Genomic DNA, 144,179 nt, shown 5'->3' on the forward strand with positions numbered 1-144,179 from the left:
TAATAAAAAATATACATTAAGACAAAACAAGCAAATTTACTAAACTGCCATTTTACCATTAAAATATTAAAAAACATAATAAGACAAAAAGAATTTAATATTATTTTTATAACTTTTAATCTCATTCATCTATCTCCAAAGATTAATTTAATTGAAAAGTGATTCTTGTGATTCTCTTAACTGGGGTGGTTTTCATTTTATATGCTATAACCTTATAATAGAACTCTTTAGGGAAAACAAACAAACATTTCACTTAATTTTAAGACTAAGGGCATTTTTGGTATTTAATAATATAGGTATTTATGACAGAATTTTTTTATTTAATGCTATTTTGATATTTGACATAATTTTGTTATTTAATAAATACAGTAGAACTAACAAAAGCCCTAAACAATTGATAAAGAATCGAAAAACAAGTACAACGTTGTAAATTCTCGACTCCGCTTTCACGTACAGGTTTTTTCACTACGTATTATAATAATATAGATTTTTACACACATGTTGAATATTTTGACATAGATAATTAATAAAACATTTTAAATTGATTTTGATCATGTAGTAAATAAAAAAACCCTTAGTCAAATCGTTGTTTGTCTATTTTTTGAACGACAAATTAATGTACTCTTATTAACCATCAATATATGCAACTTAGAGAATTTTAACTCTTCACTTTTAGGCCAAAGGTGTCTCCCCTACCATCACACGATATCGCTTAATCACCTATATTCATGATTCATGCATTATACAATACATTATAGTTGTCAAATCCTTGTTTGTGTATCTTTGGAATGTTCTATGCAGGATTCATGTACCTACATGGCAAGATTCAATACATTGTCGACATACACATGTGTATACACATATATAAATGATGGCATAACAAGAAATTTATTACATTTAAACACATTGCTTATGTGAATACTAAATATCTTGCTTGTTATATGAGCATTATTATGAAAGAGATATAATAAATACCATAAATTAAATTAAATATATGTTAATAAATAAAAATCAAGCATTTATTATTTATTAACCACTTTTCTAAAATTAATGATAAAATCTTTTGTTTCATACTATACATTGATTGGTAAAATATAAATGGGTTTTGACACTTGTTAAAATGTGATTGGTAAGTTTACCTATAAATAGAAGCAAACATGCCTCACATTTTCACATCATCTATTCCAATCTCAGACAGAAATCATGAATACTAGGAACATGTTTCTTTTGCTGGTTGTAATGGTGGTTCTCACAACACAATGTAGTGCAAGGTCATTGGTTGATACAAATGATGATATAGCTGTTCGAGAGGAAGATCTTCTCAGTTTTTATGAAAACCTGATGAAATACTTGAAGCCAACCGCCATAAGTGGCGAAGAGGTGCCAGTGTTCGACAGTTCAATTTCACCAGCGAATGCACCAGAACCCACTCCTGTTCCAGAACCCTCACATAAGCACAAACACCACCATCACAAGCATGAGCATGAAGAGCATCATCACAAGCATGACCATGAAGAGAATGAACATCACCATCACAAGCATGAGCATAAAGATCATCATCACAAGCATGAACCAAAAGCGTTGCCACCAACCACTCCTACATCAGCACCAGCACAATCTCCTGAATCTTTCAGTTTCATGACATGGATGTGGTGATTGTGAGCCTAATTAAGAGAGACGTGTTATTGATCAAGTTGTATTAGAAAGTTTTCATTATGAAATATAATTGATCGACTTTATGCTTTTTTAGTTAACAAATATGGTTTATCGTCTATGTTTGATGTTGTTCTTTCTTGTGTTTTTACTTTTATAATTAACTAGGTTAAAACCCTGTGTATTACACGTGTTGCATAAATATAATTTCATATAATAAATAATAAAAAGATATATTAAAAAAAACTCGCATATTAATAAAATATAATATTATATGTTAACACATATAATAAATAATAAAAAGATATACTAAAAAAAACTCGTATATTAATAAAATATAATATTATATGTTAATACATACAGTCGTCAAGATTTATATTTTAAAAATGAACTTTAATATATACTATTTACTTATTATAACATTTTACTTTGTTAAATATGTATTCTTAACAATTTTTTTTGTTAAAAATTAATATTATTATTATTTAATATGATCTTAATAAAAAAAATTATATTCTTATCTATTTTTTTGTTTAAATTATTATTATTATTATTATTTAATATGATCATAATAAAACAAATGTTTATTTTTATCTAAATATTTATTTTTATCTAAATATTTATTTTTATCTAATACTTGTGTTTAAATTATTATTATTATTTAATATGAGAGATAAATAGAAAAAATAAGGTAAGAAAGCACCAGAAAATAACACATGTCCAAAAAAGATTTTCATTTATTAGTCTTGGAAGATACACACCTACAAGTTTAATACATAATTTTTTTTGAACGGTTAATTTCCTTAATCCCTGTCGTCTATGGGACTTGAACCCAAGACTTTCCCCTTTCCAATCTAGGTGTTTTAAAAGCTTTGCCTTTGCCAATGGACCACCACCCCATTGGTGTTTAATACATAATTAATTAAATAAAGAATCACTAAACATGAGTGTGTCTTAATGCTGCCCAACTATTTCTCGTCCATAGATGATAAACTATATGTCTATATCTTAAAGGAGTAAATTACAAGTTTTGTCCTTTATGTTTACATCAAATTTCAGGCGCTGTCCTTTTGGCCAAAAGTTTGCAGGCGGTGTCCTTTGCCTTTCAAAATCTTGCACGTTTTGTCCTTTAGACCAAACCCAGTTAGATTTTTTGGTTAAATCTAGTCATATACCTTGCACATGAGGGTATTCTTGTCATTTTATATTCTCAGAGACTATTGAGTAAATAAATTATAGCAAGGAACTATTTCTGTAAAATATAAAAAAATAAAAACCTTTAACATCTACCTATCTTATCTCTCTCAAACATTTCAACAAACTCAACACTTCTCGATTATAATCAGCTCAACTGAAACATATTGAACAAGTTATCAATCAAGTGATATGAACAACTTACGATGCAAATCCTACGGTTCACACTTATTCAGATCAAGTGAATAGATCTGATATTGAAATCTGTACATACAGATCTCGCCGAAGAAGATGACGGATGGTTTCTGTTAGTTCGTTGAGAAACAACTTACAGCAGTTCAGAAAGAGAAAAAAAGATGGCTGGTGAATGGAGTTCGATCCCAGATGGTATTCACCACCCATCACCACCATTCCCGTCAACCACAACCACCACCGTACCACTCCCACACATCAAAACCTAAAAACCCTAACACCCAGATGGTATTCACTTATTTCAGAATCAAATACCTAATTACGATCAATTGCATAAAATTGAGCCTTTCTCCACAACAAATAGTCGTACAACCGTTAGAGTGCTTAGTGATGTCAATTGTGCATATATAATACACAAAATCGGAAATTACAGTTTAGGGCACCATTGCTCATAGATGGATTAAAACAATCCAGCAAACTAATCGGATTAAACTGTTGAACTCATGTTTTTTTTCAACTATATTTGTTGTGTGGTGCTTCAATACACCTTGCGGGTGATGGATGCTAGGGGTTGTTAATATTGATAATCTGGGCATCATCTAAATTCATACCAGCGGCGGCGGCGTTGATTACCAAACAGTGGTGAGAGCGGCGTTCCGACGATTGCCAAACAATGGTGGTGGGCGGTGGAGAACAATGGTTGTGGGAGGTGGAGAAGAGTGGTGGTGTTGGTGAACATATTGAGATGAGATTCAATGGATTAGCTTCTTGAGAGAGAAAGAGAGAAGACTTAGAGAGAGGGTGCAAGGTTTCTATAATTAAATATTATTTTATTTTTACAAAAGAGTCCTTATATATAATTTATTTATACAATAACCCTTGAAAAGATGAAAAGACAAGTATACCCTCATGTGCAAGGCACATATGACTAGATTTAACCAAAAAATCTAATTGGGTTTGGTCTAAAGGACAAAACGTGTAAGATTTTGAAAGGTAAAGGACACCGCCTGCAAACTTTTGGCCAAAAGGACAGCGCCTGAAATTTGATGTAAACATAAAGGACAAAACTTGTAATTTACTCTATCTTAAAGTTAGTTTTGTTAACAGATTACTAGTATTATTTATTCCGAGGTAGTTAAAGACTAACGGATTATATATATACACTAAAATTAGACCCATGTATTACACCCATGTATTACATGGGTTTATTACATGAGTTTAAAAATATAAATTATGAAATTTTATAATGTCTTCGTAAATTTAAATTTCCAGAAGTGAATTTTAAACCCTACACAACGCGACATATTGTTAGTCATGTATAAAAACCAATTCTTTTAGAAACAATCCAACTTTACATAGCAATTGTCTTTGACTTTATTTATCGTCATGGAATGAACATACGGCGAGAGAAAACAGTTTTCTTTTCAATTTACACGGGATCCTTTTATCTGGCGGTAGTAATCGAAATTTAGGAATAAACGTTCGAATGCCAATACTACTACCAGATAATATAATATGAGTGTCTCAATAACCTGATCACCTAGTGATAGGACCTATAACCGAGTTCCATTGCATAAACCACTCTTTTGATCAATATTTCTTGATTACGTTACAGAAACACTAACCTTTGGTAATAATCTATAGTTTGGCAAGCCTGAAAATTTAAGTCCATTCAAGACATCCAGTAAGTATAGACTTGTATCAAAATTATTATAAAGATATTCTGACTCCGATAAACTATCATAATTTAGATATTAACATATTAAAAATATAAAGACCGTTTGCTTAAATAATAATTAAAAAAAAATTGAATCGAAGGACGGTTAAAATATAAATTAAGTTGGTTGCAAAAAGGTGTGTTTATATTGTTAAGAGTTAATTACTGTTTTCGTCCATGTGGTTTGTCAAAAATCACTGTTTCAGTCTATTAGTTTAAAAATTACGATTTCAGTCCCTGTGGTTTCACTTCCGTAACCATTTGAGTCCACCTCGTAACCATTTCAGTCCCTGTACTTACTGAATAAATGGATTGAAATGGTTACGAAAGTGAAACCACAGGGACTGAAATGGTTACGAAAGTGAAACCACAGGGACTGAAATAACAATTTTTATACTAATGGACTGAAATAGTGATTTTAGACAAACCACAGGGACGAAAACAGTAATTAACTCTATTGTTAAGGACACTGATTAATTATTAATAAATAATATTTTTGTAAAAATGTGTGTTTATATTGTTAAGGATATTAATTAATAATAATAATAATCATAATAATAATAATAATAATAATAATAATAATAATATTACTATTAATGAATTGAAGGAAAGAATGTCATGTGACATTAGTTTTTTTTTTTTTTTTTGAAAATTGACTTTCATTAACAAACAACCGAACCCGAAGACCGGGCCGGAGCACACAACAAACAACAAACCAAGATTACATAATAACAAATTTACACCAATCACTCCACGCGATAGACTGAAAAGACGACCTATGCTTAAGCCAAAAGAAACCCATAGATCTTAACTCGCTGAAAACATCTTCCACACTAACCTGAGAGCTTGAAAAAAACACTTTATTTCTTGCCAACCATATGCACCAACACGCAATGATAATAATGCCTTGAAGGATCTTCTTTTCCGGTAGCCCCAACCTACTAAACTTATGAATTTCCAAAAGGTCATTTATCGAAAACGCGAAAATTGTCGGAATACGACACCATCTACTAACCTTTTGCCAAATCAAATCTGCAAATCGGCATGAGATAAAAAGATGGACCACAGACATGTGGCATTAGTTAGACTCTTTTATTAATATTAGATATTAGATATTTCATAACATGAAATAACAATAATAAGTTTTTGTTTTTACTACATAAAAGTTTTTGTTTCTAATAAAACATATCAATTTTTTTTATTGACAGCAAGTTTTTGAGCAATTCTTTTCTTTAATATATATTTGACTAAAATGTTGTTTTCATCCCTAATGTTTCATTATTTTTGTGATTTTCTTCTTTGAGGTGTCATTTTCATACAAAAAGTTTGAAATTTTGCTATTTTTATCTCTAATGACCAAATTTTGAGGGACGAAAATCACAATAAAAAAAGTCCTTTTAAATAGAACAAAAAATGACTAAACCTAATGGACGATTTTAACATTTTACTCTATATATATTTCTAAACATATTTGATATATTAACATTTAACAATGCATGTTATAAAGTCATGCATTTAATATTAAATAAATTAATATATAATACATTCAATTTGATATAATAAACGCATCTATGATACATTTAAAGATAACCATTTCATTTGTACTTAATGCTATATTACTAACTACATTAAGTACTATGTAAAAATAATAAATATTTTTTTAGAATGGCAGCAAGTAATCCCTAATTCTACTGAGACTCAAACTCTAAGGTAGTGTTTGGTATGCAGGAATGAGAGGTGGAATGGAATGGATGATTACGGGGGAATGAAGAAAACGGTGTTTGGTTGGTCAATGGAATGGAATCACTCATTCCAAAAGGCATTCCATTCCCTCAAAATCATTCCTTCCACACCCCATGTTTTTTTTCCATTCCATCTCCTTTTGCACCATTCATCAACAACATCACAACCCACCACCTTCGCCACAACCCACCACCACCACCCACCACCGACACCATTGCCGCCACCCGCCACCACCTCACCCCGACAGCCACAGCCACCGCCGCCACCCGCCACGACCTTACCCCGACAGCCACCGCCTCCACCCACTCGTCACCGTTATCACCCACAGCTGCGACCAACCGCCAACGCCACTCGCCGCTGCCGCCCACTACCATCGTCGACACCACCACCACCACCACCAACCTCCACCTCTGCTGCTACCCACCACCAACGACCACCTTGCCACCACCACCACTCGTCGTCACCGCCGCATCGCCACTCGCCGCCACCACCCCCACCACCCATCGCTGCCGACAGCCACCACCGACACCTATAACCAACCACCCACAATCACTACCACCGACCACCACCACCACTCACCGTTGATTTTATTACTCCGTTTTTCTTGCCTACCGAACAATACACAATAATAATTTATTCCATTCACACATGGTAACCAAACAAGACATGGAATGGTAATGATCCATTCCATTCCCTCGTCCATTCCATTACCTCGTTCATTCCATTCCTTCGTCCATTCCATTACCCTATACCAAACAGACCCTAAATCACTTGGTTAACAAGAATTCACCAATATCATTGATCTAAAGGCCTATTGGCAAAAAAAAGTATAATTGAATGTTATGAATTTATAATTTTTTAATCTATATTATATAATAAAGTAAATCAATGTATGATACGTGTTATTTATTAGAGGGATCTATTTTTTTATTTACTGGTCTTTATTTCCTAAGTATCTAATATTAATTAAATAAATAATAAATTATTATTGAATCTGATCCTACTTTGAATTTCGAATAGAATTCTTTTATTTTTCTAATAAAATATTATCCTAAAATTTAAATTGTTAATTTATGATATTTTTAAATAAAGCACATTATGTATCACGAAAACCAAACTTTGTATTAATATATTATTCATTGTAAAAAAAGTTTATCACATCAATTTTATTACTTAATTTATAAATCAGATTGTCGGAAATTACAATACAAAATTATATTTATTCATGTGACAACCCGAACTTTCAAGGTCAGTAATGTTCTATCCTACCATATTTATTTCTCGTTATCTCTCTTTAATGTTCTGTGATAACTCCGTTAATTTTGGGCCGCACATGTAGTGGGTTATTTATTCACGTTCTAAGCAATCCAAACTTCGGATCAATCTACCTGAGCCCAACTTGCCTTTGTGTTTTGATTCTATTCGGCCCAAATGAAAGTGTGACCTTAATTCGGCCCAACTGATTATAAGCCCATTTGTGTTAATAGTTAACATCTGTACGTAACTTCTTGAAAATCACTAATCGCAAACAACAAACCCTACCCTCTCTCTCTCAATTCTTGCGAACGGCAGGCAGGCCCCTTCACACTCAAGCCTTTCAATCGTGTGTTCTGGACTTCGGTTAGTATATGGAATCTTTATTATTAATCTGCTTATTGTTCTTGATAATGACATGAATTATGCCCATATGTTATATTATATGTGTTAGTATGTTGCATGAATTCTGGTTGAATGTGTTGGGTGTGAGCCGATTAGATAATAAATTCTAGTAATAACCTGTTGATATTGGTGTGATACGGCATACATGGGCTATGTTATGTGATGGTAGAATAAGTGGTTTACCATAATGATAGGGATGAATTGTTCCTGTGCGATTAAATTACTCAAGTGGGTGACTATGATTGTATTAAAATTTATGTTGTTATTAGGTGGTAAATCGATGAACTGATTTATGTTTGTAATTGTCGATTATGTTGTTTTATATGATTAAGTGTGTTATTTGTTTGCTTAATATTAGATGATCATGCCATAATAAGGAACTTTTGATGAATACGGAACTTATCTAGTCTTAATCAAATTGCTTAGGGTGTTTAGTGGTTCATAGGGTCACCAATAAATGTTAAGATTTATTATGAAAGTGAACTGTTGCATACATAAGGCTGGATCGTGGAACTGTTAACGATAGTTAACATGAAGTGTGGTAATAATATTCACATCATAAGAGATTGTTTGAGGTTATGAATGATTACGGAAGTGGAGAGATTATTGATGTTACTGATGAATATGCTTAACAAATCCATAAAGTATATGTTATTGGGCCACCCGAATGTAATAAATTGTGCTTGAATCTGGATTGGGCCGCTTCACATAAACAACAAATCAATTAGTTTCTTTGGGCTGTATCATGACACCGGGCCACAATCACATTCACACGCGTATTAAATTTGAGTCTGCTGGGCCGGTCTGTATGGACCCGGAGCTGAACTAGTAATCGCATGTGGGTTGCGGTCCGGAATGGGTTGGGCCTGGGTTTCACACGACGGGTCTGTGGGCCGCGAGGGGCACATGAACTCGTACATTGTTTTATGTTTGGAATGAGATGTTACTTGAAACGTGGTATGCAAAGTTTAACTCTTTATGTGTAGCACCTAGTATGCAAACATATTTTATATGGTGGAATTCGTGCACGACTAAGTGATATAGCCTGTCTGTTGATGAATGCATGTTACGTGTGTATATGTGAATTACGTGTAAGTAAGCTTAAAACTGATTGATACTAGTACTCCTGCTAGGACGTGTTTGATCCACTGATAAACGGGTAGTTAATCTTACCGAGCAAACCAAAGGTGAGTTCACTGCACTTTTCTAAGCATGCGTCCCGGTGGTTTGGGACATCTGGTAAACGTTTCTGAAGGGAATACTGGGTAAACTGTTTATTTGAGATGTTGGTTATTGAACACAGTATAAATCATGTAAGACCCCATACATCTACCGTGTTGCTGAAGAAGCAACGAGGTATTTAGTTGATAGCGCTACTTAGGTTTGGCAACCTCACCCCGTACCTGGGAGGACGGGTGTTGAACTAATGACCTAGTCATGACCAATGCTTTGATAGGAGCATTGGAGAAAGGGCAAAACAATCATAAGCCGTCTTGTATTGGGGTATTATCAACATTCTTTTCAACATTACTTTCGGAATTAAATTCAATGGATTAACTAAACACTTGGTAACCAACGTTTTCGTAAAACTATGAACTCACCAGCGTTGTCTGATACACTTGTTGCATGCTCGCAGGTCGTTAGATGTTTTGGACTTGGAACTTGCTGTCTGGAGTAGCTGGAGTGGTCATGGGTCAACTGGGGAATTTATGTGATTGAAATCTTGATACGATATATTGGTTTTTAAACAGTTTAACTTTGGTTTACTATTTGCTTCCGCTAAACATGTTGGTTTTCATTTAAACTTGATGTTGGTATTTTTATTAATAATTGAGGATTTTTTATTAGAACTTGTATGGGTTCAATGTAATTAGTGGCTCATTGTTGGTACGTCACACGCCTAACAGGGACATTCCCTAGGTGGTATTTTGGGGGTGTGACAGTTTGGTATCAGAGCCACTGGTTATAGTGAACTTGGTTTTAAAAACATTTTTATAAAACCAGACTATAACTGAACAACTTCGAAAATCGACCATGACACTCAGCTCCAGATTGCAAGGTTCGTTTCTCATTTACTATTGCATAGTATAGCTAGCGTACACTTATGTATAACATTACATGTGAATGCACACTTGGCACAATAGTATGTGACAACCCGAACTTTCAAGGTTAGCTACGTTTTGATCTTGCGAATTTAACTCCGTTAAACGTAGACGCTTGTTAATTGAGTTATATAATCTAGTGGGGTTTTATAATTTAGTGGGCCGCATATATGTGGGTTTTATAATTGTACATTCTAGTAGCAAGGCATGCTCTTTTAGACTTGGGTAAGTCGGCTCAGCATAGACAACCACATTAACTAGACTAACCGGCCCACATATATGGCAGGTATCATGAAGCCCACCGGTCAGTTTGGTAACAACCCTTATAGTCGGCCCACTGGTAGCTATTAGTATTGTATAGGAATAATGCATACTCAATATTAATATACATCATTATAACAAACCCTACATTCCCCTATCAGTCACGTCGGCAGGAGAAACCCCCCCCCCCTTCGTATTAACATCTGATCATTTGAGATTCCGGTTAGTGAATTCTTGTACATGTTATGTGTGAATTGTTAATTGAAACAGGCTACATAGATTTTTATGTGAATTATGTGAGTATGGATGCATGTGATTTATGTGAATTATGTGAGTAACGATGCATGCGATTATGGCTTAGGATTGGACCGAATTCTTTGTAACTACATGTGAATCTCTTTGTAACTGCATGTGTGTACACACTATTTGATGCCCTTTTCATATGATACATCAACTTAATAAAAAGGCTGACCTTAAATTAATAGATGCAAGCCATTATGGGACCACACAATAGTAGGTTGCAATATGTAATTGGACCTTTCAAAACCACACTCATAGGCCACATGACTAACACTTATTCCCTTAATGTATTGGGATGCACATGACGGTTGTAGGGCCGCACACAGGTATCGCAATTATTAGTTTTGAAGGTGTATTCCTCAGTTGGTTCACTGCCCCATGATCACATGTGTGGGTCATGCTTACTTTATTCTTGCACTTTATTTAAATAGAGCTTTAAACAATTGAAAGATAAATATGGTTTTGGTGAATCAAGGAGGTATAACTATGGGATCTATTGTGAATATTGTAGGTTGCGTAGTTATTAGATGTCAGGTGGTTCGGGATTTTAGTAATAAGTTGAGGGCATTTAATGAGGGTCACATGGGCTGGGGTTTATGGTAATAGCCGATGAGCATATAAGGGTCCGATGGTAAATGGGCTTCGTACTTAGCCCAAAATGCATAGTTGGATTAGCAATCTTGAATTAACATCAGGAGTCCTTTTGGTCATTATTTGATATGTGTTCTATACGTGGATATAATTTGCATTGGTAATTGATCTAATTAAAAGGTATATAATTTGCATTGGTCAATTGAGGCAGTGATGTCATGGGTTGTGTTTGTGTCATATCTTAAGGATGGGTTGTAAACAAAATAGGAATTTTACATTACCTTAAGCCCTGAAGATCTCACTTTAGTATGGATTATGATTGTTCGTTATGGTTGTGCAAATAATTTGTTGTTTGAGGATTCAAACATTTACTATGTGATACTAGGATGTGTGTTACAGATTGATGCGCATGATCAACTGTTACGATTTGTGTGATAATATGTGCATGTTACTTGCATAATATATGGTACCACTTGCGTTATGTGATTGAGAAACTGACTGTCTTCGTAACCACGATAGGGTTTGATTAATCAACTGTTAAACAAGCACTTAATCTTACCGAGCAACCCTAAGGTGAGTTCACTGCACTTTTCTCAAGCATGCGTCCCGGTGGTTTGGGACAACTGGTAAACATTTGGAAGGGAAACATTGGGTAAATAACTTAATCGGTTTTGGTTATTGCCTGGAGGGCAATGGGGGTGATTAGTTGATAGCGCTATTAGGTGGGAAACCTCACACCGGGCCGTAAGGACGGGCGTGAACTAGTTATCTGGATAGAGCTATGGTTGTTAGAGGCACACTCCTCGGATACATATGGGCACACTCCCTAGGGTATCTAACGATGGCAACATAGCGAACAAGGGGTAACCACTCCCCGGATACACATGGGCACATTCCCTAGGGTATCTAACATGAGCAACATTGTAACGCAACATTGAATCGCATTAACATACATCTGGTAACTCAACCCGTTAACAAAACCTTGAACTCACCAGCGTAGTCTGACACACTTGTTTACATGCTTGTAGGTGATTATTGAAGGAACTTGGGAGCTTGCTGTCTGATGCTGCTGGAGTGGTTATGGTCATAATAAACAGTTATTTTGATTTGGTTTCGATACATTTACACATTTATACTTTTATGCTTCCGCTCAGTACTTTGGTTTTGGTTTAACTTTCAAACGATACATTTCTTTCAATTTGGTATTTTATTATAACTTGTGTTTGATATGATTGGTGGCTATTTGTTGGATCGTTGCACCTCCAATAGGGACATACCCTAGGTGGTAATTTGGGGGTGTGACAGTTTGGTATCAGAGCCACTGGTTATAGAGAACTCGGTTTTAAAAATGTTTTCATAAAACCAGACTATAACCGAATTGATCCAAACGTTGACCATGACACTCAGCTTCAGACTGCAAGGTTCGTTCCTCCTTAGCTTATGCGCATATGTCTAGTAAACGTAACTATATATATAGCATGCACGATACGACATGGTAGACATCATGACACATTGATAGTGTAACATAACACTTGCATCTAGCAAATTCTAATCTTGTTGGTAGTGCTTATTTTGTGTTGATTGGGGTGGGAGAAACTTCGAAGCATAAGTTAAGAAGCATTGAGAGGAGCATGCAAACCGCCTTATTATCATGGGTGCACACATAATAATAACGCGTGGTGCATGCAAATCCCAATGAGGCTTAACGAGTGTAAGAGGGGTTCTTCCCTGTTTGTGTATGAACATGGTAGTTAATCGTTCTTAACGTGATAAACCTGAACACTTTCCTCGTTTTCGACTCCTAAATTAGTTCATTTCCATATATAGAAACATGTAGTGGAAATAGCAAATGGTAAAACTATTGAAGCGTCTCATGTCCTCATGGGGTGCAAATTAGATCTCTTGGGTCAAGTATTCGACATTGACCTACTCCCTGTCACTCTCGGAAGCTTCGACGTAGTTGTAGGAATGGATTGGTTATCCAAACATCAGGCAGAAATTCTCTGCAAGGAGAAAGTCGTCCGTATTCCCCTTGCTAGTGGTGAATCTTTATCTGTTCAGGGTCATCGTAGCGGTGCTACAGTTGGTATTATCTCAGCCATGAAGGCTCTAAGTTGTCTACGTAAGGGCTATCCTTCCCTCTTGGCCCTTATTACTGACTCTCAGACTGACGAAAGGAAACTCGAAGACCTTCCGGTTGTTCGAGAGTTTCCTGATGTCTTTCCTGAAAGAGCTCCCTGGTTTACCTCCACATCGTCAGGTAGAATTTCAGATTGAACTTCAGCCAGGAGCAGCACCGATTGCTCGTGCTCCATACCGTCTTGCACCAGGAGAGTTGCAAGAATTATCGAATCAACTTCAAGAGTTACTAGACAGGGGTTTCATTCGTCCTAGCTCTTCTCCTTGGGGAGCCCCTGTATTATTTGTGAAGAAGAAGGATGGGTCTTTTCGTATGTGCATCGACTATCGCGAGCTCAACAAGGTGACAATCAAAAACCGCTATCCTTTACCACGCATTGACGACCTGTTTGACCAGCTGCAAGGGTCAAGTTTCTATTCCAAGATTGACTTGAGGTCAGGATATCATCAGGTACGGGTTAGAGAGGAGGATGTGCCTCGAACAGCTTTTCGAACGCGGTATGGCCACTATGAATTTCTGGTTATGCCATTTGGGATGACCAACGCACCAGCGGTCTTCATGGATCTCATGAACCGCGTGTGCAAACCTTACCTTGATGACTTCGTTATCGTTTTCATTGACGACATATTGATCTACTCCAAGAACAAGGAAGACCACGAGCGCCATCTTCGCCTTATTTTGGAGCTCCTGAGGAAGGAGCAGTCGTACGCAAAGTTTTCTAAGTGTGACTTCTGGATTCGGGAGGTACACTTTCTCGGGCACATCGTTAACGAAATGGGTATTCATGTGGATCCTGCCAAGATCGATGCCATACGAAATTGGGCGGCACCAAAGAATCCTTCAGAGGTGCGTCAATTTCTTGGTCTTGCGGGATATTATCGTCGGTTTATCCGGGATTTTTCTAAGATTGCTCAACCCCTCACCGCCCTGACTCAAAAGAAAGTTGTTCGAAACAAGAAGAAGCATTCCAGCTCTTAAAGCAGAAGTTGTGCAGCGCGCCGATCTTATCGCTACCAGAGGGTACTGAAGATTTTGTGGTTTATTGTGATGCGTCTATTCAGGGTCTCGGCTGCGTGTTGACGCAGCGAGACAAGGTGATAGCTTATGCTTCCCGACAGTTGAAGGTGCACGAGAAGAACTATACGACACACGACCTGGAGTAGGGGCCGTAGTCTTTGCGTTGAAGATTTGGAGGCATTACCTGTACGGTACCAAGTGTACCATCTATACCGATCACAGGAGTCTTCAACATATCTTCGACCAGAAGGAATTGAATATGCGGCAACGTCGTTGGGTCGAGCTTTTCAATGATTATGAGTGTGCTATCAAGTATCATCCGGGTAAAGCTAATGTTGTAGCTGATGCCCTTAGTCGCAAGGAACCGAAACCGAAGCGTGTTCGTGCCCTACAGCTTACTATTCACTCTGATTTACCTGCTCGGATTCGTTCAGCTCAGACTGAAGCGTTGAAGGAAGAAAATATCGAAGCCGAAGGATTACGAGGGCTACACAAGAAGAAGTTCGAGCAACGGTCTGACAATATCTACTACTTCATGGAACGGATATGGGTTCCTTTGTTTGGCGATCTTCGAGAACTTGTGATGGACGAAGCACACAAGTCACGATATTCTATTCATCCAGGGTCTGATAAGATGTACCAGGACCTCAAGGTTTTGTATTGGTGGCCGAACATGAAAGCTATTATTGCCACCTACGTGAGTAAGTGTTTGACCTGTGCTAGGGTCAAGGCAGAGTACCAGAAGCCTTCGGGTCCACTTCAGCAGCCGGAGATACCTATGTGGAAATGGGAACAGATCGCTATGGATTTCGTTACGGGGTTACCTAGAACACAGGCAGGGAACGATACTATATGGGTGATTGTCGACCGTCTCACAAAGTCAGCGCATTTCCTAGCAATCAAGGAGACAGATAAGTATTCGCAGCTCGCAGCAGTGTACCTTAAAGAGGTGGTTACTAGGCACGGGGTGCCGACTTCTATTATTTCTGATCGAGATCCTCGTTTTACTTCAGAGTTATGGCAGGCCATGCATAAGTCATTCGGCTCACGTCTCGATATGAGCACGGCTTATCATCCACAGACAGATGGTCAGAGTGAGCGCACGATTCAGACACTAGAAGACATGTTGCGAGCATGCGTTATTGATTTCGGGAAAGGATGGGAAAAGCACTTGCCATTGGTAGAGTTTTCCTACAACAACAGCTACCACACCAGTATCAAAGCGGCACCATTTGAGGCACTGTATGGGAGGAAGTGTCGTTCACCTCTCTGTTGGGCTGAGGTGGGTGATAGTCAGATCACAGGTCCTGAGATGGTACTCGAAACTTCAGATATGATCGTAAAAATTAGAGAACGTATGGCAGCTGCTCGTGACCGCCAGAAGGCCTATGCGGACAAGCGTGCCAAAGAGGTAGTGTTTGAAGTAAATGATCGAGTCATGCTGAAAGTCTCACCGTGGAAAGGAGTTGTACGCTTTGGGAAGCGTGGCAAGCTGAACCCACGTTATGTTGGGCCGTTTAAAGTTCTTGAGCGTATCGGTAAGGTGGCTTATAGGCTGGAATTACCTACTGAGTTGGGTAATGTTCACGACGTATTTCATGTATCACAGTTAAAGAAGTGTTATGCTGATGATCCACTAGCGGTACCTCTTCAAGAGTTAAAAGTCGACGACAAGTTACAATTTGTTGAAGAACCCATCGAGATCATGGACCGTGAGGTCAAAGTGCGTAAACACAGCCGTATTCCCATCATTAGAGTTCGTTGGAACTCAAGACGTGGACCGGAGTTCACGTGGGAGCGCGAGGATCAGATGAAACTAAAGTACCCTCATCTCTTTCCCAAAGACAAAGCAGAGTCAAGCAAAACTGGTGAATCTCGGGGCGAGATTCCCCTTCAAGTTGGGGATGATGTCACACTTGAGCAAAATCCGCAACAATCTTGAATCCTCACTTCATCCTTTCGTGTTTACATGTCAAATTTCGGGACGAAATTTCTTTCAAGTTGGGGATGATGTGACAACCCGAACTTTCAAGGTTAGCTACGTTTTGATCTTGCGAATTTAACTCCGTTAAACGTAGACGCTTGTTAATTGAGTTATATAATCTAGTGGGGTTTTATAATTTAGTGGGCCGCATATATGTGGGTTTTATAATTGTACATTCTAGTAGCAAGGCATGCTCTTTTAGACTTGGGTAAGTCGGCTCAGCATAGACAACCACATTAACTAGACTAACCGGCCCACATATATGGCAGGTATCATGAAGCCCACCGGTCAGTTTGGTAACAACCCTTATAGTCGGCCCACTGGTAGCTATTAGTATTGTATAGGAATAATGCATACTCAATATTAATATACATCATTATAACAAACCCTACATTCCCCTATCAGTCACGTCGGCAGGAGAAACCCCCCCCTTCGTATTAACATCTGATCATTTGAGATTCCGGTTAGTGAATTCTTGTACATGTTATGTGTGAATTGTTAATTGAAACAGGCTACATAGATTTTTATGTGAATTATGTGAGTATGGATGCATGTGAGTTATGTGAATTATGTGAGTAACGATGCATGCGATTATGGCTTAGGATTGGACCGAATTCTTTGTAACTACATGTGAATCTCTTTTGTAACTGCATGTGTGTACACACTATTTGATGCCCTTTTCATATGATACATCAACTTAATAAAAAGGCTGACCTTAAATTAATAGATGCAAGCCATTATGGGACCACACAATAGTAGGTTGCAATATGTAATTGGACCTTTCAAAACCACACTCATAGGCCACATGACTAACACTTATTCCCTTAATGTATTGGGATGCACATGACGGTTGTAGGGCCGCACACAGGTATCGCAATTATTAGTTTTGAAGGTGTATTCCTCAGTTAGTTCACTGCCCCATGATCACATGTGTGGGTCATGCTTACTTTATTCTTGCACTTTATTTAAATAGAGCTTTAAACAATTGAAAGATAAATATGGTTTTGGTGAATCAAGGAGGTATAACTATGGGATCTATTGTGAATATTGTAGGTTGCGTAGTTATTAGATGTCAGGTGGTTCGGGATTTTAGTAATAAGTTGAGGGCATTTAATGAGGGTCACATGGGCTGGGGTTTATGGTAATAGCCGATGAGCATATAAGGGTCCGATGGTAAATGGGCTTCGTACTTAGCCCAAAATGCATAGTTGGATTAGCAATCTTGAATTAACATCAGGAGTCCTTTTGGTCATTATTTGATATGTGTTCTATACGTGGATATAATTTGCATTGGTAATTGATCTAATTAAAAGGTATATAATTTGCATTGGTCAATTGAGGCAGTGATGTCATGGGTTGTGTTTGTGTCATATCTTAAGGATGGGTTGTAAACAAAATAGGAATTTTACATTACCTTAAGCCCTGAAGATCTCACTTTAGTATGGATTATGATTGTTCGTTATGGTTGTGCAAATAATTTGTTGTTTGAGGATTCAAACATTTACTATGTGATACTAGGATGTGTGTTACAGATTGATGCGCATGATCAACTGTTACGATTTGTGTGATAATATGTGCATGTTACTTGCATAATATATGGTACCACTTGCGTTATGTGATTGAGAAACTGACTGTCTTCGTAACCACGATAGGGTTTGATTAATCAACTGTTAAACAAGCACTTAATCTTACCGAGCAACCCTAAGGTGAGTTCACTGCACTTTTCTCAAGCATGCGTCCCGGTGGTTTGGGACAACTGGTAAACATTTGGAAGGGAAACATTGGGTAAATAACTTAATCGGTTTTGGTTATTGCCTGGAGGGCAATGGGGGTGATTAGTTGATAGCGCTATTAGGTGGGAAACCTCACACCGGGCCGTAAGGACGGGCGTGAACTAGTTATCTGGATAGAGCTATGGTTGTTAGAGGCACACTCCTCGGATACATATGGGCACACTCCCTAGGGTATCTAACGATGGCAACATAGCGAACAAGGGGTAACCACTCCCCGGATACACATGGGCACATTCCCTAGGGTATCTAACATGAGCAACATTGTAACGCAACATTGAATCGCATTAACATACATCTGGTAACTCAACCCGTTAACAAAACCTTGAACTCACCAGCGTAGTCTGACACACTTGTTTACATGCTTGTAGGTGATTATTGAAGGAACTTGGGAGCTTGCTGTCTGATGCTGCTGGAGTGGTTATGGTCATAATAAACAGTTATTTTGATTTGGTTTCGATACATTTACACATTTATACTTTTATGCTTCCGCTCAGTACTTTGGTTTTGGTTTAACTTTCAAACGATACATTTCTTTCAATTTGGTATTTTATTATAACTTGTGTTTGATATGATTGGTGGCTCTTTGTTGGATCGTTGCACCTCCAATAGGGACATACCCTAGGTGGTAATTTGGGGGTGTGACAATAGTATGAGCCCTTATGTTAGCAACCCCTGTTATGTGAACTGTTAGTGTGACACTACCCATCGACTGTTGTGATTCTTGATCCTGCAAAACCTTTCGGTTGCTATTTGGATGTGGGGAACCTTTTAGCGCAAGTTTAGAGGCACTGAGATAAGCATGCAAATCGCCTTATTATTATGGGTGCACACATAATAATAACGTGAGGTGCAAGTGAGTCCCAGTGAGGCTTAACAAGTGTGAAATGGGTTCCGCTCGGCTAATTGGTGTTATGTTAGAACTCAGTAGTCTATAGAGGTCATAGTAATACTTGACTCCTGCTCGAACTTGCATATTAAATCCTTCCTCTTCTTGTATAGAAACATGAGCGGACGAGGCCATGGACGTGGCCACATTGCTATGACGCAGGCCGAATTAACCAACTTGATCAACACTCGTGTAGCTGAAGCCCTAGCGGCTTACCAGGCTGGTACGATATGTGCCAATTACTTTCTATCCTTATGTCGTATACTCGAATCTTACTTGTGTGTTGTACGTTCTTTCGTCTTAGGTCAACCTGCAAATCAAAACAATCCGCCCGCCTGCACGTTTAAGATCTTCATGGATTGTAAGCCACAGACCTTCAGTGGGACTGAGGGAGCGGTGGGACTCTTGCGTTGGTTTGAGAAAGCCGATTCTGTTTTTGCTATGTGTAATTGTCCCGCGGGGGACCGGGTGAAGTATGCCTCAGGCACTCTCGAGGATGGTACCTTGACTTGATGGAATGCCCAGGTGCAGATGTTGGGTATTGAGATGGTGAATGCCACTACATGGGATGACTTCAAGGAATTAATGCGTGAGGAATATTGTCCTCGTGATGAGATACAGAAGCTTGAAAATGAGTACTATGATTTGCAAATGGAAGGATCTGAGATCGAGGCGTACACGAGACGATCTCACGAACTGGCAATTCTGTGCCCTAACCTGTCCCGACCTCCACCTCGGCGAATTGAGTTGTATCTCAAGGGCTTAGCACCGGCTGTAAAGGGGTATGTCACTGCAGCAAACCTTAACAATCTGCCCCAGATCATCCGTTTGGCACACAAGATCACTGACCAAGAGGTCGAACGTCGCAATTTGCCGCCTCGTAAATCTGCTACTACCTCGACTGCTACAGCTACCACACCTGCTGGTGATAACAAGCGAAAATGGAACGATGCTGACAAAGCAACCAGTGCGAGTCAACCTCAGAAAAGGGCAGACAATAGTACCAACCGCAGTTTTAGCCAGTCGCCTTCTGTGAACCAGAATCAGAGCAACAATTCAAATCAGGGTTCTTATGCAGGAAAGCTTCCAAAGTGTGATAAGTGTATGTTTCATCATCGCGGGACATGCACCCGGGTATGTCATAGGTGCAACAAGGTGGGTCATATGGCTAAAGATTGTAGGGTCTGGCTCCCAAAGCAGCCGCAGCAGCAGCAGCAGCCACAACAACAGGAGAGGCAACAGCCTCAACAGAATCGGGGAAATCAAAAGGGGTGCTTTCAGTGTGGTGAAGAGGGTCATTTTAAGCGGGATTGCCCTCAGCTTAACCAAAATGCTGGCAACAACAACAACGCAGGGAATAACAACAACGGGAACAACGGTGGGAACGGGGCACGTGGAAGAGTATTTACTATTGGCGCTGGGAAAGCTCGCAATGAAGGGCAATGTTGAGACTGGTACGTCTTCTTTGAATGATATTTTTGTTTCTGTTTTATTCGACTTTGGTGCCGGTTGGAGTTATGTGTCTTTGGGGTTCAGTCATCAGTTAGGATTGACTCCCACACCTTTTGTAAATAAGCATGTAGTAGAATTAGCTGGTAGTAATCGATAGAAGCTTCTCATGTTCTGTTTGGTTGCAAACTTGATCTCATGGGTCAAGTGTTCGACATTGACCTACTTCCCGATACTCTTGTAAGTTTTGACGTGGTTGTTGACATGGATTTGGTTATCTATGCGTCAAGCGGAAATTCTCTCTGAAGAGAAAATCGTGCGTATCCCTCTCCCTAGTGGGGAATCCTTATCAGTTCAAAATCATCGTAGCGGTGCCATAGTTGGCATCATCTCAGCCATGAAAGCCCAGAAGTGTCTACGGAAGGGCTACTCTGCTATTCTAGCTCTCGTCATCGATTCGCAACCTGAAGCAAGGAAGATCGAGTATCTCCCAGTTGTTCATGAATTTTCTGACGTGTTTACTGAAGGGTTACCTGATTTACCCCCACACCGTCAGGTGGAATTTCAGATTGACCTTATGCAATTTCAGATTCCTTCTGGGATACAGCAATCCATTGGGTTCGCTGGATACTATCGCAGATTCATCATGGGATGTTCGAAGATTGCGCAACTTCAACCTCCTTAGCACAGCGGGGAGCTGTGAATTCATGGGAAATAAAACAGGGGAGCGTCTTTTCAGCTTTTGAAACCCAACCCTGCAACGCACCGAGCATCACTTCTATCCAAGGGTACCGATGATCTGGCGGTATACCATGATGGTTCGAATAAGAGTCCCGGTTACACATCGATGCAACATGAGAAGGAGATGGCCAACGTGGTTGACTGACAAGAAGAACTGCACGAGTCATGACCTGCGGTGGGAGCCGTAGTCTTTGGATTTAAATTGGAGGCATTACTTGGACGGTACCAAATGCACTACCTAGACCGATCACAAGGGCCTCCCGTATGCCCTCGTTTTGAAGGAGCTAAGCATGTAACGACATCGCTGGATGGAGCTATTGGATGAATACGACCGTGAAACCTGGACGTACACTAGCTTGACCGCCTGCCATCGACTATAACATACCTGGTCAGATCCGCCTTGTTCAACCTGAAGAACTGAAGGAAGAGAGTTTTTAAGATTGACCCATGCGGGGCATGGGGATGTAACCTTTGGCAGGTCGGACGATATTTGCTACTTCGTGGAACGAAATTTGGACTTCACTATACAGCAACCTTAGAGAACTGGTGCAGGCGAAGCACATGGGCCTCGATATCCTATTCATATGAGTTTTGATAGGATGTGTTAAAACTTAAAGACCCTGTACGGATGACCGGGCCTGAAGGCCCACATAGAAACACATGTGAACGATGTTTGACTTGCGGAAAGTCAAGGTGGGATTTTAGCAACCAGAAACACACATATGGAGATGAAAACAGACTGCCATGGAATTTGTCACTAGTCTACTTACAACTCGAAACGGAAACATTATCACCCGGGTGATCATTGATGGACTCACATTACTAGCACACTTTCTTGCAGTCGATGAACTGACGAGTCTTCACAGCTTGTGAATATCCCTCTAAGAGAGGCGGCTGTAGGGCACGAGGTGCCAACCCCTGTCATCTCTGATTTTGATCTATCCTTGATTTATGTCAGGCAATACACAACATCCTTGGCTCACATCTAGACATGAGCATTGTTTATCACCGTAGGATAAATGGTCAGAATAAACGAACCCCCCTGACACTCGAAGACATGCTGAGAGCATGTGTGTGACTGGCTTTGGTACAAATTTGAAGGACTCTTACCTATGGTTGAGTACTACGGTGGCAGTTATCATCTTGGTAACCAGACAGCTCTGTTGAGGCATTACATAGACAATAATGCCAACCTTCTTGTTAGACTAGGATGGTTGACAACTTAATTACTGGTCCAGAACTGGTACTCGAAACTATTGGGAAGGTTGTTTGGATTGGGAGTTGATTGGCGGCAACGCGTGACCGTCAGGAAGGCTCATAAACTTGGGAAACGCTGGAGGCGATCGTATTGTGTTGAAAGTCTCACCCTGGGAGGGTGTGGTACGCTTGGGAAGCGTGACAAGCTTAAATTACATTACGTCGGGTTATTCGGAATTCTGGGAAGAATCGGTCACATAGCTTAAAACTCGAGTTACCCGACGAATTTAGTAACGTTCATGATGTCATTTATGTCGCGAGTCTAAAGCAGTGTTTGTCCGACGAAACGCTTGTGATACCTTCTTAGAGTCTGAGTCTAACGTCAAGTTGATGTTGTCAAGGTGCCTATTGAAATCATGCCCCAGGAGGTTAAGGCTTGCGAGCACTGTCAAATTCCAATTATGAGAGTTCGTTGGAACTCGGGACTAAGTATCCGCAATCGTACGAATCTGCTGAATCAATTTCGATGCAACTGGTGAATTTCGAGGACGAAATTCCCATTCAAGTTGGGGATGATGTGGCACCTGAGAATAATCCGCAACAATCTTGATTTCTCACTTCACTTCTTGGTGCTTACTTGTCAAATTTCGGGACGAAATTTCTTTCAAGTTGGGGATGATGTGACAACCTGAACTTTCAAGGTCAGTAATGTTCTATCCTACCATATTTATTTCTCGTTATCTCTCTTTAATGTTCTGTGATAACTCCGTTAATTTTGGGCCGCACATGTAGTGGGTTATTTATTCACGTTCTAAGCAATCCAAACTTCGGATCAATCTACCTGAGCCCAACTTGCCTTTGTGTTTTGATTCTATTCGGCCCAAATGAAAGTGTGACCTTAATTCGGCCCAACTGATTATAAGCCCATTTGTGTTAATAGTTAACATCTGTACGTAACTTCTTGAAAATCACTAATCGCAAACAACAAACCCTACCCTCTCTCTCTCAATTCTTGCGAACGGCAGGCAGGCCCCTTCACACTCGAGCCTTTCAATCGTGTGTTCTGGACTTCGGTTAGTATATGGAATCTTTATTATTAATCTGCTTATTGTTCTTGATAATGACATGAATTATGCCCATATGTTATATTATATGTGTTAGTATGTTGCATGAATTCTGGTTGAATGTGTTGGGTGTGAGCCGATTAGATAATAAATTCTAGTAATAACCTGTTGATATTGGTGTGATACGGCATACATGGGCTATGTTATGTGATGGTAGAATAAGTGGTTTACCATAATGATAGGGATGAATTGTTCCTGTGCGATTAAATTACTCAAGTGGGTGACTATGATTGTATTAAAATTTATGTTGTTATTAGGTGGTAAATCGATGAACTGATTTATGTTTGTAATTGTCGATTATGTTGTTTTATATGATTAAGTGTGTTATTTGTTTGCTTAATATTAGATGATCATGCCATAATAAGGAACTTTTGATGAATACGGAACTTATCTAGTCTTAATCAAATTGCTTAGGGTGTTTAGTGGTTCATAGGGTCACCAATAAATGTTAAGATTTATTATGAAAGTGAACTGTTGCATACATAAGGCTGGATCGTGGAACTGTTAACGATAGTTAACATGAAGTGTGGTAATAATATTCACATCATAAGAGATTGTTTGAGGTTATGAATGATTACGGAAGTGGAGAGATTATTGATGTTACTGATGAATATGCTTAACAAATCCATAAAGTATATGTTATTGGGCCACCCGAATGTAATAAATTGTGCTTGAATCTGGATTGGGCCGCTTCACATAAACAACAAATCAATTAGTTTCTTTGGGCTGTATCATGACACCGGGCCACAATCACATTCACACGCGTATTAAATTTGAGTCTGCTGGGCCGGTCTGTATGGACCCGGAGCTGAACTAGTAATCGCATGTGGGTTGCGGTCCGGAATGGGTTGGGCCTGGGTTTCACACGACGGGTCTGTGGGCCGCGAGGGGCACATGAACTCGTACATTGTTTTATGTTTGGAATGAGATGTTACTTGAAACGTGGTATGCAAAGTTTAACTCTTTATGTGTAGCACCTAGTATGCAAACATATTTTATATGGTGGAATTCGTGCACGACTAAGTGATATAGCCTGTCTGTTGATGAATGCATGTTACGTGTGTATATGTGAATTACGTGTAAGTAAGCTTAAAACTGATTGATACTAGTACTCCTGCTAGGACGTGTTTGATCCACTGATAAACGGGTAGTTAATCTTACCGAGCAAACCAAAGGTGAGTTCACTGCACTTTTCTAAGCATGCGTCCCGGTGGTTTGGGACATCTGGTAAACGTTTCTGAAGGGAATGCTGGGTAAACTGTTTATTTGGGATGTTGGTTATTGAACACAGTATAAATCATGTAAGACCCCATACATCTACCGTGTTGCTGAAGAAGCAACGAGGTATTTAGTTGATAGCGCTACTTAGGTTTGGCAACCTCACCCCGTACCTGGGAGGACGGGTGTTGAACTAATGACCTAGTCATGACCAATGCTTTGATAGGAGCATTGGAGAAAGGGCAAAACAATCATAAGCCGTCTTGTATTGGGGTATTATCAACATTCTTTTCAACATTACTTTCGGAATTAAATTCAATGGATTAACAAAACACTTGGTAACCAACGTTTTCGTAAAACTATGAACTCACCAGCGTTGTCTGATACACTTGTTGCATGCTCGCAGGTCGTTAGATGTTTTGGACTTGGAACTTGTTGTCTGGAGTAGCTGGAGTGGTCATGGGTCAACTGGGGAATTTATGTGATTGAAATCTTGATACGATATATTGGTTTTTAAACAGTTTAACTTTGGTTTACTATTTGCTTCCGCTAAACATGTTGGTTTTCATTTAAACTTGATGTTGGTATTTTTATTAATAATTGAGGATTTTTTATTAGAACTTGTATGGGTTCAATGTAATTAGTGGCTCATTGTTGGTACGTCACACGCCTAACAGGGACATTCCCTAGGTGGTATTTTGGGGGTGTGACAATTCAACTCATGTAACACACAGGGTTTTTAAAGATATTTTTTTTATCATTTGGTACATAAGAATAGATTTATTCAACATGTACAATACACAGGGTTTTTTAAAGATATAACATTTTTTATTATTTAGTATACAAAATTACATTTATTCAACTCGTGTAATATACAAGGTTTTACAAAGTTACATTTATTCAACTCGTGTAATATACAAGGTTATTAAAATATAACCTTTTTTAATTATTTGGTATATAAAATTACAGTTATTCAACCCATACAATACATGAAGTTCTTAACGATATAACTTTTTATTTTTTAATATATAAAATTGCATTTATTCAACATGTATAATAAACGAGAGTTTTAAAGATATATTATTTTATTATTTAGTATAATAAAAATACATTTATTTAACCAGTGTAATACACAAGGTTCTAACTTAGTAATAAAATAAAATAATATGATGGTAAATAATATTGCATTTAAGGAAAAACAATGAACAACACATCTAATTAGAAAAACCTTTAAAGTTATAATCATGAAGATACAAACATATTTAAAGCTAATATTGCAATCTCAGAGAAATAGGGATATAATAAAACATAGAATTCATAAATGGTATAAATAAAAAATAATATTGATGACTATTACTTTTTTTTTTTATAACAACAATCTAATCTATTTTTAATTCTATACTATTGTCTTTGTAATTATGTACTATTTTCTGTCGTTGGACTTAAAGCTTCGATCTCTTAAGATGATCACGAAACCATTTACACAGAATACTATGAGAATAAAGACCCATATTCATAAAGTACTTCACAAAACTTATAAAGTGATTATGTTTCACTTACATTTATATTAACCGCATGTCACGAAAACCGACTTGTGTTAATATTTTTTTTTGAAAGGCTAATTTCATTAAAACAACACCCCAAGCCCGAAAGCCGAGCAGGGACCCAAAACAAAACTACAACAAAGAAAAATTACACCAATCCAACCATGAGGTATGATTGTTTCTCGATCTATGTCTATACCATAAAAAACCCAACGATTTAACTTCGCTAAACACCTTCTCCACTTTAGCTTCGAAATCCGAAAAGACGACTTGTGTTAATATGAGAATATATCATATACAAGCAAAATAGCTGTGACACTTGTATTTATTAAAACCCTTTTTATATTAATATTTAATACAATTTCACTATTTTAAATATACAAGGTTTAAAAAGCTCTTCAAATATTGTAGCGCAAAGGATAAAACGAGGACAACTAAATTAGCAATTTTATAATATGTTTTGTCACCCAAAGATGTATTTACTACCTAATAAATGAATACAAAATTAGTTGCATTTCACCATCATATTTCATGTCACTCATTTTTTCCTGTCTGAATATCTCCATGAACATAAATTAAGAAATGTTTTATAAAGTAGGAAGTAGTAACTTATTCACATTTGATATTATTAATTTCTTTTTTTTACCCATTTATGACTTAATAAATTAACCATTAATTATGGAAATATTTAATTTATTATATATAACTCTTAACTTTTTTTAAACGACTTAAATTACACGTAATCTGTCTTTGGGGAAGTTACCAGAACTCAGCTCCACAAATTCAAAAAAATAATCTAGCTTAAACAATTTTTTTACATTTAATGATGCTTGATGAGACTCTACTCTCATGTATATGGTTCATCTTGCATTATATTTCAAAGTGATATATGTGGGACAATATTTTCTTATCATGATGTGTCATGTGATGGGGATAATTTTCAATTTAGACAGATAAAAAATAAAATAAGTGAGTGAATCAGGATAAATTACACATTTTATCCTTTATCTTGATACATTTTTCAGACGCTGTACTTTTCAACGAATTTTGACAAGTTTTGCACTTTATAGGAAATATTCTTGCACGTTACGTCCTTTACCCCCAACCCTGTTAATTTTTTTAGTTAAATATAGTCATGTGCCTTGCATATGAGGATATTCTTGTAATTTCACCATTCGAAGGACTGTTGCGTAAATAATTTATATTGAGGGACTATTTTGCAAAAAAAAATATATAAATATCAGTTGGGTGTTTAGTTAGGGTTGGGGTAGGGTGGGGCGGCGATGGTTGTTGTGGTGGTGGGAGGGTGGGGGGATGATGGCAGATGGTTAGGGTTGGGGCATGGTGGGGCGGCGACGGCTGTTGTGATGGTAGGAGGGTGGGGGACGGTGGCAGATGGTGTGGGTTAGGGCATGGTGGGGTGGCGATGGCTGTTGTGGTGGTGTGGGGGTGGGGGGACGGTGGCGGATGGTGTGGGTGGGGGACGGTGGGTGTTGTGTTGGTGGTGGTAGATGAAGGTTGAGAAGGGTAACATATGGTTGTGGTCGGAGGGTGGGGGCGGCAAATGGTATGATTGGGGGACGGTGGGTGTTGATGGTGGTAGATGAAGGCTGAGCAGGGTGGTGAGAGATGGGAGATGGTGGTGATGTTGAATGTGTTGATTATTGTTTTGTTTTATTTATTAAAATATATCAAATAAATAGGTGAAATGACTAAACTGCCATGTGTGACTTGATTTAACCAAACAAAATAACTGGGTTAGGGCTAAAGGACGTAAAATGCAATGATATTTTCTATAAATTGCAAAACTTATCAAAATTCGTTGAAAAAAACAACATCTGAAAAAGGGTATCAAGATAAACGACAAAACATAATTTTTCCGTGAGATTATTACTTGATCGTTGAATTATGTGATAGTGGTATGACAGGGAGCGCAAGCATAAAAAACGATACACTTCATCAAGCTCGTTTTATAGAAAAATTCCAAATTTATCATGTCTTGCGAAATCCCAACAAACCGAAATTGAGAGTCTAGAGCAAAAATTACTTGACTAAATAAATGAGTGATTTATTGTAATTCACAATTCATATCTTTTTACTTTTTAAACTCAAAATAAAATTAATGAAAATCATGAAACTTGAGAATAGATTATTTCGAGGTAACTTTTACATCAATCGACTCGTATCCTCGTTCTGATCAAAAACCCTTAGACATTAGTTTGAAATTCGGAAAAAAAAAAAACTTAACTTAAGTTTTTTTAACGAATGTCCAATGAGATTTTTTTTAAAGGTGGGTCTGCCAGTTGCAATATTTGAATGTGAGATTATTATTGGCCAACTACGTAAAGGTAAGATTATTAAAATTTAATTTGGTAAGATTATTAAAATTCAATTTGTCAAAAATCTAAATAGATAGAAGTTTCTAAAAACTTCTAACATACTATTTAATATACATTAAAAAATCGTATAATATATTCAGCTTTGATGTTGATAAACATGTTCAAGTAATCAGGCAGATATTACTTAATACCATACTTACCCAAATGTTTTGGGTTTTACCATCGTGTTTGGGTTATTTCCCATCCCTATTTTTTAAATAATGGATATGACTCTCTAAAACATATTACAAATCCTAAGAAAAACCTTTGAAATATTAATAGATGGGTTCAATCACATGGAACCAAACCAATAAGACTAAATTTGTAGACTGTAAGAAAAATGGGAACTCAAACAAAGAAGTAAATCATACAAATCTTCTTGCTCAGCCATAACTCTCAACCATCCACCACGCACTTCACCTGCAATTTAACAAATCAGCGAAATAAGACTCATTTCATGATCATTTTCTGCTTAAGTGTCAAAAGTTTAATGTAAGAATAAATAAATAATATATTTATTTATATATGGCCATTATAATCATTTATATAATAATAGATCAAATATATAACAACCTATTAAATAATTAGTTGGTAATTGTTGATGGGCCTTATTACCATTATTAACTAATTAGGGTTTCCTCTTAAATGCATATATAAGGAGAAAATTAGAGGGTTAAAGAGTTAGACTCTATTCACAATAACATCATCATGAAATCGCCCCTCTCTCCTAGCCGATTCCCCTTTATCGGTTTTCATCATCACCATCATTAGATTGCACCCTAAGGAGGAACCCGACCAAACTGACAATCATGTCAAACACTATTGCTGTGTCTCTGCTGGCCTGTGCTGATGCAATCAGGTATGTTATTCATGTTTTCCATTATGCCTAAAACAGAACTGATCAACATGTGGTATCAGAGCATATGTTGATAAATCAATTCTGATTTTATCCATTATTCTGGGATTGAAATCTAGAAAACAAAAGTTTTGAAAATTTAATGAACATCAAGGCTGGTTTCGAGTCTGATGTGCCGAGATCAATTTTTTCGGAAAAATAATGTTATATAAATGACTCGAAATCATAATGGTTAAAATCAAGTCCGAAATCTGTTTATAAAAAGCCTTAAAATTCAGGTTTCGGGTTCCAGAATTATGTTTTATTTTTTTAGGTTTCATCATGTGTTCTTAGGAAAATTCGAAATTCCTTTATGTTTTGGAATGTAGTTAGGATTATTGAGTGTTTTTCCTATTTGATCCAATTTTATCTTTTATGTTTATTCGAAAATTGTTAATTGATAATCAGATAAAATTTTCGAAATATTTTGACAAAATTAGATCATCATTAAAACAGGAAACCATATCTCAAAATCCCTTAGAATTCGAATTTTCAGTTATTATCACAATAAACGGCTATTAACAGTGGGCTCTAGACCATCAGATTACGACTCGAGACCATCAGATTACGACTCGAGATCATCAGTCTCGACTCGAGACCACAAGGTCTCGACTCGAAATCATAAGGGCTCAAAAGTTTACAACTCGAGACAAAGGTCTCGACTCGAGACCATGAGGTCATAACTCGAGACCATAAGGTTGCAACTCGAGACCATAAGGCTGAAACTCGAGACCGTGGTTGCGACTCGAGATCTCATAAAATACATTAGTCGAGACCATGGTTCCGACTCGAGACAAAGGTTGCGACTCGAGACATCATAACTGACTCGAGATCTCAAAACTCAGTCGAGACCTAACTCGAGACCTCACTCGAGACCTCATTACCTTAGGCTGTTTGATGTGAACTAAAATTTAGCTATGTTAAGTGTGCATCATAAACATGAATGTCTTAATATCTGGCCAAAGCTGATTTAATTCCTTCATAGATGGCATACTTAACAAGTGCATAACTAAAGTGATTGTCTCAATTTCTGGCCAAAGCTGATTTGTTACAACCACTTTGCACACATGCTTAAATGATTACACTTCTGGCCAAAGCTGATGTGTCTTCGTTTAAGTAGAACTTTAAATAGTTTATTATTTTGATGTTAGTAATAGACATATCACAACCTCTTCACATAATGATCCTTATATTAATGATCCTTAATTAATTTTTATGATCATTTCGTCTGCCTTATTCTTAGTACCCATAATTTTACTCACTATAATTTTCTTCTATAAATCTATATCTCATCCACTCTAATTCCTAAATCTAATATGTTTTGCTTAAAGTTTCTATAAGAATTAGCTCTTAAATTAAATCCTTGATTATCTCTTAAGAAACGATAATCCTATTGCTCTCTTCTGATAAAGCACTACAGAAAAAAAGTAGAGCATGATGATTAGGATAAATCGAACATGATGACTCTTATGATAATCGAGAATAAGTGCTGTCACTAAAAGGTTATTCCAGATTAAGTCTTTCCTAAGACTAATCTATAGTTGTGGAATAATCACTAGAACTCCTAAGATGCATGCCTTCATTTAAAAACTATAAAGTTAAGTGGTGTATGTGAATATATTATAATGTACAATACCATGACCCATAAAGTTAAGGGCTTACGCATGGAAATAAGTACATTTTTCCAGTACATTACATACTAAGATTTTCACTTGTACAATTTGATGCCTTATAAATCAACTATAACACTCAAAAGTACCAAAGTATAATGAGTGTGTTGATAAGCAACATATGTACAAAGAAATAAATGTTTGAAGCTGGAAAATAAATTGTTACTCACCTTAGAATCACTTAAACTTTAGAAGAGGATTGTTCTAAGGTCCATAGACAAAATGCAAGTACAAAATCCCAACTCTAAGGTTCTTCAAGGGAAAATCTCATTGCATAATTATGCCATTAGACTAGGCATACGCAACGAGACTATCCATTACTCTAAAGAAAAGTTGGATAAGTTAATTAGGTAGTCATTTCCTAATGATATTTAAGTCTGATAATTTTAATATTCCAATTAGCACATGATTAGTTGACTCTAGTTCCATACGTTTCTTTACCAGAATTCGACAAATAACTAACATGAGAGTTAGTGACAAAATTAATTGTTAAAACTATAAGAACCATAATGAGAAGTCTTTTAACAATGTTTTCGATACCTTATATATTCTGAAGATTAATCAGAACATAGTATCATAATTAAGCAATGTTATGAAGGTTGTGAGGTTTGCATGGTCAACATATCACTTACCTTAAACTCTCATATTATTTGTTCTAAATATCTGAATAGAAACATAACTAAGATGAAACTAGATGATACCTTACATTTTCACAACTTTTGTCATCATGTAAATAAGATTTTGACAAAAGAAAAATGAGACTTATAAATTTCATCCATTATAACCGAAATTCATGAGAAATCATGACATGGTTAATGAGGATGATTCTCTTTCATCTAATCTCCTTCTAAGTGATTTTAAATCATGACTTTAAAGCCCTAATATATGACTTGGCTTAAGGAATGAGTATGGGTCCATCATAAGTCATTCATTGACATTCGTGGAACTTATTCCAAATGGAATATTCAGACATAATTCATTTATCATTTAAAGACTATCTACTTGTATCTAAATTTTGTCGTATATGGCCCACGGTCTTATAAGAAATCTATTCATATATATATATACTTAATAAAATTTCTATTAGGTATGTCCCTAAAGTTTCTTATGATATCTGGACATTAAAGAAATCAAATAAAGTCTAACATATATGTGATAGGTTCCCAGGTCACGTAGCTCATTGAAACTTCTCTTGTCGCATTCTAGAGATATTAAAGATCAGTGGGAGCATTAAGTGTCTTAATAATAACTTGCAATAGTTGCAAGAGGTGGGGGAGTGAAAATTTAACATTACCTAAATTTACACCTCTTATACAAGACACTGCTCTATCTTGACATTGTTCTATCATAACTTGTCTCCTTAAAATCTAATGCTACTCTTACAAAAGTTTCATTGTTGCTTAATTGTGGGCACACTTAGATTTCTTACCTAAACTAACATAATCCTCAACAAGAGAAATCACAACGACTAATGTCATTAACTTGTATCTCTATTAGAATTTGTTGGTCATTAAACATTGAACCTAAGCATGCTGAGTTCCTAAAAGTTTTCTAAGATCAGTGGGAGCAGTTAAAGTCCTTATCATGATTTGTAAGGAATACAAGAGGCGGGGGAAGAGTGTCATTAAATTTCACTCCGAATTTAACTCCGATTACACCTCTTGTACACCATACTGCACCAACTCTTACAAACTTAGAATCCTAAAAATGATAGCAACCTAACCAAGAGCTAATCCATAAAACTAAAACTTCTAATAAACCCAATAATCAACTCAGGAGGTCATCTAGGTTTAAAAGCCTACTAACTTTGATGATTACATAACCTCCCTAACTGAAGTTGAAATAGATTTTGGAAAAGTTTACTGATCCTATATCTTCAAATTAAGCCATTAGTGTCAATCAATCCTCTGAATGGAATAAAACTGTTTTCTAGTAAAACTGATTTTATGTGTTCGTATAACGTTTGGGATTTGATTGAATTACTTAAGAGTGTTCATAACTAAACCAAATCCTAATATATAAACGTTAAGACACTAAGAAGCATGATTGATTGTCAAAGGTTATACTTAGGAAGAGATAAATTATCAAAGATTTCTTTGAGGATCATCATTGTTCTAGTAGCTTATAATAGTTTAAAGCTACATTATATGAACATTAAAAACAATTTTCCCTAACAAATGGCTGGCATATTTACATGTTCATAAAACAACCTGAAAGTTCCAAACTGATGGTTAAAGAACACTTTATTTGTAAGCCAATAAAATCCATGTATGGGTTAATGCAAACATCATAATGTGATGAAATATTAACGTGATTATTTTCATCAACAACCAAGTGGATTAATGTACCTACCTCAAAATGAGTGGGAGCAACTAAGATAAACTTGTCTATATAGATGATATTCTTTTGACAAGTATATGTTACATAAGTCAAAGCATTGTTAACACAGACTTTGATATAATAGATCTCAGAGATATCTCTTAAGTGATAGATATCATAACATACCGAGGTAGACCCAATGGGACATTAGTTACGTTCCATAAGTTTAACTTTAAATGGGTCCTTACATATGTAACAAGCAATATTGTTCCCCTTTAGAGGATAATAGGATAAATGAGATTATTTCCTTACGCTTCATTAATTAGAAGCCTTATGTAAGTTCAAGTCTATACTCGTTTAGATATTAGTCACATTGCAACACACTAGATATGTCTAGATTAATGTGAAGCATCTAATGGAGTATTACAATATCTTTAAAAGAAACGAGAGGCTACAATTTAAAGAAGAAGTGAGAACTAAAAACCGGTTGATTACTCTAACTTTGTAATGTTCAAAGATGACAAAATGTAATTTCGGGTATATCCTTATGTCAGGAGACAAAACCTATCTTATGGAGGAGTCATAATAAACTGATAATAACAACCTAAGTTATAACGACATAATATAGTCACTAAATGTTGTTGGGAATTTATCAGTGGACTCATAAGTTCATTAACCCCATATATAATTAATGTTTTGAAGACTTAGTGTGATAAAGTCAGCTACCATGACTCCTTGAACAGTAACAGTTCAAGAGGTGCTGCATTAAATTTCGATACGCAATTAATTATTCGTTTGTGAACGAATTGAGGAAACTAAGTCTTTGTATCGAAAACATTCATGATATGCTTAAGGATCCTATAACTGAAGGGCTATTACCCATAAGTCTTATTAAGAGAGCTCATAGACGGGTATTAATTGATGGCCGTGCGCAACCGCATATCGTACTATGAATGACTAAGTATTAGTTAATTTTCCTCATCAGTTTGATTTTGTATGTCTCTAATAATATGTCAAGCCGACATAATGGCATATAAACAAATAAAGTTACAAATCAAACAAAGGGCTTATGCGTATTTTGATCATAACGATTAGGTTTTAAATTAAGGCTATAGTATGACTAATGGGGGTCCTGAGTCGCATAATGATTCAACGGCTGTATTTCTCTGCTATAGTTCTTGTTTAAGGCTAAAATGAGTGTTAACTCCTGATCAGGCTTATCTAATGCTCATAATAAATGATTACTCGGCCAAGTGGGAGAATGTAAGAATAAATAAATAATATATTTATTTATATATGGCCATTATAATCATTTATATAATAATAGATCAAAATATATAACAACCTATTAAATAATTAGTTGGTAATTGTTGATGGGCCTTATTACCATTATTAACTAATTAGGGTTTCCTCTTGGGTGCATATATAAGGAGATAATTAGAGGGTTAAAGAGTTAGACTCTATTCACAATAACATCATCATGAAATCGCCCCTCTCTCCTAGCCGATTCCCCTTTATCGGTTTTCATCATCACCGTCATTAGATTGCACCCTAAGGAGGAACCAGACCAAGCTGACAATCATGTCAAACACTATTGCTGTGTCTCCATCTGGATTCTCTGCTGGCCTGTGCTGATGCAATCAGGTATGTTATTCATGTTTTCCATTATGCCTAAAACAGAACTGATCAACATTTAATACATACAATGATGATCTCTTACAAGTCTTGATTTGAGCTCGTTCGCTACGGCGTCAATGAACTCTTCTGTGTTCAAATAGTGCTCCCTGCTGAGCCTGAAAATTTGAGACATTTTGTTAACAATCAAGGGTATTCTAGAAAATTTCGTTAATACTTAAAACATTTTTTTTAAATTTAATTTCACATACTTGGATCCATGAATAATGAGATCAAGATCCTTTGTCATCTTCAAAGATTCAACAGTTCCAATACATGTTGCTCCAATTTCTCAGTGAAATCCAGAAGCTTAGGGTTTTTATCCAGCTTTGCCCTGAATTACACTAATTATATTTTTAAATATTTCAAAATAATTAGTTTAAAACTTGAATATAATAAATTAACTTGTATAAACCTGTGGGCCAGCCCTCGGGTCCAAGCAAAGATCGACGCAACACTATTCGTGCTAGTTTCGCCACCTTTTTGATGCACCCTGTAATGTCGCGTTACAGTACCATGGGCTACTTCAGCTTCAATGGTCTTTCCATCAGGGCAGACCTAAAACCAAAACAGTTTATATATTACATATCAACAAATTATAAAAATTAAATAGCACAATTAATGTGTGGGCGTACCAAGACTGATGTCATCAATCCAAGTGATCCAAACCCTGTATATATGAAATTTAATTACAACTAGTTTTTTTATATCGCGTGTTGCGGCGAAACCGAGCAAATGATAATGTAAAACAAGCGTGATTTGAAAATAAAGCATGTTGTTTAGAAAGTCAAACCACTAGAACGATTTAGTTTATCATCGTACCGTTTTATGATACCAAATAAATACTTTATTTTGAGTATAACCTCGTTTTAACAAAACTTATAACGGAATGTCAGGGAAAGAAATCAAGCACAACTACGTACTTAAGTTTTTAGAAAAAAAGTTACAAACATAATTTATTAAAGAAGTATCAAATTAATCGATAAATTAATATATTTTAAAAAAAGAAAAAAACAATTATTAAAAAAAAGGTAAAGGAAATAGATGTTTAAAAAAAAAGAAAAATATGTTATTAAAAGTAAATATAATAATAAACTATTATAATATATTAAATAATAAAAAAATAAAAAACTATATATTAATATAATATAAAGTTACTATTCATCGTCCTTCGAAATCAATATATGTATAATTCTAAATAAATAAAAAATAAAGGGAAAATAATGGGTTATGAAGATCAACCTTGTGCTAAGAAATCACTTTGAACATCACCATCATAGTTTTTGCATGCCCATACATAACCACCATCGCTCTTTTAGAGCATAAGTAACCATATCATCAACGAGACGGTGTTCATACCTAGAAATTATTACAAAAAACGCAATGTTGAAAAATGAGAATTAGTAATTCTTGAGAGAAAAATAATAACTGAATAGTTTAGTGGTTTAGCTACTCACCATATTTCAGATGTTGGTTCAGGCCCCACTCCATACTCACAACACACACTCAATACACTCACGTATGTGCTGAACTTTCAAATATGAAAGGAAAAGGCACTGCACAAGAAGTGTATTTACAGAAGAAAAAATGATACTTAATTAATCAACTTTATGAAGCCTTAAATTGGCATACATACATGCAACGGACTCAAAGAAATATTCAACTAAAAACAAACAAACTATTAGAATATAAACTTAGCATATATTGTTTATTATTATTATTTAGTTAGGTTAATTAGATCATAGGTTAGTAATTAAATTAGATATGGCAGTTATGGCTGTTGGTAGTTATAACCATTAAAACGGTTATGTCTCTTCCTAACAGTCTTGACCGTTTCACCGTTTTGTATAAATATTTCCATATTGTGAACTTTGTAATTACCAAGATATTTCAATATAGTATCCATTTTACATGTACAATTCTCTCTCTGCATGAATACATTCATACGAATAAACACACACAGAAGCACACATGAATACGATGATGATGATGATGTTAACGATGATCGAAATCATACCGTTCCGCTGCCAACAAGTGGTATCAGAGCCACGATGGAAAATCGAAGAAAATCGATCGAGAATACACGATTCCGGGCACACCCGGATGAAGAAGGAAAATAGGGGATATGGAGACCGATAAGAATCCAATCCCGATCGCACGACTCCGCGATCACGCGAGTTTGCAGAATGGAAGCAAGAGATTCTAATGAAATTAGAACACGAAATCGAATTATTAGAACGAGAATCAGAAGGGAGACAAGGAGAAGCAGGGGAGTTCGAGAATCCGATGTCATCGGAATTGATTCTTCAAGAAACAGGGGAATCCAAGAAGAAAGATGAAGAAGATGAAAAAGATAATGCAAAGAAAACAGAGGACGATGATAAAGGAGAAGAAGATAAAGAGAACAGAGAGAAGGAACGTGAACGGGAATGGTTGAAAGAGAAAGAGAACCGAGAGAAGGAGAGAGGGACGGAAGAAGATTACAAGGAAGATCACGGAAAAGAAAAGGATGATGAAGATGCAAAGGAAACAGGGAATGATTATAAAGAAGAAGAGGAAGAGAACACAGGGGATAACCGGTCACCGACACCGGTTATGAAAAAAATAGACAAGAATCATAATGGATTGTTCTTCAAAGATGATACGAAAATTCATTATACAAAGAAAAGGAAAATTGAAAATGAATCTTTGATCAAAAGAAGGAAATCGGCAGCCTCTGTTTTTTATAGAAATGAAACAGTGAAACAAGAAAAAGGAATGAGAAGAATAGTGGCACATATTAGCGACAAGCAAAGAAAAGATATTGCGACAGAAACAGGACTTTTAGCAACGGATTTAAAGATACTAGCAACAACAGATTGGAAATTAAGCGATCCCGAAATCGAAAATTTCAGAATTACCTTACTCGGCATCACGAAACAAATTAAGGTGGATCTATGGACGCATCATGACAAGTTTAAAGAAAAAATGCGTTTATCATCAAAGCCGACGTGACGAGCCATTACCGATGCTAAGTTTAGGGGATGGCCTTTCTTGATTAGCGGAATGTTCCACAGCGGAAGGAAAATCACTTATGGGATTCATTGTCTGATCTTGATTGATCAATGTATGGTAATCGAAATATGGACAATTTGACAGTTAACGAAATTGTCTTGGTGCCGGTAACTAGTTTCCGGCAATGCATATTTATACATCGGATAAAAACGGTTATGTGAAGGTTTGGTTTTTTTTTGGCGGGAATAACCGTCAATTAAAACGCTTTCAACCAACCGACACAACCATTCATCCTTATCGTTTCATACATACATACATAAGTAATATTGTCATAATATATAAGTACAAATCATTATACGAATAATAATTATGTTTATATTGTCTAATACTCTCCCCTAAACATAATTATGTTTACGAGAGTTCTTGAGAACATTGTTGTTAGCATCGTCTACGGCAGCTTTTGCCCGGTTAAAATCGAATCTTCTCCTCATGTTTAGCTTCTTGATTCCATGCCAGTCATTGCCGACGAAGAAAGCATAATGATCTGCATCTTTACCTGCTGCATCCGCACTCCTTGAACGGCTTTCCATTTCTGTTTGATCTGCATCAGTCACCACTACCCTATCGCCTTCACTTTTGCTCTGTTTCGGATCGACTGCCATCTCCACTTCCTCCTTTTCGAGTGCCATTTCTTGAGTTGTCTTATACTTGTAATAGTATACAAGTACATCCAAATACATCGCGTATATCAGCCACATGTATTCTCCTTCATCATACTCAAATCCTATGTCCCTGGCAATCATTGCCCACATGCCGTTCTCGATGATTCTCCGATGACCACCTTCCCTTTTTACAGCCATATACAGATCTAGTAAACTTACTTTCCGGTTGTTTGATGCATATGCTGGTAGTGGCCTCGAATTAATTCCTAGTTTCTCCTTGAGAAACCAATCTATCATATTGTTGAACGTCATTTCGAGATGATATTTATACTTAATAACATAATCTTCATCATCAAGCATGTCCAGTAGTGCCTTACAATCTTAAAATTCTTTAAAGGACATCGCTTGTAATATTAAAACGTTCCAATCTGGTTCGTTCGTTGAGATATTCAGATTTTCAAAATACTCATTTAAGAATTCAGATTTATACTTCTCATGCTCTGAATCTTTACTCATCATAAATTGTTTTTCTAATTTACCGATTTCCTCCTCCCTTGTCATTCCCGTTTGATCATTTCTTTTGTTGATCAAGGGAACACTAAATGTTGGAAACAACTTGCACTTATCCCCCATAAATTTAACTGTAAAACCTTGAGTTATTAATTGATCAAGGCTTAAGACATTTCTGTCTATGTCCGGAGTATAAAACACACTCTGAACACGAACCTTTGCCGACCCAGTTATAACTTCAACAACACCAATACCCCTTATGAAGAAAAATTGATTTTCTCCGGTCATTGTTTCAACACTAGACATGTTTTTTATTCGCTTAAACATATCTAAGTTTCCAGAAAAATGGTGTTTAAGGGTTTTACTAACATACCACATCTCTGACCAATATCCTCCATCTGTCCCGATCACCGTGTATTCCATTCTTTGATCATTTTGTTGATTGGAATCTGCATTTAGTTGTTTCTGCGTTCCAGTATCAACCGCTAGACGGAGCAATTGAATTTCTTCATCCTTTTCTTTCTCTTGACATGTTGCAATTTGGTGACCAGATTTGTTGCAGTAGTAGCACCGTCTCTGTAGCCATCTACGTTCCTTTTTCTCATCCGCAGTGTTTACACGACATCATTGTTGAAGTTGGCCGGAGATCATCACTGTTAAAGAAACTGGCTCTGATACCACTTACTTGATCAGTGGAATGATTCACAGTGGAAGCAAAATCACTTATGGGATTCATTGTCTGATCTTGATTGATCAATGTATGGTAATCAAAATATGGACAATTTGACAGTTAACGAAATTGTCTTGGTGCCGGTAACTAGTTTCCGGCAATGCATATTTTTACATCGGATAAAAACGGTTATGTGGAGGTTTGGTTTTTTTTTTTTGGCGGGAATAACCGTCAATTAGAACGCTTTCAACCAACCGACACAGCCATTCATCCTTATCGTTTCATACATACATACATAAGTAATATTGTCATAATATATAAGTATAAATCATTATACGAATAATAATTATGTTTATGTTGTCTAATACAAACCAGACCCACATGCTCCTAAATTTAATCCACTATCCAACGTTCCCATCCCTCAAACTCGGTCAAACCTTAAACCCACTAGGCTAGTGACCCGTTACTCCATGGGTTGATCCATACCCATTTGACCCATCAAGATTACCCAACACCAGCAGCCTCGAACTTTGACTTCCAATTGGTTTCATAGACTTCTTGAAATATGTCCTTGAATCTTTAATAAGAGGAAATGAATATATCAATAAGGGTATATGACTATACGAGATAACATGAACCCACCGGCTAAGGCTACGTTACCTTCCATCATATCACTTAAGAATAGTGTTATTTGTTCTAAGATAAAGTGGCCATTTTTTTGTGATAAGCTGTGTTCATTGAGGCTTCAGCAAAAGCAGCAATTGACTGTTTAATAAAGTCAATAAAAATGGCATATAAATCAGATCAAATATACATATCAAGTTACCAGTTACCAACATGACAAATAACAGAAAGATCTCATGAATTGAAAGACATACCTCATCGGTGTTGTACATTGACAAAGCTACCCCTCCGGTACCAGTGAAGTTGTAAACTTCAAGGTCTATCTTTTCACCTTCTCCTTCAGGAACTGGAAAAAAACAGCGCCCTTGTAAAATTCATCATGAGACGAAAGTATATAAAAAGGGATAATTGTATGAACCAAAATTAAAATATAAAATTAAATATAGTCATTACCATAAACTAACTTCAACTTTCCAGCTCCTTTAATCGCAACATCAGTAGCTTTGTAGTGAAAATTAAAATAGAAACTGAATTATAAATTGGTAATTACCTGGAATTAGTCTGGGGATGTTTTTGCAAAGAATTGGTTCTCTAAAAACCATACCTGCAAAAGACGAAAAAATAGTAATTTTCTACAAATTGAAATCCACAGTTTTATGAACTTTTTCAGGAGAAATATCACAAACCATTCAATATATTCCTAATTTTCCCACTTGGACTCTTCCACATGCTTTTCAAGTTAAACTCCTTCAAACGAGCCCCATCTGTTCATAATCCGTTTTATTAAATTCTCTATAACTAGTGCAATGTTCTATAAAATAACATGATGAATAAATCTTGCATACCAGGAGTAATGGTGGCACACTTAATTGCAACATTGTACCTAAAGTTTAATTGGACATACAAGATCAAAGAAACAAAAGGGAAATATAAAACTTAAATACTGCTAGTAATAGTAGTAGACATACTTAAGAGTAGCTTCAGCACTTTCTATTGTAACCTTATCGTCAGTCGCATCACCAAGGTCATAATACCTTATGTCTAGATCTAAGAAGGGGAAGATGAGCTGCAATATACAAACATAATTCTTCAAAATTAGCAACACAATCTACAAGTTATTAATATTCAATCTTAACATTATAAGTATACAACCTTATCTTTAGTCGATTGCCAAAAGATACGAGTCATTTCATCCCCTGCACCAAAAAAGACAACTTGTTAGCACATAGTTTAACAGAACTTTGATTATTATCTAATAATCGAAACATTCCCCTGAATTATAACTATATAGATGGAACAATGCATGCCACAATCAACTTTGTCAACATTTTGTAACAAACACTAATGAGCAAGCAAATAAATGGTGATTATTTAGTGATAGAATAACGATTAACGAGTTAAACTACAAATATAACACTCCAAAACCATAATCTCAAACTTGAAACACAAGTTATGCTTTCCAGGGCCGTTTCCGAGAATTCAGGTGCCCTGTGCCATTAGATAAAAAGGAGCCCCTAGAACAGTAGAACTCGAATTGACCCTGATTGCAATTTGCAGTCCGCAAGTTTTTTCCCAGATATGTCACGCTAGTTAATTAGTTATTTTTAAACTAGGATTAAAATATTACGTTTAAATCAGGCCAAATTAGTTTAAATGGGTATATAACAATTGGGTTTAGATGGTCATGATCAAAACTAAAAAGGTTAACGTTATCGGGTTATAAACCTTTGTTTGATCTTTACTCTCTCTCTCTCTCTATATATATATATATATATATATATATATATAGGTACGGGATCAGGAGAAAACGCCCTAAAGTGTGAGAACAGTGAGAACGCATCCTAATGGAACACGTGGCACGGGATATAATTAGGGTGGAAGGGGCTTTTTTATCTTTTTAATCTTCCTTTTTCCCAATTTCGTATCCCAATGCTGCTTCATTTTTGGCGTCTAAGATTATTTTGGCGTTAATTAGATTCAACAACTACTTGGCGTTTTACTGTTTTTTGGGATCTGTCTCGTTGAATTAATTGTTTTTGTGTCACATAGATAATTTTGTTGGAGTTATGTCGTTCCCAATTGAATTAATCCCATATATGTTATAAAGGTATATTTTTTGGCGTTCGTGGCGTTATCCTTCATTACCTTTCATTAGTATTTCATAAGATTACAATAAGACGAAATCAAAACAAACTAATAGTCTTCTGTGTATGGGATTACATCAGAGATGTACCCATCACTTTGTTCCTCACTTTCTTCAGATTCATCATCATATTTTGCATTGGCGTATAACGCCATCATCTCGTCTCTTCTTTGCTGCAACCTATACTTAAATATCATTACAACCCTGGATCTTGCATTGTTCGAAGGTGCTAAATCACAGAGTTGTTCAAGGAGATGTAGCCTCTCTGTCTTCAACATTTCCTCCATTGCCAACGAATATTCCACCCCGTATCGATAAATCACTTCAACTGTTTCTACTTTTTCATGCACCACCCAACTGCTAACTGTTGGTAGAGGAGTATCGTCAATATCATCATCATCGTCTTCGGCTGGAAATTTTCTCTCCAATCTTCTTATTACCTTTCGAGTTCTTTCACAATCGTTGGCCATTGGAACCCCAAGGGCCAAAATATCCCTCTGAACCCCTTCATCCATACTAAGTATGGCCTTGATTGTCTTGACCTTCACCCTTCTTCTATCAGAGAACTTTAGGATGAAACGTCTCTCCGACCTCTTAAACCTCCATGCAATAACCTTAGCCATTTTTTAAGTTGTATGGTGTTTCGGACAACGTTTGGGGTTTTAGACAATGTGTGGCATGTTAAGTTGTGTTTACATGTTCTACTTTTATAATGATTTTGTTTTCCCGCCATGTAGGATGCAGTCCTATAAAGTGACATGTAATATGGCGTTTTGAAAAGATAAATAAATTCAATTTCCCATGTAGTGGCTTTTAATATAATAAATGTTAGTAATAATGTTTCCGTCGCTTCATTTTACTGTTTTTAGTTACTGTTTTTGTTTCAGCTTTATCTGTTTATGGCTGTAACACGTCCCATCCTTATGGCTGTAATTATGGCGTTTTGTATTTTCAATGGCGTTTAGATAAAGATGGCGCTTTGTTCTATTCTCTTGCACATTGTTTTATACTTTTTTTAGTTTTATTATAATAATACTTGTCCAAAGTAATTTTATTATAGTTTGGTAGTTTGGGCGTTTTATGGCATGATGGCGTTTCACAAGCATTTGCCCGTTTGGCGTTTTATTTTATTTTTTAGAGGATTAATGTATTTTGTTCTTAGCTGAAAATTACATAACAAACAACAGAAAAAGAAAATTAAAAAAATAGAAGCAATTTATCTTTCAAATCCTCACTGTCATCAGTCTCTTTCTTCTTTTGAAACTACAAGAACTGTCATAAATAAATGGCCTTTTGGTTTTGGTGTGGTTTTTTGTTGTTCGTGTGTTGAAGTGGGTTTGTGGATGTTGGAGCCATAGATCGACGCCGTGTGGGTGGATGCTATTTACCCGTCATCTTCATTATCATCATCGAGGCCAAAGTAGCATTTACACTGGGATCGGTCTCTTCTCCACATCCAAATCTTCTTCAAGAACAAAGAAGACAAAATGACATATCGGTGTCATCAGTCTCTTTTTCTTGAAATTTGTCCATCTCATGTAGCTAAATCTTACTCGCCTCACCTAACAAACCATTCAGCGAAACTTCATGCAGAACATTACTGAGTATCCAAAAAACGATGTTTGGCATCGTTGATTTTCTAACTTTTTGGCGTTTTACAGTGAGTGGTATTTAGGAACCAGTGTGTTTGTGTTTTTTTGGTGTGATCAACGGAAGGTGCCGAGACGTTTCTCTTTATAGGATGTTTTTGGTGCGTTGTTTAGGCGGGATATTATTATAACAATAAATGCAATTAACAAAGTATCTAGTTTTGCAAAGCTTTATCTGTTAAGTCTGTAACACGTCCCATCTTTCAGGCTTGGCATTTATATTTTATGGTGTTTTACGTTTTATGGTGTTTTTGTAGGCTAAGACCTTAACTAAAACACAGAAAAAACTACGCAGTAACAAAATTGGTGTTTTGTTTTTACTTGGCGTTTTATATTTCAATGGCGTTTTATGTATGAAAGGATGTTCACCCTTTTTACCCTTAATGAAGCACGTTCTAGTAATAAAACTGATATTTATTTATGATAATGCCACCGTGCCAATCTAGTCCATAGATTGTTTTGATCTGATGATCCATAACCGTTCTCACACTTTTCACCGTTTTCCCTAAATCCTGACCCTATACGTAAATATATATATACATATATATATATATATATATATATAGGATTAGGTTCAAGCATGAACAACTTTTTGAAAGTGAACTGCGTGAACTAATCTTGGCCCTTGATTTTGTTTAAGATGATAAGGGGTAGGATTGGAATTTTATAATAAATTGGATTTAAATCATTATTTAAATTCTTCAATTCAGTTACATTCTTTCCTATTTTTATTTGATTATAAAAATATCTTTTAGAAACCCAGAATTCAAATTCGATTCAAAAGATCAAAAACACGTATTCAGACTTCATAAACCCAGAAATCATCAAAGAAATCATCATCGTTCAGTGGAACCAAACTTTCAAATTTTATAAACCCAGAAATCAGAATCGATCAGTTCTTCTACAAATCTAGTTCAGAAATCAGATTTTATAAAGCCAGTTCATATCCTTTGCTACGAAAATCAGTTCTTCCATTATACCCGACCCAGAAAAAGATTAGTTATTCCATACAAAGATCAGTTCTTCAATTTTGATCTTCCAGTATTTCAACCACGGCTGACCCAGAAAATAATACCGATAATTCCGACGAAGATGTTCACGAAGACAACGTTCCGATTAACGATAAGGTTTTCGTTATAACAATGGATCGCCCAGGTGTGTTTTTTATGATCTTTAAGATGAATACACGTATACGAATGTTGTGTTTTTTTTTCTTATCCTATTCCTATCGTTTTTTGCTGCATGTTTTTTCATGTTATTGTTTATCCAAATGTTATTGTTATTGTTTTCGTTACAACAGTGGATCTTTGAACTTATTTGTATGGGAAAGCTGCCATGTTTGATCATGCATCCAAGGTGTTTGACAAAATGCCTGAGAGAAAATGTGGCCAGACTGTTAAGTCTTTTAATGCGCTTCTTGGTGCTTGTGTTAGTGCCAAGAAGTTTGATATGGTTGATGGGATTTTTAGAGAGTTGACTAGGAAGATGGGTGTGAATCCGGATATTTTTTCGTATAATATAATGATCAAGGCATTGTGTGAGATGGAACGATCAGAGAACACTATGTGAGAATTAACCGTTGGCCGCAATTGCACATATCTAGAAAAGAGGATATGGGGTGGGAAATATTGAACTGCCTCTATTGCTACTCGAGTGTTCTGATGCGGATATGAAAGGTGGAACCGGTCCCTGTCTTCCAATCCTTTGATTTTGGTTTCCGGTTTGTGTACTAGTAATGTTATCTTAGAATTTTATCTGTTTTTTAGTATGTTCTTTTGGTTTACGAAAGCATGATTTAATTGTTTGAAGGTGGGACTGACCTATTATCCGGTTCTAAAATTAATATTATGTACAGAAAGTTTAATTGTATCCATTTGGCTTATTATTAATGCTTCTGGGATGTTTTTGCATGAGGTTTTACTCTTTTAATTAGCATATATCATAATGTTTTTTAAGGAATTAATTTCTGTGATGGGTTCATGTGATTCGGATATTGTTTCGTATAATATAATGATCAAGGCGTTGTGTGAGATGGGTTCGTTTGATTCGGCAGGTTTTTTGTTTGATGAAATAGGAAGGAATGGGTGTGAGCCTGACTTGAAAACAGAAAAGTCTACCAGCTATTGTTACTGCATACATAATTAGTATGGTTATTTCTTCGATGTGTACACATGTGAACGATTATACAAATAAATGCACACATGTGTACTGTAGTGTATACACACCAGTGCACATGTGTACATAGTATACCCATAACCGTACACATGTGTACAAAAAATGCCAGCTCCTATTAATTTGTTCAATTGTAGTTAGCTTCCTTAAAAACTGTACACAGGTGTACTAATTCTGTTACATTATGCACTAAGTCTGCTAATATGTGAATCATTTATTGTACAGTTTTTCACATATGTGTATCAAAATTACGAACTGAATACATACATAGGGTAGGTACGAGTAAAATATATTATATTATCAACTAAAAGCCAGTTCCATAACGTTTATCAAACCTAGCAAACAAACATTCCATAACAAACCCAAAAAAAATACCAAAACAATCTACCATCAAACGTATATTATCGTCAATAACCATCAAACGTACTAATTAACCCAAATTGAACGCCTTCCCGTATTCTTATGCTTCGCCCAATATGCGGTCACGATGCTTGTTAGCGCTTGAAGTTACCAACTTCACCGTGTATTTCTCACTTAACCATGTCAAGGTTGCTTTCTTAGGGCTCGGCTCAAGTGGGAAGCCACTATCCCATTTATCAACTGTTACGCCAAACCAAGTTTTCATATGGCGCATAACAAAGACCCAACAATCGACCCTGTTGCCGACCGTCTTCCATTCAAAATCCAACCTTTGTGGCACTGCTTTTTCAATCTGCCGATACTTTGGATCATTAACCAGCTTCCTATACTTTGTGAAAACATCCTTCTGAAATCAAAGATCATGTCATAATCAGTTCTAGTATGTCCCCTTAGGAATAATACTATATGTGTTCAGATGTTGCTTACCACTTTATACGGCGTGGTCTTATTGAAAAAACCGTTATCATTGATTAGATGAATGGGGATTTCCTCTACAGCCATGTTGTCGATGACCGTTATCGCTGTGTTCTCAAGATCAAAGCAAACCAAGAAAAAATGACCATATTCGAGAATCAGGAAACATACTACACAATATTCCGACAAACTCATTAATGACGCTTTTTTCTCAACCACCAGCAATAGGCACTTTTTAATTTTTCAACACGTTGCGAATCACCATATTTTTTATTCAATAACATATCTTCAGCCTGAACCCACCAAAAATCAAACAACATTGTATAGATGTCAATCTATGAATGCGTACTTCATCATACGAATTTTCAAATTTAGAATAACATGGCTACACTTACAAAACAATCAGTATGGCAAAACAATCACGACTTTCTCCCCTTGATTTTATCAGCTTCCCTTGAAAATATTTGCTTCATTTGTTCCCTCATTTTCGTCATGGTTTAGCATTGATGCAAAGCAATTGACGACTCCAGGATTAATCCACTTACTTTCTTGAAAATCCTTCATCTAGAAATGATACAGCCCAACACCAGATACGGTTTCGAACACAAATTGCCTGCTCAATAAAGTATTAGCTATATAAACTACATTACCAAATGTGTACATTATGTATATACATATATGTACAACAGTATCATACACATGTGTATCACGGAAAATACACATGTGTACAAAGGACTATAATGAACCTTCCTAAAGCTACTACATTTAACATACACAAACTATGTGTACACTAATGAACTCGAAACTCTAATGAACGGCATACACATGTGTACTTCAAGGCAACATAAATCATCTCAAGCTACCTAAAAGCCTAACAACAACATGTCATAAATAATGCCTAAAAACAGAGTATAATCAACAATCCTCTTAAATTAGCCCATATTTTTCATGAAAATTACTGATATACTATAACAATGACTGATCAAAACACATAATCGGACCAAAACTTCATTATACAACAATGATTTGAGCAGATTAAACAAACCCTAACTTTCAATTTGAATTTATGAGAAGAAGTATAAAACAAACACAATGTGTACACCTGCCTCAAACAGAGCATAATACACATGTGTACACATTTATAACTTCTCATTCATAAGATTAACACCTAACAAATATACACTTCTAGCATAACAAAATACCTGCTACAATACATATGTGTACAGAGCACACTCTACTAATTTTGTTAAATGTATACTTATGGACGTTATACACATGTGTACATAACCAATTATACAACAAATCAACCAACCAAACAGCCTAAAATGGTATAAAAACAGAGCACAATCCACTTATATGTTAAATCAACATTATATTTCAAAAAAATTAAACATTTATACAAAAACTCAGCATATTTGTACAATCAATGATTTCTAACCTTATTAGGCACGCTATACACAGGTGTACATAAACAATTTTACAAAAACTCAACCCCACAAACACCCTAAAATCTCATAAAAACAGAGCACTAAGATTTGAGAATCAGATGTGCAACCACTTTCTGAAACATAAGAACATTAAGACTTTAGCATCGTGTACCTTTAGTGGTTGAAAATCAGATGTGTATTCCAGCGATTTGATAGTTCGACGATCGTCTTCTGGGTTTCTTTTGTTGTCGGCGATGAAGGTGAGAAAAAGAAGATTTGAGAGTTGAATAAAAGGTAAATTAAAAAGGGATTTGATAATCTTAAAATATAGAGATATTTATGGGATTACATAATAGTGTAGTTACAAATATACCCTTATGTATTTAATTAAATAGTACAAATTAACCAAATAATTACAATCATGCCACTCATTTAAAATCTCAAGATCATAAAAATCAAGGGTCAAGATCAGTTCACGTGGTTCACTCTTGAGAGGTTGTTCACTCTAGAACCCTACCCTATATATATATATATATATATATATAGGGCCCGGATTTAGAGAGAACGAGTGAAAGTGTGAGAACGATTATGAATCGTCAGATCAAAACAATCTATGGACTACATGACGCGGTCGCATTTTCGTAAATAACATCACTTTTATTAGTGTGGCGCGCTTCCATAAGGGCAAAAAGGTAAATGTTCATATACAAAACACATCAAAGCGTGACCGAAACATATATACTTCCCAGAGAAACCTCCCCAAAACCAACGTAAAACGCGAAAACCCTAGAAAACGCGAAACAACAAAAACTATGGCGTCGAAAGATCAAACCAGATCCAGAGGAAAAAAACATAGTGAGTTAACTTCGATTTACATTGTGCTAGTTTATGCTGCTTTTGGCGTTCTAATTTTAACAAAAAATTGCAGTTTCTACAAGTGTGGAAGGGGAAGGGTCATCTGCTCCAAAACGCTAAAAAACGAACGAGCAACGAAAGAAGACAACAAGAAGACATGGTACACAATGTTACTTTTCGTGATTTAAAAATACACTTTGATACTTTGTTGCTAAAACGCCAAAAATTGTATCGTTTGTTTAACAATGTATGAGAACAAAATTTTACAAATCACTCATGTGTTACTAAACGCCACAAACATGTATCCTGTCATAGCTTTGTTACTAAACGCCAAAGAATGTATGGCATCTGTTATAAATGTCATTTAACTGTTATTGTCTTATTCAACATCTATCATCTCTTACTGATTTATAAAACGCCATAAATGTATCATAGTTATGTTAAATTACACTATTAAAACGCCATGAAATCATTTTTATAGGCGAAGAGAGGTTAAGATTGAGAATAAATGTCCATACTGGAAAGGCCCAAAACGCCAATAAGAGGAAGGCATTAAGTCAGAATGTTGAGGTTGAGGAAGAACCATATCATGAGTTCAGTAGGGCTAGGATCTTATCAAGAGTAAAACCTACAAACTTGACTGCTTGGTTTATGAATCTAAACGAAAATCAAAGACAGACAGTACACCAAATGGGGTTTGGTGCTACACTAAGGTTGAAAATAGACACCGTACCGACAATGCTTGCGTATTGGTTGGTTGAAAATTACAATGAAAAGATGAACACCCTAAACGTTGGCAACCATACCATACATATGAATGAAGAATTGATAAACTCTTTAATGGGTATACCAAATGGAAGGGTGTCCGTGAACATGAAAAAAAGACCAACAACTAAAGACCAGGTGGTGGCTGAATGGAAAGCACAGTGCCAAGGGTTGGGCTGGGTTAACAGACCAAGTGTGAAGATGTATTTTGAAAACATTTTGCCTATGATGCATGGCTTTGGGAGAGACTTCTGCCTAAATTTCCTTGTAGCATTCTTCATTATAATGGGGCATGCAACTGACAATGCAGTCGTCAACAAACAATTCTTGCACAACGTTACACCAAACGTTCAAATAAACCAAATGAACTGGTGTAGTTATATCATCCAATGCTTGCAACACGCCAAAACCGCATGGGCTCCCAAAAAGCATTACACAGGGCCACTGATCATACTTGCAGTAAGAATAAAGTTTCACTATTCATTTCTATGTCATTAAAATGCCAAAAAATATCTGTCATTTGAAAAATCTATTTTGTTACAGCTTGCCTTGGTGAACGATGCTTGAAATAGGAAAAAATGGGACCGAAAAGAAGGATACCCAATTGAGTGGGTTACAACAGATACTCTTGACTTATTTGAGAGTGCAATGGCAAAACGCCTGGTTGGCAATGAAGTAAAAAGGAAAACAGTCAAAAAAGCTAAGAGAAGCAAGCCCAAAAAAACAAGAAAAATGCAGGTTGTTGTTCATGAAGAAGATGATGGTGATGATGTTGAAAATGAAGATGAAGATGATGTTCACAAGGTCGATGAGCATGTTGATAACAATGATGATGAGTTTGATGATGATGATGGTTTTGATCATGATGATCATTATGACTATGATGTGCAAAACGCCATGCCCTTCAATGATGATGAAGAGGCTTCACTTCAAAGGATGGTGAATGAGGATAGAGAAAGCCGGGAAATGATGTTTGAAGTTTCTGCATCAGGAAACCATGCTCTTGTCAGAGGAGTAACACAGCATGACAACATTTTTGCTGATGAAGAAGAACAAAACAATGAACCTGAAGAGGTATGTTGTTCAAATAATAAATTTAAAAAAAACACAAAACACCATGATCAACAAAATCCTTTTTTAATATAACAGGAAATGGCTGATAAATTGGATGGAGCATACAAAGAATTAGAAGACTGTTACAATAAAATGAGCACATTGTTAAAACAATCAAAGTCTGAATACCCAAACAGCCTCCTGGTACACATTAAATACTCACAATGTATGACATTGTTGGAGAACATCTCAAAATTTGTTGATGAAAACGCCAAAGAAATGCCAACTGAAAGAGAAGAAAATACACATGAAACTGAGGTTGAAAATGAGGTGGTACTAGGAGATGAAAATGAAGAAGGGGAAAAGGAGATAGCTGAAACAGAAAACGCCATTGAAGTGCAAACAGTTTATGAAAACGCCAAAGAATTTGAAAATGAAGAAGAAGGAGAAGAAGGAGGTGAAAATGAAGAAGAAAGGGAGAAGGAGATGGCTGGAATTGAAAACGCCATTAAAGTGGAAACAATTGATGAAAACGCCATTGAAGTGGAAAGAGTTCATGAAAACGCCATTGAAGTTGAAAACGAAGGAAAAGGAGAAGGAGAAGGAAAAGGAAAAGGGGAAGAAGAAGGAGAAGAGGAAAGGGAGTCGGAAGGGAATGGTGAAGGAGAATGAGAAGGGGATACAAGAGTAGAAAAAGAAAGGGATATGGCCAGAGAACAAAACGTCGAACCCTCGACTGCTACAACAGCCCCCATATATGATGATGATGAGGATACTATATCATCAGATGAAGATATAAACGAAAACGATATTGAGAGATGGAGTTGTGATTTCAAGACACTTGAATATCACATTTCGAGATACAATGGGGGAAAATAATTAAAAGGAATATTGCTGAGCTTTTGGAGCTGCCGGGACAAAATCTAAAACAAATGATTGATATTAAAGAAGGTCTTGATAATTCAAGGATGGTGGATGAAGTGATTAAAGCAATAAAAAAAACATCTGCAACCTGCTGAAGAGACCCCAAAAATGCCTGTATTTGATAAGACACCAAACATCCCCACGACAGAAACATAATACAGTCAGACATTCAACACTGAACTAGAAAAAACTGAAGGGGAGATGGTGAACAAAAGTGTTGACAAACAAGGTGCATTGTTTGATAAAACGCTATATGAGCAGCCACCATCTACATCTGGGAAAAACCTCTTGAAAAGTTTTAAAGAGGAAGAGACACCCAATAAACCCCAGGACGAAAACGCCATCAACACATCACCACCAAAAACGCCAAACAGGTCAGATGTGCAGGAGAAAGGTGATGAGGACAACACTCCAGACATCACAAAGCTGATGCAAGAAAATACAATTTTAAACCCCGAAGAGCTGCCTACTGATGAAAAAGCTGATAAAGATGATGAAGAAGATAAAAATATAAAAAAAAGAATGTGGCTGGAGAGGAGAAGAGAGATAAAAAAATGAGCAGGGCATGTTTGTCACCTTATGTATGGAGGCAAGTGGTTATACATGAACCAAGGACAAACCCTGAAAATACCTTTCAACATACATCTTCACTGGATACGACGATTATGAGTATGTACACTTCTCTCAAAAATAAAACACCAAACTTTTCATTCATAATGTTTACTTGAAAATATGCATGTAAAAAAGATCAAAACGCCATGTATTATAATAGAATGAGTTTGTATAACTAAAACGCCAAATGATGTTTTTTTAGGACTGAGGTGTTCAAGATGGGAGAAAAGTTTCTCATGAGGGTGATCTGTGAGACCATGAAACCAGGATTTCAAGCACACGTTTCAATTATTCTATGTTGGGCACATATCCTGAACTATGAAGAAAGATACAAGGCTCCAGAATCACCCCCAAGGTTATTCTGCTCAGAATTACTGCAAGTAACTCTTTTGCTATATTTAATTGATAAAATTATAATAGGACATTGTTTTGTTGTTTAAAATATGGTACTCAATATTACAGAATACTCCGGCATACGACGAAACGACAAAAGAAAATATACGAAACAAAGAATTCAACAGAAACAAGGAAATTGTTCTGAAAAATACACGTTTCAAAGGAGACAAGAAAAATAAAACAATCAAAGATTATGAACTGGTCTTCGTGCCAATAATATGGGAAAGACATTTCTATGTTGTCTGTTTCAACATAAAACACAAAAGAGTTGATGTATTGGACAACAGCGGTGCAGGGGATGACGTTAGCATTAAAGACAAGTATCATGGATGGGTGGGAAAGTTGGTAAGTATCTTAAAAACTTTGTATATAGGAACAATGTTGACAAAACGCCAAACTAATATATGCGAAAAAATGTAAAACTGCACCACAGTGCTTTTGCAAACTACTTGCGTATTAAAAAACACCCAAAGCATAAGATCATGAGCAAGGCGAAGATTGTCAGACAACAGATGGATTGGAGGACAACGTCTAACATGCTCGACTGTGGGATTTTTGCAATGAGGCATATGGAAACATACATGGGAGATATAGCTCGTTGGAGAAGTGGTTTGGCAAAAGAAAATGCCCCAAATCAACTCCAGCAAAGACAGTGATGCGGTGCTAGTGTGTATATGTTTTAGGTATATATTTTAAGCCCTTTTTACACTTTTTAGCCAAGTTTTAAATTTATAAAACACGATATTTACTAACACTACACACACATATGGGCAAGTGCACCCATCGTGGACGTAGTATAGTGTTGGTAAGATACCGAGGTCGTCCAAGGACACAAGAGCTTTTAGTACCGGTTTATCCTCAACGTCTAATCAAATCAAAATGTTAGAAAAGATTTTTAAAACTAAGAAAATAAAACTAACTAAATGCTGAAAAATAAAAATAAAAATAAAAATAAAAACAGATAGACAAGATGAATCACTTGGATCCGACTCGTGTATAGTGTAACCTTTGATTATTTTCTCACTTTTGCACTTGTTTAAGAGATTATCTTAGTTATTGTAGTAGGCCCCTCTTTTGAAGGTGACGTTACCCTCAACCCAGTAGTTTGAGTCAGCAAGGATACAATCCTAAAGGGTCGGATTATTGAAAGATAATTAATTAAGTTATTAATGCAAATTATGGTAGGCCCCTCTTTTGAAGGTGACGTTACCCTCGACTAAGTAGTCTGAGTCAGCAGGGATACAGTCCTAAATAGCCGGGTTATAGTATTAATAGTAGTTTAACTTATGAGAGGGTCAAAGAGTTTGGATCCCCGCCATCCAATACCTTTGGGTATTGAAGGAGATCCTACTAAATTTGACCCAGGTCCCTTGCAGGACCTCTAACGCTGAACAAGGGTAAGACTCTTACCAAACCATTCCCTTAATCCCCGACCAGGTAGCCAACATACCTCCATATAAACCGTGGAGATATGAATGGTGAAAATCTTTTATTTTATATAGACAGTAAAATAATGTCAAGACACCACGGACAAACGATAAGGAAGAATCACCTTCAACATAAGAAACTAGTTATTAAAGTCATTAATACAAAACCAAATAAAAAGTGCAAAAGATTAAAAATAAAAAGTATTACACTAGACACTTGTCTTCACCAAGTGATGTAAGAGACTTAGGCAAACATGACCTTTGATTGTCAAGAACTCTTACGATCAATCTTGGATCCCGAGACGACTCACACACTCTATGATAGACAATGGATGATGGTGGTGGATGATGGTGTTATGGTGGTGGTGGGTGGTGGGTGAAGTGTGAGAGAGGTGGTGTGCCAAGGGATGAGTTGAAATGGCTCCAAGCACTCCTATTTATAGGCTGAACAGAGGCCTGGGCACGGCCCCGTGTCCGCCTGACACTCTCTCTCTCTCTCTTCATTAATTGTAATTCGCAACTACAATAAATGCGCCTGCAGTACTCTGACCACGCCCCCGTGTCCGCTGGGCACGGCCCCGTGGTGGGCAATAGAAGCTTCTATTAGTTTGTCTTTTCTGCTGCTTCTTGGGCACGGCCCCGTGCTCGCTGAGCACGGGGCGTGTTCAGTCTTCTGTCTTCTCTGTTTTGCTTGGGAGGATGCTGTCGAGGGGTCGGGCAATCCACTTTTGTCCCTTTTCTTGTATTTATGTTAGATTTTGCTGTCTTTTTGCTTCTTTTGTTAGTTTGAGCTCATTTAATCCTGAAAATACAAAAGGAAGACAAAAACACACTTTTTCCAACATTAGTACTAAAAAAGGGTTAGTTTTATGCCACAATTGATAGAATTTATATGTTGCATTTTGCGCGTATCAAATACCCCCACACTTGAATCTTTGCTTGTCCTCAAGCAAAACTCTTTATAATGTGGCTTTATTCACTCCCAAATGGAATGGGTAAAAGAGAAGGTTTTTTGGCTTGTCATAGAGTGTCGGGATTTTCCAAGATCGTTTTGCTTTTATTTTTATTTATTTACAATCCTATTCGTCACGATTTATTAAAAACATTTCATAAGATAAATTATTTATTAAGGCATAACATAGGTTTTTAAAATTCTATTTATATACAAGTTCACATACCTCACGGGGGAAATCACTCACACTCGGCCGAAGGTGTATTTTTAGTGAATCACTCGAGAGCGGCGTGGAACTTATTTCTACCATAAGCTTGCCAAGCAATCAATCCTCCTCATTTTTAACTTTATACCTTTGTAAATATCAAGAGGACTTTTTGGGTGAAGGGTTAGGCTTGGGTTAAAGGTGGGTGGTTGGGTTAGTGGTTAGTTGAAAAGGGCGAAAGGCGTAAAAAGCGTTGGTTTTCGTAAAACATTTTGTTTTTGTGACTTTTTATTTTTAATGAAGTATTTATTCAAACAAGCTTTTGTTTGAGGAGCTTTGTTTGTTTATTTTCAACTTCATCATCATTCATCATTTTTTTAAGAGTCACACGAAAACCAAGCTTTGTTACTAAAATAAGGGGAAAAATGAAAAAGAGGTTTTGGTGGGTAAAAAGGGTTTTGGGTTAAGAAATGAAAAGGTTTAGACTCAAAGGGGTTAACTAGGGGGAATTTTTGGGTAGGTAAAAAGAAAAATGAAAATAATGGTGTTGAAAGAAAAAGGGTTAGTCCTAATGCCTCCATCATTTACTTACTTGGGTTTAAGTTGGTAAGGACCGGGAATGAATTATCGTGGCAAGTTCTATAGTCGTAAGAACCAAGCGGCTATTCACACAAGAAACGAAAAATGAGCATTTAGTGTAAAGATATGTATTTGTATGCTCTATAAAGGCTCAAAACTCACTTTTGTGGGAATGGGTTTTTACGTGATCAAGTATATATAATCAAATTTTAACTAAGTTTGTCATGCCGTTTCATAATTTTCTTATGTTGGTTCTTTTTATCACGACGCTATCGGTTGTAAATTTGTAAAAATATAACCTTGTTAGAGTTAGAATTCCCAACTTAAACTTAGACAAATAGAGTTTTGTGTAAGGCTTGTTATTAGGACTTGCGAAATTCAAGGTTTTAGCATCCCCCCCCCCACACTTAAATTACACATTGTCCTCAATGTGTCCCAAAAATAAGTTTTTAGGTTGATTGAATGTGTAAAATGGTGTTAAAAGCATAATTTTATGTTACTGGCAGTCTGGACACGGCCCCGTGTTCAGGTGCCAGTAACAAAAATTAAAGAAAAGAAACAGAAGCCTGGACACGGGGGCGTGTTCAATGAACACGGCCCGTGTCCAGTTACCTGAACTGGGCAATTTTCTGCAGGATGTTCAGGACGGGGCTGTGTTGGCTGGACACGACCCGTGCTGAGCTTACTGTAATGAAGAAATTGTTGTCGGATGGCCCTGTTTTCGTGCATGGGCCATGTTTCTCGTTTCCCTTGTTATCCTTCAGTATCCAGAGTGTGTTTTATTCCTGCAAATTAAAACTAAAAGATTAGACTAAACTAAGGATAGTTCCGCGGAATGCCTCCGTGGTGCGCCACGTTTATAAGGGTCCTTGGCTAGACCCAAGGTGAGGTTATATGTTTTCCGAGCGGGATGTTTTGCATCCCATGTTGCACCGTCGGAGAGCATCATCCAAACTCGAATCAATAACCTTCATGTAATTGACCGGGTCATCGTCCTCTATTCTCTTCCCCACCCCGAACTTCACTTCCTCATCACCATATTTTAAAGTGAGCGTTCCGTCATTCATGTCTACCACCGCTTGTGCGGTGGCTAGAAATGGTCTCCCTAGTATGAGGGGGACTTCGATGTCTTCTTCCATATCAAGGATGACAAAGTCGTCCGGGTAGACGAAATTATCAACTTTGACTAGCAGATTTTCAGTGACACCTTGCGGGAACTTGACGGATCGATCAGCAAGCTGTATACTCATCTTTGTAGGACTCGTCTTGCCTAAACCGAGTCTTTTGAACATTGATGCTGGCATGGGGTTGATGCTAGCGCCAAGGTCGGCTAGCGCATTTCGAATGGGGGAGTCCCCAATTGAGCAAGGAATTGTGAAGCTTCCGGGATCAATCTTCTTTTGGGGAAGTTTATTGAGTACGAGGGCGGAGCATTCTTCGCCTAAGTTAACTAATTGCAATGATTCAATTTTCCTTTTATGAGTGAGAAAGTCCCTCATAAATTTTGAATATTTAGGCATTTGGGTTAGGACGTCAATAAAAGGAATGTTAACATGCAATTGTTTTAGTAGACTTTCGAATTTAGCGAACTGCTCATTGGTCTTCTGGCGGATTAACCTACCGGGGTACGGAACTCGAGGAGCCTTGGTAGGCTCTGGTGAAGGAGGAGAACCCGTCTCTTGTTGGGGCGGTGTTGCGGTCTCCTCGGTAGGCGGTGGGCCTTCCGCATGACCCACGGTACGGTTCCGTAGTGTTATGAGATGAACTTGTGCCTTTGGGTTTGTTTCGGTATTACTTGGTAACGCGCCTTGTGGTCTCTCGGAGAAATTTTGAGCTAGTTGACTTATTTGTTTTTCGATGTTTTGAATACTAGCTTGTTGATTTCTAAAATTTGATTCTAATTGTAGAAACCTATCCGAGTTTTTCTTTTCAGTGTCGGAGATGAGGCGAGATATAGTATCTTCAAGCCTCTCTCGTCCACCTTGTTGTTGAGAAAAATTTTGTGACTCATTCCTTGGTTGTTGAAAGTTTGTTCGTTGATTTAGGTTTTGTTGGTTACTACTATTGCCGGGTTCTCTCCAACCAAGGTTAGGGTGGTTACGCCATCCTTGGTTGTAGGTGCCCGTTGGGGGATCCGACGGCCTAGGTCTATTATCAATGTAGTTTACCGACTCTGTTTGATCATCTGTTTCTTTCATACAACTCCAATTTTCATGTGGCCCACCACACCCTTCACAAGCCATAACCGAGACTGTTTTTGTCATTTTTAGCTTTTTAATTTTTGAAGAAAAGGGCCTCGATTTGGGCTTGTAAAGAAGTGCTTTCATCAACCTTATGGGCGCCCGAGGCAATAGATTTATTGTCTCGAGGAGTGTGCCATTGAAAATGGGTTTGAGCAATTTCCTCAATCTGATTATATATTTCTTGCGGGCGGCGATTACCTAAAAGTCCTCCGGAGCTAGAGTTAAGTGTTTGTCTAGTATGTGGCAACAATCCATTATAGAAGGTGGATACTTGTTGCCACACTGCAAGACCGTGATGAGGACACTTTCGTAATAGCTCCTTGAATCTTTCCCAAGTTTCATATAAGGATTCCCCCTCGTCTTGCGAGTATGTATTAATTTCAGTCATTAGTTTAGCCGTTTTAGCGGGAGGGAAATACTTATATAGAAATTTTTGGGCTAGTTCATCCCAGGTGTTTACCGAACCAATTGGGAGGGTGTTAAGCCAAGCTTTTGCTCGGTCTTTTAGTGAAAATGGGAACATTCGAAAGCGAATGGCGTCATTTGATGCTCCATTGATCCGAAAGGTGTCACATATTTCTAAGAAATTAGTAATATGTAGATGGGGATCCTCGTCCGCAAGCCCATGAAAGGTTGCAGAGTTTTGAAGCATCTGTATCAAATGTGGCCGAAGTTCGAAGTTATTGGCTTCGACATTCGGTGCATTGATAGCGGCGCCAAGGTTACCTACGGTGGGTCGTAGGTAATCCATGAGGGTACGCTGGTCCGCCATTGGAAGTGGGTCCCCCGAAACCTTCTCTTGGTTTTTAGCTTTTAGTCTTTTTCTGAGAAAGCGTTCGGGTTCTTCTAGAGGTTCTTTTATGTCCTTATTAGAACTGGAGCTCATACACTACGTAGAGGTGGCGTCGGGTTCCAAGTCCAATGCTGGGCACGGGGCGTGTCCGACCAGGCACGGCCCGTGCTGAGCTCTGCAGAAGCTGAAAAATTAAGAAAATCCTAAAAAAAATAAAAAGAAAATAAAAAAAATGATTAGGCTGTTGATTCCTAACTTTCTTAAAATCCTTGTGTCCCCGGCAACGGTGCCAAAAACTTGATGCGTGCTAGTGTGTATATGTTTCAGGTATATATTTTAAGCCCTTAGCCAAGTTTTAAATTTATAAAACACGATATTTACTAACACTACATACACATATGGGCAAGTGCACCCATCGTGGACGTAGTATAGTGTTGGTAAGATACCGAGGTCGTCCAAGGACACAAGAGCTTTTAGTACCGGTTTATCCTCAACGTCTAATCAAATCAAAATGTTAGAAAAGATTTTTAAAACTAAGAAAACTACCTAAATGCTGAAAAATAAAAATAAAAATAAAAACAAATAGACAAGATGAATCACTAGGATCCGACTCGTGTATAGTGTAACCTTTGATTGTTTTCGTACTTTTGCACTTGTTTAAGAGATTATCTTAGTTATTGTAGTAGGCCCCTCTTTTGAAGGTGAGGTTACCCTCAACCCAGTAGTTTGAGTCATCAAGGATACAATCCTAAAGGGTCGGATTATTGAAAGATAATTAATTAAGATATTAATGCAAATTATGGTAGGCCCCTCTTTTGAAGGTGACGTTACCCTCTACTAAGTAGTCTGAGTCAGCAGGGATACAGTCCTAAATAGCCGGGTTATAGTATTAATAGTAGTTTAACTTATGAGGGGTCAAAGAGTTTGGATCCCCGCCATCCAATACCTTTGGGTATTGAAGGAGATCCTACTAAATTTGACACAGGTCCCTTGCAGGACCTCTAAACGCTGAACAAGGGAAAGACTCTTACCAAACCGTTCCCTTAACCCCCTACTAGGTAGCCAACATACCTCCATATAGACCGTGGAGATATGAATGGTGAAAATCTTTTATTTTATATAGACAGTAAAATAATGTCAAGACACCACGGACAAACGATAAGGAAGAATCACCTTCAACATAAGAAACTAGTTATTAAAGTCATTAATACAAAACCAAATAAAAAGTGCAAAAGATTAAAAATAAAAAGTATTACACTAGACACTTGTCTTCACCAAGTGATGTAAGAGACTTAGGCAAACATGGCCTTTGATTGTCAAGAACTCTTACGATCAATCTTGGATCCCGAGACGACTCACATACTCTATGATGGACAATGGATGATGGTGTTATGGTGGTGGTGGGTGGTGGGTGAAGTGTAAGAGAGGTAGTGTGCCAAGAGATGAGTTGAAATGGCTCCAAGCACTCCTATTTATAGGCTGAACAGAGGCCTGGGCACGGCCCCGTGTCCGTCTGACACTCTCTCCCTTCATTAATTGTAATTCGCAATTACAATAAATGCGCCTGCAGTACTTTGACCACGCCCCCGTGTCCGCTGGGCACGGCCCCGTGGTGGGCAATAGAAGCTTCTATTAGTTTGTCTTTTCTGCTGCTTCTTGAGCACGGGGCGTGTTCAGTCTTCTCCGTTTTGCTTGGGAGGATGCTGTCGAGGGGTCGGACAATCCACTTTTGTCCCTTTTCTTGTATTTATGTTAGGTTTTGCTGTCTTTTTGCTTCTTTTGTTAATTTGAGCTCATTTTGTCACACCCCAACCAATGGCGGAAACATCGGGATGAGACGAAGTGTGAAGATTGCTCGAGACATCATAACACTATTTGTGACAATAATTTAATAATCCAAATTTCATTTCCCAAACTTCAAGTAGTCATCAATACAAGATCCCAAATAACAACAAGTTTAATCAAAATAACAAACTAACATAACCAAAATTCGATACAACATATTAAACCTAACGTCTAAAGTGTGTATCTAGGCGTCGTGCTACCTCTTTCATTTCATCATCATCAACCTGTAACATGTTTAAAATACAATTCAATGCAAAAGCAAAGGCGAGTATACAAGTTTGGTACATACATAGCATAAGATAAAAGTGTGAACAATTCCTCATAGCAAGCATGCGATTCAAGATAAACATTAAATATGGCATGTGTATAACATATCAAACCAAGAAAACGCAACTTGCTCATGACATAACCAAAGTTTCAGTAGAGGCGGGTCGTTAATCCTATAGCGCTACATATGTCAAGGTTTGGCTCGTACAAAGTTAATGATAAGTTCAACACATAAGAATCACCCAAATTTAAAGTATCAAGTCATCACATATACAAGCATGTTATAGGAATGTTCATGTGTTTAGACAAAAGTTCATGTGTAAGTTTCAATAGGTAAACATGTTACACCCCAAAAGTGGTAAAAATAAAAGGGGGAAATACGAGTATACTCACGGTTTACAAGTGGTGACTTGAAATTCCGAGAGCAAGTTTGTAGATGAATTAGTTCGGAGCACCTTGTCCTTCTACACGGGAAAGCAAAGGTGTGTGAGTTTGGCGTATAACGGAAGATTATAGATTCGGAGTTTTTAAAATATATAGAAAGTAGCATAGGTGAAAATAATCATCTTGTACACATAACTCTTGTTCTTGACACTATTGAAACTCAAAAGAGTTGGTATGATTTCATGGATTCTAAGATCCATTAGAGTCGTAACAAGGGCATGGTCATAGATGATGTAACGTCCACTTAACAAATAACTATTAAGTCATCATCAAGTCTTAGTTACTTAGATGTATACATATAGAATAACTTAGATATTATATAGTTTACAAGTCTTATGATTCAAGCATGAGGTAGGAGATTAATGTCTCCATTTAGGTACCTCTTTGTGTCATAGAATACATACATGAGGTAGGAAGAACAAGCTTCCATTTAGGTACCTCTATTGTTCACCACTACACTTGTTGTTATAAACAACAAGGAGGGTCATGAACATACATGTATTAAGGTAATAACAACAACTAATCTATAGAAAAACATCAAGTAATGAGCGGATTCTTATGAAGGATAGCCTAGGCTAAACCAACCATCACACATACATCAAGTTTCACACTTGAACACTACTTGTGGGTAAAACCCTAATTAAAACAGAAAGTTTATGAGGTTTTAACTTCTGATTTAGATGTCTCAACCATGTTTTTAAGCTTAACCAACCATAAGAGGGGTTGTAAGCATTAGGAAATTTCGTCCCGAAATTTAGGAAGACGTAGGGAAAAGATGAGGTCTCATCAAGGATAATCGAATATAATGCGTTTGTGAGTTGTCTAAGGTTGTAATAGGTCTAAATGGTCTGTAAAACACTGAATTTCTCATGGCACGTTTTACGAGAGTTTGGTACATGGTGAAAACACTTATATATAGGAAGTACCAGCGACGTATCCACCATGTTTTGACCATGTGACGTCCGTTTCGTATCCGGTGTCATGTTACGTTCCGTGTCTTACCATACACAATAGTACACTCTATGGTTTTCATACGACTATCATTATAATCCCGTGTGCACCCGCGATTACATTGATCGTCACATGATCCGCATAACTTGTACTAGTTGCGTATGAATTAAGGTATAAATAAATTCTGAAAACAAGATTGCGTGTATAGAGATATAGCATATAAGCACGCTTGTGTTCCAAATAGTATAACAATGTAAGCGAATCCCTCGGGTTTCGCCCGCGTATAGGTGCGAAAGTATAAATTTTGTGTAAAAAGCATGAGTATAGTATAATTTTAAATACGAACACGCACGAGAGCATAAACACAAACGCATGCCAGGTGTATGAGTAAAAGTATAAGCATAGCGTGTATGAAAAATGAGTATATACGTGAGTACAAATTTGAGCATAAACAAATGAGCGTGAGCATAAACGTAAATCGTATAAATGAGAGTATATATAATAGTACGAGTATAACATAAATTGTATAAATGCGAGTATAACTATGAATTTAAGTATAATTGTATTGGTATGAGGAAAATATATGGATGTGAATATAAGTTTAAGCATAGTTGTATAGGTACAAGTACAAGTAGGTTATATGGGTGTAAACACGGATATGAATATTAGCGTAAACGTAATTGTGAGTGTAAATATAATTGTGTTATTATGAATATAAACTTGGACATAAGTATAGCGTAAATGTATAATTTGTGAACATGAGTATAATATAAAGTGTATGAATATGTATATGATTATGAAAATAAACATAAATGTGTAAGCGTAAGATGTATAAATACGAATATGGATATGGGTGTAATAAGTAAAAGTTTTGAGTAGGAAAAACAAAATGAGGGGTATATGCGAATTTGTCGTGAGATATAAACTAGAACACGTAAGATAGTATGCATGTATAGTTGTTTAAGCAAGGCGTGAAGTTTAATTAAAATCAAAATAGATTGAGTTGACATGAAATATAGAATCTAGTTCATAGATGTAAAGAGAGTATAAAATATCTATTGGTTATGTGTGTTATACTTTGTGAAAGAAAAGAAATGCTACTCTTGTTTTTAAAAAGAAAAAAAAAATCATTCGTTGAAGAGGGTTGGTTCTTACGAAGTTTCCTTGCCCACACATTTTAAATTAAACCGACGTATTGAATAATGGTTGAAAAGGTTCTAGAAGTAAATAAGTTTGCATCGTTTTAAATGATCTTGCATTAAAGGAGAAATTCGAAGTTTAGAGATTTTTATGACAACGTTGATTCGTAAGAAAAAGGATTTTGGTATACGATCTTAGTGATTGTTGAAAAAGCGTCTTTAATAAAAGCATTTTACTGATTTGGAAAGAAATTTTAGTAAATGATTGTATAACATTGGTAGTATTTTATAGGTGTGCGTGAAAAAAAAAATTGGTTTGATTCCTAATTGAAAATAGAAAATCTCTAGTTTTAGCGCATAAGATGAGTCCTTTTTTTTTTTGTTACGTTGAATACAAAATTTCGTGGGCAATGGATTTATTAAACCAACTAGGTTGATAAGTAGCATTTCGTAAATTTTGAAAATCGAGGTATAAGCGTTTAGGGTAAAGGTTAACAATTTTTTTGTGTACGAGCTATATAAAATAGATTGTAGAATAAGAAATTCGTTTATATAAACAATGCATGCTGGAATAAATAGGGATTTGGCTAATGATAAACGATTTAGATATAAACGTGATCATGTTTACGTAATATAGTCTATTAAGGAAAATATTGGTAACGATCACCTAGGTAAGAGAATCACCCCTAATTCGTTGGCGAGGTCGTTGTAAGATGAGAAAAGAAACGGAGTTAGTCGTCAAGGTAAGGAAATCACTCCCATCTTGATGATATGTCTCCATTTATTGTTACAATAGGTATAAATGAAATTATGTGAAATCATGTATGTGAACAATGTATAAATGTATGATAAAGTATTCGTACGATATATGCGTAAAAGTGAGATTTCAAAAAAAAAATAATTCGAATTTGAAAAGAGGGAGTAGGTGAGACTTGGTCATAACGTTTGTTTAAGAAGATGAAATTGATCACATAGCATAAAGGGTCACATAGCATAAAGATTCAAGTTGATTTGCATAGCATAAAGGGTCACATGGCATAAAGATTCAAGTTGATTTGCATAGCATAAAAGTTTAAACGTTTCATATAGCATAGTCATGAATTCCACATAGCATAACATGAATAAACGAAAGCATTGTAAATTTAGTTTGTTCACGAGGGATTATTATCGTTTGTGATTGCGATCACGTGCGAAATGATTAAAACGACATTTGGAATGAATGAACGTTCAAGTATAAAGGTCACATATAAATCGAGATACATAAAAGAGAGGCTCACTAAAACATTGGATTGTTTCGGGTAGAGAAACGTCGACAATTCCAAAGTGGGTCGAAAGTCCTTTCGATTTAGAGATATTGTGCTTTGGCCTATAAGTAAGATACTCTCGTCGAGAAGCGATTAACGGTATCTTACCCTTCCGGTTACTACACATCTCTAAATGATTGGAACATTCGGGACTTTGGCGAGAATAAAAATCAAGGAATGGGACTTAATCGACAAGATGCGGGTTCCACCCCTAACTTGACGATTTCGTACCCTAAATGTGGTTGGTACTTTTCGGCCAAAATAAAATTTTGACACTTTGACAAGGGTCCACTAGAGTTGAAATGGAAATTACCATTAAGTTGTGGATATCACTCCTAGCTTAATGGTGAAATTTCGTGCAAAATAGATAAAAGGTGGAGTGAGAGTCGTTTACCAAATTGTGGGTTTCACGCCTATTTTGGTAAATTCGTCTCGTTGATGTAACAAGATCATGAAATCGCATAAGTGTATTCGTGTTAGCCTTAGGAAAGGCATATAATTTTAATAACAAGAAGTGTAGCTAGGAAGCATGTAGAGTACAAATGTTTTAAACAACAAATAAGAGACAAAGTTCCTAAAACTATAGACTAGGGCAAAAGCATGGCAATTTCCTAATTCCCTATAGTTATGGCTCTGATACCAATCTGTCACACCCCAACCAATGGCGGAAACATCGGGATGAGACGAAGTGTGAAGATTGCTCGAGACATCATAACACTATTTGTGACAATAATTTAATAATCCAAATTTCATTTCCCAAACTTCAAGTAGTCATCAATACAAGATCCCAAATAACAACAAGTTTAATCAAAATAACAAACTAACATAACCAAAATTCGATACAACATATTAAACCTAACGTCTAAAGTGTGTATCTAGGCATCGTGCTACCTCTTTCATTTCATCATCATCAACCTGTAACATGTTTAAAATACAATTCAATGCAAAAGCAAAGGCGAGTATACAAGTTTGGTACATACATAGCATAAGATAAAAGTGTGAACAATTCCTCATAGCAAGCATGCGATTCAAGATAAACATTAAATATGGCATGTGTATAACATATCAAACCAAGAAAACACAACTTGCTCATGACATAACCAAAGTTTCAGTAGAGGCGGGTCGTTAATCCTATAGCGCTACATATGTCAAGGTTTGGCTCGTACAAAGTTAATGATAAGTTCAACACATAAGAATCACCCAAATTTAAAGTATCAAGTCATCACATATACAAGCATGTTATAGGAATGTTCATGTGTTTAGACAAAAGTTCATGTGTAAGTTTCAATAGGTAAACATGTTACACCCCAAAAGTGGTAAAAATAAAAGGGGGAAATACGAGTATACTCACGGTTTACAAGTGGTGACTTGAAATTCCGAGAGCAAGTTTGTAGATGAATTAGTTCGGAGCACCTTGTCCTTCTACACGGGAAAGCAAAGGTGTGTGAGTTTGGCGTATAACGGAAGATTATAGATTCGGAGTTTTTAAAATATATAGAAAGTAGCATAGGTGAAAATAATCATCTTGTACACATAACTCTTGTTCTTGACACTATTGAAACTCAAAAGAGTTGGTATGATTTCATGGATTCTAAGATCCATTAGAGTCGTAACAAGGGGAGTCTTAGGCGTAGGCCAGTTCTTTATCGATTCGATCTTAGCGGGGTCGACGTGAATTCCGTTCTTATTAACTACATGGCCGAGGAAATGGACCTCTCGAAGCCAGAAGTCACATTTAGAGAATTTGGCGTACAGTTGCTCGTTGCGAAGGAGTTCCAGAATAAGGCGTAGGTGCTGTTCATGCTCTTCTTGACTTTTCGAATAAATCAGGATGTCGTCGATAAACACAATCACAAATTTGTCGAGGTAAGGCTTACATACGCGGTTCATAAGATCCATGAACACTGCAGGCGCGTTGGTCATTCCAAAAGGCATGACGAGGAACTCGTAATGACCATAACGAGTCCTGAATGCAGTCTTGGAAATATCTTCATTACGAACTCTCAGCTGATGATAGCCTGATCGCAGGTCAATCTTTGAATAGTAGCTCGATCCTTGCAACTGATCGAATAGGTCGTCGATGCGCGGAAGAGGGTAACGATTCTTGATGGTAACCTTGTTCAACTCACGGTAGTCGATGCACATTCGGAATGTGCCATCCTTCTTCTTGACAAAGAGTACTGGTGCTCCCCAGGGTGATGAACTAGGACGGATAAATCCTTTATCCAATAGTTCTTGTAGTTGCGTCGAGAGTTCCTTCAGTTCTGCAGGGGCTAGACGGTACGGTGCACGAGCTATAGGTGCTGCTCCAGGAGCTAGCTCGATTTGGAATTCGACCTGCCGGTGGGGAGGGAGTCCAGGTAGTTCCTCAGGAAATACCTCGGGATAATCACGTACTACAGGAAAATCTTCAATCCTCTTTTCCTTTTCGTGGGTGTTGGTGACAAGTGCTAAGATAGCGGTGTGCCCTTTTTGTAAACACTTCTGGGCTTTTAAAAGCGAGATAATGCCGGTGACTTCTCCACCTTTGTTGCCTTTGACGATGAGGGGTCGGCCAGAAGGAGGTATACGAACTGCTTTCTCTTGACAGAGGATCTCAGCGCGATGTTTGGATAACCAATCCATACCAATGACGACATCGAAGCTTCCAAGTTTGACGGGGAAAAGGTCGATACTAAACGTGTGGCCAGACAATTCTAGGGTGCAGTCGTGGATCACATGCGTGGCCTCGATGTTCTTACCATTAGCTATCTCGATGATGTGCTTAGAACTTAATAATGCAGGCGAGTGCTTAAGTTTCTTACTAATGCGAAGGGATACATAACTGGCATCGGCACCGGAATCAAATAACACAGAAACATAACGATCATCAAGTAGGAACTTACCCGCCACGACGTTGGGATCGTTCCTTGCCTCTCCAGCTCCAATCACGAAAGCTCTGCCTCTTGCATTCCCAGCATTGTTGTTTTGCTCATTGTTCCCAGCTCCCTGGCTGTTGTTGCGATTCTGATTCAGTTCAGGGCAATCCTTCCGCATGTGCCCTGTTGCCCCACATTTAAAACAAGCTCTGTTGTTTCCCTGCTGCTGTTGCTGTTGGGGTTGTTGCTGATTCTGCCTTGCTGGGAACTGACTTCTGCAATCCTTTGCTTCGTGCCCCATCTTGTGGCATCGCTGACACTGACCCTTGTTGCATGCCCCATTGTGGTGCCTGTTACACTTGTTGCACTTAGGGTAGTTTCCCCGGTAGCCACCCTGTTGCTGAGTGCCTTTGTTGTTGTCAGTTTTCCTTTGCTGAGCTGGGGCCTGAGTAGAGTTAGCATCCTTGCTTTGATTTCCGTCCCACTTACGCTTGTTGTCATTAGGAGTTCCGACAGTAGCATTGATTCTTTTGGGCAACCTGCCCTCTTCCACAGCCTGATCCGTGAGTTTGTGAGCAAGTCGAACGATCGGCTGAATGGTAGTGTGGTTGGCTGAAGTTACATGGCTTCGAATTTCTGGAGCCAGACCCTTGATGTACAGTTCGATCCTTCGATACATAGGTCGAGACATGTTCGGACAAAGAGCAGCATAGTCGTTGGACAGCTTGGTGTAGGTCTCAATCTCTGACCCAACCATCTTGAGTTCATAGTACTCATTCTCCAGCTTGTGGATGTCATCCCTGTGACAGTACTCTTCCTTGATCATATCCTTGAAATCTTCCCACGCAGTGGCGTTCGCAGTCTCCAAACCAAGCATTTGAATTTGCGCCTTCCACCATGAAAGTGCGCTTCCCTCTAGAGTACCAGTAGCAAATTTCACCCAACTAGCAGGGGGACACTCGCAGACAGCGAAAACAGCTTCGACCTTCTCGATCCAGTGCAGGAGTCCTATGGCACCCTCAGTGCCACTGAACGGAAGAGGCTTGCAATCCATGAAGGTCTTGAAGGTACAGACACGTGGTTGCACAGGTGCAGGCTGACCTGTTGTGAGGAGCGAAGCGAAATAGGTTTAGAGGCGAAAAGACGATGTGGCGGTAGGATCTAAACATCCTAAAACATCGAGTTTACCTATCGGGTGAGCTGCGAAAGCTGCAGCCACAGTGTTGAGCAGGTTAGTGAACTGAGCCTGGGTCATGTTGACGCTTCCTCGTCCGCGTCCACTCATTGTCTTCATAACCAGAAAACATAGTATGAGTGTGTGATAGCGAGAATAAGATAGAAGAGAGAAGATGTATCTATCTAATCAGGCAGACTAGTACGTATAGCAAAACAGAAAGCATAAGACAACCAAGCAAGTAAATATGGGTCCGAGCTATGAGGTCAGATATGTCGAGCCTTGTACTTGGAGTGTAGTGTCGTCACGAGTCACGGGTTATAGTCTGGTTTTTCTCAAAAAGATTTTTCCCCTTTTTAAAACCAAGTTCACTATAACCAATGGCTCTGATACCAATCTGTCACACCCCCAAAATCTACCCGCGGATAACACCCGCTTCGAGGGCGTGACTGACCAGGATCCAGCCACCAATTATACTAAGCATTGGTTAATATTAAAGTAATACTTACTAACCATAAGATTAGCAAATATCAAGTTCAGAGTTTAAGGTTTCAAGTTTAAAACAGTAACAAGTAGCGGAAGCATAATTAAATAGTTTTAAACAGTGTTCATAAGGTAAGCATAATAAATGCCCAACACACGGGCAGACGACCACTACACATCCCAAGCAGCTGCTCCAGTCACTGGCCACCTGCAAGCATGCAGTAAGGGGGTCAACAATAATGCTGAGTGAGTTCACTAGTTGTCCAGTTTTAATTACCAAAAACTTGTTTCACCAGTTAATTTACTCGTTTATACATGCCATGGGGAGCTACCCCAAAAGTTAGCGACTAAACTGTTTTTCCAATACCGAACACTAGGTAACCGTTTGCGTTTCCGCAGGATGCCCCGATGTCAATGTTCTATCATCATTGACGGATGCCTGAGTACATTAGTTCACGACCGATCCCATACCATGGCACGGTGTGAGGCTGGTAAGACCTAAATAGCGCTATCAACTAATAACCCGTTCGCCTGGCACCGGCGACTAATCGGTATTATGTAGTAGGGACTTGAGTGATAGAGTTGCGTTTAGTGCCGTTGATTGCATTCCGTATAAACAGTAATTAACTAAAAAAGGGTTTCCCAATACAAGGGAAGATAAAGTAAGTTTGTTCCCAATAACTAGGGAAGGAATGTAGACGGTATCCCCTTTACAAGGGGATAGGGTTGCTTTAGTCTCGTGTCCCAAACCACCGGGACGCATGCTTTTAAGTTGTGAACTCACCTTGGGTTGCTCGGTATGATACGTTACTTGGTTAAGTATGTTGGTCACCACGTCCTAGCATGGTTACCAAGTATGGGTCAAGTTGGGTATAAGTAAACACGTATAAGACACACTTAACATAAATGCAAATAACCACAGTAGCAGGTATATATGCAGCCCAGTCAACAGAAAGTCCAACACACAACAGTGGGGTTATTGGGCCTGAACAGTTACACAAGCAATCCAGTTAGCAGACAATCCAACAAGTACATTGGCCCAATAACAGCCCAGTCGAGACGGGGGTGACTCGCAACCAAGGTTGCGACTCGCAACCGAGGTCTCGGTTCATCATGCTTTGGTTGCGACTCGCAATCAGAGATTCCGACTCGCAACCGGCGGTTCCGACAAAGCAGCTGTGGTTACGACTCGCAATCGGATCGATACGCGTTGATTACGACTCGCAACCGGGAGGTCTCGACAAATCCTGCTGTGGTTTCGAGTAGCAACCAAAGGTTGCGACTCGCAACCGTGATTACGTGTGCATGAAGACCTTCTAGAACCTGTCATTTTGTACGAACCAATAGAAATGCATTTTCATGAAAATTATGTACCATTTCCACTAAAACATGTTTGTTTGTCTGATCATTGGCCAAAACAGATCAAATATACACATTTCAAAAAATATTTCAAAGGCATTCAAATTGTTCTTCATGTTCATCATCATCATTTTACATAACATTCAAGCAATAAGCTGAAAATCATTCAAACCAAGACATACTACTAAAACCCAAAACCGTGCACTTAAAACCTCATAATCGAGCCCTTAATATGATCATTCAAGCAATTAACACATGTCCGAAACATACATTTATAGTGACCACAATCTATCCAAACTTCTTAACAAACTGATATACACACAAACCGGAATCAACAATAATTTGCAAAACAACAAGCATCTTTTTAATCATCAATATCAACAAGCACAAACCAATAATCATGCTATCTAACATACCACTAATAATAATCAAGAACCACATTAATCAACAAAACACTAACCGGTAGAGATTCAAGGTGTGTGGGTTCGATGAATGAGCTTCCGGTTGATGGTTCCGAGCTAAAGCCGAGTATGTTCTTGATGTTGGTTGAACCCGAGAAGAAGAAGAGGGATTGTAGTGTTGTGCTAGGGTTTTAGGGTTTAGTGAAGAAGAGAGTGAATGAGGGAGAGTGTGATGAGTGTTGTAAAAATGGTTAAGGGAGGTGGGGTTGAGTTTATATAATGTACCGAGTTGGGCTAGGGGGTTTCCGGGTTGGGTTTAATTCCTACAAGGCCAAGGCCTAGCCGGCCCATTACTAATGTTCACTCGAGACCGTGGTCTCGAGTCGGGTTGCTTGTGGTTTCGGCTCATATGTATTACACACACACATATATATATATATACATATCTAAATACACCAATACGTAGATACACATAACATGTAACACGAAAGTTCACGGGTTTTCATTTAATAAATATACACACGTAAGTTACATCGAAGGATTATCCAGGAAAGTCCGAAGTGTCACATTATCCCCAAGTTTTAGGAACTTTCGTCCCGAAAGTTAAAGCAGCCACTGTCAAGCTAGTGTAAATGAAAGCGTTTCAACGGGGTGTCACATCATCCCCCCGTTAGTTTGGAATTTCGTCCCGAAATTCGTTCGTAGCTTCAGTGCTGGGATTTTCGTTAGGGAACAGCTGAGGATATTTGTGCTTCATCTGATCTTCCCGCTCCCAGGTATACTCTGGGCCACGTCGCGAGTTCCAACGAACTCGCACAAGAGGTATCTGGCTACGTTTGAGGATTTTGATCTCTCGATCAGTGATTTCAATCGGTTCCTCAGTAAAGTGTAGCTGTTCGTCGATTGTCAGTTCCTTAAAAGGAATCACAAGTGTTTCATCCGACAAACACTTCTTCAGGTTGGATACGTGAAAAACGTTATGTACCGCACTCAGTTCTTCAGGCAGGTTCAATCTATAAGCAACCTTACCGATCTTCTCGGTAATTTCGAATGGTCCGATATATCGCGGATTAAGCTTGCCCCGTTTACCAAAGCGAACCACACCCTTCCAGGGTGAGACTTTAAGTAGAACCCGGTCACCGACCTGGAATTCCAAGGGTTTCCTACGCTTATCAGCGTAGCTCTTCTGACGGTCACGAGCTGCCGCCATGCGTTGTCTGATCTGGGCAATCTTTTCCGTTGTTTCTATCACCATCTCTGGGCCTGTGATTTGACTATCACCGATTTCTGCCCAGCAGAGAGGTGACCGGCATTTACGTCCGTACAATGCCTCAAAAGGTGCTGCCTGAATACTAGTGTGGTAGCTGTTGTTGTAAGAGAACTCTACTAGCGGTAGATGCTTCTCCCAATTCTTGCCAAAGTCGATCACACACGCTCTAAGCATGTCTTCTAGGGTTTGGATGGTGCGTTCAGACTGTCCATCCGTTTGTGGGTGATAAGCAGTGCTCATGTCCAAACGTGAGCCAAAGCATTTGTGCATAGCTTGCCACAATTCCGAAGTAAATCGAGCGTCTCGGTCTGAAATAATCGAGGTTGGCACTCCATGCCTCGAAACTACTTCCTTTAAGTAAATCTCTGCCAAGGTAGAAAACTTGTATGTTTCCTTAATAGCCAGAAAGTGCGCGGACTTGGTCAATCGATCTACTATTACCCAAATAGCATCATTTCCGCGTTGAGATCTAGGTAACCCTGTAACAAAATCCATGGAAATTTGCTCCCATTTCCATTTCGGGATTTCTGGTTGTTGGAGTAGGCCGGCTGGCTTCTGGTATTCTGTCTTGACTCTCGCGCAAGTCAAACATTTGCTGACGTATGTTGCTATGTGGGCCTTCATACCAGGCCACCAATACGTAGTCTTCAAGTCATGGTACATCTTGTCCGAACCAGGATGTACTGAGTAGCGGGACTTGTGGGCTTCGTCCATCACGAGTTCACGTAAACCTCCAAAGAGAGGAACCCAAATGCGTCCTGTTACATAGTAAGCACCACCTTCTTTCTGTTTTAGTTTCTGTCTCGACCCTCGCAGAGACTCAGCCCTGATGTTTTCCGGCTTCAATGCTTCAACTTGAGCATTTCGAATCTGGGTAGGGAGGTTAGACTGGATGGTAAGTTGCAGTGCTCGCACGCGCTTTGGTATAGTGTCCTTTCGGCTGAGGGCGTCTGCCACGACATTGGCTTTGCCCGGATGGTATTTGATGGCGCATTCGTAGTCATTCAAGAGTTCGACCCATCGACGTTGTCTCATGTTCAATTCCTTTTGCCTAAAGATATGCTCGAGACTCCTGTGATCGGTGTAAATAGTGCACTTGGTACCGTACAGGTAATGTCTCCATATCTTAAGAGCAAAAACCACTGCTCCCAGTTCCAAGTCATGCGTCGTGTAGTTCTTTTCATGCGTCTTGAGTTGTCGTGAGGCGTAGGCAATAACTTTCTCGCGTTGCATTAGCACGCAACCGAGTCCATGAATAGACGCATCGCAGTAGACCACAAAGTCGTCAGTGCCGTCAGGCAACGAGAGAATAGGAGCGCTACAGAGGTTATCCTTAAGCCTCTGAAAAGCAGATTCCTGTGCTGCATTCCACTTGTAGGCGACGCCTTTCTGAGTAAGAGTCGTGAGGGGTTGTGCAATTTTCGAGAATCCCTGAATGAATCTGCGGTAGTAGCCCGCCAAACCCAAAAATTGGCGAACTTCAGTGGGAGTCTTAGGCGTAGGCCAGTTCTTTATCGATTCGATCTTAGCGGGGTCGACGTGAATTCCGTTCTTATTAACTACATGGCCGAGGAAATGGACCTCTCGAAGCCAGAAGTCACATTTAGAGAATTTGGCGTACAGTTGCTCGTTGCGAAGGAGTTCCAGAATAAGGCGTAGGTGCTGTTCATGCTCTTCTTGACTTTTCGAATAAATCAGGATGTCGTCGATAAACACAATCACAAATTTGTCGAGGTAAGGCTTACATACGCGGTTCATAAGATCCATGAACACTGCAGGCGCGTTGGTCATTCCAAAAGGCATGACGAGGAACTCGTAATGACCATAACGAGTCCTGAATGCAGTCTTGGAAATATCTTCATTACGAACTCTCAGCTGATGATAGCCTGATCGCAGGTCAATCTTTGAATAGTAGCTCGATCCTTGCAACTGATCGAATAGGTCGTCGATGCGCGGAAGAGGGTAACGATTCTTGATGGTAACCTTGTTCAACTCACGGTAGTCGATGCACATTCGGAATGTGCCATCCTTCTTCTTGACAAAGAGTACTGGTGCTCCCCAGGGTGATGAACTAGGACGGATAAATCCTTTATCCAATAGTTCTTGTAGTTGCGTCGAGAGTTCCTTCAGTTCTGCAGGGGCTAGACGGTACGGTGCACGAGCTATAGGTGCTGCTCCAGGAGCTAGCTCGATTTGGAATTCGACCTGCCGGTGGGGAGGGAGTCCAGGTAGTTCCTCAGGAAATACCTCGGGATAATCACGTACTACAGGAAAATCTTCAATCCTCTTTTCCTTTTCGTGGGTGTTGGTGACAAGTGCTAAGATAGCGGTGTGCCCTTTTTGTAAACACTTCTGGGCTTTTAAAAGCGAGATAATGCCGGTGACTTCTCCACCTTTGTTGCCTTTGACGATGAGGGGTCGGCCAGAATGGCGAGGTATACGAACTGCTTTCTCTTGACAGAGGATCTCAGCGCGATGTTTGGATAACCAATCCATACCAATGACGACATCGAAGCTTCCAAGTTTGACGGGGAAAAGGTCGATACTAAACGTGTGGCCAGACAATTCTAGGGTGCAGTCGTGGATCACATGCGTGGCCTCGATGTTCTTACCATTAGCTATCTCGATGATGTGCTTAGAACTTAATAATGCAGGCGAGTGCTTAAGTTTCTTACTAATGCGAAGGGATACATAACTGGCATCGGCACCGGAATCAAATAACACAGAAACATAACGATCATCAAGTAGGAACTTACCCGCCACGACGTTGGGATCGTTCCTTGCCTCTCCAGCTCCAATCACGAAAGCTCTGCCTCTTGCATTCCCAGCATTGTTGTTTTGCTCATTGTTCCCAGCTCCCTGGCTGTTGTTGCGATTCTGATTCAGTTCAGGGCAATCCTTCCGCATGTGCCCTGTTGCCCCACATTTAAAACAAGCTCTGTTGTTTCCCTGCTGCTGTTGCTGTTGGGGTTGTTGCTGATTCTGCCTTGCTGGGAACTGACTTCTGCAATCCTTTGCTTCGTGCCCCATCTTGTGGCATCGCTGACACTGACCCTTGTTGCATGCCCCATTGTGGTGCCTGTTACACTTGTTGCACTTAGGGTAGTTTCCCCGGTAGCCACCCTGTTGCTGAGTGCCTTTGTTGTTGTCAGTTTTCCTTTGCTGAGCTGGGGCCTGAGTAGAGTTAGCATCCTTGCTTTGATTTCCGTCCCACTTACGCTTGTTGTCATTAGGAGTTCCGACAGTAGCATTGATTCTTTTGGGCAACCTGCCCTCTTCCACAGCCTGATCCGTGAGTTTGTGAGCAAGTCGAACGATCGGCTGAATGGTAGTGTGGTTGGCTGAAGTTACATGGCTTCGAATTTCTGGAGCCAGACCCTTGATGTACAGTTCGATCCTTCGATACATAGGTCGAGACATGTTCGGACAAAGAGCAGCATAGTCGTTGGACAGCTTGGTGTAGGTCTCAATCTCTGACCCAACCATCTTGAGTTCATAGTACTCATTCTCCAGCTTGTGGATGTCATCCCTGTGACAGTACTCTTCCTTGATCATATCCTTGAAATCTTCCCACGCAGTGGCGTTCGCAGTCTCCAAACCAAGCATTTGAATTTGCGCCTTCCACCATGAAAGTGCGCTTCCCTCTAGAGTACCAGTAGCAAATTTCACCCAACTAGCAGGGGGACACTCGCAGACAGCGAAAACAGCTTCGACCTTCTCGATCCAGTGCAGGAGTCCTATGGCACCCTCAGTGCCACTGAACGGAAGAGGCTTGCAATCCATGAAGGTCTTGAAGGTACAGACACGTGGTTGCACAGGTGCAGGCTGACCTGTTGTGAGGAGCGAAGCGAAATAGGTTTAGAGGCGAAAAGACGATGTGGCGGTAGGATCTAAACATCCTAAAACATCGAGTTTACCTATCGGGTGAGCTGCGAAAGCTGCAGCCACAGTGTTGAGCAGGTTAGTGAACTGAGCCTGGGTCATGTTGACGCTTCCTCGTCCGCGTCCACTCATTGTCTTCATAACCAGAAAACATAGTATGAGTGTGTGATAGCGAGAATAAGATAGAAGAGAGAAGATGTATCTATCTAATCAGGCAGACTAGTACGTATAGCAAAACAGAAAGCATAAGACAACCAAGCAAGTAAATATGGGTCCGAGCTATGAGGTCAGATATGTCGAGCCTTGTACTTGGAGTGTAGTGTCGTCACGAGTCACGGGTTATAGTCTGGTTTTTCTCAAAAAGATTTTTCCCCTTTTTAAAACCAAGTTCACTATAACCAATGGCTCTGATACCAATCTGTCACACCCCCAAAATCTACCCGCGGATAACACCCGCTTCGAGGGCGTGACTGACCAGGATCCAGCCACCAATTATACTAAGCATTGGTTAATATTAAAGTAATACTTACTAACCATAAGATTAGCAAATATCAAGTTCAGAGTTTAAGGTTTCAAGTTTAAAACAGTAACAAGTAGCGGAAGCATAATTAAATAGTTTTAAACAGTGTTCATAAGGTAAGCATAATAAATGCCCAACACACGGGCAGACGACCACTACACATCCCAAGCAGCTGCTCCAGTCACTGGCCACCTGCAAGCATGCAGTAAGGGGGTCAACAATAATGCTGAGTGAGTTCACTAGTTGTCCAGTTTTAATTACCAAAAACTTGTTTCACCAGTTAATTTACTCGTTTATACATGCCATGGGGAGCTACCCCAAAAGTTAGCGACTAAACTGTTTTTCCAATACCGAACACTAGGTAACCGTTTGCGTTTCCGCAGGATGCCCCGATGTCAATGTTCTATCATCATTGACGGATGCCTGAGTACATTAGTTCACGACCGATCCCATACCATGGCACGGTGTGAGGCTGGTAAGACCTAAATAGCGCTATCAACTAATAACCCGTTCGCCTGGCACCGGCGACTAATCGGTATTATGTAGTAGGGACTTGAGTGATAGAGTTGCGTTTAGTGCCGTTGATTGCATTCCGTATAAACAGTAATTAACTAAAAAAGGGTTTCCCAATACAAGGGAAGATAAAGTAAGTTTGTTCCCAATAACTAGGGAAGGAATGTAGACGGTATCCCCTTTACAAGGGGATAGGGTTGCTTTAGTCTCGTGTCCCAAACCACCGGGACGCATGCTTTTAAGTTGTGAACTCACCTTGGGTTGCTCGGTATGATACGTTACTTGGTTAAGTATGTTGGTCACCACGTCCTAGCATGGTTACCAAGTATGGGTCAAGTTGGGTATAAGTAAACACGTATAAGACACACTTAACATAAATGCAAATAACCACAGTAGCAGGTATATATGCAGCCCAGTCAACAGAAAGTCCAACACACAACAGTGGGGTTATTGGGCCTGAACAGTTACACAAGCAATCCAGTTAGCAGACAATCCAACAAGTACATTGGCCCAATAACAGCCCAGTCGAGACGGGGGTGACTCGCAACCAAGGTTGCGACTCGCAACCGAGGTCTCGGTTCATCATGCTTTGGTTGCGACTCGCAATCAGAGATTCCGATTCGCAACCGGCGGTTCCGACAAAGCAGCTGTGGTTACGACTCGCAATCGGATCGATACGCGTTGATTACGACTCGCAACCGGGAGGTCTCGACAAATCCTGCTGTGGTTTCGAGTAGCAACCAAAGGTTGCGACTCGCAACCGTGATTACGTGTGCATGAAGACCTTCTAGAACCTGTCATTTTGTACGAACCAATAGAAATGCATTTTCATGAAAATTATGTACCATTTCCACTAAAACATGTTTGTTTGTCTGATCATTGGCCAAAACAGATCAAATATACACATTTCAAAAAATATTTCAAAGGCATTCAAATTGTTCTTCATGTTCATCATCATCATTTTACATAACATTCAAGCAATAAGCTGAAAATCATTCAAACCAAGACATACTACTAAAACCCAAAACCGTGCACTTAAAACCTCATAATCGAGCCCTTAATATGATCATTCAAGCAATTAACACATGTCCGAAACATACATTTATAGTGACCACAATCTATCCAAACTTCTTAACAAACTGATATACACACAAACCGGAATCAACAATAATTTGCAAAACAACAAGCATCTTTTTAATCATCAATATCAACAAGCACAAACCAATAATCATGCTATCTAACATACCACTAATAATAATCAAGAACCACATTAATCAACAAAACACTAACCGGTAGAGATTCAAGGTGTGTGGGTTCGATGAATGAGCTTCCGGTTGATGGTTCCGAGCTAAAGCCGAGTATGTTCTTGATGTTGGTTGAACCCGAGAAGAAGAAGAGGGATTGTAGTGTTGTGCTAGGGTTTTAGGGTTTAGTGAAGAAGAGAGTGAATGAGGGAGAGTGTGATGAGTGTTGTAAAAATGGTTAAGGGAGGTGGGGTTGGGTTTATATAATGTACCGAGTTGGGCTAGGGGGTTTCCGGGTTGGGTTTAATTCCTACAAGGCCAAGGCCTAGCCGGTCCATTACTAATGTTCACTCGAGACCGTGGTCTCGAGTCGGGTTGCTTGTGGTTTCGGCTCATATGTATTACACACACACATATATATATATATACATATCTAAATACACCAATACGTAGATACACATAACATGTAACACGAAAGTTCACGGGTTTTCATTTAATAAATATACACACGTAAGTTACATCGAAGGATTATCCAGGAAAGTCCGAAGTGTCACAAACGTCGACAATTCCAAAGTGGGTCGAAAGTCCTTTCGATTTAGAGATATTGTGCTTTGGCCTATAAGTAAGATACTCTCGTCGAGAAGCGATTAACGGTATCTTACCCTTCCGGTTACTACACATCTCTAAATGATTGGAACATTCGGGACTTTGGCGAGAATAAAAATCAAGGAATGGGACTTAATCGACAAGATGCGGGTTCCACCCCTAACTTGACGATTTCGTACCCTAAATGTGGTTGGTACTTTTCGGCCAAAATAAAATTTTGACACTTTGACAAGGGTCCACTAGAGTTGAAATGGAAATTACCATTAAGTTGTGGATATCACTCCTAGCTTAATGGTGAAATTTCGTGCAAAATAGATAAAAGGTGGAGTGAGAGTCGTTTACCAAATTGTGGGTTTCACGCCTATTTTGGTAAATTCGTCTCGTTGATGTAACAAGATCATGAAATCGCATAAGTGTATTCGTGTTAGCCTTAGGAAAGGCATATAATTTTAATAACAAGAAGTGTAGCTAGGAAGCATGTAGAGTACAAATGTTTTAAACAACAAATAAGAGACAAAGTTCCTAAAACTATAGACTAGGGCAAAAGCATGGCAATTTTCCTAATTCCCTATAGTTATGGCTCTGATACCAATCTGTCACACCCCAACCAATGGCGGAAACATCGGGATGAGACGAAGTGTGAAGATTGCTCGAGACATCATAACACTATTTGTGACAATAATTTAATAATCCAAATTTCATTTCCCAACTTCAAGTAGTCATCAATACAAGATCCCAAATAACAACAAGTTTAATCAAAATAACAAACTAACATAACCAAAATTCGATACAACATATTAAACCTAACGTCTAAAGTGTGTATCTAGGCATCGTGCTACCTCTTTCATTTCATCATCATCAACCTGTAACATGTTTAAAATACAATTCAATGCAAAAGCAAAGGCGAGTATACAAGTTTGGTACATACATAGCATAAGATAAAAGTGTGAACAATTCCTCATAGCAAGCATGCGATTCAAGATAAACATTAAATATGGCATGTGTATAACATATCAAACCAAGAAAACGCAACTTGCTCATGACATAACCAAAGTTTCAGTAGAGGCGGGTCGTTAATCCTATAGCGCTACATATGTCAAGGTTTGGCTCGTACAAAGTTAATGATAAGTTCAACACATAAGAATCACCCAAATTTAAAGTATCAAGTCATCACATATACAAGCATGTTATAGGAATGTTCATGTGTTTAGACAAAAGTTCATGTGTAAGTTTCAATAGGTAAACATGTTACACCCCAAAAGTGGTAAAAATAAAAGGGGGAAATACGAGTATACTCACGGTTTACAAGTGGTGACTTGAAATTCCGAGAGCAAGTTTGTAGATGAATTAGTTCGGAGCACCTTGTCCTTCTACACGGGAAAGAAAAGGTGTGTGAGTTTGGCGTATAACGGAAGATTATAGATTCGGAGTTTTTAAAATATATAGAAAGTAGCATAGGTGAAAATAATCATCTTGTACACATAACTCTTGTTCTTGACACTATTGAAACTCAAAAGAGTTGGTATGATTTCATGGATTCTAAGATCCATTAGAGTCGTAACAAGGGCATGGTCATAGATGATGTAACGTCCACTTAACAAATAACTATTAAGTCATCATCAAGTCTTAGTTACTTAGATGTATACATATAGAATAACTTAGATATTATATAGTTTACAAGTCTTATGATTCAAGCATGAGGTAGGAGATTAATGTCTCCATTTAGGTACCTCTTTGTGTCATAGAATACATACATGAGGTAGGAAGAACAAGCTTCCATTTAGGTACCTCTATTGTTCACCACTACACTTGTTGTTATAAACAACAAGGAGGGTCATGAACATACATGTATTAAGGTAATAACAACAACTAATCTATAGAAAAACATCAAGTAATGAGCGGATTCTTATGAAGGATAGCCTAGGCTAAACCAACCATCACACATACATCAAGTTTCACACTTGAACACTACTTGTGGGTAAAACCCTAATTAAAACAGAAAGTTTATGAGGTTTTAACTTCTGATTTAGATGTCTCAACCATGTTTTTAAGCTTAACCAACCATAAGAGGGGTTGTAAGCATTAGGACATTGGTTTGAGATGTGTTTCACACAAGTTAGATGAAGTTTGCATAAGTTTGAAACAAAACAGAAAGTTTTAGTCCATTTTAGGGCAAATCGAAGCCTCATTCTTCCAAGGAAAAACCAAGGATTCAAACCCAAGGACATAACAAAGCAATAGGAAGAAGAACCAAGTGATTTGGCTAAGAAATAAGCAAGTTACACTCACTTTAGTGAAGTTACAAGAATCTGTCCAAAACTCAGATTTGTTGCAGATTGAGAGTGAATTTGTGAGGATTAGAGAGTTGTGAAAGTGTCAAATGGGTTGGAGAAGGTGGGTATTTATAATGAATGAGTTAGAAGGTGATTGGAGGTGATTAGAGGTGGATTAAAGGTGATTGGGTGAGGTTGGTTAATGGGATTTCGTGCATAATCAGCTCAAGAAACACAATCTGCCGAAAACAGGGGCTCGCGTAGCGCGAGCATCAAGCCCCATACCCGTCGCGCTACGCGACGGGGTCCAATTTTCTGGATTAAGTTTGAAAAATGACAATTTGGCCCCTGTAGTTCATAGTTTAGGGTTTTTAAGAGTTTTTAGGGGATGTTCTTGTCATATAAGCATTATTTAAGGGCAAGACAAGTATGTTTATCATAAACCAAGTATAATTGAGTGCATGAATGTCGAAATTAAGTATCGTTCTCGTTCAAAACACGTTCAATACATAAGTTTAGTTTAATTATAAGTTTCGCACATAGTTTTCAAGAATCACGATTAAACATAGATTGATTCACCAAATCGAACATACGAGTATACATAGAATGCGTTTAACATAGATGTAACAAAATATAAGCTTCATTAATGATCCAAGTCTCGATTTGATAAAGATTACAAAGAAAGAAACGATTACAAGAATACAAGGTTTCCAAAAATAGAAATACGAATAAAACTTTCTATAAATGGAAAGTACAAAAGAGCCGGGCGTTACAGTCTCCCCTCCTTTAGGAAATTTCGTCCCGAAATTTAGGAAGACGTAGGGAAAAGATGAGGTCTCGTCAAGGATAATCGAATATAATGCGTTTGTGAGTTGTCTAAGGTTGTAATAGGTCTAAATGGTCTGTAAAACACTGAATTTCTCATGGCACGTTTTACGAGAGTTTGGTACATGGTGAAAACACTTATATATAGGAAGTACCAGCGGCGTATCCACCATGTTTTGACCATGTGACGTCCGTTTCGTATCCGGTGTCATGTTACGTTCCGTGTCTTACCATACACAATAGTACACTCTATGGTTTTCATACGACTATCATTATAATCCCGTGTGCACCCGCGATTACATTGATCGTCACATGATCCGCATAACTTGTACTAGTTACGTATGAATTAAGGTATAAATAAATTCTGAAAACAAGATTGCGTGTATAGAGATATAGCATATAAGCATGCTTGTGTTCCAACTAGTATAACAATGTAAGCGAATCCCTCGGGTTTCGCCCGCGTATAGGTGCGAAAGTATAAATTTTGTGTAAAAAGCATGAGTATAGTATAAGTTTAAATACGAACACGCACGAGAGCATAAACACAAACGCATGCCAGGTGTATGAGTAAAAGTATAAGCATAGCGTGTATGAAAAATGAGTATATACGTGAGTACAAATTTGAGCATAAACGAATGAGCGTGAGCATAAACGTAAATCGTATAAATGAGAGTATATATAATAGTACGAGTATAACATAAATTGTATAAATGCGAGTATAACTATGAATTTAAGTATAATTGTATTGGTATGAGGAAAATATATGGATGTGAATATAAGTTTAAGCATAGTTGTATAGGTACAAGTACAAGTAGGTTATATGGGTGTAAACACGGATATGAATATTAGCGTAAACGTAATTGTGAGTGTAAATATAATTGTGTTATTATGAATATAAACTTGGACATAAGTATAGCGTAAATGTATAATTTGTGAACATGAGTATAATATAAAGTGTATGAATATGTATATGATTATGAAAATAAACATAAATGTGTAAGCGTAAGATGTATAAATACGAATATGGATATGGGTGTAATAAGTAAAAGTTTTGAGTAGGAAAAACAAAATGAGGGGTATATGAGAATTTGTCGTGAGATATAAACTAGAACACGTAAGATAGTATGCATGTATAGTTGTTTGAGCAAGGCGTGAAGTTTAATTAAAATCAAAATAGATTAAGTTGACATGAAATATAGAATCTAGTTCATAGATGTAAAGAGAGTATAAAATATCTATTGGTTATGTGTGTTATACTTTGTGAAAGAAAAGAAATGCTACTCTTGTTTTTAAAAAGAAAAAAAAATCATTCGTTGAAGAGGGTTGGTTCTTACGAAGTTTCCTTGCCCACACATTTTAAATTAAACCGACGTATTGAATAATGGTTGAAAAGGTTCTAGAAGTAAATAAGTTTGCATCGTTTTAAATGATCTTGCATTAAAGGAGAAATTCGAAGTTTAGAGATTTTTGTGACAACGTTGATTCGTAAGAAAAAGGATTTTGGTATACGATCTTAGTGATTGTTGAAAAAGCGTCTTTAATAAAAGCATTTTACTGATTTGGAAAGAAATTTTAGTAAATGATTGTATAACATTGGTAGTATTTTATAGGTGTGCGTGAAAAAAAAATTGGTTTGATTCCTAATTGAAAATAGAAAATCTCTAGTTTTAGCGCATAAGATGAGTCCTTTTTTTTTTTTTGTTACGTTGAATACAAAATTTCGTGGGCAATGGATTTATTAAACCAACTAGGTTGATAAGTAGCATTTCGTAAATTTTGAAAATCGAGGTATAAGCGTTTAGGGTAAAGGTTAACAATTTTTGTGTGTACGAGCTATATAAAATAGATTGTAGAATAAGAAATTCGTTTATATAAACAATGCATGTTGGAATAAATAGGGATTTGGCTAATGATAAACGATTTAGATATAAACGTGATCATGTTTACGTAATATAGTCTATTAAGGAAAATATTGGTAACGATCACCTAGGTAAGAGAATCACCCCTAATTCGTTGGCGAGGTCGTTGTAAGATGAGAAAAGAAACGGAGTTAGTCGTCAAGGTAAGGAAATCACTCCCATCTTGATGATATGTCTCCATTTATTGTTACAATAGGTATAAATGAAATTATGTGAAATCATGTATGTGAACAATGTATAAATGTATGATAAAGTATTCGTACGATATATGCGTAAAAGTGAGATTTCAAAAAAAAATAATTCGAATTTGAAAAGAGGGAGTAGGTGAGACTTGGTCATAACGTTTGTTTAAGAAGATGAAATTGATCACATAGCATAAAGGGTCACATAGCATAAAGATTCAAGTTGATTTGCATAGCATAAAGGGTCACATGGCATAAAGATTCAAGTTGATTTGCATAGCATAAAAGTTTAAACGTTTCATATAGCATAGTCATGAATTCCACATAGCATAACATGAATAAACGAAAGCATTGTAAATTTAGTTTGTTCACGAGGGATTATTATCGTTTGTGATTGCGATCACGTGCGAAATGATTAAAACGACATTTGGAATGAATGAACGTTCAAGTATAAAGGTCACATATAAATCGAGATACATAAAAGAGAGGCTCACTAAAACATTGGATTGTTTCGGGTAGAGAAACGTCGACAATTCCAAAGTGGGTCGAAAGTCCTTTCGATTTAGAGATATTGTGCTTTGGCCTATAAGTAAGATACTCTCGTCGAGAAGCGATTAACGGTATCTTACCCTTCCGGTTACTACACATCTCTAAATGATTGGAACATTCGGGACTTTGGCGAGAATAAAAATCAAGGAATGGGACTTAATCGACAAGATGCGGGTTCCACCCCTAACTTGACGATTTCGTACCCTAAATGTGGTTGGTACTTTTCGGCCAAAATAAAATTTTGACACTTTGACAAGGGTCCACTAGAGTTGAAATGGAAATTACCATTAAGTTGTGGATATCACTCCTAGCTTAATGGTGAAATTTCGTGCAAAATAGATAAAAGGTGGAGTGAGAGTCGTTTACCAAATTGTGGGTTTCACGCCTATTTTGGTAAATTCGTCTCGTTGATGTAACAAGATCATGAAATCGCATAAGTGTATTCGTGTTAGCCTTAGGAAAGGCATATAATTTTAATAACAAGAAGTGTAGCTAGGAAGCATGTAGAGTACAAATGTTTTAAACAACAAATAAGAGACAAAGTTCCTAAAACTATAGACTAGGGCAAAAGCATGGCAATTTCCTAATTCCCTATAGTTATGGCTCTGATACCAATCTGTCACACCCCAACCAATGGCGGAAACATCGGGATGAGACGAAGTGTGAAGATTGCTCGAGACATCATAACACTATTTGTGACAATAATTTAATAATCCAAATTTCATTTCCCAAACTTCAAGTAGTCATCAATACAAGATCCCAAATAACAACAAGTTTAATCAAAATAACAAACTAACATAACCAAAATTCGATACAACATATTAAACCTAACGTCTAAAGTGTGTATCTAGGCATCGTGCTACCTCTTTCATTTCATCATCATCAACCTGTAACATGTTTAAAATACAATTCAATGCAAAAGCAAAGGCGAGTATACAAGTTTGGTACATACATAGCATAAGATAAAAGTGTGAACAATTCCTCATAGCAAGCATGCGATTCAAGATAAACATTAAATATGGCATGTGTATAACATATCAAACCAAGAAAACACAACTTGCTCATGACATAACCAAAGTTTCAGTAGAGGCGGGTCGTTAATCCTATAGCGCTACATATGTCAAGGTTTGGCTCGTACAAAGTTAATGATAAGTTCAACACATAAGAATCACCCAAATTTAAAGTATCAAGTCATCACATATACAAGCATGTTATAGGAATGTTCATGTGTTTAGACAAAAGTTCATGTGTAAGTTTCAATAGGTAAACATGTTACACCCCAAAAGTGGTAAAAATAAAAGGGGGAAATACGAGTATACTCACGGTTTACAAGTGGTGACTTGAAATTCCGAGAGCAAGTTTGTAGATGAATTAGTTCGGAGCACCTTGTCCTTCTACACGGGAAAGCAAAGGTGTGTGAGTTTGGCGTATAACGGAAGATTATAGATTCGGAGTTTTTAAAATATATAGAAAGTAGCATAGGTGAAAATAATCATCTTGTACACATAACTCTTGTTCTTGACACTATTGAAACTCAAAAGAGTTGGTATGATTTCATGGATTCTAAGATCCATTAGAGTCGTAACAAGGGCATGGTCATAGATGATGTAACGTCCACTTAACAAATAACTATTAAGTCATCATCAAGTCTTAGTTACTTAGATGTATACATATAGAATAACTTAGATATTATATAGTTTACAAGTCTTATGATTCAAGCATGAGGTAGGAGATTAATGTCTCCATTTAGGTACCTCTTTGTGTCATAGAATACATACATGAGGTAGGAAGAACAAGCTTCCATTTAGGTACCTCTATTGTTCACCACTACACTTGTTGTTATAAACAACAAGGAGGGTCATGAACATACATGTATTAAGGTAATAACAACAACTAATCTATAGAAAAACATCAAGTAATGAGCGGATTCTTATGAAGGATAGCCTAGGCTAAACCAACCATCACACATACATCAAGTTTCACACTTGAACACTACTTGTGGGTAAAACCCTAATTAAAACAGAAAGTTTATGAGGTTTTAACCTCTGATTTAGATGTCTCAATCATGTTTTTAAGCTTAACCAACCATAAGAGGGGTTGTAAGCATTAGGACATTGGTTTGAGATGTGTTTCACACAAGTTAGATGAAGTTTGCATAAGTTTGAAACAAAACAGAAAGTTTTAGTCCATTTTAGGGCAAATCCAAGCCTGATTCTTCCAAGGAAAAACCAAGGATTCAAACCCAAGGACATAACAAAGCAATAGGAAGAAGAACCAAGTGATTTGGCTAAGAAATAAGCAAGTTACACTCACTTTAGTAAAGTTACAAGAATCTGTCCAAAACTCAGATTTGTTGCAGATTGAGAGTGAATTTGTGAGGATTAGAGAGTTGTGAAAGTGTCAAATGGGTTGGAGAAGGTGGGTATTTATAATGAATGAGTTAGAAGGTGATTGGAGGTGATTAGAGGTGGATTAAAGGTGATTGGGTGAGGTTGGTTAATGGGATTTCGTGCATAATCAGCTCAAGAAACACAATCTGCCGAAAACAGGGGCTCGCGTAGCGCGAGCATCAAGCCCCATACCCGTCGCGCTACGCGACGGGGTCCAATTTTCTGGATTAAGTTTGAAAAATGACAATTTGGCCCCTGTAGTTCATAGTTTAGGGTTTTTAAAAGTTTTTAGGGGATGTTCTTGTCATATAAGCATTGTTTAAGGGCAAGACAAGTATGTTTATCATAAACCAAGTATAATTGAGTGCATGAATGTCGAAATTAAGTATCGTTCTCGTTCAAAACACGTTCAATGCATAAGTTTAGTTTAATTATAAGTTTCGCACATAGTTTTCAAAAATCACGATTAAACATAGATTGATTCACCAAATCGAACATACGAGTATACATAGAATGCGTTTAACATAGATGTAACAAAATATAAGCTTCATTAATGATCCAAATCTCGATTGATAAAGATTACAAAGAAAGAAACGATTACAAGAATACAAGGTTTCCAAAAATAGAAATACGAATAAAACTTTCTATAAATGGAAAGTACAAAAGAGCCGGGCGTTACACATTTAATCCTGAAAATACAAAAGGAAGACAAAAACACACTTTTTCCAACATTAGTACTAAAAAATGGTTAGTTTTATGCCACAATTGATAGAATTTATATGTTGCATTTTGCGCGTATCAACAGCTAAATGAACTAAGGGTAAAATATATTGGAAAAATCCTGCTTCATAGCGAAAATGAAAACAAAAATCTATTGACAAATAGTTTAAAAACATTCATGGCTTTAGGGGGACAAAAAATACGTGAATTGTTTGCCACAGCAGACGAGAGAATAGCACAAAGAATGGAAGATTTGTAGATTAGCTAAACGCCATGGATTTTAATGTTGACTATTGTGTTTTACTCTTTTCGTTATCACATCAACATGTTTGGTTGTGTGATTTTCTATCGTATATGTGCAAATCAAAGAAAACGCCATGATTAGAATAATTAACAAATAGTAACCATTTAAAACATAAACAACATTAAAAAAGGGTTAAAAAACTAAATTGAAACAAGTAGAAAACACAAAAACGCCATATCTATTAGAAATCAATAAAACGCCATTAAAACATAAACGCCATTCGTAAAAAAATACTTTTTAAAAAAAACGCCATGTAAAACTAGCATAAAGATGAAAACACCATTAAAACATAAACGCCATTGTTAAAAAAAATACTTTTTAAAAAAAACGCCATGTAAAACTAGCATAAAGATGAAAACGCCATTAAAAATAAACGCCATTCGTAAAAAATATACTTTTTAAAAAAACGGCATGTAAAACTAGCATAAAGATGAAAACGCCATTTATATTTAATTTTTTTGGGCAAAGGAATCATAACGCCACTGTTTAGGGGGAAGTGGACAATGACAATCATACCCCCGCATAACAATTAGCGCACCCTGCCAAGTGTTGGACCAGGATCCGTTCTCACCGTTGTCACACTTTTCACCATTCTCTCCTGATCCTGTTCCTATATATATATATATATATATATATATATATATATATATATATATATATATATATATATATATAGGGTCAGGATTTAGAGAAAACGGTGAAAAGTGTGAGAACAGAGAGAACGGTTATGGGTCGTCAGATGAAAACAATCTACGGACAAGATGATGCGGTGGCGTTTTTGTAAATAACATCACTTTTATTACTATGGCGTGCTTCATTAAGGGTAAAAAAGTCTTTTGACTTCTCTACACAAAACGCCATCTCATGAAATAAAACTCTATTAAAATTACCGCCTTAACCTACAATAGCACACACCATCCTAATCTAAAAACGCCATTAGATATAAAACGCCAAACTTAATTATAATAAAATCCCGCCTAAAAAACCGCCAAAAATATCCTATATATACAACATCTCAGACCTTCCATTAAAACACACAAAAACCCAAACGCCATATTTAATATATACCTTTTGTCTTAAAAACGCCAAAAAACCCAAACATCAAATATCCTCTAAACCAAAACGTTTATTTGAAATTCAGTTTGGTTGTCGGTAAGGTTTCACTCAATGTAATGGACAAAATCCTTAAGTGAGAATATTGTTCATTTCATTGAGTAAAATGTTATTGACTTTATCCTCAACTTACATCCAATTTATAACGCCAAAACATACAAAAACATTATTGAGGTTTGTTCTCAATAAAGTTTAGCTGTATGCGGTGGACAACATTGTCAGACGTCATTCTTAACTGAGGATTAACAATGTTGTCCATCTCATACAGCAAAACATTATTGATTTAGCATGATCAAATTTAGAGGTTTAAAGTACTTTTATTTAGTGGCGTTCTTTTTCTCGGTAAAACGCCAAAAAGTTAAAAAATCAAACATCGTTCATTGGAAATTCAAGATTGTTAACTGAAGGGTGTAACTCAATAACATTTTACAGCATGAGATGGACAAATCTTCAAGAGAAAGAGGCTGATTTCAGACTTTGTGCTTCCACACGGCAACAAAAAAACTACTTCAAAAACAAAAAAAAATCAAAATAAATCATACGAAAGTCGAAACAGCTAGTGAAGATGCTTCAAAAGAAGAAAGAGACTGGTGGCAGTGAAGATTTGGAAGATCAATTGTTTATATTTTTTTTTTTAATTTTCTTTTTCAGTTGATTGTGATAAAATAACAACGCCATATATAATAAAAACGCCACACAGCCAAATGCTTGTCAAAACGCCATCATGCAATAAACGCCCGCAAAAACTACCAAACTATAATAAAATTACTTTGGACAAGTATTATAAAAACCCAAAAAAAAAAAATACAAACCAAACTTGAAAAGGTAACTAGAAATTTATTATATTAGAATCTAAAACGCCAAACTTGAAAGATGGGACGTGTTACAGACTTCAGGGATAAAGCTTATCAAAAACAGTAATTACAAACAGTAACAGAAACGACGAATACTTTATTATAATAATGCACCGCCTAACCTACGCGCCAAAAGACATCCTATAAAATGATACCTCTCAGCAACTTCCATTTGATCAAACAAAAAAAAAACAAACGCCAATACTACTAAATACCACTCATTGTAAAACGCCAAAAAATTAAAAAAATGAAAGATGACTAATATGCTTTCTTGGATATTCAGTATTGTTCTTCGTGAAGTTTCACTGAATGGATTGTTAGGTGAGGGGAGTAACTCAGTAAGATTTTGCTGCATGAGATGGACAAATATTCAAGAAAAAGATACTGATGACAGTCATATGTCATTTTGTGTTCTTTGTTCTTGAAGAAGGCTTGGATGAAGAGAAGAGATCAATGACACTGAAGAGTAGGATGATTATAAAGATGAAGATCAAGTTGAAGAACAAAGCGAAAAACCCACCCACACGTCATAGATCTATGTCCCCAAACATCCACAAAAGCCACTTCAACAGACAAGCAGGCAAAATAATCAAACCGATGGGTTTGTTAAGTTTTACATAAAATGCCATATATTTGGTGACAGTTCTTGTAGTATTAAACAAGAGAGAGACTGATGACAGTGAAGATTGTGAAGAGAGATCCGATTAGGATTTTTAATTTATTTTTTTCGCTTCTATTTTTTTCCCTGTGGTTGTAATGTAATTTTCCGATTGTAAAATGCCAAGATAACACAAACGCCAAAATGTATATAAAAAATAATAGAACAACAGGCCATCTTGTCTAAAACGCCTTGAAAAACGCCATTCAAAGAGATATTCTGACCCCTTGGGGTTCAAATGACATACGATTTGAAAAACACAATAAACGCCATAAACGCCAAAATATTAATACAATGAAACCATTAAAACGCCATATAATTATGGAATTTGGTTAACGCCAAAAAATCTTAAACCCCAAAAATAAATCAATATTGTGAAAAACGAAATTGGAAAAGCGGAAGATAAAATGACAAAAAAGCCCATACGCCCTAATTATATCGTGCGCCACGTGTTGGGCCAGTATGAGTTCTCACCGTTCTCACACTTTTGGGCGTTTTCTCCTGATCCCATACCTATATATATATATATATATATATATATATATATATATAGGGGGCCGCTAGAATGAGAACCACCTCGAGTTGTAAGAACCGCGAGAACTACTTGATCCGGGGCGAGGTGGACCAATTTTTTTTTCAAAAACGTAGATGCATGTATTATAAACACATTCATAAAAAGATTAAAAAAAATGACGTGCGTGTAGTTTTTTACACCACAAGTTTGTGGTTTACGAGTTCCGTAAATTTACGGAACTCGTAAACCACAAACTTGTGGTGTAAAAAACTACACGTACGGCATTTTTTTTAATTTTTTTTTACGAATGTGTTTATAATACATGCATCTACGTTTTTGAAAAAAAAAAATTGGTCCACCTCGCCCCGTACGGTGTGGTTCTCGCGGTTCTTACAACTCGAGGTGGTTCTCATTCTAGCGGTCCCCTATATATATATATAGGGGAAGGTTCATTGGGGAACACTAAAAAAGTGGGCAACAGCGGGAACCGGCTCAAACGAACTCCGATTGGACTCATTCCAGCGGTGTTGGAACCGGCTCGCCGAACCCTAATTAGGATCTCTTAACCCTAAACCCTAAATCCTAACTCCTAAACTCTAAACTCTAAAGCTAAAAAATAAGGCTAAAACGTAAACTAAACCGTGAAATCTAAACTATAAACCCTAAAGGCTAAACCTAAAGCTAAACCCTATAGCTAAACCCTAAAACTAAACCCTAAAGCTAAACTCTAAACCCTAAAGCTAAACCCTAAGGCTAAACCCTAAAGCTAAACCCTAAAAGCCAAACCCTAATATATTTATGGTTTAGGGGTTATGATTTAGGGTTTAGGGTTAAGAGATCTTAGTTAGGGTTTGACGAGATGGTTCCAACGCCGCTGGAATGAGTCCAATCGGAGTTCGTTTGAGTCGGTTCCCCACTGTTCCCCACTTTTTTTGAGTTCCTCAATGAACCTCACACTATATATATATATATATATATATATATATATATATATATATATATATATATATATAGGTAGAGGATCATGAGAAAACTACATATAAATGAGAAAACTAGAAAACTAACTAAAAAAAGCATAAAAAATCTAAAAAAACATACCAATTTTTTTTTTACAATTTTTTATAAAAAATCGCTATTTTTTATATATAAAAAAATTAAAAATAAACTTGTACTGCACATGTGCATTATATGTGTACTACACATGTGCATTACATGCTTAAATATAGTTTTTTGAGTTTAGTTTAGCTTTTAGGGTTAGTTTTTTTGGAGGTTTAGGGTTAGGATTAGGTTTTTGGGTGTGGGGGGAGGGGTTTAGGTTTTTTTTTAGGGGGGGGGTGGGGTGGGGGGTTTAGGTTTTTTTCGGGTTTATGTTTAGGGTTTAGTTTTAGGTTTTCGGGAGGGGGGTGGGGGGGGTTAGATTTTTGGGGGGTGGTGGGGTTAGGCTTTTGGTGGGAGGGTGAATTTAGGTTTTTGGGGGGTGGGGGTAGGGGGGTTTAGGTTTTTAGGGGTGTCGGTGGGGGGTGGGTTAAGTGGTTTAGGCTTTCCGTATTAGTGCACATGTGCAGTAAAAAAAAAAATTTGAAAATTTTTTTCGTATATAAAAAATAGCGATTTTTTAATAAAAAATTGTAAAGAGAAAAAATTTGGTATGTGTTTTAGGCGTTTTTAGTTAGTTTTTTTGGTTTTCTCATTTAAACTAGTTTTCTCATGATTCATCCCCTATATATATATATATATATATATATATATATATATATATATATATATATAGGGTAAGGTTATTGTAAAAAAGACCAAAAGTGTGAGAAAGGTAAGAAAGAATCTCAACCATTAGATATAAATTAATTGAAAAGGGTAAACAAGTAATTTTATCATTAATTCAATTAATTAAAAACTTCTCATAACCGCCACCTTAATTATAGGAAGTATATAACACCATTCAGCAAGTATATAACACCATTTAGTAAGTATATAACACCGTTCAGCAAGTATATATAACACCATTCAGCAAGTATATAACATCATTCAGCATTCAACAAGTATATAACACCATTCAGTAAGTATATAACACCATTCAGCAAGTATATAACATCATTCAGTAAGTATATAACACCATTCAACAAGTATATATAACACCATTCAGCAAGTATATAACACCATTCAGCATTCAACATGTATATAACACCATTTAGCAAGTATATAACACCATTCAGCAAGTATATAAACCATTCAGCAAGTATATAACACCATTCAGCAAGTATATAACACCATTCATTGACTAAACATCTGATCGGAACATATTTTTTTCTCTATATAAGTATAGCAATATGGTACTCATATTAAAGATAAAAAAACGTTCGTTATTATGGTGTAATTTTTTTTAAAAAAAAAGTTACGTATAAAAAGTTATTGATGTTTAAAAAAGACGGGGGGAAGTTACATGTGCATTACCTAATTTCTAGTGGGTTTAAAAGACTATATTGCCCCTAGATATTTCAAATCAGTCCAAATTAATGAAAATATTTTACAATTTGGTCCCTATTGATCTCAACCATTAGATTAAAAGATCTAATGGCTGAGATTCTTTCTTACCTTTCTCACACTTTAGGCTTTTTTACAGGATCCTCTACCTATATATATATATATATATATATATATATATTGGTTTTCACGGTTCTCATTTTCCCCAAAAGTTCTCATATTTATATATAAATTTTTGGGCCCCAAAAATACGGTGGTGACACCCCTTCATCAAAGGTGTGTTGCTTTCAAACACTCTTTACCTTGTTCTACAAGTTATTACTCCCCACTGACAATTGTTCTGTTAACTTAGCACATTAATCAAACTAATGATCTTCTTGTTAAAGAATACAATATAACTATAAGACCCGTCTTTCTTAACATTAAAATATTGTTTAACACATACCAACTTCGCATAAATGTAAAAGTCAACAAAGATTTTGATTGAACAAAATACGTAAAGTTTAAGTTTTCAAAAGATAAATGAAAAAAACACGGAAGCATAGATCTTGAGTTGTGTTCGATTCTTCGTATGCGCCTTGATCTTCATCCGGTCTCCTTGAGTCACTTTACCAAATATACAATATTCACTCAAACGATTAGTAACTAAAACATTTGAATGAGATAGTTAAATCCGGAAATCAAAACTTTATTTTTGATGCATTATGGAGTATTGGAAGCATACACACAAGTTGGAAGTTCAAAACGCAAAAAACGGGAAGGTTGTTATCATTCAACGCCACTAGGCGCTGATTTCAGCGCACCACAACAGACATTTACATTTTTGGTGCACTGTGCTCTGATTTTGGCGCATTGGGCGCTGAATCCATACCTGACTCATGAATTTCATGTTTTTCCACCAAACAAATGTTTAGATCACTCCAAATCAAGTTTTTATGTTTAAAACTCATTCCTTATCATATGTAAATCCATAACTCATTATTCGGATCCATAATTTATATATTTTACGCTCCCGTTACCCGGTTTGCGGTTATATTTATTTGACCTGTTATGATGTTCAAGCATTAAAGCTTAAATCATCCGCATCATTTTCATGGGATTATTCCCCTACAACTACAACCCATTAAGTGGGCTTATTAGTCTTGTATTTCATGTTCCTGTTACCCGGGTTGCGCTCATTTGACCCGTTTGGTTCGTTCGTATGAAATCCATCACTTAAGAACAACCAAACTTTATGCACTCTTTATTTGACCCGTTCGGTTTGTTCGTGTGAAGTCTATCACTTACGAACAACCAAACTTTATACATTCTTTATTTGACCCGTTCGGTTCATTCGTGTGAAGTCCATCACTTATGAATAACCAAACTTTATACATTCTTTATTTGACCCATTCGGTTCGTTCGTGTGAAGTCTATCACTTATGAACAACTGAACTTCATGGATATCACTTTCTCAACTATCTTATCAATAAAGCACATTATTTAAACAAAGAATAACTACGAAACATATAGTCACGTACCTTAAAGCTTATCCTTTTACCGAGCGTTCGTCCCGACTTGGCTACCTGACGCTTCACCCGAGTTGCCTAAAAAGTACAACCCAACATCATTAAAACCCTCCGATTTATAACCAAACTAAGCAACTTGCCAATCATACAATCATATGTTCTCATTCACAATTGTCATACATAACAACATTTAAGCATTTTATCGCACACCTTATGTGCAAGATTTTTATACTAACTTTGTTAAGTTTAGTAACCAACCTTTAACCATGTTTATACATCTCATAACATCAAAATGGTTGGAATGTTCAATTAGCACCTAAAACTAAATGTGTCAAACATACAATACACCATTTTCATCATCATAATTCATGTGTTCTACCTCCTTATCCAAAACCCACTTACCTATGTATGGTAATTCATCCAAACACCCAAATCATAGCAATATATTCACAATTTTCACTTAGGGTTTGTTCCTAAGCAAGTATACATCTCTTATCGTACCTCAATTTCAGAAATTCATACATGGATTGAAATCCATGGAATCTACCTACATTCATAATATCACAAAATTAAGATTTTGACATATCTTGTGATCCCCCAGTTTAAGTGATCGTTAATATGCGTTCATGCACGGATTCAAGGTTCGAATTGCCCTCCAATTTGATGGATTAAGATTGAATAAGGGTTTGCTCCCTTGTTTTTCCTCCTGCTCGCTATACACACACACACCTAGTGTATGTTGTGTTTTATTTTTATTACTATTACTCAAGTTTCAGCTTTTCCCCTTTTTTGTCCCTCATGTGTCTGATTTTTATTTATAAATGGATACTATCCAATATTTATCGCTAACAACATAAATAATCAACTAGGTTAATTATTCCTAGTTATTATTCAAGCTAATTTTATCTATATATTATATATTCAAGCATGTATATTATATATATACACTTTTATATGGTTCAATATTTTGGGGTGTTACAATAACAAAAACAAAACAACGATCTGATCACTTCAACTATGATTCACAGAGCATGAGTGAAAAAGCAATGAGGATGATATAGTGTTACAGATGGCTCACCGTCCATCTCAACGATGGGGTTTTGAACCTTGAAATTGACGAAGTCTATTCGACCGGAGTGAGAAATAGCAACGGGATATTTTGTGAGACAGCGACAGAGTGAAGTTGGGAGAAAGTGAAGTTTATATAAATAAATAAATATGTTGGTTATATGAACAAAATAATGATTGATGGATATTCGAATGGTAAGTAGTCATAGTCGGCACTAATTTCTTGAATGTATCGTACCTGATATGAAACAAATATATATATTATAAGTACCATGTTACATGGTTTTGTGTTTTTCTTTTGATGTAAACTCGTTTCTTGACTATAGTTGAGGAGTGTGTGTGAATGCTAGATTTTTCTTTTGATGTAAACTCGTTTGTTGACTATGGGTGCCAGAAATTTTCGGTGCTTAGAAACATATAACTCGATTTCATTATAAAATACTTGATAAAAATACGTCATAGTCGTCATTAGAAAAACGTATTTTTGGTGGAATTTAATTTAATTTATGTTTCGTTTGTAAACATAGTGTATTATTCATATGTTTATTATTTTTTAGTATAAGTTTATTATTATTTATTATTCTGTTGCTTTTGCTTATTCAATTATTGGGCATTAGACTCTCACGGAGAAATAATTGCACTTTTGATAAAGATGTTAAGAATATAGTAGTTGGATTGGTTCATAATCTTTTTCTTATGAATATTTTGGACAAGATACCTTTTATTTTGTTATTGAATGAATATTTTTGACAAGATACCTTTTATTTTGTTATTTGAGTAAATATACTATTCGATTTGATTTGGTTAAGACAATTAGGGTGAACGGGGCGACCTTGGGGAGGGGGCGGTGAGTGTGAACCCCGCTCGGGAACACTGCCGTCATCTCCTCGGTGACCCAAATCGGGGTGTGGGGAGCGGGTTGTGTTCACCGATTGAGATTTGTAATTTTTGACCGTTTTTTATATTAAAACGGCTATATAGCCGTTATATATTAAAAAAAAAAAAATTCTCCTAAACCCTATAAATACTAACCCACTTCAATCTTTTTATTTTTCAAAAACAAAACAACTCCTACTACATTACTCTCATAAACCCTTCAACTCATCTAACTTTTTACCCAATCTTTAAAAAAAATGGATTTCGAGTTCCCGTTTTTTTCTCTCCTGCCCGACTTTCCCGACGATGAAGATTCATCGTCAAGCGATAGTAGTTTAATTTTCTTCCAAAATCTCATCCAACAAGCGGAGCTACTAGACACGACATCGTCTAGTAAAAAAAAGTTGTCCGTCGAGATCGTATGGGAGGCCACGAAACACTCATGGCCGATTATTTTGTCGATAATCCAAAATTTAATGAAATGTCTTTTCTTAAATTTTATTTAATTTTTATTAATATTTGTTTAATTTATAATACATGCATAATTACAACAAAAAAAAAAGCAAGTCCCCCAAGAGAGGAGTGCCACCATCAAATTGAGGGTGCGAGGGGAGTTAAGTGAGGAGTTGACGTGACGTGTGCTGATTAGCTATGGGTAAGAGAGGTCACTCCCCACTTAGAGGAGTGCCCTTACACCCTTACTAATTGGTTTATCATGTTATGACTAACGTTCTTGTAATCAATCAAATATTTATGGTGTTGCTATATAACTCTTTTTTTTTTCAAATTTAACTAGTTGCACTTCCTTCTTAAAGTTTTTAAATAATTACAATCAAACATTTTATTTTATAATTTCTTTTAATTGGATCTACTTTAAATTTTTAAACAATTTAAAAACGATAAATAAATAAGGTAACCAAAACTTATCTAAAATTTTATACAGATTAAATTTGTATCAATTACTTATTCCAAAAAATTCAAACTCTAGATATAATTATAATATTTGTTATATTATAATATCAAACGAATATATAATATATTTTTTAGAGTATTTGATGAAACAATGGTTAATCGGGTAGGGTTAACACACTGGTCTCGTCAAGAAGCGTTAATCCCTTCCTCTCGAGTATTGCTAGCTGGATCGTCCGCCGGTTGATCTCCTGCACAAGGAAACAAACCGTGACTCGTAACAAGGAGGATGGGGTGGGGGGTGCTCCTTGTTACCACTCTCCGGCGTAAGAATCAGTAATTTGCTTGGGAAGCAAAGTGTGATAGTAGTAGTAGTGAGAGAGTTGTGAAGAGATACCTCAAACCTGGTTTGGGGTTGGTATTTATAGCCGAGGAGTGAAGGAGGAGCTGAAGGGACGGACTGACGACGTGCTGCCCCTTTGCAGGTGTGTTAGGCTTGTCGGTTGTGGAGGTGAAGCCACGTCCTACTGCAGTGTCAGTCCGTTGCTTCGTATGGCCTGACAGGCGACTGCCAGTGGTGCCACTTGCTCTGTGTTGTCAGTCCCACTTGCCTAGTGGGCAGGATGCGGTGCGGGCCGCATCGCTGCCTGCGGTAACCTTTGATGTTCCCGCGCTCTATGCTTTGACAAAGACATATGCGGGATGCGGTGCCAAGCCGCATCGCCGTCTGTGGTGACTGTTGCTGTTGCCCAGATCCCTTGTCATGACGAAAATGTCCATATGATGCGGTGCCAGCCGCATCGCTATGCACGTCCGCTTTCATACACAATGTAAGGCTTCTTCTTATCCTTTGACTGTTGCGTGGACGCAGTTCTTTGCTGGTGGGGGTTTTTTGATAAGGGTAATGGTCACTCGCGGTCAGGTGGCGCGAGATTTAGGACCATACCCCTTCAAGTCCCCCCAGTCTAGTGTTGCTGCCTCCTGCAAGTTGCATGTGGGAGGAGCACTGGACTATGGTGTCTAGAAGGTAGTTTCCAGCCTGGAGAAAATTCTAGGCCATGTAGATGGCATTCGCTTTTCGTAAATCAAGCTGGGGATCTGGTAGAGTCATGTGACGTCTCTTTCGTACTGGTGAGCAAGTTTCGTCTGATGCGAAATTCTCAGCCGATTGGGTAGCGGGCTACCTTTTTCTGATGTCATCAGGTTGGTTGCCACCTGTTGGTGTGTCGAACCAACTTCTGAGATCGTGTCTCCGTCTTCTAACCAACCTTTGAGGTGGTGAATGAAGAAGAGAGGAGGCTTCGAACCAACCTTTGAGACGGTGATCGAAGATATCTATGTTTGCAACTTTAGTTGTTACCTCTGCGGTAGCTGATGCAATGCTGCAAGTGCTTTGCTCAAGCTCTATGTTCAGCAATTGGACATGTAATGATGATCCCTTTTTCGTGGGGTGTTCGTGTTCTTCAGTTTAGCTCTCAAGTAACCGCACGTCCTTTACGGTTAACTCGTTGCGTCATTGTTTGGCCATGTTTGGTCGAACAATTTGAATCTGTACTATGGGACAATAAACATGGTTATGGGCAAGGTTGTGCCCACCATTGTTTATTCTATGCGGCGCATAGGTGGGCAAACAAAGTCATAAGCAGACTTGTTACCACTGTTCGGTCACTTGTTGTTCAACGAGATCTCTTTAGATGGTTGGAAATCTCGTCCGCATTTATTCTGTGGCCATTTTCCTTCACGCTCCAATGCCGGGGAGTTTTCCTTGAAGTAGCTTCATTCATCTGTGTGATGACTTATTCATGGCTCTTCCGTAGCAACCATTTGCGGAGCTATAGGTGTGTCCGCAGCGACTCATAAGTGTCTGCGGTTTTGTAACCCATGACTCGCTTGAAAAGAATGTGTTGCTTGGATGTGGCTCTTGAAGGATCAGGAGTCAGGGTTGCAGATGTGCGGTCGCGTACATTCCCATCCTTTTTCCCTACGGAGAAGCTGTTTGCGCACCCTCTGTGGTTGTGAACCGGACACGAGGGATTTGAAGCTTGAAGAGAATGAAGGCAATGCGGGTTACCTGTTTCTGAGATACAGTTCAGTCCAAAGAACAACGCTGGTTCTGAGCATCTGACACACCTGTACGGGCTCGTGTGTGTCATTTCCGCATATTCCACGTGTGCTCGTGGGTATATGCGGATATAATTTATATCCCCTTATATAATGTAGAGATATATATTTTTTGCCTTTTTTGTGGGGTATGTAAAAAACGACATGCGGTATGGGTTATGGTGCGGTATACCAGAGAAACCGCATGCCGCTTATATTTGGATAATGTGGTCGCTTTTTTGCTGCATACGTAGCTGGACGCACGTATGAGTTGGTGGATGTTGGTGAGATTTTCTGCATGTGCTGATAGGAAAGGACGTTTGCACTGCCCAAGGTCATTAATGCACTATAGCAGGAGTGTAATCGTCTCCCTTGTCAGGCGCGTGGGCGGCCACGTGCGCGTGGTAACCATCAGCGGAACTGTCGCTGGACACGTGTCTCCGCGTAACTCGTTCTTTTTTATCGTGATGATTCAGTTACCCCTCCGCATTTATTGCGATGAGTATATAAGGGGAAACCGATAGTGGTCTCCCCTCACTTGTTCAAAATTTCAAAAATTTCCCGGTGAGAGAGAAAGAAAGTTCCTTCGTCTTCTCCGATCAACTGCTTGAATTTTCCGGTGAGGTTTCCAAGTTCTTTGGGAAGTCGTTGTCTATTTTCTGTTTTCAACAGTGTTATGGCTGAACCATCGAATCCTCATAACGTGGAGGGTGAAAACCCTGAACATCAGTCGCCGACGGTGGCTGAAGAAGATGAAGATGATGGTGGTGCACACGGTGGTGGCCTACCGGTTTTAAAGTGGTCAAAGGGTCAATATGAGACCCTAATGACCAGTATCCAAATGCCCAAAGAGTTTGGGGCTATATACCCACAGGAGGGTGATACTTGTGCCGATGCTCCGGCGGGATGTCTCACACTGTGGGTCGAGTTCTTCTATGACGGCAACCTCCGATTGCCATTAACGGTTTTTATTGCCGAAGTGTTGGAGTTCTACCAGATTCACATCTCCCAACTGAGTCCGTTCGGGATGTTTCGGATCAGGAACTTTGAGTACACTTTTCGTGCTCATGGTTTGGAGATTATTGTTGAGAATTTCCGGCGGTTCTACCAGTTGACGGTAAACACCGGGTTTTTCTCTTTCAACCAACGGTATGGGAGTCTCAAGCTGATGACCCCTCCCAAGGGTGTCACAAAGTGGAAGAGAAAGTTCTTCTACGTTAAGGCTGCCGCGGTGGCTACGAAGATGAATTTTCGGAATGTGAATGAGACCATTCCGGCGGAGGATCTTGCCCCTCCCAATGCTAATACAGTGAGCTGGTTTCCAAGGCTGAAACACATTGAGCTTAAAAGGCTGGACAATTCTCAGCTGTGGGTGTTGCGGATGATGTTGTCTAGGCCTGATAGGAAGGCAAGGCCCGTTGTGCGGGAAAAGAGTGGTGGTAAGCATTTTACTCTTGTGCGTTTTCCTCGCGTCTTTATCTTGTTATTGATTTTGCATGTGTATTATCAGCAGATGCTCTCCTGTGGAGGATGTTTGAGCCAACCTTCGAGGGCAAGGTTGAGTTGCTTCCGTGCTCGGAACGTGAAGGTTTCAACCTGGAGATTGTTGGAAACTTCCGCGTTCCTGAACGCGGGGCGTTGAATGCGCCGTTGCCGCAAGGCAAAGGTATATTCTAAGACTTCCTTGTTATGTAAAGTTCACCCTTGTGATTTGCTTGCTTGATTGTTTAAACGTAGGTAATCTTGGGGCTCTGGGAAAGTTTGAAGTGAAAACTGTCCCCAAGAAGCATGCGGAGAAGAAGCATGTGGAGAAACCCGCACGTGGTCGCGGTAAGAAAAATCCTGAGGGTTCTGTTGCCCCTCCTTTGGTGTCGCAGGTGGCAGGTATCTCTCGTTCTTGTTACCGCAGATATACCGATTACGTGGTAGTATCTGACACCCTTGAGGGTTTGGGTGTTCCAGGTGGTGGTGCGGCTGCAGGTGGGACCTCTGCGGGTTCCAAACCTGCTGATGAGAAAAAGAGGAAACCCGAAGAGAAGGATGCTGCTTCTGGTGAGAAAAAACGTCGAAGGATACAGACCAAAAGGTCAACTTGTGCGACACAAAAGAAACCTGCGGCTACTTGTGGTAAGTGATTTATAGCTTTACGAGTGTTTGCATTTGCAACTTGTATTTGATGGTTATTGCTTCTTTGTTTGCAGAAATGCTAGGAGAAGATTTCTCCTCTTTGTTTGATGTTCCTTCTTCTCCCCCGCATGACACAGCTGCGGATGCGGGGGTTAATAAAGAATTTGCCGATCCTTTTGTCAAGGTGGTGAGTGAGCCCTCTGTGCGGGTAGAGGATACTGGGAGGAAAGGCGTGGCTCATATCTTTGACACGGTTGATTCCTCTGACAACCTTATCTCCCCTAACGATACCGATGACCTGAACCTGAAGTTTTCGGATGTTGAAAAGCAAAAGTCTGATGCTGAAAAGCACAAGACTCCTGTTGCCGAGAAGGCTTCTGGTTCTGCTTCTGGGGGTGCGGGTTTTGAAGGGCCTCCGATTCAGTCTGGAGAGTCTAAACTGGAGTACTACTACCTCACCTATACGCAGGATCGGAGTACGAGCTACCACCGACTCCCCTGGAGTGTTATGTAGGGGGATGACATTTCAAGTGATCCTTCTGCTTGCAAGGAGATTTTGGGTGGCCTGGGTACTCCGTTTGAAGTTGTTCATGCCCGTGTCGTGCCCCGTGAGCTCCGTATCAACCAACTCTCTTCCATGCTTGTGGGGAGTTCCTTAGTGGCGAATACCATTATGGAAGACTACAAGGTGCTGGGACGCAAGGAGGAGGAAACTGCTCGCTTGCGGGTTAAGGCAGAAGAGTTGGAGAGGGAGAAGGCTGCCTTTGAAAAGCATAAGCAAACTGAAGAGTGGGCTGCTACTGCTGAGCTTAAACAGGTTCGTACTCTTGCCAAGTTGCTTTCTGATGAGCGCAAGAGTTGGAAAGAAACCCTTTCTAATGAGCGCAAGACATGGAAAGAATCTTGGGCCAAACAGAATGAAAACCTGTTTCGTGTTCGTCAGGAGTTGGCCAATGTCAAGGCAGCGAATGCTGCTTTGGTTAAAGAGAAGGCCGTGACTGAGGCGGCCGTTGGTAAGGCCAGGGAGGTGGAGGCTTGGGTTGCAAAGGCTCTTAAAGAGGATAAGGAGATGGGGGCCCGTGCTGCCAAGGCCCTTGAAGAAGCAAATGTTGTTCGCTCCCTTTTAAACACAACCGTTGGAAGCCTCCAAGTATGAGTTGTCTTTGCTTTTTGAATTTGTAGACTTCTTTCATAAATGCTTATCTTTGTATGCCTGTGTTCCTTGTTTTCGAAAGGCTGTAGTGCAGACTCGCGAAGCCATGCTTGCGGAGGTTACTGCCCGCGCGACTGAAGCTGAAAGGCGGGCTAGCGAGGCTGCTGAGGCTAGAGATAGCCTTACTTCTTCATTCAATCAACTTGAAACCGACCGTGAGTGGATGCGGTGTCATGGTATTGGGCATGTAAGTATCTGGTGCCTTTCCTTTTGTTTGGATTTGCATGTGATAACCTTATTGCCTGTGCGTTGCAGATTGTCAAGGCTATCCTGGATACGCCTGAGACTGCAACTGGTATAGACCTGATTAAGCAGCGTGCCCGGGATGCTGGCTTTAAAGCTGGTTACAACCTATGCATCAGTCATATGAACATTCTGGGTCAAGGCAAATACACCGATGAACGGTCTGGGTTCCATCGTGTGGATACCGAAGCGCTTCTTGACGCGATTCTTGCATCGTTCTATGACATGTCTATTTCTGCCCTTGAGAAGCTTGACGAATGCTTGGATGCGGAAGACTATGTAGACCGTTTACGGATGTTGTACGCTGATGCTGAAGAGTCGGAAGAGGAAGAGGCCACTGGTGACGGCAAAGGTGGCGCGGGTACCAGCGGTACAAAATAGGACTAGGTTGGCCTGCGTGCCCGTTTTTTGTTTTCCCCATGTAAACGTTAGAACTTTATGTAAATCCTTTGTACACCACATAGGTGTAAGAATTTTTTGAATATAAAGTTCAACTGTTTTTGCTCAATTTGTACGAGTGTTTTTACTTCTTGCATGTTTGAACGTGTGTATGCAGGACTCTACCTGTTGTAAACGCGGTTGAGTGTACTCTATACCTTTGTTGTATGAATATTAGTCAATTCCTATGTTCGTCCCGTTAGGGTTTAGGAATTGTGAACGTTTTGTAAAAACCGTGTGTATCTGGCCGGATAGACACTTAATGTTTTACCTTTGCTGGCCTATTACAATATTTGCGTGTGGTCACCACTTTGTATGGGTATCGCGAACGAAGATTTTGCCAATCTGTTTTTGCAGATACCGCAAAGTGGAACACGCATTTGTAATAGAAGTCATAACAATATTGAATTGAATTGCTCATTTATTTATCTGCATATGGCCTGCGGCCCGATAGGTTACATGGAAAATGTAAAAACAAGGCTTACATGTAACAGCGTCGAAGCTGTTGTGCATTCCATGAGCGTGCGATAGGCTCGCCTTCTAACGTTTACAACTTGTACGCGCCTTTGCCCAGGACCTCTTGGATGAGGTAAGGTCCTTCCCACTTGGGGGCGAGTTTCCCTGGGCGTTCAGCGTTAGATGCTTCGTTATCTCGGAGGACGTAGTCTCCGCGGTTGAAAGTACAAACGCGAACGCGTGAATTGTAGTACTTTTCAAGCTTGGGTTTGTACTTGCCCTCGTTGATGGCAGTGTTTTCGCGCCTTTCTTCCAAGAGGTCCAAGTCAACCCTGCATTCCGCATTGTTGTCTATTTTTTCAATAGCCAACATTCTGGTGAGGGGAGACCTACTTCGGCGGGGATCACTGCTTCTGAGCCATAGACCAGGCTAAAGGGTGTCTCACCGTTGCTCGTCTTTGGGCTTGTCCTATGGGCCCATAAGATACTTGGGAGTTCATCGACCCAGTCGCGTCTGGCTGTTCCCAACCGTGCTTTAATGCCTTCGGCCAGACTTTTATTTATACTCTCCACTTGGCCGTTTCCTTGCGGATGCGTCACTGAGGAGAATATGTGTTCAATGTGTAGTTCCTCTAGCCATTTTTGAAATTCATCGGCAGCAAAGTTGGTGTCGTTGTCGGTAACGATGCACATCGGTAGACCGAAACGGCAGATGATATGTTCCCAAATGAATTTCCTCGTTATCATAGCGGTTGTCGTGGCGAGCGATTTTGCCTCTACCCATTTTGTGAAGTAATCCACAGCCACTATGATAAATTTTACCGCACCTGGTGCATTTGGGAATGGTCCCACCACGTCAATTGCCCATTTTTGGAAAGGCCATGCGGTAGTGACAGGGATCAAGTTATTCTTGGGGCGCAAGGTCTTGGGAGCATGTCGCTGGCAATTGAAGCACTTGCGCAAGACTTTGACTGCATCCAGGTACATGCCGGGCCAGTAGTACCCAGCATTCATAATTTTGGCCACTACCATGCGTGGACCTGCGTGTATGCCACATATTCCCTCGTGTATCTCTCTGATGAGGTATGTGGCATCTTGGGGGTCGACGCAGTGTAGGAGTGGGCCCAGGTATGATTTACGGTATAGGATACCGTCTCTCATTTGATAATGGCATGCTTTGTACTGTAACTTACGTGCCTCTGACTTGCTTTCGGGAGTCACACCTGATTGCAAGTATGCAATGATTGGTGTCATCCAGGATGTTGTACCGTACTGGATGACGTTGACTTGGCGTAGGGGTACTGAGGGATTCTGCAGAATCTCAACGCATATCTCTTTTGCCAAGTGTTGGAAGCTGTTGGACGCGAGTTTTGACAGTGCATCCGCAGGTTTGTTTTCACTTCTGTTGATATGGCGGATGTTGAAGGAAGTGAATTTTGATTTCAGTTGCAGGGCTTGTTCGAGGTAGAGGATCATGATATCCTCTTTTGCGGCATAATCCCCGCGTACTTGCTCTGCCACGAGCAACGAGTCGACTTGTGCTTCCAAATGTTGCACGCCGAGCTTGACTGCCAGACGTAGCCCTGCTAGTAGAGCCTCATATTCTGCCTCGTTATTTGTGCTTTTGAAGTCGAGGCGAATTGCATAGGTAAGCTCTTGGCCGTCGGGGCTGACGAGTCGCAGACCTGTGCCTGCACCATCCTCAATGGATGCACCATCGGTATAGAGTGCCCAGGTTTCTGAGGAGGATGGTGGTGGTGCAGGGTTTTGTTCTTGTTCGCATTCTTGAATGCGATTTGCCGGTACTTCGGCAACGAAATCAGCTAGGACTTGGCCCTTGATTGCGGGGCGCGGCTTGTAGTTCAGCGTGAGTGCACCCATCTAAATTGCCCATTTTGCTAATCTCTTAGAGATGTCGGGTTTTGATAGGATCGGGCCGATCCTGTAGTTGGTTAACACTGTGATGACGTGGTTTGCAAAGTAACGTCGCAACTGTCGTGACGCGTGCACAGTGCTAATACCAATTTCTCCATGATGGAGTATCTCGTCTCTGGGTCATTAAGCATTTTGCTGATATAGTAGATGGGTGTTTGAACTCCCTCTCGCTCCACTATGAGTACTGCACCTACCGTGTTGTCTGCGGCAGATAGGTATAAGATAAGTGGCTAATCTTTGCGTGGCGCGGTCAGAGTTGGGAGTTGGATCAAACACTCTTTCATCTCCCGGAAGGCGTTTTCGGCCTCTGCGGTCCATTGGAATTGTTCCTTCTTTAAACAGTTCCGCGGTGTTTTGATGAAAGGATAGGACTTAGCCGCATGATTGGTTAAGAATCTATTTAGTGCGGCTAGCCTGCCTGCTAGTCGTTGCATTTCTTTCATCATAGAAGGCGATGGCATGCGCTCTATCGCCTGAACTTTCTCCGGGTTGACCCTGAATCCATCTTTTATTACGATGAATCCAAGGAACTTGCCTTCCTCCATTCCAAACGAGCATTTCCCCGGATTGAGCTTCATATTGACGCTTCGCAGAGTTTGGAATGTTCTTTTGATATCTGTGAGCATGGTATCTTCCTCCATGCTCATGACGACCAGGTCTTCCATATAGATTTCGACACTTTTGCTTATTTGGCCGCGAAAAGTGTCGTTCATCAACTTTTGATAGGTTGCGCCTGCATTGCGTAACCCGAACGGCATTTTTGTGTAGCAGTAATTTCTGGTTGGCGTACGGAATGTCGTTTTATCTTCGTCTTCGATTGCCATTTGCACCTGGTGGTAGCCTTTGTAGCAATCGAGGAAACACTTCCATCGAAATGGTGCGAAGTTATCGACTTTTTCATCGATCTCCGGGAGTGCATAACAATCATTGGGGCAGGCTTTGTTGAGATCTTTATAATCGACGCACATGCGCCAGCCCCCGGATGGTTTTTCTACAATGACTGGGTTGGACAACCAAGTCTGGTACTTGACTTCCCGCAGGATACCTGCGGAGAGCAGTTCTTTGACCTGCTCATGGATTGCCTTGTTTTTTGCAGATCCAAGGTGGCGTTGGCCTTGGATCACTGGCTTGATACCTGGCAAGGTATTCAAGAAGTGTTGCGCAATTTCGCGTGGCACCCCCGTCATGTCTGCGGGTGTCCACGCGAAAATATTCTGATTCCTAAAGAGGAGCTGCTTCAGGTGCGCTCTGATGTTGGGGGACAAGGCGTGGCCCAACGTGACCGTTTGGGCTGGGTGTCTCGCATTGAGAACCCATTTTTCTGGTTGGTTGTTGGGGGTAGGCCTTTCTATTTTGGTCGGACGCAGCTCGTCCGACGCCATGACTTCCCTGCGTGCATAGATTATGGCGACCCCTGTTTCGGTTGGGAAACCGACTGCAGAATGAGGTACGGACGTAATCATGTTGAAATCGCCTTGGGATTCTCTCCCGAGGAGCACGTCATATTTGGAAGTGTGAGGTAAAACCATGAAGTTCACCTCTTCTGTTCGTGTGTTCCTTCCGTTAGTGAGGCGCATAGGAAAAGTAATTTGGCCCAGGGGAAAAACAGTTTCCCCTGCGAACCCGGCCAACGGGTAGCCCACCGCTTGCAACCGATCTTTGTCCTCCTGATCGAACTGGTTGAAGCACTGCTCGTATATGATATCAGAAGTACTACCCGGGTCGATGAATAATCACTCGGTGGAGTAATGAGCCAGGTGGCCCGTAATAACGATGGCGCGCCTGTCGCGCGGGCCGCCTCGTTTTTTGGAAAGACGGCTTGCTCGTCTTTCCAGTCATTGTCCGGTCTTCTCGCCGCCTTGCGCGGCCTTCCTATGCCTCCGTTGATCATATGGGTTGAGGCCACATACATGGTCCTCTTCCCTGTGTAGGTGCCCTCGCCGTGGGGGGTGATGCGCTTGGTGGGTTTTTGCCCACCTGACAACAGATGTTGCAGCTTTCCCTCCTTTAGGGCTCGCTCAATCTCCAGCCGTAGACTGATGCAGTTGTTCGTTGCATGGCCCGAGTCCTTGTGATAGTCACAATAGAGTGTGAGGTCTTGGTTTTTCTTGGACTTCATCGGCTGGGCCGGTCGTAGGAAATGCGCGTCCGTAAGGAGGACGTCGCTTGGCGATTGAGTAATCTCGGTCCAGTTACGGTCCCGAGACTGTTTTTTCGACGCCCGGTTCTCACGCTGGGCATTGATAGTTACCCTTACGTCGGGCTGGTTGTTGCGCGGGACGTACGGCTTGGGCTCGCTGCCGTGATTCCAAGTGTCCCAGTTGCGCTTATTATTGCGCTTAGGCTCTTGGTGGGAGGACTGGCCTTCCACCCGGGGCGGTGCCTTGTCAACATGCGGTTTGAGGGACCGCTGAGTCTGGGCGTATGTCTTGACCGCAGCCATGACATCTTCCCATTTCTTTGGCAAGCCGTCCTTGCCGGATATAGTCATAACCATCTGTTCGTCTCTGACGGCTACGATGAAGTGGCTACGTGCCATTTGGTCTGCCACGTCACCTATCTCCAGGCATTCTTTGTTGTATCGGACGACGAACACTCTAAGCGATTCGTCGTCCCTGCGCCAGATGTTCATGACGTCCATGGAATCACGTTCATGGCGTCGCTGCTGGCTAAAATGCGCGAGGAACTTGGCTTCCAATTCCTCGAATGAGGCCAGTGATCCCACTGGCAAAGAATCGAACCAAGCCCTTGCCAGACCCGTAAGGGTCTGAGTGAAAAAATGACACCAGGTGGGTTCGTCCCACTTGCCATTGCACCCCGCACCGGTGAAGATATTTATGTGGTCGTCCGGATCGGATGAACCATTGTATTTCCCAATGTTCAATGGGAATTTTGTGGTGTTGACATCGGCGTGGGCGATTCTTGGGACGAACTTGGAGTTTTCGGCCGCAGATTTGGGCCTGTAGGGTTGGCTCTCGGGGCGCTTTGCAGCGCAGAGGTATGTGTTGCGGGGGTGGGTGGGAGGAACATGGTGGCGTCCTCCCGATCTGCTGCTGGTAGCATGAGATTCCCCGCAATATGTATGGTCATCTGGGTCGGTACGGCCATATCCTTCGTGATGGGACTGCGGTCCCAGCCGACTTTGAATGCCGGAGCCGCGGTGAGCTGTTGATTGCCACCTGTTATCGCCTTGAGGGCCCAGGCGGCTTTGTATTGGGCCCCTACTGCGGGATCCATATGAGGAATCATCCTCATCTATTATGCGGACCTCACAGTAAGAGGATCCGCGGTCCTCACGCCTGCTTCGGGAGGCTGGGCGTGAGGGAGCCCTACCGTCGTATTGTAAAGTACGACCCGCAGGTGTATATGGTGCCGGGGTGGGCCCGACCGGTATTTGCACTTCTGCGCAAGCTCTATTGTATACTGCGGCTAGCAGGGTTGCTTGCTGGTCATACCAGGCATGAGGGTTCATGTCTGGAGGGATCACAGATGCGTACTGTGAAAGATCGTGTCCAAACGTAAGGGATGCGCCCCCTTGCGTTGATATGCCAATTTGGCCAGGATTTGGGAATGGAGGGGTGGTCCCCGCAGGCCCTGGGTAGGTGGGGTTTAGGTTATCATCGGTAGTGTTGTTTAGACGATCAGACATGATCTTTTGAGAGGGAGAGGGGTGGTTAAGAAAGTGCTAAGAGTAGCGGTGGGCGCCAATGATGAAACAATGGTTAATCGGGCAGGGTTAACACACTGGTCTCGTCAAGAAGGGTTAATCCCTTCCTCTCGAGGATTGCTGGCTGGATCGTCCGCCGGTTGATCTCATGCACAAGGAAACAAACCGTGACTCGAAACAAACCGTCGGTTGATCTCCTGCACAAGGAAACAAACCCTTAACTCAAACCCTTAACTCCAATGGATTTATCAATTGCAAGAAGAGAAGGTACATAGCCTCCCCCCCCCTTTTATTTTTTCAACTGCTTTTGTATTCTTTATAATGTCTTTTGCTCAGGGGGCTGGAGCTATGTTGGAGCGAAGGGAGCGAGCTTGGGAGAGGGAGATGGCGGTGTTGGTAGAGGAGAAAGAGGAGTTAGCCGCAGAGCTGAAACACCTGAAGGAGGTCGGTTCCGTTTCTAAGGAGCAGCTGAACACTATGTATGCTGATTATGGGATAACTTCTGATGATAACCAACGGTTGGCTAAGGAGAAGCATTGGTTGATTACTGAAGGCTTCGGAGCCTTTCTCACTGTTGTCTCCTAATCGGAGGAGTTTAAGAGTGGTCTTGAGGAGGTGTATAGGGCGTACCGGGACGTTGGGTACCAGGCAGGGCTGAAGGATGGGTATATTTACTCTGCTCAGGGTCTAGGCAGGAAAGAAACTCCGCTTTACAATTCTAAAGCTAAGAAGCGGTTGTCTAAGTTGGACAAGGAGTTCGGGGGTAAAACCCCAGCCCTTCTTGAGAAGATCCTGGAGCATCCCATGATATCAATCGATGAACTGAAAGCCCTGTTTGCCCCTGCCGGTCCCTCTTCTAAAACAACCCTCGGTAAAACCGACACCCTCATAATATTTCTGACACCCTAATATATCTTTAAATATATCAATATGTCTTTATATGCACCCCGTATGTGAAAACCGAGCCCAAATTAGAATATAATATATAAAATAAATTAAAAAAATAATTATTAAGCTGAGGCGGGCCGCGTAAGGCCTCACCTCAACTTAACGCGGGTCGTGTAAGGGTGTAACCAGACTTCGCTAAAATCTTAAGTTCATGCGGGCCGCGTACATATTCGTTTAAGTTCATGCGGGCCGCGAGCGATCTGGAATGTGGCACAGCCCTGGGCCGCCACGTGGCCCAACACACGGCGAACCTAGGTGGTGACCGGGCCAAGCTACGCGTTGACCCAGCATTGACGCGGGCCGCGTGAGCTTAGCCCATTATTAACGCGGGCCGCGAGAGGGTGCGATGACAGCCCTATAAATAGAACGCATCGGCCTTCAGTTCGTCTCGTTCAATTTTCTTTCTTTAATCACAATTTCTGTAGTGGCGTTACTATACCCGGGCATTATACCCCCTAAAATAGCGAGGTTCTGCTACGATGTAAGTATTATAACCCCTGGAGACGTATTAGATACGCTGCCCGATTGATCTAGGGTTCCGTAACGGCTGTCGTGGTTCTGCCCGACGTAGTCGTTGGAATGCCGTCTCGGGGAGGGTATTACTAATGTTAAAATGGGTTATTATACTAACACACGTGCATTTGTGTAAATTATAGATATTCACCAGGAAACCCTAAAGAATCACCTAAGACAGCAATGTGAGTTGATCCACTTTTTGTAAACCTATTTTGTGAATTGTTTTACAAAACCTTGAATATCTTTCCATGCGAATGTCAGTTATTGAGTATTTGTAAGAATACAATTACAGTCGGTAAATTTAGGGTTTTGTATACAAAATTTGTTACCACCTGGTAAAGGAGTAACATGACCATAAGTCGGGACGACATTACCGTGTGGTGGTAATTGATATAACTTGGAAATAAATGTAATTGCGGATGCGCCCTCAATACTGTTCACTGTGAATTTTTATTTAAACTTGATTAAACTGGGATTCACTCACCAGTATTTCCCACTGACAAAATATTTTTAAAACGCGTTTCAGGTAACAATATGTGAAAGCCAAATAGAAGCCAGCTGGACAGCACTGAAGGCTTGGAAAAGTGGCAATAAAGTTACCTAAGAATAAAAGAGATGTTTTTTTATAAATAAATCATAGGATTTATTCCTATGAAACGTGTGTATTGAAAACTTGGGTTTTACCCATATGTTTAATATTATAAAACATGGTGGTTTACTCTGATTAAATATTTCCTAACTACGGTTCTGATGAAAATTTCCGCTGCCAAATTGGATAAATAAATGTGATACCACCGAAACTGGCTCACGGCCGCCCGTTCCCGGGAAATAGGGATCGGGGGCTGTGACAGAAGGTGGTATCAGAGCTATGCCACTGATTCAGCCACAGAAGTGTTCTGCTGACATCGAAATTCAAAAGTGTTAGGAAATAAATTATGGAAATACGTGTATAATTGTATTTCTTGCTATGTGTTATCTGACTATTTGTTAGTTTACAGTATGAGCGACCAAGGACCTTCTGACGCCTATCGTCAACTGTCTGGTTCGCCTAGGAGCGAAGGCACCTCCTCTTCTCAGCCTGCCCTCTCAGGGTATTCTGCTGACACAGAAGAAGGGATCTTTGTGTTTAAGGCTCAGTCTGAAGAGCCATTTCCTCAGAAAAAGAGGGGATGGTTCAGTAGGGGAGCGCACGAGCGTAGAAAAAGAATGAAAAAGTTGCAGGAAAAGCGAGTGTTAGCCGCAGCAAAAAGAGAGACTGATGCTTATAATCAGGATATGCTCAATAGGGGTATCGCTAATATCCATATTTTAGCAACCACTGCTGCTGACCCAAACCTGGAACAAATGCTAGCACCACAACCACAAAATCCTGACCAACCCATGGAAGTAGAAGACCAGATAGAAATGCCTGATTACAACCCGGAAGAGATACCTAGGGTACCTGCACCAGATCCCCTAGACCCAAACAATTACGACCCCTGGTGGGACGATGTTAGGGACTACGTGCAACAAAACCCAATACAGGAAAATGTGCCAATGCCCAACTTAGGAGCTTACCCAGGGTTAGATCCTCAAGATCCCTACAACATTAGTGATGCATATGTTAGGGAAATTTTAGAGAATCCATACCCGTACCAAGCCCCTATGCCTCCGTATCAGGAACCCGTACCTCAGTTTCCAAACCCAGTCCTAGAACCTGCACCCCCAATGAGTGCAGAAAATGTCCAAGAACTTAGGACTTTTGGGGAGGAAATTTTAGAAAGCAGTGATCGAATGCGACAGGTGGGAGAACGCCTCGTATGGAAATACGATGAGCGTAATATGGATTTTTGGATGAATCCATATCAGTAAAGGTGATGGCAGAAACGGTAGTAGTAATAATAATAATAATAATAATAAAATAAAATATATGTGTGTATGTGTTAGAAAAAAAAAACTACGAATGCCTACTATTAGTATTGTAGCTTTACATTCCAGTCAGTATTGTAATTTAAATTTCAGTACTAGTGTGTAATGATGCATACTATATAAATAGAGTAAAAGTCGCAATGCTCGACGCTTTTGGTTAAAAGTGCGTGACATGTGATTGGCTATATTCAAATATTAATTGTGATATTAATATTTGGTAAATTGTTTAAAATTCAGATGGCCGACGAGGAAAATCAGGATAATCTGAATAACGATAACCAGAGTAACATTAACGTGGTTAATGAGAATCCGGACAACAATAACAATGGAAACCAAATGGATAATAGTGCCGTTCAACATATAGTGGCACAAGGAATTATAGATGCAATGCCATTTATTATTCAAACAGTTCAAGAAGCGAATAATAAAAGTAAGCGTAGCAGTAAACGACCCAGTGAACTGGAAAACAGCGTGAACAATGGACCCGTACTTCAAGCGCCCATTCCCAAAAGAAGAAGAACCATGCCATATGGTTGTTCTTACAAAGAATTCTGGTCCTGTAAACCAATAGAATTCTCGGGCAATGAAGGACCCATTGCAGCCCTACGCTGGATAGAAAAAACTGAGGCTGTTCTAAAAATAAGCAAATGTGCTGAAGAAGATAAGATAATGTTTGCTTCAAATCTGTTTAAAAACGCAGCCTTAGAATGGTGGAACACTATCCTCCAGTCAAGAGGAAGTGATAGGATTTATAACATGGAATGGGAGGAATTTAAGAACATGGTAGAAAGGAAATTCTGCCCTCCCAATGAAAAGGAACAGATAGCAAATAAGTTTCTAAATCTTAGAATGACCGGGGTAGACAGTAAGGGTTACACTACCACATTCTTTGAATATGCTAGGATAGTACCTACCCTTGCATCACCTGAACCGGTATTAATCTCCCGTTATATCTGGGGATTAATTGGAGAGATTAGACATGTAGTCAAGGCAGCTAGACCCCAAACTATAGAAGAAGCTGTAGAACTAGCCAATACCTTGACAGATGAGTTAATCCGTACTAGAGAAGAAGACCAGAGGAGAAACTTAACCCAAAGGCTTACTCAAGAGTTCCGTTCGGGGAATTCCAACCGTAGGAATATAGGTTCTACCTCTGCACCATACTGCAAAGCCTGCAAAAAGAAGCATTCTGGAAGATGCTCTACTTACTGCAATTTCTGCAAAGCACCAGGACATAAGGAGGAGACATGCAGAAGAAAACCAACTAATGGGATGTGCTTCAATTGTGGAGAAAAAGGTCATATCAAGCCAAACTGTCCAAAGTTAGCCCCAGCTGCGAACAACAAGAACACTAAAAATGCTAGAGCATTCGTTTTAACTACAGAGGAAGCCAGGATGATTCCAGACGTGATTGCTGGTACGTTTTTAGTTAATGATATTTTTGCTAAAGTATTATTTGACTCTGGTGCCAACCAAAGTTTTATTAATACTTCATTTTGCAAACTCCTAAATCAATCATTAACTAAACTACCACAAGAATGTCTAGTAGAAACTGCAAATGGAGAAACCGTTAGAATTTCTGAAATCTTGCAAGAAGCAAGAATAGAAAATTTTAATCAAACGTTTATTGCAAACCTTTACCCAATAAATCTGGCTGGATTTGATGTTGTGTTAGGTATGGATTGGTTAATAGCCAATAAAGCCAGTATTTTATGTGATAAAAAGGTAATTCAAGTAAAATCACCAAGAGGTGAAAAGATCATAATCAAAGGAGATAAGCCATCTAGATCCACTAAATTCATCTCTGTGATGAAAACTGCAAGTTATATAAGGAAAGGATCTATAGTGTATTTGATTTCTATAATCACTAACACTAAAGGAAAAGAGTTAAAAGACATTCCAGTAGTGTCCCAATTTTCAGATGTCTTTCCAGAAGAATTGCCAGGACTACCACCAGACAGGGAAGTTGAATTCAGAATTCACCTATTACCAGGGACAGCACCGATTGCCAAAGCACCTTACCGTTTGGCACCCGCTGAAATGCAAGAACTGAAGAGACAACTAGACGAATTGTTGGAGAAAGGATTCATACAGCCAAGCTCATCGCCATAGGGAGCACCGATTTTATTTGTCAAGAAGAAGGACGGATCAATGCGTATGTGCATTGACTACCGTGAATTGAACAAAGTCACGATTAAGAATCGGTACCCATTACCGAGGATCGATGATTTGTTTGATCAACTTCAAGGAGCTCGATTTTTCTCTAAAATCGATTTAAGATCAGGATATCATCAATTAAAGGTACAGGAAGAGGATATTCCTAAAACCGCATTCAGAACAAGGTATGGTCATTATGAATTTACTGTCATGCCATTTGGTTTAACCAATGCCCCAGCCGCATTTATGGACATGATGAACCGAATATGTAAGCCATATTTGGATAAATTCATAATTGTCTTCATAGATGATATTCTAATTTACTCTAAAAGTAAAGAAGAGCATGCAAAGCACTTGCACTTACTTTTAAGTTTATTGAGAAAAGAGAAGCTTTATGCTAAGTTTTCAAAGTGCGAATTTTGGTTAGAACAAGTACAATTTCTCGGACATTTAGTTAACCATGAAGGAATTCATGTAGATCCAACAAAGATCGAGGCAATTACCAAATGGAAAACCCCAGAATCACCAACTGAAGTTAGAAGTTTCTTAGGATTGGCCGGTTATTATAGAAGATTTATCCGAGATTTTTCTAGAATAGCCATCCCTTTAACTAAGTTAACCTGTAAATCTGTTAAGTTTGAATGGGGACCAAAACAAGAAGAAGCCTTTAGAATTCTTAAGCAAAGATTAACCCATACACCGATACTAGCGTTACTAGAAGGAACTGAAGACTTTGTAGTCTTTTGTGACGCTTCTAAGTTAGGTTATGGATGCGTATTAATGCAACGCCAAAAGGTTATAGCTTATGCATCTAGACAGCTTAAGAGTCATGAAGAAAATTATTCGACCCATGATTTGGAATTAGGAGCCATAATTTTTGCCCTTAAGATTTGGAGACATTATCTTTATGGTAGTAAGTTTACCATATTCACGGATCATAAGAGTTTAAGATATGTCTTCGGGCAAAAAGAGTTGAATATGAGACAGAGACGCTGGATGGAATTACTTAGTGATTATGATTGTGATATCCAGTATCATGCAGGAAAAGCCAATGTGGTGGCTGATGCTTTAAGTCGAAAATATCACGAAAAGCCAAAAAGGGTACGTTCTCTTAAATTAAACCTACAAGTAGATTTAAACAATCAGATTAGAAAAGCACAAGAATCAGTAATCAGGGAGGATACTGAAAAATTAAAAGGAATGATTAAGGAATTAAAACAAGGAACAGATGGAATTTGGAGGTTCCATAAAAAGAGAATGTGGATACCTAAATTAGGAAATTTACGTCACCGTATATTAGAAGAAGCTCATAAGTCTAAATATACGATGCATCCAGGAAGTGATAAAATGTACCAGGATTTAAGGAAAAATTTCTGGTGGATAGGAATGAAAAAGGATGTAGCAGCTTATGTTTCTAAATGTTTAACTTGCTCACAAGTTAAAGCTGAACATCAGAAACCCTCAGGATTGTTACAACAATTAGAAATACCAGTTTGGAAATGGGAATTGATAACAATGGATTTTGTTACCAAATTACCTAAAACAAGGAAAGGTAATGATACAATCTGGGTGATTGTAGATAGGTTAACCAAGTCAGCTCATTTCTTACCAATGAAGGAAACCTTTAGTATGGAACAATTAGCCAAATTATATGTAAATGAAATCGTTTCTTTACATGGCATTCCTTTATCAATTGTTTCCGATAGAGATAGCCGTTTTACTTCTCATTTTTGGTCAAGTTTCCAAAAAGCAATGGGAACCAGGTTAAATCTAAGCACAGCTTATCATCCTCAAACAGACGGGCAAAGCGAAAGAACAATTCAGACAATGGAGGACATGCTTAGAGCTTGTGTAATTGATTTTGGAGGTAATTGGGACGAACACTTACCTTTAATAGAATTTTCTTATAATAACAGTTACCACACAAGTATCAATGCTGCACCATTCGAAGCACTTTATGGATGAAAGTGCAAAACCCCAGTCTGTTGGGCAAAAATTGGGGAAAAACAATTATCTGGACCCGAGATAGTACAGGAAACAACTGATAAAATCATTCAAGTCAAGGAACGACTGAAAGCAGCGCGTGATCGACAAAAGAGCTATGCCGATAACAGACGCAAACCATTAGAATTTCAAGTAGGAGATAGAGTATTATTAAAAGTCTCTCCCTGGAAAGGAGTAGTAAGATTCATCAAGAGAGGAAAGCTTAGTCCCAGGTATATTGGACCTTTCAAAATTCTTAAAAGAGTAGGACCTGTAGCCTATCAGCTACAACTGCCAGAGGAAATGGCAGCAATACATGATGTATTTCATGTATCTAATCTCAAAAAGTGCCTAACTGATGACACTCGTAGTACCTCTCAAGGATATAGAGGTTAATGAACAACTCAAATTTGTAGAGAAGCCTCTACAGATTGAAGATAGAAAAATTAAGAATCTCAAGCATAAGAGATTAGTTTTAGTCAAAGTGAAATAGGACTCCAAAAGAGGACATGAATACACATGGGAACTTGAATCAGAAATGCAAAAGAAATATCCACACTTGTTCCAGTAGATCTCGAGGACGAGCTCTAAAACAAGGTGGGGAGGATATAACAACCCTCGGTAAAACCGACACCCTCATAATATTTCTGACACCCTAATATATCTTTAAATATATCAATATGTCTTTATATGCACCCCGTATGTGAAAACCGAGCCCAAATTAGAATATAATATATAAAATAAATTAAAAACAATAATTATTAAGCTGAGGCGGGCCGCGTAAGGCCTCACCTCAACTTAACGCGGGCCGTGTAAGGGTGTAGCCAGACTTCGCTAAAATCCTAAGTTCATGCGGGCCGCATACATATTCGTTTAAGTTCATGCGGGCCGCGAGCGATCTGGAATGTGGCGCAGCCCTGGGCCGCCACGTGGCCCAACACACGGCGAACCTAGGTGGTGACCGGGCCAAGCTACGCGTTGACCCAGCATTGACGCGGGCCGCGTGAGCTTAGCCCATTATTAACGCGGGCCGCGAGAGGGTGCGATGACAGCCCTATAAATAGAACGCATCGGCCTTCAGTTCGTCTCGTTCAATTTTCTTTCTTTAATCACAATTTCTGTAGTGGCGTTACTATACCCGGGCATTATACCCCCTAAAATAGCGAGGTTCTGCTACGATGTAAGTATTATAACCCCTGGAGACGTATTAGATACGCTGCCCGATTGATCTAGGGTTCCGTAACGGCTGTCGTGGTTCTGCCCGACGTAGTCGTTGGAATGCCGTCTCGGGGAGGGTATTACTAATGTTAAAATGGGTTATTATACTAACACACGTGCATTTGTGTAAATTATAGATATTCACCAGGAAACCCTAAAGAATCACCTAAGACAGCAATGTGAGTTGATCCACTTTTTGTAAACCTATTTTGTGAATTGTTTTACAAAACCTTGAATATCTTTCCATGCGAATGACAGTTATTGAGTATTTGTAAGAATACAATTACAGTCGGTAAATTTGGGGTTTTGTATACAAAATTTGTTACCACCTGGTAAAGGAGTAACATGACCATAAGTCGGGACGACATTACCGTGTGGTGGTAATTGATATAACTTGGAAACAAATGTAATTGCGGATGCGCCCTCAATACTGTTCACTGTGAATTTTTATTTAAACTTGATTAAACTGGGATTCACTCACCAGTATTTCCCACTGACAAAATATTTTTAAAACGCGTTTCAGGTAACAATATGTGAAAGCCAAATAGAAGCCAGCTGGACAGCACTGAAGGCTTGGAAAAGTGGCAATAAAGTTACCTAAGAATAAAAGAGATGTTTTTTAATAAATAAATCATATGATTTATTCCTATGAAACGTGTGTATTGAAAACTTGGGTTTTACCCATATGTTTAATATTATAAAACATGGTGGTTTTCTGATTAAATATTTCCTAACTACGGTTCTGATGAAAATTTCCGCTGCCAAATTGGATAAATAAATGTGATACCACCGAAACTGGCTCACGGCCGCCCGTTCCCGGGAAATAGGGATCGGGGGCTGTGACATCTTCTCCGAAATCTTTGTCTGGGGGTGACTCCCAGTAATTCCTGAACATTATCCTACTTCGATATGGTTGTAATCTGAATAATTACTTACCCGAGGATACTTTGAACTTTTTGGTGTTTGGAAGGAGAACCTTTGTGTAGGGGTTCTCCAAGTACTTAATCATATAACCTATGACTGTATGTTGCTATCTTGTTTTTTGCTTGTTGCCTGGTGTGTTTTTTTTCTTTTTGCAGGAGTTCTTTGCCAGGTATCAGGTTGGCGTTTTCCTGAAGACCTTTGGTTGTTTGCTAGAAACTGTGCTTTTAGTTTGTCTATCATGTTTCCTAGCTTGTATTAGTTTTTCTTGTAAAGGCCAATAGGGCTTCCTATTGTATATTCGTTTTGTAATAAAAAACCTTTCTTTTTGTAGTTTGTTTACAAAAGTGTGTTGCGTTTATAGTTTGCTTGATAAACCAGGATTGTCTGTTCGAGGACAATCGCTGGACAAGTCTATAATGTGAGATTATGTTCTTGACTTGTTTGTCCGTTTTTCTTGGGTTAGCTAGACCCTATTTTGCCCCACAGCCGGGCGTTTGGTATGTTTGGTATACCTTGTACACGTGTGTTTGTTTATTGTTAGGTTTACAACCGTTCTGGGCACGTCTGCCTTGGTATAACACTTGTCATTTTGCTAAAAGGGGACAAGTTGGTTGTCCGTTTGTCATTCATTTCTTGGGGACTAAGTATTCCAGTACAAGTTTTTACAAAAGATTTTTTCCTGGGGTAGGCCCCTGACTAGTAGTTAACTATTACAAAAGTGGCTCCCTGGCCGTTTTTTCTGGGGGGGGGGGGGTGGTAAGCCCCTCATATGTGATACTTCCTGAGCTGCATGAGGTTCCATGTCCTGGGGACCTCCTTGCCTTGAAGTGTTTCCAGCTTGCAACTTCCTTTGCCGTTTGCCCATGTAACCCGGTAAGGTCCTTCCTAATTAGGCCCTAGTTTTCCGGTGCTCTATTGTAGGCTGGCTTCGTTTGCTCTTAGCACTAAATCCCTCGGGACGAAGGTTAAGCTTTTTCATCTTGGCATTGTAATAGCTTTCAAGCTGCTTTTTGTACTTAGCCTCCCTGACTGCTGCCACTTCTCTCCTCTCTTCAAGCAAATTCAGGTTCAACCGGAGATCTTGTTCGTTCTCCGCCTCCCTGAGCTTCATTCTGGCAGTTGGGGATCCTATCTCAGCCGGGATGACAGCTTCCGTCCCGTAAGTTAAGCTGAAAGTGGTTTCCCCGTTGCAGTCCTTAGGTGCGGTCCTGTATGCTCATAGCATAAATGGCAACTCCTCCAACCATCCTTTCTGTTTCCTTATGAGTCTCCCTTTCATTCCCTTGATAACGCTCTGATTTGCCCTTTCCACCAGTCCATTGCTTTGGGCATAGGTGACGGAGGTGAACACTTGGTGTATGTGCATCTGTTCACACCATGGCCTGAAGGGTTTTCCAGCGAATTGGACACCATTGTCACTCACCAATTCCTTTGGGACCCCGTACCTGCAAATGATGTTGTCTAGTACAAATCGTCTCATCTGCTCCCCGGTTATTTTTGTCAAGGGTTTTGCTTCTATCAACTTGGTAAAATAATTGATGGCAACCACCACGTACTTAACCCCTCCTGGAACCTCTGGGAATGACCCGATTATGTCGATGGCTCATTTCTAGAAGGGCCTAGACGTTGAGACGGGTAACATGGGGTGTTTGTGGCGATGAGTCATTGGTGCATGGACCTGGCAATTGTCACATCTCTTAATCTCCTCGGATGTTGTCTCATACATTCGAGGCCAATAGAACCCCGCATTCATTGCCTTTGCTACTACTGTCCTTGGCCCCGCATGCATTCCACAAATCCCCTCATGTATTTCTCTGATCACATACTTAGATTCTTCAATGTCAACACACTTCAGGGGTGGTCCCAGGTATGATCTTCGGTAAAGTTCCCCATCGACCAACTCATATTGTAAGGCTTTGACTCTTACCTTCCTGGCTGCCCAGTCTCCCTCGGGTAACATTCCGTCTCTAAGGAACTTTACAATTGGTGTCATCCATGTCTCTTGTGCATTTTCGATCGCCGCTACCTCTTCTGTGCTGAGAGAGAGGGAAGTCAGGACTTCCACTTTGACTTCTCTAGCTAGGTGGTCAAAAGCCACGGAGGCCAGCATGCTGAAGGCGTCAGATTTGTTGTTTCTCCCGCGGGGGATGTATTCCAGCTTAAAGGTCTTGAAAGCTCCTGCTGTTTCTTTTACCTTTGCCACATACTGAGCCATTGTGTTGTCTTTAGCCTCATATTCCCCTTGGTATTGTTTGACCACCAACTGCGAGTCAGTACTGGCTTCCACATGTTTGCTTTCATCTTTTTGGCTAGCCTCATCCCTGCTAGAAGGGCTTCGTACTCTGCAGTGTTGTTGGTATTCTCAAAGTCTAGCCTGATGGCGTAGGTTAACTCGACCCCCTCAGGGCTGACCAACGTAATGCCCGCTCCGCTGCCTTCTTCGCTAGAGGCCCCGTCTGTAAGAAACTTCCATACTGCCTCATCTTCCTTCTCTTTCTCCTCTTTTTCTAAAGCTTCCCATTTTAAAAGTTCTTTTTCTTCATCCTCAGGGACCTCTGCCAAGAAGTCGGCCAGTATTTGCCCCTTCATGGCAGTTCTGGCTTTGAACTCCAAGGAGTATTCTCCTAATTCGACTGCCCACTTAGCCAGTCGCCCCGACAACTCCGGCCTCCTTAGCACTTTTTGGAGGGGTTGATCTGTCATCAGGGTGACCTTATGCCCTTGGAAGTACCTCTTGAGTCTTCGGGATGCAAAAACAAGAGCTAAAGCTAACTTCTCCAGTGGCATATAGCGTTCCTCAAGACCTTTGAGGGTCCTGCTGATGAAGTATATTGGTATCTGCTTCCCTTCCCGTTCCACCATCATAACCGCACTTATGGTTGTCTTTGAAGCAGACAAGTACAAAAGCAGATCTTCCCCGGGTACTGGGGTAGCTAGAGTTGGGAGTTTGCATATGTAGGCCTTCATTTCTTGAAAGGCAGTTTCTGCCTCAGAGGTCCACTTAAACCTGTCCGTTTGAAGGCAGTCTTTCAGTACCTTCATGAAAGGAAGGGTCTTGTCAACTACCTTTGACAAGAAGCGATTCAAAGCGATTAGCCTTCCATTCAGCTGTTGGATGTCTTTTAGGGACCTTGGGGATCGCATTTCGGCCACATCTTGAGTCTTCTCCGGGTTAGCTTTGATTCCACCCTTAGTAACCACTACCCCCAGGAATTTCCCTTCTTCTTCTTCCCCGAAGCAGCACTTCCCGGGGTTCAACTTTATATTGACATCTTGCATGGTGCGAATAGTTTCAGCTATATCATCCATCATGGTCGTCTCAGTCAGGCTTTTGATAACGATGTCATCGACATATACCTCCAGGTTTCGTCCCCGTTGTTCTCTGAAGAGGGTATTCATGAACCTTTAATATGTGGCCCCATCATTTTTGAGTCCGAAGGGCATTTTGGTATAGCAAAATGTCCCCTCGTCTGTGATGAAGGCGGTCTTTTCCTCATCTTCCATTGACATCTGTATTTAATGATATCCTTTGTAGGCATCCAAGAAGCACTTCAGGGGATACTGAGATAAGGAGTCCACTTGGACGTCTATCTCCGGGAGGGGATAACAGTCCTTGGGACATGTCTTGTTCAGATCTTGAAAGTCGATACACATCCTCCACCCCCCGTCTTTCTTCTAGACCATAACCGGGTTAGCAACCCAAGACGGGTACTTCACTTCTCTGACTATTCCGGCACTGAGCAGCTTCCTGGTTTCTTCACAGGCAGCCCTCCTCTTGTTGGGGCCCATGCTCCGTTTCTTCTGTTTAACTGGCTTAGCCCAGGTGTATGTATTGAGTCGATTCTTAGTCAAGCTTCTTGGGATTCCTGTCATATCCCCATGTTGAAATGCAAATACATCTATGTTGAGAAGGAGCAGCTCCTTGAGAGCACTTTTGCACTTGTCACTTAGGTGACATCCCACTTTAACTGTCTGCTCCGGGAACCTGTCAGAAAGGACCCATTCTTTGACCCCATCTTTTTGGGGTTTCTCAGATGCTTCCCCCTCAGACACGGAGGAAATTACTTCGTATGCAGATTTCACCCAAGCCAAGCATTTCATCGTTTGGAACACTACGTGTGGGGTCGATGCCTGTGCTTGCAGATCTCCAATCCCAGGTCTTCCTAGGATTGCATTGTACTTTAAGGGTGCCCGGACCACTGTGAAAGTTAGGTTTATAGTTCGAACACGATCTCCTACCCCGACTGTAAATGGGAGTCTGATTTTTCCCAAGGGGTGTGACACACTGTTGTTGAAACTCACTAGGGGGATAGAGTACTCCTCGAGCCTATCTCTTACATCCCTGTCAAATCTGAGGAAACAGTGCTCATATATTACTTCTACCCCAGATCCCCCGTCCACATGTATTCTGGCCACCTTGTGGCCCGCCATTATGGCTGAGATGTTCAGAGAGAGTCGTTGCGCCTCATTTTCCTCCAGGTGTGGCATCAAGATAGGAGCTTTCATGCGGTCTGGGGAGCCCAGAATTCTGGCCTTTACACTTCTGGTGGTATTAAATTCATCCCTCCTTCGAATCATGTCTACATCTGCCCTTACAGGCTCCCTCACATCTTTCCCTTTGCGGTCCCCTACTCCTTCCTTAATTTCTTTGACCAAATGGGCTAGTTTACCTGTTTTCACTGCGGCCTCTATTTCCCTCTTTAGATACATGCAATCATCGGTTTTATGGCCGAATCCTTTGTGGAAGTCACAATACTCGTTTGGTTGTGCCTTCGGCCTGGGTTTTATGGGTGGCGGTCTTGGGAAGGAGCTATTCACCCTCTCAGTAGCCAGTATTTCACTTGGGGTTTTGATGAGAGGGGTGAAGCTATCAGAGTAGGGGGATGGGCCTCTTCCCCGAGGTCTGTATGGGGAATACGAGGGCCTCGTTCTATCATGCTACATTCTATTAAAAGCTGGTTTTCTTGAGTAAGGTGTACCTTTTTCGGGAGGTTTTGCAGCTGGGTTGACTCTTCGGAGTGGGGTGTCCATCTCCTTAGCTTTGCTAACTGTGTCTTTGCCCCTGACAAAGGCTCTGACTCTGTCCATGAGATTGTCAAATGAGTGTGGGAACTCCCCCCCTAGCTTCTCGCATAGTTGTGCATGCTTTAACCCGTTAATGAAACTGCTGATCTTCATGACCTCCGGGACGTCCTTGATGTTCATGCTTTCCTTGACAAACCTCTCCATGTATTGATCTATTCGCTCATTGTCCCTCTGCCTTATATGCAAGATTTTTTTTGGGTTCTTGACCACTTTTCTTTGTTGACCAAAGTTCCTCAGAAACTTTTCACTTAGCTCTTCATAGCTGTCAATCCCCCCGGGAGGAAGGCTGTCAAACCAAAGCCTGGCTCCTTCCGTCAGGGTCTGCACAAACATGTGGCACCAAACCGGAATGGGCCACCTTCCCAACTGCCCTGCACCCCTGAAGGCATGGAGATGGTCCTCAGGGTCTCTTGTCCCGTCGTACCGGTCGAAGTTTGGAGGTAGCTTTGTCTTAGGGGGCATGGGTGCTTCTGCAATCCTCCTAGTGAACTTGGAGATTTCGGCTAAGTCCCTTGGGACGTAGGGTTGATCCAGACCATCATCGCCCTGGTTTTCCTTTTCCTTTTCTTTTCCTTTTTTGTTTCTTCCCTGTAATGAGATCTTCCCTTTCTTCCGAGGACATCTGCCTAAGGGCCGTCATGAAAGTCTCAAGTGGGTCATTTCCACTGCTCTTGTTTTGTGGATCCACCCCTTCATGGTTGGAAGGTGTGTCGAAGGAGAGTCTAGCCCTGAGGCTGTTAAGCTTTTCTTACCTTTCTAAATCCTCAAGGCACTTTTTTAGCTTCTCCTTGTGCATGGCAACGAAATCTGGAGTGATGGCCTCCTTTCTTTCCAGAATTTCCACTTGATTCTCGTTTTCTTCCTCATGAGTTATGTCTTTCACTGTGACCTTATCATGATCGTTCTGCACCGTCTAGATGGTACGCGAGCTGGGTGGAGTTGTCATGTTGCCTCCTGTAAAACGGGTTGTCTTAACGTCGGAGTTTCAGAGTGGGAACACCAGTCAGACTGCGGTCCCACGGATGGCGCCAATGTCGAATACCCAAATCCCTATTGACGTTCAAAGGGTCTTCGCTGACGTTAAGATATCCCGGCCTTCATTGCTACAAAAAAGTAAACCGTTAGCCTCGTCATGGAGGGCCCCGGGAGGGGGATCCGTGACCAAGCTCCGGCGTGAGAATAAGTAAACTTGCCGGAGAGTTGGAGTAGCTTATTCCGATGAGTGTGATCACCGGAATGTTTCCTCTAAGGCGTGAATCCAATAAATGTGTGTGTGATTAATGTATGAGAATATTGGTCGGAATAAATGAGAGATGAGTAAATGAGAGAGCTTTAAATGTGATACCTTGAACCTTCTGTGATCACCGTTCCTTGCTCTTATATATCCATCAAGCCTTATCTCCATGTGAGATATTTTAATGAGATGATCCGACGGATTCCGAAAGTCTTCGGGGGGCTCAGACACGTGTCTGACCCCCAACGGTAAGATGGCAGCCTCATTTAATGATTTCCGGCTAGGAAGTACACTTTCCAGCAAGAGATCCTTTTCTAATCAAGTATTAAATGTTGCATGTGCCTTCTGACCCTTTTTCCCGCTTATTTTGTGTAAGGAAAACCTTAGTGGACAAGGTAAGTTATTGTTGGGCTTATATCTTGTTGGGCCCACGCGATAGTAGCCCAACACGGGTAAATGAAGCAACACATAGGCCCGTTGTCATATACTTCGTTAAACACTTAAACCAATTAATATTTTGTTTATTTTAAGCTAGTTAAACACTAAAATAGTAAAACTCATTTTAAATTAAGTGTCTTTTACTTATTGGCCCAATAGTTCAAAATAAATTTAGTTTAAACCTATGAGCGACCCGTTTTTTCTACTTGCCCTGAGCTTCAAATTTGTTAAGGATTTTTTTAGAAATGGCCCCGTAAGACGGAGTAAACTAACATTTGGCGAATAAACATGTATATGAAAGTTTATCATTATGTACACATGAAGTAGAAAATAAGATAAAACTAGTGGAATTCTCCCCGCGCGTCGTGCCGGGAGTTCGACCGGTATCAGTTCAGTTCATTAGAATATCGGTACGCTACTGGCACTCATTATAGCAGCCAAAGATAAAACCCAAATTAGGTATTATATGCCTAAAAATATACCGACATGAGTTTTACATCAATGAAAAGCCATAAAATTGAGTATCTTGATCGATTGGAATAGACTTGATACCAATATTGTTGGGACCAACACTTGCTATAGCTTACAATATAAAAAAGATACTCTATATCGTTACAGAAGTTGTTTGCACGGTATTGGTTAGTCATAATAAAAAAACAAAAAAAAGGTAAATTATATTTGACGCTTCGATTTTAAACAAAACTTTCAATGAAACGTAGATAAAAATAAGTACGACATATTGGTATATTCAAATTTTATAAAAGTTAATAGAAAATCATAACTGGTAGTTTTTTAAAAAAGGCATGTAATTGAATTAAATAAAAACCGAAGAGTTTTAGTATTAAAATGTAATAAGAACATGGTTAGCGAGGGATTAGAAAGACTCAAAATATATTTCATATAAATCGCTATGTTGAACAAAGGAGAATACACACTTTAAGGCCATGCGTAATGGATATTATATAGGCGTAAAGCGACTTGATAACACCTACAACACCGTCCATCTGGGCGTTATCGGGGCATGAATAGGGAGAGACGTTTCTAGTATATTCCTCAAAGGATAGAAAATGAAACGGAAAGTAATGATTGAAAGGACAGTAAAAGGCCTCAACCATTACACATTTTATAATTGTTTTATTGGTATTGTTTGTTTTTTTAGTTTTGATTACTTTTATTGTATTATTTTAATTGATTAAAAGAACAATAAGACAAGGCATGAAAAGTCTTTTTTTTAAACGTAAACTTCATTAGAAACCATCAACCCATGAAACGGGACAACCACTAAGACAATGTGTAGTGGGGCGTTATGCACCCACATAAAGCCCCTATAAAGCCCCAAACACCATTAGGCCATCCGTAGTCATAACGCCCCTTTGTGGGCGTTATGCGACACGTGGCGCGCCACGTCAGCGTGTGGGCGTTATGAGGCCTTATGCATTTAAGCCCGTAGTCATAAAGCCCCCGCCTAATCATTACCCAATTAATTAATAAACCCTTAAACTATACATATATATGTATAAATATATGTCTGTGTGAGTGGAGAGAAAAGAAACAACAAGCATGGCGCCGTGATAAACATCGCGCTTTCAAATTTTTTTGGGGCATAGCGCCCCGCGTATTGGTGTTCGCGGCGCCATGGCGGCGCTATGGGGGGTTATACCGCCCCACTACGTATGCTCTTACGAAGGGCTTTATGAGACAAAAAAATTAGTGGGGCGTGATATATATAGCGTTAGTATGGGTGGAGGTTTTCAAACTTTAACCAATCAAATTTAAGCAAGGTTTTTTATAATTAATTAATAAAACTGAAAATTAATAATTAGGTATTGATGGGTAGGGGCTTTATGACTACGAACTCTAGTGATATAACGTCCCATAAAGCCCCTGCGTGATGTGGCACGACACGTGTCGTATAACGCCCCATAAAGGGCTTTATGACTACGGATGACCTTAACCAAACTACATGAAATCAAATTTACACCAATTAAAGACTAACACACTTTAATATATATAAAATTAATGATACATCATCAGTTGAAATTAATATGTATAATTATAAAAGATTATTGAGCAATTAATCCATTATCGCTCAAGAAAATCACACATTATTTGATAAGCAGATTTGAAGAATTAAGGAACACTCGAATGTCACATCATTCGTAAACTTTAAGTCATTGTGGGGCTGTTATTAAAGATTTTGTCACCAACAACCATCATTTATTCTACCATTCAAAAAATTGCAACTCTCATAGTCATACTATTTTATTTTATAATCGTACAAAATAAAAGACTCTATGACTCGTTTGTGGTATACGCATATATATATATATATGTGTGGGCGTTCAAGGGGTAAAAGTAAAAGTGCACTAATTTTAACGTTATTTTACTAATTTTGTAGAAATAATGTTAAAAGAGGGGATGATTAATCATGCATCATGTGGTGGCGTTGATCGCCGAAAAACAAGGGAGTACATGCACTAATTTGCCTTTGTCTTAATTGTCGAGTGTTATGTGTCTTATGTCCAAGGTTTGATGCAAAACTACTATCGAGTCGGGGGTCTCACTGGGAGCAGTCTCTCTATTTCTACGGAGTAGAGGTAAGAATGTCTTCATCTTACCCTTCTCAAACTCTACATTAGCTTTGCTATTTGTGGGATTTACTAAGTATGATGATGATGACAAAATAAAAGACTCGATAGCACGGCGCAAAATTTAAATATATAATACTTTTTTAACACGAATCCAACACGAGACGTTCACATCTCAATGTGTTACATGAATATAATTCATTGGTAGGAAGGGAATTTAACCACCACTCTATTACCATGGTCCATTCATATTTATATACATGATAATATGACACGAATGATGTTGGTCCAGGTGACTTATTCTTTACTATTTTTATTGCATAAAGAAAGCAAATACGATATAAAAAATAAAAGTTGTCAGTGTAGACTATATAAACTTTTGTTCTTCTTATAATAATAAATAAATTAAAGAAACAGTTTTATTACAATTTTATAAAGAGATGCTATCATAAAATAATAAACAAGTTTCGGTTGTGTTTTAATTTAGACACCTATAACTAATCCTACCTGTAGACCACTCAACGTGTCTTTATTTTGCTTCCTTTTTTAAGAAAAAAGTTCAATTTTTCGAAACAATATGGCTTAAATAAAATATATAAGTAACTTGTTTACTACTTGGTTATTACATTTTTAAGTTGATTTAAATGAAACAATTATGAAAGTTATTTATTACCTTTTTAACAATTTTTTTTTTATTTTTTAAGTGGTGTTGCCCTAACTTAAGAGGCAGCGGTTTGAACTTCATATAAGGCATTAGACCGTTCGTGGTGGTACATTGTCAAATCATGAGCAAACCAAGAGGTGAACACCACTCTCTCCTAGTGGTTGTCACATTTTGGGTTGGGTTTGTGGTCTGAAACACGAGATGAGAAGTTTGCTTTTAAAATACTAGCCAATGGCTAGTAATGTTAGCCATTATTTTTTTTTTTTAATTCCAAATCAAGTGGTTTTACATACTTTACCACCACACTTTTTTACCAAGTGATTTAGTTAAGTTGGCGTGTCGAAAAAGACCAAACGACAAAACATAGTCTTAGCCTCTTAGGAGTAAAAATAGGTAGTGTACGGTTAGCTGTTCAAAAAAAATATATCACATAATCAACCTACACTTGTAGGGTTTGAACATCTACATTTATAATAACGAGCAATCACCAATGACATCAGACCACAAGGCGACCAATAATTATTTATACTATGGGGTGTGGTTCAACTTCCCATACCCCATGAAAACAATCACATATGCACCACATCATTTCTACACGAGTTCCATAAATAGAGGGCATGGTTGATGTTTCACTTTCCACACGAGTGAAAATTGTCACATATCATTGCTAACACCACTAGACGCCCCTGAAACTTCCCACAACATATTTATATAAGGGGGTGTTTAGGATTTTTTTACTTTAGCGAGTTATTAGTTTATTGATTTTTTGAAAAGTTAAAAAATGTTTGACATAAAATTAGGGTCCTAATATTAATACATGCTAAAATCTTATTTACACATGGTGTATACGGGCCGTATACAGTTATACGGCCCGTATATAATAAAATAAAACTAACAAATCTGTGCTTTCAGACTTTGTCAGTTTTTTTTTCATTCCATACGGCCGTATAACTGTATACGGCCCGTATACACTATGTGTAAATAATTTGCCTGGTCGTATACAATAGATACGAATAATTTATACGGGTCGTATACAGTTATACGGCCCATATGAAAAGAAATTAGATTTTACCCAAGTAACAAAGACTGAAAAACAAAAAAAAAACGTGTCGTATGACTGTAATAAAAGGAAGGGTGAGGCATTTGATGAGAGTTGTAAGGAGAAGCGTTTTAATCACTTGTTTTCAACGGGGATGTAATGCAATGATTACACAGGGTGATATGAACCCAAACCAACTGCTTTGTCTTGAGTCGTCGGGAAAACTTTTCCTCAGGGGAGGGTGAGTAGTATGAGTCTGAGTCCATTATGGTTCGTGAATGTTTCAAGGTCTTAAGTGATGGACAATTGGTTAAAAGATGTAGAAGATTTTGTTGGTTTGTTTCCAAGTAGGGTTTAGAATGGTTGAAGTATTCTTGGTTCAATACCAACTCTTCTGAAAGACAAGAATACAACGTTCATGTATCACAAGGAATGACCGATCTAAGGCAGAGAACCTGATTTAGATACACAAATTCATCACCGGTTTCTACAGCACAAGCACATACACAGTTTGTTGGAAGAACCTTACACGTCTTCTGCTAGTTACTCTTTTCTTCGATTTCAACAAATCTTTCAAGGTCTTAAGTGATGGACAATTGGTTAAAAGATGTAGAAGAGTTTGTGTAGAGATCTTTATGTACAAATTTGCATCATCCTTGCTTTATTCTCTTTAATCTATTAGAACGATCCTTGTTTTGTCACGTACATGCGTTTAATTCCCAACATCATCTGTTCATCATTGTTCTTGAAGATGAAGAAACGAGGGTTTATTCTCATTAATCTATTAGAACGATCCTTGACTTGAATTTGTGGATTTCGGTTGGATCAGAAAAACTTAACAAGAGAATCAACTAAAAAAATACAATTGATTACTCGGTCGAATAACCGGTCCGTTAAAGTTGAGCTTCCTGATGCAACTTTCACAGTGGTACCAATGTCCTACTACTACAATCCTTCCAACGCCTGATTCCGATACAACCCTCGATGTTGATGAGTGAAAGAGTTAACATTCTGATTCAGATTCAGGAAGCAGATGTTGATGAGTGAAACAGTTAACATTCTGGTTCAGATTCAGGAAGCATATGTTTATGAGTGAAAGAGTTAACATTCTGACAATATGGTTTCTCGACAAATGAAGTATTATCTGTCCTTGCTGCCTCTTCGGTTGGTAAAAGGCATAGGATGGTTTCTAATACAGGCTCTTTTAGCGAAGCGTTGGGATTCAAGGGTTTATGAGTAAAAGATGGTAGTTTATTGACAGTATGGTTTCTCGACAAATGAAGTATTATCTGTCCTTGCTGCCTCTTCGGTTGCTTTATTCTCTTTAATCTATTAGAACGATCCTTGTTTTGTCACGTACATGCGTTTAATTCCCAACATCATCTGTTCATCGTTGTTCTTGAAGATGAAGATGAAGATGAAGAAATGAGGGTTTATTCTCATTAATCTATTAGAACGATCCTTGACTTGAATTTGTGGATTTCGGTTGGATCAGAAAAACTTAACAAGAGAATCAACTAAAAAAATACAATTGATTACTCGGTCGAATAAACGGTCCGTTAAAGTTGAGCTTCCTGGTGCAACTTTCACAGTGGTACCAATGTCCTACTACTACAATCCTTCCAACGCCTGATTCCGATACAACCCTCGATGTTGAAACCGGTTTTACCTTATGAAAAGGAAAGAGTTAACATTCTGATTCAGATTCAGGAAGCAGATGTTTGTTAACGTTTGAGAAACTAACAAGGTAAACCTGAATTTTCAAAATTTTTTACCATGCGTATACGGGTCGTATACCGTTTATACGGCCGTATACGACTGGTAAAAAATATATTTACCGATCGTATACAATGTATACGAACGATGTATACGGGTCGTATATTGTTATACGGCCCGTATACTATGGGTAAAAAATGGTAAAAATTGGTTTATTCTCTTTAATCTATTAGAACGATCATTGTCTTGAGAACCTGATTCTGATTTAAACAATGGAATTTGTGGATCAACAGAAATAACTGATTGTGGATTTAAGTTGCAAGAATTGTGTCTGTCGCATGGACTCAGACTCATACTACTAGCAGAACCCGACACGTCTTCTGTGATGATTCGAAACATTCCGAATCACTAGCAGAAGAACGCGACACGTCTTCTGTGATGATTCAAAACATTTCGAATCATGCCGTTTTTTCTCTTTCGGTTACCAGGCCTATCATCTCCGTCTACGTTTAGTTTCAGCTACTGGAGTGAAATATTTGTTGGAATTTGTGGATCAACTGAAATAACTGAATACAACCGGTCAAATCACACACTATATAAAGTGTAAAGTTATCGTGTGTTGTAGCTTGTAATAGATTAACTAGACCCCTCAAGTTGTCATTCATAACAACTAAGCGTCTGGAGAAGAGTATGTTGATATAGGAGAGTTGATGCAATTTTACAAGTTCATCACCGGTTTCTACAGCACAAGCACATGGAAAAACAAGGACCATTCACCTCTTTCAACCTACCAAAACACCAAAATCCATACCGGTGATTGTTTCTCCATACTATTCTTCATAGCCATATTCCCACTCACAAGTTGTTGATACTGAGCTTCCTGATACATATCGTTCGTAAGAAACTTTTCGTGCACTGAACCTTCAGTTGTGTACTCTTCAATCTTCTTGAGTATTTTTCTAACTTTATGCTTGCATCCACCACAGTGAATACTAACTTTGAGTGAAAGAGTTTGGAATCTGGACGGTAAAAACGAAGTAACTGTTGGAATTTGTGAATTTCGGTTGGTTCAGAAACTTAACAAGAGAAGCAACTAAAAAAATACAATTGATTTCTCTTCATGTTACGGAGAATGTTCTAGAAATTGAAGGAAAAGGAAAAGATTTGTTGAAATCAAATTCAACAGAGATAACTTAATATAATCGGTCAAATCACACACTATATAAAGATTACAGAGGTTTTTACCATATGTATACGGGCCGTATATGGTTTATACGGCCGTATACTCTCGGTAAAAATTTTTTTTACCGATCGTATACAAATGTATACGAACGATGTATACGGGTCGTATATTGTTACACGGCCCGTATACTATGGGTAAAAAATGGTAAAAATTGGTTTATTCTCTTTAATCTATTAGAACGATCCTTGTTTTGAGAACCTGATTCTGATTTAAACAATGGAATTTGTGGATCAACAGAAGTAACTGAAAATAACTCGCCATTCTCTTGCACCTGTGTCCGTCACATGATAGAAGACGTGTCGGGTTCTGCTAGAAGAGTATAAGTATTCTTGGTTCAATACAAACTCTTCTGAAAGACAAGAATATAACGTTCATGTATCACAAGGAATGACCGATCTAAGGCAGAGAACCTGATTTAGATACACAAATTCATCACCGGTTTCTCCTTTAATGTGAGATTCTTCAAGTTTGCACATTTTGAGAAAATACCAATGTGTTTGTCAGCTTCGTCAACACACAAAGTGACATAATGACGTGGAAAAACAAGGACCAGATGTCGATTGTTGAAAGTTTGAACTGATTATTTGTTATCAGGTGAGTTCCAAGCATTTTATCGTGTGTTGCAATTTTAATGAAGCAATGAAGATTGAATATGCACTAGGGTTTTTTCTCTTCCGGTTACCAGGCCTATCATTTCCGTCTACGTTTGGTTTCCTCAACGAAGAACCATCAGCCATTATCTGCCCTTTTTCCTTTGGTTTCTGGTTGATTTTGAGGGTGAGGGTTTTGCATTGATTCCTGCGCTCCAATCATCTGCTTCCTGAATTGAATCTGAATCTGAAAGTTAACTAGACCCCTCAAGTTGTCATTCGTAACAACTAAGCGTCTGGAGAAGAGTATGTTGATATAGGAGAGTTGAACCCGACACGTCTTCTGTGATGATTCGAAACATTCCGAATAACTAGCAGAACCCGATCCACTTACATTCGAATAACGCTGAGAATCCACAACGCTTATGGCCAGATTCTTTCCTTCAATCTTGGCAAAATAAATGTCTGCTTGTTTTATTATCACGAAAGTACTGAACAACCGAGATAGACACAATAACAACGGTCTATTTGCTTCGTCCACTAGAACTATTTGCGTATGCATTCTTTTGGTAGTTAACAACGCTAATTAGAAAAAAATCTGTAAAATTAGTCATATCGATTGCTATAACAGGATGGATGTGACACACACAGATAGATAAGCTGTCACAGTTGTCAAGACTGTTTGTCGGGTTTCCAATGCTCACACAAATAGTTCTAGTGGACGAAGCAAAGAGACCGGAAGAGAAATCAATTGTATTTTTTTAGTTGCTTCTCTTGTTAAGTTTCTGATCCAACCGAAATCCACAAATTCCAACAGTTTCTTCGTAGATTCCGTACGGTTTCCAAACTCTTTCACTCATAGTTAACATTCACTGTTGTGGATGCAAGCATAAAGTTAGAAAAATACTCAATAAGATTGGTGTTTTGGTAGGTTGAAAGAGGTGAATGGTCCTTGTTTTTCCATGATTTGGAGACTGATCGGAATCGAATCAGTGATTTTACTGGAAGCCATTTGATTATATTCTCTTGGATCTCGAAAGGCACGTTGTCTGACATCTTGATTTTGATTACCAACTCACCATATCAATTTCTAGGTAGTTAACAACGCTAATTAGAAAAAAACATGATTCATATACACAACGGTCTATTTGCTTCGTCCACTAGAACTATTTGTGTATGCATTCTTTTGATAGATAAGCTGTCACAGTTGTCAAGACTGTTTGTCGGGTTTCCAATGCTCACACAGGGTGATAAACAACGCTGATACGAACACATGTGTTTCGAAATAGGCTTTGTTCTTGGTTTAATGAAGTTACACGTAACATCTACTTATATTGAGATTTAAACAATGTCCGCCTCAACTGAGATAAGGACATCCATCAAGCTCAAAAAGAAAACTTGTGTTTCCCATAGTCACAGAAGATTGCGGTTTGTATTTCGCATAGCCACCGTTTCCGTAGTAAAAAACGGTTGCGGTTTGTATTTCGCATAGCCACCGTTTCCGTAGTAAAAAACAGTTGGGGTTTGTATTTCGCATAGCCACGGTTTCCGTAGTAAAAAACGGTTGGGTTTGTATTTCGCATACCACTAGTAGAAGAACCCGACACGTCTTCATGTTACGGAGAATGTTCTAGAAATTGAAGGAAAAGGAAAAGATTTGTTGAAATCGAATTTGACAACTATGACAGCTTATTAAAAGTAGCAAATCACCTCCTGGTCAAATCACACACTATAAAGTTTAAAGTTATCGTGTGTTGTAGTTTGGAAAGATGACCGAATAGAGATCTGAATAACAAACTGTGGAGAACTTATTTGCGTCGGGTTCTTCTGCTAGTTACTTGATCAACGGACTGATCGGTAACGTTACTCTACTTGTCCTCCGATTTAAGCGGCGTGTTCCTATCAACGTTGTTTAAAGGTGCTAGTTACTTGATCAACGGATTGATCGGTAACGTTACTCTACTTGTCCTCCGATTTAAGCGGCGTGTTCCGATCAACGTTGTTTAAAGGTGATGAAGAGTTTAGAACCCTTGATTGATGGTGTTTTTACGGGAAAAAACGTGATAATTGAAAAACATTAATCTATACGGCCCGTATACATTTGGTAAACATCAAAAACCTCAGAAATAAATCAATTGAGCCGTATACTTTTTATAAATCGTATACATTTGTATACGGCTCGTATAACTATATACGGGCCGTATATAATAAAATAAAAAAAACATTCTCTGCGCATTTTCCTATTCAAAAACATTCTATACGGGCCGTATATTTTGTATACGATCCGTATACACTAGGGATGTGAAAATACAATTTAGGGGGTGCGGAAATTAGGGGGGGCCTAAAATTATTATGCGAGTGTAAAAGTGAATAAGGCTATAGGGTGTGGTCATGACCCTCATGGTCACCATGATCCTCCACATCGGCGCCATGTCATTCACTTCTAATCCATCATCCAAAACCACTACCCTAAGGGTGTGGTCATGACCCAAACCACTATCTTCCTATTTTAATTTATTTTTATAGAAAAGGAAAATGAATCATTGAAAAAGGAAAGTAGACTCATGATTGCCATGGTTTAATCCATGCCAACCATGGTGGATGAAGAAAAGGGATGGTGTAACAATCCATTAATGATCCTATGTGGCATTAATGACCCAACTCATGAACCCCATACCCTTTAGCCTAAGTAGTGACTCCATTAATCTTATTAACTTTTCGATAATTTGTTTTGAAAACCTAATCCAAACATGCCTAAAAATAGAAAAAGACAATTTACATGTATGTGTAGTAACTTCTCATTTTGTCTTTAACTTTGTGTTGTGAACACACAACAATAAAGAGTAAAGCTGGCCGCTAAAGCAGCAAAAGCACCCTCCTTTCACGAGAAAACACCTCACCGGAGCTTCCTCTCTCACTCCTCAACCCCAGCTTTCTCTCTCTAAAAACCCAGCAATGTCATCCACCACACTACTCCTACTAGTAGCATTCTCCAACACCATACTTGTAGCACTATCCCACTCCCCCTACTCACAATCATCCACCCCATCAGAATGGAGATCTGCAAGAGCAACATACTACGCCGCCGCCGATCCACGCGACGCGGTGGGCGGCGCGTGCGGGTACGGCGATCTGGAAAAGGCAGGGTACGGGAAGGCGACGGCGGGGATGAGCACGGTGTTGTTCGAGAAAGGACAGATCTGTGGCGCGTGTTTCGAGGTGAAGTGTGTGGATGATCTCCGGTGGTGTATTCCGGGGACATCGATTATTGTGACGGCGACGAATTTCTGTGCGCCGAATTATGGGTTTCCGGCGGACGGTGGCGGGAAGTGTAACCCACCGAATGCGCATTTTGTTTTGCCGATTGAGATTTTTGAGAAGATTGCGATTTGGAAGGCGTCTAATATGCCTATTCAGTACCGGAGGTATTGGTTAATGACATGCATGCCCCTTAATTCCATTAGTAGTTATAAATTGCACACTTTAAATATCTATAACTACCAGAACAGGGCTTGGACATCCATAGTTACAACTTTATTCATCCTCATCTCATTGATAGGACAGATTTTGTTAGTTAGGGTTAGATAGATTTGATTTAAGAACTGCGGGAATCACATAAACCGCTTGTAGTTAGTGCATTGATGATTTAATGAGACAGTAGGGTCGGGCGTTATGTAACCAACACTGTTTTTTTTTATCACACTTAAAGCAAATGATACAACATAATATTTATTGAGATAGTAGGTTAGGCGGTTGGTTATGTAACTGTCTTATGTATTACCCTTAAAGCAAAATGTACAACTGTATTATGCTATGTTGTCAAAGCGCCTAGGCGCTTAAAAAGCGAGGGCTTTTCTAAGCTAGGTGCACAGTATAAAATACAATTTTTAGGGTTTTAGACATGATGTTGGCTTGTTTAGGGCTAGTTTAGGCTGTTTTAGGCCGATTTCATGCTTATTTAGGGGTTCTTTTTTTTTTAACCATTTTTGGCCGGAAAATGCTCTGAACCTATGTAGTTAATATCCCGATATATCAGTGATATATCGGTTATCGGTCCCCTTCCGAGCAGTGGCGAAGCTTGAGATTTTCGACCTGGGGGTCGAAAACGTATATACCCAAAAATTTCTATACGAAAACTACATACTCTCCACTATTGAGCGAAAAGTTCGGGGGGTCGGCCGCCCCCTCCCGCCCTATAGAAGCTGCGCCAATGCTGCCGAGATAGCGGTACAAAATATTGGTCAGAATATCGGTACCGATAATATCAGCGATATTGTCCGATATTTGACCGATATAGGACAGATATTTGATCGATAAATCACCGATTTTCCCGATATCAGTACCATTCTTCTTATTTCTACTGTTCATTTTTCTTCTTATTGCTGCTATTAGTGTTTTGAGTCTTAATTGGTAGTTGTTACTGTTAAATGTTGTGTTTTAAGTCTTAACTGTTAGTTGTTAGTGGTTACTGTTAAATGTTGTGTTTTAAGTCTTAACTGTTAGTTGTTAGTGGTTACTGTTATTTGTTAGTGTTTTAAGTCTTAGTCAGTTCTTACTTGTTACAATTGTTGGTGTTAAATTACTATATATATAAATTTAGCATGATATTAAAATTACCAATATCCCACCGCGATAACGATATCTCAAATATCGGTCCTTGACCGATATCCGATATTTTACCGCATTAACTACTTAGCTCTGAACCTGCACTTGAGTGCCTGAAACCGTGCTTTTCAGGGCACAGCGCATATAGTGCCCCAGGTGAGCGCTTCTGAGAACATAGGTATCATGTGGGTCCCGCAATTCTCATTGAAACTTGGTTCTGAAATGAATGCCTCTCGGTCATCAAGAATTTAGACGAATATTGATTTCAATTCCTGAGATATGGCATTTTGTTGACAGGATTAACTGCAGAAAAGAAGGTGGAATACGGTTCAGTATTGATGGGGCTGGGGTATTCTTATCAGTGTTGATCCACAACGTGGCTGGTGCAGGAGACATATCAGCGGTGAAGATCAAGGGTTCGAGAACCGGGTGGCTGCCAATGAACAGAAACTGGGGGCAGAACTGGCATATAAACGCTGATCTAAAAAACCAACCGATTTCTTTTGAGGTGACTAGTAGTGATGGATTAACTGTTACATCTTACAATGTTGCTCCAAAAGATTGGAACTTTGGGCAGACCTTTGAGGGCAAGCAGTTTCAATCTTGAAGTGTTTTTTGTTTCGATATACTTGATCTACTCATCAAACTATAGAGCCTAGTCTTTTTGTGGCATGCCTTGTAGACGCCGGCCGAGATCATGTAACATTGGAAATTTTACTTTCTTTAATTGTATAAAATAAACTTTATATTTAAGAAAGCTTCCCTTGCTTTATGTTCGGTCAGTCTTTAGTAACAAAATGACGAGCAACACGTTTCAGGCGCATTAGTGGAGGATAATTGGATGAGTGACCTTTTGGGAAGTCTCTACTCGGGTAACGAAAACAAATCCACGAGTATTTGTGGCTAAAACAACACAGGTAATAGCAAGTAGTAATAACACCCTACAACAAAACAAAACATGAGGCATGTGAAAGAGATAACAATTACCTTGCTGCCCATGGGCTATGCATGTGCTCAAAAACTAGAAGTTTTAAGTGAAAGTGACCAAACACTCCTATTTAAGGACAAACAAAACAGGGCTTTCTGGCATGTAAACCATCTAATCAAACAACATAGGATTATAGTTGCAAAACCAGAGATATTTTCTACTGAATACAAATTGGTGTAAATCTACAGTGTCAAATGTCAATTGCTACAAAAACAAAAAGGAAGACAAAAAACAAAAATGGGAATTCTATGCATTTTAACGACGACGACAATGATACGTGTTGAAAGTTGAAACGAATGGGGCTCGATCGGGTTTCTATTTTTAGGCATACACCAGCCAAGTCAATCCGAAAAACTTGCTGAAATTGATGTAAGTCGGTCCCAAGAAGCATCAAGAAAATCAGTCATGATTTGACATCATAGCTTCTGATGCGACTCGATAAGCAACGCATTCAACATAACATGAACCGAAGCTTCATAAACCACATCACTATAATGCATCCCATCTAACGAACAATCAGCGCCACACTTACCGCTCAACGTCCCAACATCTAGCAACAAGAAAGACCCACCATCACGACGCAAGATCTTGCTTTTGTAAAGTTCATGATCATAAGCATCGCACATCTCACGGGTCATCTTGGCCCGTTTCTCCTCGGTATTCAACAACCCGTTTATCAACGTCGGCATACCAAGCCAAAACAAATGCATCCCCCGTGTAGAATCAGGATCAGAATCAGACTCCATCTCAAACTTACGTCTCACCGGAACCAACTGGTTCAACGAATCCCTAAGCAACCGTAACGAAACACCATAATCCGAATAATTCGTAAAATGCAACATATGCCACAACCCTGAACCCATAACCAACACATCAGGATAACTCCCATTCCTCTTAAACTCAACAACAACATCACTCAAATTCGCAACATAAGGCGCCCAAATAAAATCCAACTTCAACCCGATTTCGCCAACAGTTATATGATAATCACTATGCCTCTTAAACAAATCCCCATGAATCAACTCCATCTCATCAGCCCCCAAAACCAAATCCAACAAACCCACAACAAACAACCGCGCCTGCGAATCGCCAGCGACCACAACCCACGACCCGTTTAACAGATCCATCACATCAACCCGACCCAGCTTCTGAAACTCACAGCCATAAGATCTTGAATTACTAGTGTTATCCCAATCCCACAAATAGCCATCAGAATTGGGACGAAAAACGACGTCGTTGAGCGAAGAAATGCAGGAGGAAGTTGCAGGATCTTGAAACATGACAGATGGGGTTTGTGGGAAGAAAGATGGGAAGTATGGAATGAGGTGAATGAATACAGCTAGAGTGATGAATAGTGCACCGCTAAAGAAGAGGACTTTGTTGCGACTGAGGTGCCAACCGGCCATACCCATTGGAACAAAGAGGACAACACAGGCGGCCATTAGTCCTAATTGGACGGCCCCAAAGAACATGTTTTGTTGGGGGAAACAGAGGATTTGGGAATAAGGGTTTGGATTGGAAGGAAGATAGGTGAGTGAAAAGGGTGTGGTGGAAGGAATTGATGGGTGAACAGGTTTAGGGCTAGAGTTGGTGGGTGGATTGTGAATGAAGGGAAAGATTTGATGTTTTGATTGATACGGTGTAACAGAAGAAGATGAAGGTGAATATAGATAGATGGGTATGGGGGAATTTTGTTGTTCGATCTTGTTGGAGTTAATTACAGTAGCGATCACCGACTATTTCATCATCATCATCATCGGTTGTTTACTATTTTCAAAAGAAAGATGATCCAAAAGGATGTTGAATAAAAGTTAAAAACTATAAATATCAACGACGCATGAGATCTGAGGATATCACCTTGGGCCCGGATCCGGTTCATTCTGATGATAAACTGAAAATGCATTTATGTTTCGTGGCCCATTAAACTTAACCTGCTGGCTTAATGGATATAAGAAATGTGAGTCCATCTTTCTTTCTTTTTGTCATCTTAAAGGGGTTTGTTTTGGGATAAGGCGTTTTTTTTTCTTGGCCCGTAAAACTCAACCGTACATAAATATTATTTTTTTAGGGGGATTTAGGAAGACGTTTCACAAACAATTTTTTAGCATAAACGAGTATGAGCCAGTCAGATATACATTTAGGGGTTGTTTAACAAATTCTGAATGTTTAAGTGTTAAACTAAAATGAGGTCTGAACTATTAAGTGATGAATTAGTAAAAGGTCTTGAACCATTAAGTGTTGAACCAATAAGAGATCTAAACCATTAAGAAGCAGTATAATGCGTAACCGTTTGGAGGCAAATGTCTGAACAATTAAGATTAGAGGTCTTAATCATTCAGACACCTGCTCGTGAAACAAACAGTTTGAACCATTAAGTGTTAAACCAGTAAGATGTCTGAATCATTAAAAGCCTTATTAAGAGCTAAACAAACAACCCCATAATTAAAAAAAATACATACATATATTTGTACTGATTGTGGTTCGGTTTTGTAAGCTTGACCATTACCATAGGCAATAGATATTTATAAGTAATAATAATAAACATACTAATAACAATTATAATGTATGATGTATATTAAATAATAATAATAATAATAATAATAATAATAATAATAATAATAATAATATATAGTTCATTCTACGAGGTTATAGAAATGTAATTAATTTAGATGCGTCACCAATTTGATACATGGCTTGTGAGGTTTCTAATAGAAAGATTCAATAACCTTATAACCATGAATGAAAACGGTTGTGATAGGGTTTGTGAAATTAGGGCAAGAAAGTAAAACAGTTTATTAAATGATTGAAAGGCAGATTACAAGC

At 38.9% G+C, this 144,179-nt stretch overlaps 4 protein-coding genes, 1 non-coding gene and 1 pseudogene across 5 annotated transcripts; 3 read left to right on the forward strand and 3 right to left on the reverse strand.

Annotated features, from left to right (window-relative positions):
* Positions 1-1,203: 1,203 nt before the first annotated feature.
* On the forward strand, positions 1,204-1,656 carry LOC110907246 (uncharacterized histidine-rich protein DDB_G0274557-like). The gene has a single exon (XM_022152254.1). The coding sequence runs from the start codon at positions 1,204-1,206 to the stop codon at positions 1,654-1,656; it is 453 nt and encodes a 150-aa protein (XP_022007946.1).
* Positions 1,657-35,460: 33,804 nt separating this feature from the next.
* LOC110907245 lies at positions 35,461-98,008 on the reverse strand (annotated as a pseudogene).
* On the forward strand, positions 59,425-59,531 carry LOC118486928. Its single transcript, XR_004880095.1, has one exon. It is a non-coding gene; the product is annotated as a small nucleolar RNA R71 (small nucleolar RNA).
* A 28,096-nt stretch (positions 98,009-126,104) lies between the features above and the next one.
* On the reverse strand, positions 126,105-126,713 carry LOC110907244. The gene has a single exon (XM_022152253.1). The coding sequence runs from the start codon at positions 126,711-126,713 to the stop codon at positions 126,105-126,107; it is 609 nt and encodes a 202-aa protein (XP_022007945.1).
* An 11,880-nt stretch (positions 126,714-138,593) lies between these two features.
* Positions 138,594-141,144, forward strand: LOC110909177 (expansin-A13). The gene is made up of 2 exons (XM_022154200.2): positions 138,594-139,188; positions 140,666-141,144. The coding sequence occupies exons 1-2, from the start codon at positions 138,719-138,721 to the stop codon at positions 140,973-140,975; spliced, it is 780 nt and encodes a 259-aa protein (XP_022009892.1). The 5' UTR covers positions 138,594-138,718; the 3' UTR covers positions 140,976-141,144.
* A 286-nt stretch (positions 141,145-141,430) lies between these two features.
* On the reverse strand, positions 141,431-143,169 carry LOC110909176. The gene has a single exon (XM_022154199.1). It carries the CDS (start codon positions 142,826-142,828, stop codon positions 141,773-141,775), a length of 1,056 nt encoding a protein of 351 aa, XP_022009891.1. The 5' UTR covers positions 142,829-143,169; the 3' UTR covers positions 141,431-141,772.
* Positions 143,170-144,179: the final 1,010 nt, after the last annotated feature.

This window comes from Helianthus annuus, chromosome 14 (assembly GCF_002127325.2).
Source record: "Helianthus annuus cultivar XRQ/B chromosome 14, HanXRQr2.0-SUNRISE, whole genome shotgun sequence".
In the NCBI taxonomy this organism is placed as follows: domain Eukaryota; kingdom Viridiplantae; phylum Streptophyta; class Magnoliopsida; order Asterales; family Asteraceae; genus Helianthus; species Helianthus annuus.

Coding starts and splice junctions, on each gene's coding strand:
- LOC110907246 (XM_022152254.1), top strand. CDS start 1,204: ATGAATACTAGGAACATGTTTCTTTTGCTGGTTGTAATGGTGGTTCTC.
- LOC110907244 (XM_022152253.1), bottom strand. CDS start 126,713: ATGCCCCCTAAGACAAAGCTACCTCCAAACTTCGACCGGTACGACGGG.
- LOC110909177 (XM_022154200.2), top strand. CDS start 138,719: ATGTCATCCACCACACTACTCCTACTAGTAGCATTCTCCAACACCATA. Junction 139,189..140,665: donor ATGCCTATTCAGTACCGGAG/GTATTGGTTAAT, acceptor TTTTGTTGACAG/GATTAACTGCAGAAAAGAAG.
- LOC110909176 (XM_022154199.1), bottom strand. CDS start 142,828: ATGTTCTTTGGGGCCGTCCAATTAGGACTAATGGCCGCCTGTGTTGTC.